The sequence below is a fragment of the Phocoena phocoena genome, chromosome X (genome assembly GCF_963924675.1).
Source record: "Phocoena phocoena chromosome X, mPhoPho1.1, whole genome shotgun sequence".
NCBI classification, from domain to species: Eukaryota; Metazoa; Chordata; class Mammalia; order Artiodactyla; family Phocoenidae; genus Phocoena; species Phocoena phocoena.
In genome coordinates, this window is record NC_089240.1 from 35541501 (window position 1) to 35685679 (window position 144179).

Here is a 144179-nt window from a genome sequence, read left to right on the forward strand (position 1 = left end):
GCGAGCTGGGGCTCTCGTCTGCCTTCTGAGGACCTATGGCTTGGGCCTTGTTGTGGGCTGCATCGTGTCCCTCCCCCAATCCACACATTGGAGCCCTAACCACCGTTATCTCAGAAGATGACTGTATTTGGAAATAGGGCCATTAAAGAGGTAATTTAGTTAAATGAGGTCACATGGATGGGCCCTAACCCAGTCTGACTGGTGTTGTCCCTATAAGAAGAGGAGATTAGGACACATATAGAGGGAAGCCTATTTGACAACACAGTGATAAAGTGGCCACATACAAACCACCAGGAGAGGCCTTGGAAGAAACCAACCCTGCCGACAACTTGATCTTGGACTTCCAGCCTCCAGAACCGTGAGAAAATACATTTCTGTTGTTTAAAGCGCTTAATCAGTGTGGCAGTCCAAGCTCGCGGATACAGGCCCCTACAACCCTGTTCCGTGCTTTCATCCTGAAAAGAAGAAGGATGCCAATTTGAGTTGATTGGCATTCGTCATCCATCTTCTTACGTCTGTAAACTACCACATGCACCGTCTCTATTATTATCAGGAAATGTTAATAATAATAGCCAACAGGAGCTGATTGTGGCTAATAGTGGGGTCTGGAGAGTGAATATTTTGGAAGACTCCCTTTAAGAGAAAGAACACAAAATTGCAAATACAAAACCTAGTATGAAAGTAAATGTTTAAATGTGAAAAGAAATAACAGGTTACAAAATTTAAAGGCTCACAGAGACCTCAAACTTCATAAAATCCAGAAAAACTATATAATATTTTTAGTAATTAACCGTCTGAAATACTTTTATGATTCCTTTTTCTACTTTTCGGGGCTGCGCGGCTTTGATCGTCTTTTCATATGGTAATGATTTTTTAATATCTTTTTTATAGAGACAATAGAAAGATCATTCAGCCTTTCCTGTAGCCCGCCTGATCTCCTTTTAACAAAATTGTTAGCAGTGTCGTAAAGTTTCTTTTAGGTTCACAAGTTGTCATTGGTAATTAGTTTCCATTGTGGTGGAATCACAGAGGAGCATTTTGAAGCATCTGCAGATCTCCTTTCAGTTTGTTTTTGCTTCTACCGAGAGGCTTCTGTCTTCCTGTCCTACTTGAATTTTGGTATGATCAGTATTCTAAAACAAAATACATACAACACTGCATTATTGAGTATACCCCTGACAGAAGCAAATTTTCATCTTGTCTAGGCATCAATGAGAATGGGATTTGTCACTTACAGTTTTCCACGTCTGAAGACTGGAAGATTTTCCACAGACTAGCTTCTGGCACCATACATTTCAAGCTTTGTTTCTCTGTACTACCTCCATAATTTTGGAGGCTGGGAGCCATAGGATACTGGGACAGATCGTATTTTCCAAAATGGACGCAACAAGGTCTCCCATCCCACATGCTCTTCTTGTAATGGGATATTGACATTCCTCTCATTGAGGCATGGGGTCCGTTCTCCTTCCCCTTGGACCTGAGTGGATCTGTGATTATGGCAGAAGTGATACAACGTGACTTCCGAGGTTAGGTCATGGAAAGTGATACAGCTTCTGCCTGGCCCTCTTGGGACACTTGGCCTTGGAACCTAGCCACCATGTTATGAGGAAGCCCAGGCCACATAGAAAGGCCACAGCCAGCTGAGGTCCCAGCCAACAGCCGGCATATACTACCAGATATGTGAATGAGATACCTCCAGATGATTCCAGCTCCCAGACTTCGAGCCACCCCAGCTGACACCATGTGAAGCTGTGACAAGCTTCCCCATCCAGTGGCAGACTTGTGAGCAAGACAAATGATTGCTGTTGTTTTAAGCCAACAACTTAAAGTCTGGGGTGACTTGCTATGTCGCAGGAGACACCCAGGACGCACACAATTATATCGTGAAACGACCCCTGGCATGTACCACCAAGTTACAATATGGGGCAAACCAGCCCAGAGGGAGTGTTCCCAAAGACCATGTCTACTCTGCCATGTGTGAGGGCTAGCACCCACTTTACATGGAAGTGGCTGCAAATAGTATATACGTATATCCCTAAATAAAGACTAATTGTATCCTCACTTCAGCTTCCCTTCAGCCCGATCCCAAATATACCCATGGCTACTCTTACACCACCAGACCCAATGGGAGGTGTGATGAAAGGGAAGTCGCACTGGAAACAGATGGTGGTCTGTACAGAACATACAAGTGCCCTACTCTACCTGAGCCAAGCTTGGAAGGGGCCTGTGTAAGTGAGGGGCCCGGAAAGTCAAGCTTTTAGGTTCACAGGAAATCTACTTCTGTAGGCAAAATTTCTTGAACGCTTATAAGTGCTACCTGGGCTAAGTTTTTTACATGAATAGTCATATTGGAGCATAGATCAAGACCCTATAGGTGGGTACTGTTCCTCCCGTTTTATAGATAAGAAAACAGAAGCCCAATATAATTCAAATATGTCCAGGATATACTTATTGAGCACTTGGATTTTATAACTAATAACTGTGTATTATCTTACATTGTACAAAGGATCTGTACATCTATCCTGGGTGTTATACTTACAACAACCCTCCAGGCGCAATTCTTACATCCATTTTATAGAGAAGCACACTGAGGTGAGGTACTGAACTGGTATTGTGGGGAATATGAAGTATAAGATGCATTCTTTTTTTTATAAAAATGTTTATTTATTTTATTTGGTTGCACCAGGTCTTAGTTGCAGCAGGCGTGCTCCTTAATTGTGGCTCGCGGGCTCCTTAGTTGTGCTTCGCCGGCTCCTTAGTTGTGGCATGCGAACTCTTAGTCGTGGCATGCATGGGGGATCTAGTTCCCTGACCAGGGATTGAACCCAGGCCCCCTACACTGGGAATGCGGAGTCTTAACCACTGCACCACCAGGGAAGTCCCTGAGATGCGTTCTTTACCCTCAAAAGTCTGGGCTCCTCAAAAGGGATAAGAAATGCTTTTAAGGTGGAAAAAGTAACCAAAGATGCTGGGGATGATAGCATTATGTGAGGAAGGAGTTCTGCAGCACTGGGTAGTGGGAAACAGGCCTAAGAAGTGGTATCCCACTCATGTGAAAGTTGAGGATCGCCTTAATGCTTCACCTACCAAGGATGAATTTCTCCTTCTGGTGGACTGATGTGCCCTCTTTGGGTGAAGTCATGGATAATTAACAAACATTTACTAAGGGCCCTTTGGGCATAAGACCCTGAACTAGATTCTGGTCTTACGTTTAAAGAGCTTAGAGTCCTGCTGAGAAGAAAAGCCAAGTAATAATAATAAATTAGCTACCATTCCAATTGTTTGAGAATCAGTCACCCTGCTAGGCATTTCCCCCCGCTCCATACAATCTTGTGGAGATGAGAATTACTATTCTCCTTTTTAAGAAGAGAGAGAACTGAGAGACTGTAATTTGCCCAGATCCACAGATATTAAGTAGCAGGATGGGGATTTGAAGCAAAGACTTCTTGTCTCCCTGCCCACTCGCTTTCCACTCTGGTTAATGCTACAGAGTTCTAATCTAGAAAGGGTCCAAAGAGGTGGCCTAGCAAGCCAGAGTGGAAAGGGCAGGAAGGCCCTTCATCTGGTTCTACAGAGAAGATAGTGCCTTAGACACAGAGGGTGGGGTCCGTTTACCCTGGTAGAGAGACGTAGGGAGGACACTGGCGGAAAGGAGGCAGCATGAACAAAGGCAGAAATCGATAGGGCGTTGGTCGTAGTGCACAAAAAGGGGCTTGAGCAGAGCATGTGTAGAGATGATGGGAGATAATTTATTCTTATGTATTTGATAGGGTTTTTTTATTGCTACTGTAAAATGTACTTTTTTTCATTTTCCACTTTTTGTTGCTAATATACGTAGAAATGCATCGAGTTTTGCATATTCACCTTATATCTCATGACCTTGCTAAGTTCATTTATCAGTTCTAGTAGTTAGTTTGTAGATGTCCTTGAATTTTCTACAGACACAATTATATCAGCTGAGGACAAAGACAGTTTTACTTCTTTCCAATTTGTATGCTTTTTCGTGCTTTGTTGCACTGATTAGGACCTCTAGTACCGTGCTGAGTAGAAGTGATGAGAGTGGACATCTTTGTCTTATTCCCAATCTTAGAGGGGAAAGCAATTGGTATTTCATGGTTAAGTATGAAGCTAGCTGTAGGTTTTTTGTAAATGCCCTTTACCAGATTGGGAAAGTTTTCTTCTATTTCTAGTTTGCTGAGAGGCTCTACCATGAACTAGTCAAGCCTTCTTAAAATGTATAGCCTGGTCTCAGTTGTGCTATGAGGGATTAAGGAGGGTCATGACCTTTCATTCATTCGTGGAGTGTTTATTGACTTGGGTCAATGGTCTTAGTTGGGAGGTAAGGGAGACAGACAGCAGCAGTCATTCTCAGAATATGGCCATGTCCAGCTGAGTGGTAATCTCTCAAGGTCATCAGCAAGTAGGGAGAGCTGCATGGTGACTAGAAAGGGCAGAGCAGAGGGACCAGAGAGACTGGTCCCAGGGCACAAATAAGGCAGCACCATGGGAAAGTCTAGAAATAACTGGAGCGTGTGGGAAATAGGAGTGCTAATTCCCAGCATTAGCCCCATTTACGGGTGAGGAAACCGGTGTACAGGGGGACTAAATAATTTGCCCCAGGTCACGTAGTAGTAAGTGGTAGAGCTGGCGTTTGAACCCAGGCAGTCTGGCTCCAGAGCCTATACTTTCAACCACTGTACCATCCTATCCAAACCATGATCTGATTGCTCCATCCTTTACCTCTGTTCCCCTTTGAATAGAACTGATGAGCAACCCTGTCCTGATGGTGACAAATGTCACTGTCTTCACTCTGCTGGGTGCAGCTCCATTTGTCCTGAGGACCCCAGGCTAGAAGGAAAGCCAGGATTGGCCTGGACCCAGCAGGGCCCCTCTGCCTATAGCAGTGCAGAGATTCTGCAAGTGTGGGTGGCACCTCAGTTTCTGGATTGGGTGTTTGTCTTCAGGGTCAAAGTCAAGCTTGCTGAGGGGGCCAGGTCTCTGTGGAGGGTTAGGGGCAAGGCTGTGTGGAGCCAGTCTGCGGGGAAGGGTGGTTGACCTAGGTTTGCATTTTATTTTGAAAACTTTTCCTTCAACATAGCCCTGTCAAGGGATGATTCAGCTTCAAGGTGAACGTGTTTGAAAACCTTCAGATCTAAAAGCCTCCTTTTCTTCTGTCCCAGCATCTCCTCCTCTGCCCAACCTCTTTGTTTCCCCTGATTGGTGTCTCTTATTTAATAATGGGCAGTGGACCCCCTGTAACCCTCCTGATAAATGGCTATGCCTATTCCCATCTGTCCCAGGAATCTGAGATCGGAGACCTTGGAAATAGGGCTTGTCCGTCCATTACCTTATATACAGATCTGCCCCCCTGAAAGGCAGTGTTTCTTGGACGTAAAATGTTTATTATGCCTTATTGTACCTCTTGTGAAGAGACTTGCTTATAAAACTTTGTTGTGATCTACTATCCCCCCATCGCTTTCTTGTAGATTATTTCTGCTAGACAATTCAGCCAATGGGCTGGAATTAATGCAAACCGGTTTTCTCCCTAAAGCGTCGGCGCAGCCTGCCCCATGGGACTGAGCTGTTGTAGACAGGCTTTCTCTGCCACTTCACCCGGGGCATGTGCGATTCCAGGGGCCCCGTGGTTTCCTGAAAGTGGAGGTTAAGAGCCAGCCCCTCCGGCTAAAGAGCTGACTAACCACAGCGCCACAGCCAGGGCTGAGCGGGGAACATTTGGACCTGGAATAATTGCTTATGTAGTTTTAATTGCTCATTTATCACACTAACAGGCCCAGAGTACTGATCGTTCGCGACGTGCTCAGTAATTCAAAGAGCAGGGGTGAGGTCGGGTGATGAGGAGTGGCGGGGTGAAATGAGGTAAAGGCCGAAATGCACGGCACCAGAGGCTAGTGGGGAGGCAGTGGCTTGTCCCCTTTCTGACACGGAGCGAAGGCTGTGTTCCACACCAGCATTTCACAGTTGTTGGTTTGAACCCAAGAGCAACTGTGCTCCCAGCTCCCCGCGAGGAAACCCAGTCCCTGGACAGCACTCTTTGGTTTGCAAAGCACTTCCACCCATGTGAGCGGCATGATTTGGGCCCCCAGTTTCCAGGTGAAGAAAAAGAGACTCCATAACATGCTTTGCCCAAGACCACGTGGCGGCCGGCAACTGGTGGAGTTAAAGCCCAGACCCACATCTTGTCATGCCAAATGTCTGGCCCTTTCTTCCTTCGGGACAACAAAATATGGGGTTTTCTCTCGGTTGCATTGACATTGCTGCAGTTGTTAGATTCTGGAATGAATGTCCAGTGGTCTAGGGAATTTATAATAAAATACAGATTCCCGCGTCCACCTTCAGTAAGCACGGCAGGGTTTCCAGGGGTGGGAGTGGGGTCCGTGTTTAAGAAATTCCCCAGCCCAAACCCCACTCCCACCCCCGGCAGCTCTGACGATTGTCCAGGGCTAGGATCCTGTTCTCAAGGACACGCCATCGGCCCCAGTCCTCCTTCAAAGAAAAGCATCACGGCAGGTGTCTTGGTTTGCGTTCCCCCAGAAACAGATTCCGAGTCAAGGATTTGAGTACGCAACAGTTTATTTGGGAGGTGAAGAAAATGAGACAGGGGAGGGAAGGCAGAAAATGGAGGGTACGTCATCAAACAAGTTACCTCTGTGGGCCACACGGCCTTAATCCGATTGGGGACATCTAGAGACAACGCAGAACGTGCCTCGCTGTCATCACACCCGACTGTCCTAGGAGTGAGAGTGTAAATTCTCTGTCACTGTCGCTTTCAGCCAACCCTGCAGGACAGAGCAGACTCCAGCCCCAAGAGAAAGTCCTCAGGCAAAAGAGATGAAGCTTCTGGCATTTGTGGGTTCGGTTAGCGCGCACTACAGTGGAAGGCCCTCAGGGATACAGGCAGGATGGGGACAGTGTCCCTACAGCAAGCATCCTGAGAGCCCCTGCCCCCAACCAACTGTGCCGTTCATTCAATTTGTGAATTGAAATCGTATTAGCGTTTCCCCTAGGAGTTATTGATGGATTTATTTTCTTCCTCGGTTTCTTCTTATCCTCCCACTAATGGGGATGATCCTCCGGCCCTAAAAGCCAAAGGAGATGTAACCACCATTACTGGCAAGAAAGCAGTGAGAGGGAGCTACAGAGAACCCGAAATCTGTGATGTGGTCTATTCCTTCGAACAGCAATTCAAGAACATCATCCTTGTACCTAGCAGGAGACACAGAGGGATGATGTTGACATGTACAACCTCCTCCAGAAAGTGAACCTAGGGTTATGCCCTCAACCTGGCTTGGTAACTATAATGCGACAGCGTTCTTTCCCTCTCAAGAAAGCACACTGGAGTGAGAGCACACAAGTGAGTGAGAGTGGTGTTATTTTAGGGATAACCTGGAATGTATTCTAATTTGTTTAAGCCAATAATTTGAGATTTATGTATTTTTATCATTAATGACAAATTTTGTGCATGGCAATGCACGGCTGACAGGGACCTATTCATTGAGAACCACTATTCTGCCCCATCAAAAAGAAATGTGTTTGCTTTCTTTTTGCTTCAAGGGCTGCAAACTCGCTGGAAATGGTTTATTTGCACGCATGGCTAACTTCCCATCAGTTGATCAATAAATCAATCAACAAATATTGATGGAGTGTCTACATTGTGCAAGGCATTGCGGGGATTTATTGTAAATACAAACGTGGCCCCTGCCTCAAAGGAGCTCACAGTCTAATTGGGGGCAAGATCTGTAGATGTGAAAAGGGAACCTATAACGTAAAGCCGCATATAAATGTTGAACGAGTGGTGTACACTCATTGATTGGGCTTGGAAGAAACCAAGGAAGACTTCTTGGAGGAAGAGTGATTTGAGCTGGGCCTTGAAGGATAGGTAGGAATTTCACAAAAAGAGAACAATGGGAGGCATTGCAGGCAAAAGCAGCAGTGCCAAGTTAGGAAACGCCCAAGGCTTGTTCAGAGCCGGTGAGGGAGTCTGCCTGGCCACAGTGGGGCTCATAGGTGGGACAGGCACTGTTCAAGCTTGTTGGACAGCCTGGAATACTGTTGTGTCTCTCTCATTGAAAGACACGCCCAGTCTTCAGTGTTGGAGCTTGGTCACGGCTATGGACTGAATTGTGTCTCTCCAAAATTCATATGTTGAAGCCTTAACCCCCAATGTGACTGTATTTGGAGATAAGGCCTATAAGGAGGTAATTAAGGATAAATGAGGTCATAAAAATGGATCCTAATCTGATAGGATTGGTGGCCTTATAAGAAGAGGACAAAATCCCTCTCTCTCTTTCCTTCTTTCCTCCCTCTTTCTCCCTCCCTCCCCCTCTCTCCCTCTGTGCTTGCACTGAAAAAAGGCCATGTGTGGACACAGCAAGAAGGCAGCCGTCTGCGGGCCTTCACCAGACACCGACCCTGCTGACACCTTGGTCTTGGACTTCCAGCCTCCCGAACTGTGAGGAATACATTTCTGTTGTTTAAGCCACCCAGCTTAATGAAAGACAGGTGCCCCCTCTCTCTACCTAATGAAAGACAGGTGCCCCCTGGTATGTTTATTCACGCTCCAGACAGGTTCCAGCCAGGGTCTGTGGAGTTGGCAAGGGTCCCAGGGCCTCCCTGACTCTGCCCACTCCACTCCACCAGGGTGGCCTGGCGTCTGCCGCCCTCTCTGGCACCTACGAGCCTTACGCAGCTGCAGTCCTCTTCACATCGGGGATGTGCTGGAAGTTCAGGCTGGGTTGACCTGCCCCTCGCCCCACATCCCTCCCCAGGCCATGCTCCAGGAGGGCTGCCAGATCTAGTGAATAAAACTACAAGACAGCTAGTCGCATTGAAATTTCAGATAAATAACAAATAATTTTGTCACTCTAAGTATATCCCACATAACATTTGGAAATACTTATACTAAAATATTATTCACTGTTTATCTGAAATTCGAATATAACTGAGCATCCTTAATTAATCTGACAGCCTTCTGTGGGAGGGCTTATGACCACGCGTGGCCAATCAGGAGACTCCATGCTCTGGGTCACAGTGGTTGGCTTAGGGCTAGGCGTGTGACCCAAGGTCGGACCCTTCTTTGCAGACACACACTGGGACTTCTGTTGGCGCCTCGACCGAAACCTCCCAAGCCGTCAGGTTGAAGGAAGTCCTCCGGCCATGGGAGGCCTCCCCCAGGGATCCGGCTGTGTGACAACCAAGTTCACGCAGAAGAAGATGGAGCTGAGGGAGAAAAAAAGGATGCCTAAAGACAGTGTTTGATTCAGTGTCACCCCCTTGAACTGCAACTAAAACAGGAAGTGGTTTGAGTTGGGAATTCTTCACTCAAAACTGACTCTGAGTTCCGGTGAGATCTCTGGGGCGAAGTCGTTGCGGGTCCACAGGACCCAAACCTGACTCAGTTCAGAGGGACAGCTGCTCCCGAGACATCCGCATTTAGTCCCTGAGAGAACAGGGATTCCCTGGCCCAGAGGGCAATGAAAAAGCCCAGCCTGCTCCAGGGTGTGGCCCTGAGGTGCCACCTCTGTGATATGATCGCCATCTCTGCCACGCTCCAGCCCCCTTGCTGTCAGCTGGCAGACGAGCCCTTTGCTTCCCACGCCCCTCACATGGTCTTTTCTGCTTGTCCTCCCCTCACGTCTAGCTCTGATTTCTTTAGACCTTCTTTGCTTTTTAAGTGAGACTCACCAGCCATGTCTTTCTGTTCCCTCCCTTCCTTGTTTTTCGCTCCACGCTCACTTCTAAGAATACAGACTCTCTAAACCACTGAGGGCCTGCTGATTTATTCTGGACACCTCCTGGACCGGGCTAGAAATAATGGAGCTGGAAGGACATGAGGGCTGATCCAATCCAACCCCTTCACCGTCCCTATGTCATAGATGAAGAGACTGACGTTTAGAGTGGTTGAATCACCAAAGGTTTCATCATAAGTTACAGGGAGTTCATAGAATAAGAGGAAAGCCATATCGTTTAGGGGGAAGGTCCCTGGGTTTGGCTTCAGAAAGCCTGTATGTTCATTTGGGCTGTGTCACAAATCCTTTAACTTCTTCATGTCCATTTCTCCAGCTTAAGAATGAGCTGAAAAACCAGTCCTGTTGACCTCATCGTGAATTCCGAGGCCAACAGAATTACAAAACGCCGAATGAATGTCCTAGACAAAGGCTGCACGGTATTAACGTTATCGGTGTTGCTGTTATTTAACGAGGCTAATCCGCCAGTGCAGGAAATGAGCACACATCACGAAATTAATTATAGATTTTTTTTTTAATGACTGTTTATACTGAAAGGAAGGCCTTGTATTTGTTGCACAAAAAAAATATTAATATTCAGAGCTGTGTTGATTAGCTTCACTCCTGTTGCTAAGCAACAGGGTCTTTGTAGCCTCGGCCCTGTTGGGATTTTTCTAGGGGTGGGGGCGGGGAAGGGGGTGGGGGGATTAGAGGGAGGAAACTACATTACAGTAAATTATTCCGCTGGTTCAGCCAATTCCGAAGTTGCTGCAAAAAAAAAAAAAAAAAAAAAAGACTCCTTTAACGACCTACGTGATGATGCTAGTTGTTGGATGAGGAAAACCAGAATGCGACCCAGAGCTCACCACTCACCCATGACTTGAGTTTCAGGTTTGGCAAGACTTGTGTTTACTAGATCAGGGCTGAACCACACACGGCCCAGGGCTTACCACCACTGACGTTCACCATGGTTCAGCAAGGGCAGCCTGCCAGCGCGGAGATCAGGGTGTCGTGAGGCTGTGTGGAGAGACTGCCCTGCATCCAATGATCCGATCTCATTCAGTAGCTGCTGGGACCTTTCAGTCAAATTCTGACACTTGGATAGGGACCATGCTGGTGCAAGACAAAGAGTGCATTTCCTGGACCAAAGCAGAGACTCATGAATATTTGAAATGCACTGAAAACCCAGGACAGGCTACGTGGAAGTACCCTACAGGGCACCTACTGTGTGCTTGTGCTGTACAGGGTTAGCGCATCAAATTCCGGCACCAATGCTAGGAAAGATGGAGTATCGTCCGCATTTGAGGGACTGAGGTGCAGAGAGATTAAGCAGCTTGCCCCAGGTCACAGCAGCTAGCACGGGGCAGAGCAAGGATTTAAACTCCAATCTTTCTGTGTCTGGGTGCCACGTACCCACTTGACTAGGCTGCCTGTTCCTTACCCAGCTGCTTGGGGCTGGGAAGGGCCTGGAGAGAAAATCTTGGGCCTTTGCGTGAAGTTGGCTGGTGGCTTCTGTTAGGTCGAGGCTTGCCCAGTGAGTTTCCGATTTCATCACAGATCCTTTTATATGCAGTACTGTTCCAGTCACAGTTGCTGCATTAATCACTCCCAACTTAGTGCCATAATACAGCACCCATTTTATTATGTTCACGGATCTGTGATTCAGAAATTCTGGCCAGGGCTAGCTGGGCGATTCCTCTGCTTCTCGTGGCATCTACTGAGACCACCCTGTGGTGGGTGGGCTGGGTCTGGAGAGTTCTAGATGGCTTCATTCACGTGTCTGGTGCTGTAGTGAGGACAGGCCGTCACCTGGAGCATCTCCCCAGCACGGCATTCTCAGGGTGATCGGACATCTTACGTGCCAATCGGTTCCCCACAGCTACTGTCCCAAGAGATCCAGGTGGAAGCTGCACGGCCCTTTCTGACCTAGCTCAGAAGTCACACAGTGTCACACATGCCATACTCTATTGGTTGAAGCAGTCACAAGCCCACTCAGACCCCAAATCTTGATTGGAGAGGTATCAAAGAATTTGGGGACCCTGTTTTAAAATGGCTCCAGGTACCAAGTTCCTCATTCCAGTGAGAAATGGAGTCAAAAAAACTTTGGCTGCTCCCAAAATTGTGGAAATGTACGAGCAATGGAAACTTCAGTATTCAACACTGCAGTCTTGTTCCTACCGATGAATTAATAAAAGGTAGGCTAATAAGAGCTTTTGTTTGTTTGTTTTGAATTTTATGATCAGACGTAGTCATCAGCTGAAGAGCCTATCTGGCTGACCGGCAAAGTCTCATTTGTAATTAGTGAGCCATTTGCATACAACGTGTTTATGACTTTTAAAAACCTTCATTCCACTGTGATCACAGTTGAAACATCGGCTTGGTTAGGGAAGCCTTTTCTTGTAGAAATCGGATGAGATCATGATGTAGTTGAAAGATACTTTGGATATTCTACTGAGCTCCGTAATCCTATGCTATCCTATTTCTCATTCCTTGATGCTCTGTATGAGGTACTGCGCAGGGGACATTTTCTAAACTGAAATCTTGAGATGCGCAAGACCATGTATGGCAGACAGTTCTCCAGTATACTGCCTCTCCTTCTCACGGTGATCAAACCCTGATTTTAAGCTAGGCACATGGCCGCCTAGAAGAAAAACTACATTTCCCAGGCTCCTTTGCAGGTAGGTGTGGCCATGTGATTAAAATCAGGCCACTGGACTATGAGTAGAAGTATCATGTGGCAGCTTCCGGGAAACTTCCTGAAGAGACGGTTGATATTTAACCATTTCTCCTTTTATTCTTCATCTCTTGCTGCCTGGAATGTAGGTATAATGGCTGGAGCTCTAGCTACCATAATGGACCATGAGGACAAGGGCTTCACCTTAGGAATGGTGTAATGGTAAGCTGGAAGGTGCCTGGGTTCCTGAGGTCTTCTTAGAAGGGCAGCCATTCCCACGCTGAACTGCCTACCTCTGGACTTTTGCAAATGAGAAAGAAACCTCTATTACATTTAAGCCACTGCAAGTTTGCGTCTCCTTTGCTTTTAGCCAAACCTAATCCTAATTGATACAGTGTCTATCCCTAGCGAGCTCACAATCTAGTGAGGAGACATAATTATGCTCAAAGCAGAATGAAATAAGTGGCTTAATCACAGAGACTTTTGGCCTAAATACAGGATTATGGGGTCACTTCCAATTATGAGAAATGCACTTTTGATGTTGAAATACTGGAATTTCTAGGACATCTACATGGTTTAAGGAGACAGTGTGACAACATGTTTGAATTTAGGGCTAGCCAAGAAACTAGAGAACAATGGTAGCTATATAGCAAATGCCAGAGCTACAAGGGAAATGCTGTGTGAGCCCTAAGAAAGGAGCCAGGGTTTCTGATGAGGAAATCCTACTCAGATCCATGGAAGAAGAAGTAGAAATTTGAACTTGGCCTAGAATTTGGGGTTGGCATTCTAAGCAGACAGACGAGCAAGAGTGAAGGCCAGGCAATGTGAAAAAGTATGGAGAGTTTGTAGAAGGGGCCACGAGGCTGGGTGGGAGACCAAGCTGGAGAGACCTCTTTGGTGAGGAGGACCAGGATTTTTCCCAGCTCTCTCTGCCAGGCCTCGGGCAGCTGTGTGGGCCTGGGACTTTTGGTGTACCGTGCGTGTCAGGGGTTTTAGTAGCCATTCTCCTGTGAAGGTTCCTTTGGCCTCTTGTAGCTTTTTTTTTTTTTTTTTTGCGGTACGCGGGCCTCTCACTGTTGTGGCCTCTCCCATTGGGGGGCACAGGCTCCAGCACAGGCTCAGCGGCCATGGCTCATGGGCCCAGCCGCTCCGCGGCATGTGGGATCTTCCCGGACCGGGGCACGAACCCGCGTCCCCTGCATCGGCAGGTGGACTCTCAACCACTGCGCCACCAGGGAAGCCCCGGCCTCTTGTAGCTTTTATCCTTTTGAGTTAATTTTTGTGTATGGTGTGAGATAGGGGTCCAACTTTATTCTTTTGCAGGTGGATATCCAATTGCCTTTGCCCCTTTTTCCCACTGTCTGGATCGAACACTGAGGCCCCTGATTCATGGGACAAGCGAGCACCACAGATTTCAAGCGAACAAATAGCAAACATGAACAGAGGCCAGTCCACACTCTCAGCGCCGTTGTTCACTTATTTTGACCTGGGCAGGTTAATTTTAAATGTTGATGATCTCACCCCCAGCTTATTCTGATAAAGCCCCTGCTGAGCATTGAGCCATGGGAAGGAGTTCCTGGAAGCCCAAGTCTCCCTTTAAGTGCCTCTCCCCAGAAATCTTTTCTTTGGAGTTGGTGAGGTTTAGCAGGCATGTGGATTAGCAGTGAAGATTAGCACCGTCCTGCTGAGAAGATGGCCAGTTGCCCAGAGTCTCGGTCCAGAAAGCCTGTGGTAATAATCTGATGTGGGATGAGGACAGGAGACATCATAATGAGATTCTTAAAACCCAGTTTTCAAAGACCGAGGTTGGTTGTTTTTTTTCTTTTCTCAATTTTTAAACAATAAAAATAAATAAAATGTTCTCGTGTATTAAGATGTTAGGGGAGTTGATGCACCAAAATCTGGCTTTCTGAACTCCCTCCCTCCAGGGAAATTTAAAGGGCAAATGGTAAGGATAAGGAGCGAGTAAAGACAAGCAGACCATGCCTTGAAATGTTGGTGTAGATCACTCTGGATTTATGTCTTTGATCCATTTTTAGTTAATTTTCATGTATGGTCTGAAGTAGGGAGCCAACTTCATTCTTTTGCATGTGGATATCCAGTTATCCCAGCACCACTTGCTGAAGAGACAATTATTCCCCCATTTAGTGGTCTTGGCACCTTTGTCAAAAACCAACTGACCATAGATGCATGGGTGTATTTCTGGACTCCCAATTCTGTTGATCTGTATGTCTATCCTTATGCCAGTACCATCCTGTTTTGATTGCCGTAGTTTTGTAGTAAGTTTTGAAATTGGGAAGTGTGAGTGTGAGTCCCCCAACTTTATTCTTCTTATTCAGGATTATTTGGGCTATTTGGAGTCCCTTGCAATTCCATACGAATTTTAGGATCTGCTTTTTTATTTTTGAAGAAAAGGCCATTGGAATTTTGATAAAGATTGTATTAAGTCTGTACATTGCTTTGGAGAGTGTTGCTATTTTAACACAGTTCAGTCTTCCAATCCGTGAACATGGGATGGCTTTTCATTTATTTAGGTCTTCTTTAATTTCTTTCAGCAATGATTTATAGCTATCAGTATACAAGTCTTGTACTGCCTTGATTAAACATATTTCTAAGAATTTTATTCTTTTTGATGCTATTGTAAATGGAATTGTTTTCTTAATTTCATTTGTGGATTGTTCATTGCTTGTATACAGGAATACAACTGATGTTTGTGTGTTGATCTTGTATCCTGCAAGTTTCCTGAATTCACATCAGTTAAAGGACTTTAAAATTATAGAAAAGCCCAATTCAACCTGGCTTGAACCATAAGAGAGATTTATTGGCTCACATAATTAAGAAGTCTAGTGGGCTTCAGGCCAGGCTCTGGCTCCATTTCTCCGTACTTCTCTCAGTTTTATCCTTCTCTAGGAATTAGACCTGTGCTCAGATTGACCTCCCTCACGGTTGCAAGATGGTTGCTAACAGAAACTGGGTCTGCATGCTTCCTCAATCACATCCAGGGAAAGGGAAGAAAAAACATTTCCTTCCCTCAAAAGTCCTGAGTGTCTCTTTGATATGATCATCACTGCCCCTGTGACAAGAGAGATGGACTTGCTCTGATTGGCTTAGGCCACGGAGGTAGGGATGGTTTCAAACTCACCCAAACTGCATGGTTGCTACACAATGTGGCGGGGCCGGGGGAGGTGGCGGTGGTTACTAAACAAAGGGAGATGGTTCTTAGAGGAAAATCTCAGGGCTGTTAGGAAGGGGGAAAAGACAGTATCTGCCAAACCTATGAAATGTGTATAGTGCCAGGCAGCATTCAAGGAATATTTGTTGAATGAATGAATGAATGAATGAGAAGCTCCACTAGTGTTTTCACTGATACACAGTTCCCTAGGGCTGTGGCAGCCTCTGTTCTGTTGATGGCCAAACTTTCAGTGTCTGGAGACCCCCTACTGAGATCCCAGGCTCTTCTACGGGGAAGAGAGAGCTCTTTCTAGGGGCTCCATAACTTCTCTGATTGCCAAGCAGCAAGACCCTGGTAGAATAGACCTGGAAAACTGAGAACGCCGGGAATCCACATATTCAAAATGAGCAGGGTGGGCCTTGTGGCTTCATGGTGTGACTCTGAAGCCCTCGTCCACAAATTGCTCCCCAGGCCTGGTGCCTGACATTCTGCCATTAGGAACTCACTCCTCCAGTTTAAGAGACTTATTTACCTTCAAATCTCCCCCACTCCCCAAACTGGGGCTTTTGTTTGCGACAAAACATCTTAACCATAGCAACACTGATGTACTCTGAAGAGTATATTCGGCGATAGAGCATAACCTACACCAGAGGAACAGAGTCAAGGATAGGAGTCCCAGGAACCTCAGGTCCTGAATTATGAGAACTTACTTTTCTTCCTAGATATCCAGCTTGAGTTTAGTCTCATCAGCTACAGACTCAGCCTCTTCTCTACTTAATACCAAGCTCCATTGTAGCAGGAGGTATTTTCCAAAGATAGTCACAACAGTAGCTCCTGTCCCACGTGCATTTCTAGATCCTTGCCACTCTTGCATCTGTAGGTGGAGTTTATGACCCTTATCCTTGAACCTGAGTGGGCCTTTGTTACTGCTTCAACAAAACAGAGTGTGGAAGAAGTGAGGCTCTGAGACTTCAGAGGCTAAGTCATAAAAATGTAATGTACTCTTGCCTCACTCTCTTGGGACACTTGCTCTGGGAACCCAGCTACCATGCCGTGAGGAAGCTCTAGCAGCCCATGGAGAAGAACCATGATTCCCAGCCCACAGCCCCAGCTCAGCTTCCAGCCAACACCCAGTTCCAACTTGTCAGTCATGTGAGAGAGCCATCTTGAAAGTCAATCCTTGTGGTAGGGAGCATCTAAGATGGAACCCAGCAGTGGTATTCTTACCCTTGTGTCAACTCCTCCCCCTTAATGTAGACGAGACCGCGTACCTAGCTTCCATCCATCAGAAGCGATAGGATGACACTCCCAAGACTAGATTATAAAAAGACTGGCTTCTGTCTTGGATACTCTCTCACACTCTCTCTTTCTTGCATTTCTTGCCCTGGGGGAAGCCAGCTGCCATGTTTTGAGGCAGTCCTGTAGAAAGACCCATGTGGTGAGAGACTAAGACCTGATGTCAGCCACGTGGGTGAGCTTGGAAGCAGATTCCTCACCAGCCAGGCCTTTGGAAGAGAACCCAAATGCAGCTAGCAGCTTGACTGCAATCTCATGAGGCACCTGAAGCCAGAGGCACCCAGCTAAAGGAGGCACCCGGCTAAACTTCACCCAGATTTTTTTTTTTTTTTGCGTTACGCGGACCTCTCACTGCTGTGGCCTCTCCCGTTGCGGAGCACAGGCTCCGGACGCGCAGGCTCAGCGGCCATGGCTCCTGGGCCCAGCCGCTCCGTGGCATGTGGGATCTTCCCGGACCGGGGCACGAACCCGCGTCCCCTGCATCGGCAGGCGGACTCTCGACCACTGCGCCACCAGGGAAGGCCCTCACCCAGATTTTTGACCCACAGAAACCCTGTGAGGTTATGCATGTCTTCTTCTTTTTTAAAAAAATTTATTTTTAATTTATTTCTTTTTGGTGGTGTTGGGTCTTCATTGCTGCACGCGGCTTTCTCTAGTTGCGTCCAGCAGGGGCTACTCTTCATTGAGGTGCGCGGGCTTCTCATTGCAATGGCTTCTCCTGTTGAGGAGCACGTGCTCTAGGTGCTCGGGCTTCAGTAGTTGTGGTTCACGGGCTCTAGAGCGCAGGCTCTGTAGTTGCGGCGCACGGGCTTAGTTGCTCCGCGGCATGTGGGATCTTCCCGGACCAGGCCTCGAACCCGTGTCCCCTGCATTGGCAGGCGGATTTTTAACCACTGCGCCACCTGGGAAGCCCCTGTACATGTCTTCTTAAGCTACTAAATGTTGGGGTAAATTGTTAGGCAGCAAGAGATAACTAGTACAGTCCTCTACACCCTAATCAGGTCAGCCCAGCTGGCGCTGCATGGAGGAGAGACAAGGTGTCCCCACTGAGCCCTGCCCAAATTACAGAATTGTGAGTAAAATAAGTGATTGCTGGGTTTTTAACCCACTAGGTTTTAGAGTCGTTCGTTATGAGACTATGGTGAACTTCTTCTCATTGGGAGTTATAGGACAGGTGTCGGGGAAACAAAGCAACAAACAAACCAGGCCTAAACATTCATCTACTGTAGCCTAGTGTATTCGTTTGCTGAGGCTGCCATAACAAGGGCCACAGACTGGGTGGCTTAAACAATAGAAATTTATTGTCTCACTGTTCTAAAATCTAGAAGTCCAAGATCAAGGTGTTGGGGCAAGGTTAGTGTCTTCTGAGGCCTCTCTCTCTGGCTTACAGATGGCTGCCTTCTCCCTGTGTCCTCACGTGGTCTTCCCTCTGTGCCTGTGTGTCCAAATTTCCTCTTCTTATAAGGACACCAGTCATGGTGGATTAGGGCCCATTCTAATGGCTTCATTTGAACTTAATCACCTCTTTTAAGACCCTATCTCCAAATACAGTCACATTCTGAGGTCATAGGGGTTAGGGCTTCAACACAGGAATTTTTGGAGGGCACAAGTCAGCCCATGAGACCCAGTCAACCCAGTTCTTTTAGAAGGTCCTCAAAGAACTGATTTTTCAAGAGATAAAATGTGTCCTTCTCTCTTCTTGCTGAAGCATTTCACAATGGGACAATTGTGATAGCCTTCCCAAAGTTCTTTTTTTTTTTTTAAATTCCTTTGAAAATTCTTTTGCCTTTAGGAGAGCAATACCTAGTAATACCGCTGCTAGTAATTCCTTCTGCCTCTCTCCCCACAGGTTTCTGGGCTTCACTATGGCAGGTCCAGAGCCCTCAGTGGACAGAGGCCCACGGCAGTCACAGAACCTATAGCAAAGTCTCAGGCAGACACACGCCCCTGGTGGATGCAGGCCTGTGGCAGACGCAGGCCCACAGAGGTCACAAAACTTCGAGCAGACACAGGCCTTTGGCAGTCACTCGGCCCAGCGTCCGGGCAAACACCGACTCCAGGGGTAAAACACGGGGCCCACCGTCCTAGTTTCGTGGTGGGTCTAGTGAGGCCAGAGGAACTGATTCCTGGCCTCCACTTAAGCACTTGCCGAGGATTAATGACCACAGGAGGGCTGCTGGCCTGGGGCGAAGCAGAAAGCTGTGACCCTCAGCTCAGCATTAACTCCATCGTTATTAGGCCAGACACTTCTCCCCAGGTTGTTTTCTGTTTTCCTACAAAATGGAGGGTGGGAAAGAGGCAAGTTTTTCCACTGTGGGGCATTATTCTGCTACAGCAGAGCTCTGCTGCTCTGGGTGAGGGACGCTGTGATAAAAACCGTGAGGCTGGGGCTTCCCTGGTGGCGCAGTGGTTGAGAGTCCGCCTGCCGTTGCGGGGGACACGGGTTCGTGCCCCGGTCCGGGAAGATCCCACACGCCGCGCAGCGGCTGGGCCCGTGAGCCATGGCCGCTGAGCCTGCGCGTCCGGAGCCTGTGCTCCGCAACGGGAGAGGCCACAACAGTGAGAGGCCCGCGTACCGCAAAAAAAACAAAAAACCGTGAGGCTGCTAGTCAACAGAGACTTTTCCTGAACAGAAGCCTTCTCCGAGGTGCTTCTGGTGTGTCCTGTTTCCCTCTAGCCCACCTTTCTACACGTTAGCACGACCATAGGGCAGGCACTGTGCTAGGTACTTATTTTTCTCACGTGGCTTGGATTTACACTGCTTCCAGAAACCCTGCGAAGACCTTCCCCTCCACCCTTGTCCCCACATGACTCAAAGGCCTTGTTCCCACATGACTCAAAGGCCCCTCCAGGTAAACATGCTTTCCTGGAGGTTATGGTACTTTTTCAGTCCGGGCAGGTGAGGTGAAGGAAGGAAGGGCTCTTGGTGGCTTCTTCCCACCTGGGCTGCCTTTGTCACGGGGTGAGAGGTGTGTGTTCAAGGCGCAGAAAGGCGGCCTCCTTCCACTGATTCTCGGCCTGCTTTCCTGGCGAGGTTTGCCCGTCTGCCGTCCATGACACGCCCTGCCAAGGAAAACAAAGCCGAGGGTCCAGCAGAGAAGCCACTGGGTACAGAGTAGAAGCCTCTAAATAGCTCTTCAGCTCCAGTCTAAACCTCAGAGATGTGACTCTGGGGTAGGACAAAGGCTGCTGTGGAGCAGAACTGGGACAAATAAGTAACAGTGCAGGGATTCTGTAATTCCACTTAATCGCAGGTTTAGAAGAAAAGTGGCCTTCGTGGGAGACTCTCAGAGTGCCCCGTGGTGGCAAGGCCTCATTTTACGGGGGGGGGGTCCCCCGAGTCCCCTCCTCACAGGGGGCTGGGCCCCAGCAGCGAGAAGGCCCCTGTCCCAGGAGGGCTGGGTGGCCGGCGGGCCTGCAGGCCTCAGCCCCATCCTGGCTGAGGCTGGAAGATCCTGATTAACATGAAAAGGGGACACCTCAGCTGCTGGCTTTCTGGGCGGCTGAGGGGGAAGGTGATCGTTCTATCACTGTCTTTCTTGGCCAATTAGATGATTCAGCATATTCCCGGCCTCTCTCTTGGCTGAGGTGATTTATAGTGAGCTCTGCGGGACTGACTAGGGTGAGTGACGGGGAACAGGGGCCCATCCTCTGTGTGCATGTGCGCGTGCGCACACTTTACACATCACGTACACAGCACCAGATGGGGGTTGTGTGAGAGCTGAAAACATTTGGAGGCCTCTCACAGCCACTCTGCTGGCTGACAGTTTCTACTGGAGAAATTCTTCTCTCCGGAGAAAATATTTACCTACGGGTATCTCTTCAAGGAAGGAATGAGAAGGAAGGCAGGATTTTAGGGCGTTGTCCACTCAGCTGTTATGAGTTAAGAGCTTCAGGGAAACAGATGAGGAGGTGCTTGCTCTGAGGGAGGTGGGAAGGACTGAGCCACTTGGCCTCTGGTGTCTAAGCTCGCCTCTGTGCTGGCTGCAGCAGCCGGTGGGCCTGATGCCGGGGCGGAGGCTGTGGGCGGACACAATGGGAATGTGTGTATACATTTGGGATGTGCCCAAGATGCACATCTGCAGCGTCATTCAAGCGTTTCTTGTAGACGTTTTGATGGGTTGCTCTGGGTAATTGCTCTAATATGCGGCTCTGTCCATCCTGGGGTGCGGGTACATCTTGTATCTACGGAACCAAGATGGTGAGGGAAGTGGTGTTATGTCTCTTTTTATTTTTAAATAAATTATTTATTTGTTTATTTATTTATTTTTGGCTGCACTGGGTCTTCGTTGCTGCGCGCGGGCTTCCTCTAGTTGTGGCGAGCGGGGGCTACTCTTTGTTGCGGTGCGCGGGCTTCTCACTGCCGTGGCTTCTCTTGCTGCGGAGCACAGGCTCTAGGCGTGCGGGCTTCAGTAGCTGTGGCTCGCGGGCTCTAGAGCGCAGGCTCAGTAGTTGTGGCGCACGAGCTTAGTTGCTCCGCGTCATGCGGGATCTTCCCAGACCAGGGCTCGAACCCGTGTGCCCTGCATTGGCAGGCGGATTCTTAACCACTGCGCCACCAGGGAAGCCCCTGGTGTTGTGTCTCGAGGGGCAAGGAAGCCGCAGCTTAATCTTCCTGGAGGAGTCAAAGATGGATCAGGATGGGATTTTTGGCCGCTGTGAGGACTGGCTGTTTCCATCTATGTGTCTTTCCCCAAAACAGAGTCTCTAGCTTCTGTAATAAACTCTTCATATCACACATAGAACAGTGACCATCGCCAGCCACCCCCTAAGTCACCCATTGGAAATGTGAGGGTCCTGACCAGCTATCCCCTACCATCCTCACTAGTGTCACCATCCGTCCCATCGACATCCTCTCCCCCCATGCTTATTAAGTACATAGGATGTGCCAACAATTATTCCAAATGCTTTAGAGACCTCATTTATCCCCCAAGACAGTCCTTTGGCAATACTGTTAGCATCCTGCGATGGTTCACTGCAGGTGTCCCTGGGCCACAGGGGGGCCCGACGTTTGCTCAAACATTATTCTGGGTGTGTCTGCAAGGGTGTTTCTGGCTGAGGTTAACATTTGAATCTGGAGACTGAGTAAAGCAGATTGCTCTCCCCCGTGTGGGTGGACCTCACCCAATCAGTTGAAGGCCTGACTAGAAGGAGGAGGCTGAGTAAGAGGGAACTTCATCTGCCTGACTGGTGAGCTGGGCCGGTGGTCTTCTCCTGCCCTCAGAGTGGAACTTATACCATCAGCCCTCCTGGGTCTTCAGCTTGCTGACTGCAGGTCTTGGGACTTCTAAGCCTCCATAATCATGTGAGTCAATTCCTCGTAATAAATCTATCTCTCTATATATGATATGTCCGGATAGCTATATAGATTTTATATATATATATATATATATATATATATATATATATATATATATATATATATATTCTATTGGTTCTACTTCTCTGGAGAACTCTACTACATAACCGCATTTAATGCATAAGGAAACTGAGGCATGGAGAAGCGAATTCGTTGCACGGGGTCTTACTTAGGAAGTTAGGATTTGCACCCAGGCAGGGTGACTCCAAGGCCCTCCCACCTAAACCACTATCTCTCCTGCCCTCTGGCTCCTCAGCTTCTGCATATTCAAATAAGTCCTCAGCGTGGAGAAGCATGGGTCCCTGGGCCTGGCCAGTAACTTGTGCCCCTTGCCCCATCCAAACCCCCCGGGGCCTCATCATGGAAGGATTAGTGAGAATTCCTGAGGTCTGTCTTGCCGCATCCTGGGTTCTCCAACCGCAGTCACCCTGAGAAGCCAGGCGATGTGGTGAAGCAGGAGGTGAGAGGGGGCTCGTGTCCAGCTAGCCATTGCCTTGTCATGGGGCCTTCCCCCTGTGCCTCTGTTTTGTCAGCTGGGAGAGGGGAGCTGGAGCCTCCCTGATCTCGGTGGCCCCTGAATCCTGAGATCCCGCAGGGCTGCGGCCTTCCGGATGAATCAGTAGGCAGCCCGAAGTGACCACCTCGGCCATTTCTCAGCCCGAGGGCTTGACAGGAAACTGCAGAGCAAGGAACATGGAGGCTGACAGTTCAGAGTCTGCAGCCACCCTCGGCCCTTCACTGGGAGACTTTGGGCAAGTTCGTTAATCTCTCCCAGGCTGTTTCTGTAAAGAGGGGCTGATGCTACCGAGTCCGGGGATGGCAGCCGTGCTCACAGCAGGTGAGGCCGGCACCGCACTAAGATAAGTGGCTGCACTGTGGTCTGTGGTACGTCCTTCCTTTCCTGACTCGATTTATGTCAACATGGCTCATTTTCCCAGCCCGAGGACCCCAGGCGTCACTCGTTTCTCTCCCCTTCCCTTTCGGGAACCTGAGAAAGCCTTGAGAACACGATGGGAGCCGGCTCCTCCCTTCAAGAGTCAAGCTTACTTCTTCTCTTGATTTGCTCCCCCTCTTCCTTGTTTCCTGGCCCTTTTCCCTGATTCCTTTCATTTTCTCAACAAGCAGTTGCTAAGAAGCTCTCTACATGTGCATTTATGCTGTTTCTTTCAAGGTCACGTTTCCACCAGCTTTCCGCATGTGAAGCAAACAGCCTTCCTTCTTCTCAGCCTGGTGTCACGTGGCTGCTTAAAGCAGAGAGGAGGGTGGGGGCCGCCTCTACAAGGCTGTGTGTGTGTAGATGCAGAAACCCACATATGTAGGCTTGTGTGCCTATGTGTGCAGGGATACATGAGTGTATATCTAGGCACCCACATGTATATTTGTGCACGCGTGGACATCCACACGTGTGTATGCGTGAGCACGTGTGGACACTATGTACACGTGTGTGTGTGAGGGCACCCATGTATGCACCAACACCTCAACACGGTTCTCTAGCAGATGCACAAGTGAGTCTGATAAGTTTCTCTTCTCACCCTGCCCCCAAAGTATAAGATTGCCAGTGCAAATCAAGGCGTCTCTACTGGGCTTGAAGGAAGTAAGACGTGCCTGGGTAAGATGAAGTATCCGTTGCAGACAATTCTCTATTCAACTCAAAACCAAACATTTTGAGATGTCGCCTTCTCCCAGCTGGGGAAGAAAATTCTTAAGTCAATCAAAGAAACCAAACAAGGTGGGGAAGACATACTGGGTTCATGGATCAGAGGACTCAACGTGGCAAGGATGCCAATTTCCTCTCAAATCAATCTACATATTTAATACAATTCCAATCAAAACCCCAGCAGGATTTCTTGCAGGTATAGACAAGCTGATTCTAAAATGGGTATGGAAAGGAAAAGGAAATAAAAGAGCCCAAAAATTTTGGAAAAAAAAAAGAAGAAAGTTGGAACAATCATACTACCTGATTTTAAGACTTACTATAGAGCTACAGTAAGACAGTGTAGTATTGGCAGAGGGATAGACACAGATCAATGGAAGAGAATAGAGAGTCCAGTCATAGACCCACCAAAATATGGCCAATCGATTTTTGACAAAGGTACAAAGCTATTCAGTGGAAGGAGGACAGTCTTTTCAACAAATGGTGTAGGAACAAACGGTGTAGGACATCCATAAGCAAAAAAAAGTGAACCTCAACCTAAACCTTACACTTTATACAAAAAGTTACTCAAAATGGATCGCAGGTCTAAAGGTAAAGTGTAAAACTTATAAAACTTTTGGATGAAAATATAGGAGGAAATCTTCATGATCTAGGGTTAGGCAGAGTCCTCACACATGAGACCAAGAGCGTAATCTATAAAAGAAAAATTGACGAATTGGACTTGATCAAAAGTGAACGCTTTTGTTCTGTGAAAGACACTGTTAAGAGAATGAAAAAGCAACCTACAGACTGGAGAAAGTATCTGCAAATCACATGTCCGACAAAAGACTTGTATACCAAACGTGTAAAAGAATTTTCAAGGCTTAACAGTAAGAAGACTAACAGCTTAATTAAAAATGGTCAAGAGACCTGAACACTTCATCAGAGGATAACAGATGGCAAATAAACAGAAAACGGTGTTCAACGTCACTAGCCATGAGGGAAACGATGAGATACACGCTACCTACCTATCAGAGTGGCTAAAATAAAAAAACATCGGCCATAGCAAGTGTTGATGAGGCTGTGGAGCAACTGGAACTCTCGTAGGTTGCTGGGAGGAATGTTAAATAGGACAGCCACTCTGGAAAGCGGTTTGGCATTTTATTATAAAGTTAAACATACAATTTCCATACGACCCAGCAATCTCATGCCTCAGTTATTTACCCAAGGGAAGTGAAAATCTATGTTCACGCAAAAATCTGTCCATGAATGTCCACAGCAGTTCTATTCATAATCACCCAAAACTGGTAACAACCCAAATATTCATCAGGAAGTGAATGGTTAAACAAATGGTGATATACCCACATGATGGAAAACTATTCAGCCACAAAAATAAGTGGCTTATTGATATACTCAACTTAGATGAATCTTAAAGGCGTTCAGTTGAGTGAAAGAAGCCAGTCTTCAACTGCTTAGATGCTGTATGATTTCATTTGTGTGAGGTTCTGGAAAAGATGACACTATAGTGACAGGGAATGGATCAGTGGTTACAAGACATTAACGGTGGGGGAGAGCTTGGCTACAAAGGGGGGTAGCACAAAAAATTGTTTGGCATGATGGAAATGTTCTATATCCCGATCGCGGTAGTGGTTATGAGAATCTATACACGTGTTAAAATTCACAGAACTGTACACACACACACAGACACACATACATTGAGGGACGTCCCTTAATGAATTGAACACCCTGTACCATTTATGTACTTGAAGGAGTCACGATTTCTTTCCTCTTTTTTTTTTTTTTTTTTTTTAACTTAGTGGTTTATTTTTACTTTATTTTTTTTGGCTGAGCGGCATGTGGGATCTTAGTTCTCCGACCAGGGATTGAACCGGTGCTCCCTGCAGTGGAAGCGCGGAGTCCTAACGACTGGACCGCCAGAAAAGTCCCAAGGGGACCATATCTTTTAATCCTAAGTGGGCCATGTGGTCTCTGGAAGAACCAGCGTACTTATGGACACATCAGAACAGAATGTTTGAAATTGAGACTGACCACAGGACACCCAGGGCCCACGGTGGTCCTGCCCTGACAGTGTCTCTGGCTGGCCAGTTACCCCGCGTGGAAGCTGCATCTGTCCCCTTTGGAACCCTCTTTCTTGCCCTCCCCCCACCCCCTCAGAAAAGGGGATAGCCACGGTGGAAATGCGACTCCTGATAAACAGATAAGCAGACGAGGACTGGCAGAAATTAGGCTCCTCAAAGCAATCAGGCTGAAGATCAAACAGAGATTTAATGAAAATTGAAAATCCAATCCATATTACGTAGCCATTAAAAATGACGTTTACCACGAGTTTGGAATAACATGAAAAATGCTTGTATCACTACGTTGAGAAAGAAAAGAGCAAATTACAGAATTGTGGGTACAGTTGATCACAATTATGTTTTAAAAGACGTATAAGTGGGCTTCCCTGGTGGCGCAGTAGTTGAGAGTCCGCCTGCAGATGCAGGGGACACGGGTTCGTGCCCCGGTCCGGGAAGATCCCACATGCCGCGGAGCGGCTGGGCCCGTGTGCCATGGCCGCTGAGCCTGCGCGTCCGGAGCCTGTGCTCCGCAACGGGAGAGACCACGACAGTGAGAGGCCCGCGTACCGCAAAAAAAAAAAAAAAAAAAAAGACGTATAAGTAAAAAGACTGGAGCTAAACATACCCTGATGCTGGCAATGACTGACTTTCGGTGGGAAGATGCACCTCCCCCCCACCATTCTGTACTTTATAGATTCCAAATATTTTCTAGAACGACTGCCTACATCTAATTTAAATTAATCTTTAAACTTAGAAAATAGGATGTTGGGACTTTATATTAAAAATACAATTTGGAGCACTAGTGCTATATGAGTAAGTGGTCAGATATTTATTTGGTACTTATCAAGTCCTGAATCCTTTGCACAATTAAACCGTCACTGCCAAGTCCCCAACCCCCTCCTTGGAAAGCCTCTCCAACACACACAATGTCATCGTCTGTGCACTGCATTCGTGACCAAGTGCCTTATCGAATAACTAAGGCAAGCTCAAGGATCTGGCACCAACATCATTGACAAGCCAGCTTCCTTTGGACAATTTCCCCAAGACAGACATCCTCTAATAGACCCACGCCTGGGCCGCAAAGGGCCCCAGTTAAAACTCTGGTCTCTGCCATCAAGTTGCAGGCTCCTTGTGACTCGGGCTCAGCCTCCCTCTATTCTAGCCCAGCCCCCAGAGCTCATCAAACATGTCCCCTTTTGTGTCTGGTGGCCCACTCTCTCATCGGCAGCTTCCCCTGATTGACAGAGCCCACCTGTCAATCACAGGCCCAGCTGAACGGCCTTTGAGGAGTTAATGTGCCTTCCCTGACATGGGCATTCTTCCCCTCGGGGCTAAGACCTCTCCCAGCCTCCCCGCTATGCCCCCGGAGTGTCCTGCAGGCCTCTCACAATGCCTGGCCGCCTTCATTAGCCCTGTGGGCCTCCTGGGCCCCTTCTCTGTGCGAGGTGTCATTCACACTGATCCCCGCCCTCCAAATTCAGTGTTAGGCCACCTGACCCCTGTCAGCAACAATTTCTGTGACACGACTCAGTGTGGGAAAGGCCAGTGACACTTTCTAGACAGATCAGGCCCCACTCGGCCTCCTTTCACCCTGCCCATCTCCTGCTGCCGCGCCCTCATGCGGCGGCCCAGATGGCGACTGGGTAGACTGCTGGGGCCCGCCTGGAGTGCACGTCCTCCTGAGGTCTGCTCTTGAGTCTCAGGTCCCTGGAGAGGAGTCTAGAAAGGACTTTATCATCCCTTGTTAACCGCAAAAGTCGGCACCAGCCAAAGCAGGAGAAGCAGGCATGGGGCTGAATCCGCGGTAGTGGAGGGAAATTCAGCTAAGCCCCAGAAAGAGAGGGAGGGGGGCTCAGAGCCCCTGCTGGGCAACAAGAAAGAGGGGGTAGAGCAGAGCCCAGAGTGTCAGAGAGAAAGGGAAGGAGTGGGAGGAGGGGGGAGGGGGAGGTGCAGAGGGGGAGGGGGAGGAGACCAGCTTTGCGGGCAGGCCACGTTCTGAACTGGCAAGAGAGAGTTGCCAAACTCCAGAAGCCTCCCGGTCTAACTGGGAAGACAGTTGAAATATACTGTGGTTGAGTGCCCTAAAGGGGGGAGATATAGGCCGTCATGGATTCCAGAAAAGGGACTCGTCCTGAACCAGGTGTTGGGTGATGAGTAGCAGCTGGCTGGGCAAAAGAACAGGGAAGGGTATTCCAGGTGGAGGGAACAGAAGGTGTGAAACCACCCGCTCTAGGGTTCTTCCATTTTCTCCCAGAAGCACCTTCGAGGAGCTAGCCTGGGAACTTGGTACCAGCTCCCCTTTCGTTTTCTACCTAAGATCATTGGTGATGAGCCCACGTGCCCCGTGGGTTTCTGAGCCTGGGGGTCTCGGATATTTTGCAAAAACCTCCCCTACCCCGTTGGATGGTGTCACTATTGCCAAGTAGCAAACCACTCCGAAGCCTGGTGACTTAAAACAAGCATTTTATGCTGATCACGGGTTCGTGGGTCAGGAATTTGGACAGGGACAGCGTGTCTCTGCCCTACGATGACTGGGACCTCAGCTGGGAGATTTAGAGGGCTGGGGTGACACAAACGGCTGGGGGCTGGAATCATCTGGAAGCTCCTTTAGTCACAAGGCTAGCACCTGAGATGACTTGAAGGCTGGGCTCAGAGGGGGCTGCCAAACTGCATGCAACATCTAGGATGCCTCTCGTGTGGCTTGGGGTCTCACAGCATTGCGGATGGGGTCTGAGAGGAAGTGTCCCTGGAGGTGACACGTAGAGAGAGAGGGTCTTGATGGGGAGACCCAGGTGGAAGCTTCATGGCCTCAGCTGACCTCGCCTGGGAGGTCATTCACTTCCGCTGCGTTCTGTTGGTTCCAAGTGAGTCACTGGGCCATGTCAGATTCAAGGGGAAAGGATGTCGATGCCACCTCTGGATGGGAGAGGGGTCAAAGAATTGGCAGGCTTGTTTAAAACCTCCCTGAATGATGCCTATGGGCTAGTTCTGTCCTCTGTCAGACACTGGAGGCTTTTTGTGATGGCAACATTAAAAAAAGACACCCAAGATTTCCTAACAGTGCCATTGAGGGGTTTATTAGGGGCAAAGCCCGGATCGAAGAGTCACACATTATTTGAATGACAGCTTGAACCATGACAGCCATCAGCAGCAAGTTCATTCCAGAGGGAGCTTAATGCACACATCAGCTCGAATAAATGTCTGTTCCATCTGTCGACGGGAACAGCAAATGCAGAGGGTCGTGTACATAGGGAAGGGAGGAAGCGCTTAGAAAAAGGGAAGAAGTAAAGCAGCTATACTCCAATAAAAATTAATTTAAAAAAGAAAGAAAGAAAAAGGGAAGGACAAGAGAGGCATTTCACTAATTAGCAAGATGGGAGAGGTGCGCCCCTTTCGAAGACCCGTTCATAAAAGAGCCGTAGGAGGGGTCAGAAAGTGTTCAGGCTTTCAGGCTTGGGCAGCCACATGGCTTTAGATGGGTCACTTTGGCTTTCTGGTCTCTGTTCCCTCATCTGGAAGGTGAGAAGACCAGATGAAGTTCTGTGAGGTTAGTCTAAGGTTACTCTGGATTTTAACAAAAAGGAACGGCATCCAGTAGGTCAAGGGTAGTGTGGCTAGTACGGGGGCCATCCTTCAGTTCAGAGGGCTTCGCCAAGCCTGCCAGCATGGTCCCGGGTAAGAAATCAGCCAAGCAGAAGCTGGGTCTGTGCCCTCGAAATATTGCATGTTTGAGGCCCCAGGCAGAGCAGACAGAGGCCCCAGGAATCCAGCACCATGGTTTCAGGGTGTGTTTCCTTTGTGAAGAATCCCATTACAGGGCACTGTTGAAATTGACATTAAAAAGAAGAAAAGAGCATTCCTCTGTACCTTCCATGCAGTTTAGGGAGCAAAAACTTGGCAATTATTCTAAGCTGGCAAAAGAGCCATGTGACAGATGATTTTTAAAAATACTGAATGGAGTTCCTTGACACACCCCAGGTGGAATCCGGCCAGAGGTTTCCTCCATGTCTGGATCAGCTCCCTCTTGAGGCTCCCACACAGGATCCTGCAAAGCCAACGGGGACCGCAAGACCAATACACCACTGGCACCTTCTGGAGGCCTGAGGAGTCGATGGAGCCATATGCAAAAAGGCTGGCCCCATTCTCCTAGCCTCAGGCTCTGAGTTCCAGGTCAGAACCTGGGAGAAAGGCAGAATCTTGGCTGATGAAAAAGGTCATCACACAAAACGGATAGGAGGAGGGGAGATTTGCTCCCAGCAGGGTGGGGACCAGAAGCCCGCCCACCTGGCATTTCCTAAGGTCCCTCTGCCTCTGCAGATGCCCAGGTTTCCTCCCTGTGGAAGATGATATTTTCTAACAAGAGCTCTCATTCATCCCAAATGCTCTTTTACAGTGTAAGGTGGAGGGGGATCTATGTCCCCTCCTCCTTGAATCTGGTGGCCTGTGACTACAGCTGAAGTGACACTGTCTGACTTCCGAGGCTAGGTCATTAAAGGCCATCGAGTTTCCTCCTGGTTTTCTCTTGGGATTCTGGCTCTTAGAACCCAGGGACCATGCTGTGAGGACACCCAAGACACACGGACAGGCCCACGTGTAGGTGTTCCAGCTGATAGTGCCTGCTGAGGTCCAGGCCAAAAGCCCCCGGATGTATGACTGGGGGAGCCTCCAGGTGATTCCAGGCCCCAACCTTTGAGACAGGCTCAGCCTTCAGGTCTTCCCAATTGAGGCCCCAGCCATTATGAAGCAGAGACAAGCTGCCCCTGTTATACCCTTTCCAATTTCCTGACCCACAGAATTTGTAAGCAAAATAATATGATGTTGTTTTAAGCCAATAAGTTCAGGGCTATTTGTTACACAGCAGTAGTAACTGATATATCTCGGAACTGGCTGTAAACCAGTATTTCTCAAACTGTAGTCCTTGGACTGCTTACAACAGAATTGTGGCTGGGTGGCAGGGAGATTGCTAAAATTGCAGGTCTTGGCCCCCCAGACCCAGGGAATTGGAATTTCTGGTGAATGGGATCAGAAAATGGATGTTTAAAACAAACACCTCCACGTGATTATTCTTAGGTATATTGGTGTAGACAACACCATTAGTGCCGGGTTAGGGAAACGACCTTGAAAACGATTGTCTTGGTTGTTGTTTGGACTGCAAGTTACAAACCAACTCTAGCTAACTTCAGCTCCGAATGAGACTTTCCTAATAGGGAGGGTGGGAGGGAGGGAGACGCAAGAGGGAAGAGATATGGGAACATATGTATATGTATAACTGATTCACTTTGTTATAAAGCAGAAACTAACACACCATTGTAAAGAAATTATACGCCAATCAAGACGTTAAAAAAAAAAAGACAGCTGACATGTATCCTTTGCCCCCTTTTCTACCTGTCCTCCATTCTGCTGGCTGGAACGTGGACTTGGAAGCTGGAACTGGAGCAGCCATCTTCGACCAAGAGGTGACCTCGGGAATGGAGACCATGCACACTTGAGTGACAAGATAGTAGGAACCCAGATCTCTAAGGACTAGGTGGAATAGGGCCACCTTACCAGTCCTGGGCTTCATTCTTCGGGACTTTTGTGCGTGAAAGAAGGAAACTATCTTGTTTAGGCCACTGTGACTGGTTACTGTTACTTACAATGGAAGGTCACCTTAATTGGTGCACATAACAAATGCCATGAGAGGAAATCTCTGAATGATTTGGTACCTAGGGCCAAGGGCTGAATGAGGACTGCCAGGGTCCCCTAGAACATGGGTCTAGAACAAGCTGAAGTCAGGTAACCCTCCTAGGCCTCGAAACACACCAGGAAAAGCCGGCTGGGCTTCAAGCTCTTTCCACAACCCATGGGGTTGTTTAAGACATTGCTGACAGGCTGGCTGCTGTTTCCAGGCTCCCCTGAGGAGCTAGATATCATCCATCAAAGCCAACTGGATTCTAGGTGCCCAGGAGAGACTGAGGTCTCCTGGTGGCAGGTGCTAAAGGTCTAGCTTCAAATTTAGGTTTGTGCTGAAGACCTCATTAGGGCTGAACTTTCATCTAATGAGTCTAATATTTGTTTATAATAAAGATACCATTTAATGAGCGCTCCCTACATGCTAGGCAAAGCGGTGAGCACTTAGCACACATGATTTCATTTACTCTCACAGCAAGTCTATACAAAAAAGTTTCTCTTATCAGCAGCATGAGAAAACAGTCTCAGAGGGGTTACAGGTAATGAGCCCAAGGTCACACAGATAGCAAGCAGAGGAGCTGGAACTTGGACCCAATCTCGGTGATTCCAAAGCTCAGGGGTTAACATTTCAGTGACCTTCCGGAAACCAACTCTCTTCCCTTCCATCTGACTGGAGCCAGTTCTCCAAGCTGGCACACTTCCTCTCCCCAGGGGACAGAAACCTAGGACACTCCCAAAGATCTGGCAACTTCTGCCTGGACGGGGTTCTTTAGCAAGGCCACAGATGAAAGAGAACATGCTGGAACAGGCTCGGGCAAGAGGGCAATGCCTCTGAAAGGGGTTTGTAAGGTTTCGTTGGTCCAGGGCTCAGAGAGGGTTGGAGAGAAAGGATTATTGGCTCAAAGCCACCGCAGCCACCTGTGCAAGGAAGCTGGGTGGGTGTATGTTTGTGTCAAGCATCCCTGCTTTCATGTGAATGATTACTAATTGCTCATTCTAGAAAGCTAGAAGCCCCTCTCTCCTCTCACCTTTACCTTCACCCCACTCCCCACCTCAACTTCCTGGCTTGCAAACCACCAATTAGGAGGCAAGCTGCTAATTAACACTAATTAACAGGGCTACTTAAAGCAAATGCTATTTAAAAAGCCAAGTGTTTATTCCCGAGTTAAATTGGAAAAGTCATGCCAAGTTTACGCGGCTGCCCTGATGTCCTTCCATCTACCACCTTTCTTTCCAGACCCTTCCTCCTCTGGCCACTGCATGTATCACTCTGATGTGTCTCCTGAAGATGGACACCCTGCCTCTCTGGGTGGCTGTCGTCGGCTGCCTTCTCCTGGAATAAATGCTTTTGTGGAAGCAGAGGACCTTGAGGTCAGTCTACTGAGGATGGTGGTGGTGGTGGAAAACCTCACGGGGTCTTCTGAAGGTAGTCTTGGGGGGTCTGGGTCTTGCAGTCCAATCTGGACACCCTCATCCCCAAACCCTACTGTGTCCGTGAGTTTCTATACATCCGAATGAAGTCAAATCAGAGACATCCACGAAATGTTTCTGGCTGTCCAGGCACATGGAAGAATGGCACTTCCTGGCCTGCTGTGGTTGAGTGGAGCCATGTGACCAGTCATGGCCAATGAGTTGTGAGCAGGAGGTGACCCTGCTTTCCTTTGCCACTATGGATGGGAATATTCTAAGTAGCAGCCCATCAACCGGTGTCCTGGAGTGAGGGCAAGAAAAAGCAAGACCCTCAGCCAACCCCAAATGGGCATATTGTGTGTGTGTGTGTATGTATGAAAAATGAATCTTTGTTGTGTTAAGTCACTGAGAATTTAGGGGACCATTTACTACTGCACCAGAGCCTAGCACTTACCATAGTGGTCCTTAACCTCTTGGTGTTTTGGGTCCATTTTCCAGTTTGGGAATTCTTATTAACATACTCGAAGGGATTAGGAATCTCACAGGACACTAAACAGGTCTACCGTGGACACGAGTAACTCCCTACTTCAGTTTTTCAATGTCTTTACGGGCACCCACAGCTATGACTCTTCAGCTCTGCACCCTTGGCATTAGTCAGTGCTCACCCATTGCAGATAATCACCGTTTCCTCAGAGCTGGCTTGCCACACGCCACACCTCCTTCTCATGCTTCCAACCGCAATGCCTGACCTGCTTAGAACCGTGTTCTGTCTGACATGGCGCCGGGAGAGTTTCATTCTCCAGCGTTACTCACCTGTAACGTGGGAACACACCTCTTCCCCCAGGCAACAGTGGCTACCCAGTACACTTCCAAGCAAGCGATCCCAGAGATCACAGGAAAGAAAGGCTCCCGAACCAAGATAGAGAGCTCAAATCACACAGGATTGTGAAGCCGTTGAAAATACAGTGAGACACAAAGAGAGGTGCGGCAGATTCAAACACTTAGGACAGGGTACCAGCATCCTGCATCCTGCATCCTGGGGCGGGCAATGCTTTGTCTTTCTCTGCTGCCTCCGCCTTCCCCGCTGACGGTGTGGGTATGAAACCACAGTTGAGGTTTGAGGTGCACAGAAGTCTGGAATGTGCCTGGGGCCAGTGTCGCACTCATGCTCAATTGGAGAGATGCAGAGACGGCATGCCCGGCCATGGCTGCCCATCTCCAATTAGCCCCGGGGAGCAGCCACGGTTATTTGCATTTCTTGGACACATGGGGCCAGAATGAGTGTTACCAAAGGGTGGCTGAATACTGAGTGCCTCATATGCCTCATGTATATTTAGTTTATTATGAATATTTAGTGCCTCAGGTGCCTTAAATATATTTAGCGCCTCATGAATATTTCGTGTCTCTTGTATATTTAGTGCTTCATGAATATTAGGAATCTCTTGCCCCTTCCACCTCTTTTTATCTCTGTTCACCTATCTGCTCTACGTCATCTGCCTAACATCTATCCCTGGTTACGAACTTACTTATCAGTGACATTTTATCCAGCCCGCTTGTTCACTTGTCTTCCGTGGCAGACTTGGATATTCTCAAACAGTACGGCCAAAACACATTACGTCAGTTGTAGCTAGAGCTAAATTGTCTGTCTTGGTCAGAATTTTCTTCTATGACGTCTACGGGGTGCTTCAGCCCACCGCCCAGGCACTTTCGAGGCGTATCTACACAACCAGCCAGCAACGTTGGCCTTCTTACGCTTACTTTCCATATGGGGACTTTGAAACACAGAGAGGTTTAGAAACTTTCCAGAGGCCACACAGCTCATAAGAAGCACAGTCAGAACTTGAACTCAGATCCATTGAATGTTCTCTGACATCATGTTTTGGGGCTTTCGTCTCCACAGGGAGCTGGGTGATGTTCTGCATCAGCTTGATGCTTCCCATCTTATCGCCTCCACAGCTTCTACTAGGGTCCAAGCTGCTAGCACCCCTTCACCGGGCTACTGCCATACCCAACTCAGCCTCCCCTCCCCCTCCCACTAACCCAATCTATACACGGTTTCCAGAAAACAACACACATCTGATTACATCACATCCTCACTTAAACTCTCCAATGGCTTCCCTTTGTTTTCCAAGTAAAGATCCATGACCTATAACTTACTACAAGGTCAGCATGGTCCGGCCTCTGCTGACCATCCCAGCCTCTCTCTCACACTGTCCCCCTCACTGTCTTCTGGCCACACACCGATCCCCTATCAGTTCTCAAATACGCCATGTTACCTCCCATCACAGGACATTTGCACATGCTGTGCTTTCTGTCTGCAGTGCTTTCCCCTTCCTTCTTCATCTAGTTAATGCCCACTTGTCCTGATATCTCAGCTTGCATGCCCCTTCCTCCAAGAAATTCCCCTGACGCCTCTAGTCTAGGTCACTTTCCTAATGTACAAATTCCTTCCCTGCAGAGGACTGGTGTAGAGGACTGGTGTCAGTTTACCATTATATTTGCATTGGTGTAATTATTTACTAGCCTCTTCCGTGACCTGCAAGTGCTCTGAGATCAGTGACATTAGGCCTTTGCTCCCCACTGTATCTCTAGGGCCCTCTCTATAGGTATTTGTTGTTGTCAATACAGATTATTTTCCTGGGGAAGTTGCCAGAGCCCCTGCCTCAGCTCATCCTCAGCTAGTAGCCCCTCTCTCATGAGGGAGAGGACTACCCCTTTGCCTTACCTGGAATCAGAATTGATGGCCATCTGTGTAGTGTGACCTCAAGTGTTCTCAGAAGTACCCTCCCTCCCATTACTCTGCTGAAAAGTTCCATGACAGAATCATGCCTTTGGGATGGAGTCTTCTGTGAAAATACAAATCCCTCTGAGAGAAATTTCACATAAAGCCGTAGGACCTACTGACCTACTGTGTGCCAGAGACTATACCAGGCACTTACCGCCCATAATTCATGTTAGTTATCTCTTGCTGTGTAACAAATTACCTCCAAACTTAGAGGCCTAAAACGGCACACATTCATTATCTCACAGATTCTGTGGGTCAGGAACCCAGGTGTGGCCTAACCGGGTGCCTCTGGCCCAGGGTCTCTTGTGAGGTTGCAGTTAAGGTATCAACCAGAGCCAGAGGCTCTCCTGGGTGGTGGTTTGGGCGGGGAGGGGGGGTGTCTACTTCCCAGCTCACCCACGTGGCTGGTGCCAGCCTCGGGTCTTCACTGGCTATTGGCTGGAGATATCAGTTCCACACCACCAAAGGCAGCTCACAACATGGCAGCCGGCTTCCCTCAGAGTGACTGAGCAAAAGAGAGGGTGGGCAAGATGGAAGCCAAGTCTTTCTATAGCCTAATCCCAGAAGTGACGTCTCATCATTTCTGCCATATTCTATTTCTATTCGTTAAAACTGAGTCAACAGGTCTAACCGACACTCAAGGGGAAGGGATTACACAGGGGCGTGAATACCAGGAGATGGAGGTCGTGGGAGCCATTGGAGAGGCTGCCTACCATACATTAGTTCTCATTCTCCCAGCAGCCTTATAAGGGACTTTTGCCTTCATTTCAAAGGGGAAAAAGCTGGTTCAGAGAGGGTAAGTGTGATGGTTAGATTTTACGTGTCAACTTGGCTAGGCTATGGTGCTCAGTTGTTTGGCCAAACCCCAGTGTAGATGTTGCTGTGAAGGTATTTTGTAGACATTATTAACATTTCCAATCAGTTGACTGTAAGTAAAGGAAGTTACCCTTGATAATGTGGGTGAGCCTCATCCAATCAGTTGAAGACGTTAAGAGCAAAACCAGTTTTCCCAGAGTCTCCAGCCTGCTGGCCTGCCCTGTAGATTTCAGAGTCAAGACTACAGGGTCAATGTGGTATATATATATATATATATATATATATATACACAATGGAATATTACTCAGCCGTAAAAAAGAATGAAATAATGCTATTTGCAGCAACATGGATGGACCTAGAGATGATCATACTAAGTGAAGTAAGTCAGCTGGAGAAAGACAAATATCATAGGATACCACTTATATGTGGAATCTAAAAAAAAAGTGATACAAATGAACTTATTTGTAAAACAGAAACAGACTCACAAACATAGAAAACAAACTTATGGTTACCAAAAGGAAAAGGGGGGGATACATTGGGAATTCCTACTGGTACAATAAGTTTTCCCAAGTCATATCGTTGGTAAGGGGCAAAGCAAGGAGGTGGAGAAAGAAGTTGAGAGCATAAAACAGTCATTCAATCAACAAATATTTACTGAGTAATGTGACAGATCATGTTTTCCAAAGATGGCCACCACAGCACATCCCAACCCTTATGCTCTTCTTATAATGTGATGTGGGAACTTCTCCCATGAAGAGGTGGGCTCTATGTTCTCTTCCATTGAATCTGGGTGGGTGTGGAACTACACAGAAGTGACCCTGTTTGATTTCTGAACCTTTGTCTTAAAAGGTGACACCACTTTTGCCTACCCCTCTTGAGATGTTCACACTTGGAATTTGGCAGCCATGCTGTGAGGCAGCCCACGCTACCCCACGAGGAGAGAGCCGCTGCTGAGGCCATGTGTAGGTAAGGTGTTCTGGCTGACAGTCCAGCTGGGGGTTCCAGCCAGCATCCAGCATCCACCACCATATAGGTGAGTGTACAAGCCTTCAGACGGTTTCAGCACCAGCCTTTGAGTCTTCCCAAGAGAGATTCCAGCCATTCTAGAGTGGAGACGAGCTGCCCCTGCTATGCATTGTCTGAATTCATGACCCAAAGAAACCTTGAAGGGTTAAAAAAAAAAAAAGATTGCTGTTGTTTTAAGTCGCTAAGTTTAAAGGTGATCTGTTACACAGCCATAGATAACTGGACCAGGCCCTGTTGGAGGCCCAAGGGATACACTGGTGAGTAAGATGGAGCTGCTCCAATGAAGCAGCTCAGCTTTGTGTTAGGCAGCTCGGGCTGCTATAACAAAATACCACCGACTGGAAGCTTAAACAACAGATATTTAGTTCTCACAGTTCTGGAGCCTGAGAAGTCCAAGATCAAGGTTACAGCCAATTCAGTTCCTGGTGAGGACTCTCTTCCTGGCTTGCAGATGGCTGTCTTCTTGCTGTGTCTTCACATGGCAAAGAGAAAGAGAGAGATCCCTCTGGTGTCCCTTATTATAAGGGTACTAATCCCATCGTGAGGTCCCACTTTCATGACCTAATCACCTCCCAAAGGCCCCACCTCCAAATACAATCACATTGGATGTTAGGGCTTCAACGTGTGAATTTTGGGTGGACACAAACATTCAGTCCACGGCAAGTGTACATGCCAAATGAGGGAGACAGTCCATAATCACATAAACAAACAGGTAAATAACCTATCAACGCCACTGAGAAAATAAAACAGGGCCATGTGTTCTGGAGGTACTGCTCAAGCTAGAGTGGTGAGAGAAGGCTTCTCGGAGGCGGTGCCATGTGGGTCGAGATGTGAATGATGGGGAGAGGCAGATGAGCAAAGAAGAGGGGAAAGGCATTCCCAAGTGAAGGGACAGCAAATTCAAGGCTCAAAAACAAGGCCAAACTTGAATGGGGCTCTTTGAAGGATGTCAGCAGCTGGGAGGTGGCAGAGGGCAAGGGGTCCGGTGGTGGTAGGTCCCACCGCCTGAGGCAGGGATAGAAGACTTCATTGGTTGAGAATAAAGTGCCAGGACTCTTTCATGTGTCCCCTCACAGCCAACCTGTGGGTGGGCGGGTTGTGAGGTGTGCGGGGGGGGGGGGGGGGGGGGGTTGAGGAGAGGGGAGCACAGGGCAGATCCAGTACTCCAGGAAAGTGGATCCTGGGAGGGGTCAGCGCAAGCGGCATCAGAGTTGGTCCAGCCCTGCCCAAAGCCTGCCCTGTGCCGGCTGACCTCCACTCTGGGGTGGGAGTGGCAGAGGGATGCTCGCGAATATCAATGGACTCTTTCTCCTTTCAGTAAGCTCAGCAGAACCCTGGCCTTTGTCTGGGGCCCCTGCTCCCCGGGGAGATCTCATAAAGGGCCTCGAGCAGCAGGCCAGAGCTAAGGATGGGGCAGTCCGGGCTGTCCTCACAATGGCAGGGTGAGGAGGTTAAAGCCTGGTGTCAGCTGCTCAGAATCTTGTCCCCGGCGCTTTTCCTGCTTTTGTCGTTTCTGGTCATAGGCTTGTGATATTTGATGGGGGCCTCTCTGCAGGTAACTACAGAACTCGGGTAGGGGGCAGCAAGGCTGGCCTTGGCCAAGGCTGCAATGGACTGGTGAGTTGCACTGGGGCTGGGACACAGGGGAGGGATCTGAAGCCCCCGACTGTACAGTCTCTGGGCTTTCAGACTCCCAGCTCCATGGGCTCCATGGGACTCATAAATTTGTATCTCGCATCCCCAATATCTCAGGCGGGGAACCCGCGACTGCCTCATGTTGTGGACGATTCTTGTTCAGCAAGTGTGGTGGGGTTTTGGGGGAAGGAGCTCGCCATGGGAAGACACTGCTGGGGGACTGAGGCGGCTTCACACCTGGACTCTCCAGGAATGGTGAGTGAATGCACTAAAACCGCAAATCCCCGTCAACGGGGATATATATATATAAAACTAATATGTATTATATCATATATATGTTATATATTATAAAATATATAAATAATATGCTTTATTCTTTATAAATTAAAATATGAATATTTCTAGATTTATTTCTATATTTATATTCTATACAGTATAAAATTCTATACAGTATAAATATATAATATATAAATATATTATATACAATGTAAATATATTTCTATATTTTATATTAAATATAGAAATTTAAATATTTATATAGTATATATAAAATTATAAATATATGATTATATAATCATATCTTTTTATATATTCTTTATATACAAAAGAATATATAAAGACTTCAATAACACGAGTGAATCTTACAGACATCATTCTGCGTGAAAGAAGCCAGAGTGAGATGCTGTGGGATTCCATTTATAATAAGTTCACAGGCAGGCAAAACCGATCTATAATCAGAATAGCTAGAAGTCAGAATAGTGGTTCCTTATGGGGGCATCGATGGGGCGGGGCATGAGGGAACCTTCTGGGGCAGGTGCTGGAATTGTTCTAAATCTTGATCTAGGCAATGGTTACGTATGTCTCTACACACATATAAATTCATTGAGCCGATCATCTAGGATCTGTGCACTCTACCATATACATGTTACACTTCAAGAAAAAAAAAAATTGAAAGTTAGAAATGACCTGTCCAATGGGAGCTCTGCTACCTGCCCCCGCCCCCAACACGCACCCTGCTGCTGAGAGGAAAGTGCTGAGTGCTAATTAGCCCAGGGGCTGTTGTAGGGACTCTTCAGGGAGCCAGGTTCCAGCTGTACTGAGGATTTCAAGCCTCATTCTCCAAAGGAGCCTTTGGCTGGCACCTGGTCCCTCAGTTCAGTTCTGTTCCTGTCCACAGCACTTGGGCTGCAGCGGGTGGCGTGGGGAGGCTGCCCTTGAGCACAGCGGCCGGAAAGCCCTTGGCCCAATTACTAAGCCTCCTCTCAGTACCTCAACTCACATAGGCAGGGGCCAGGGGCCTAGGCTGTCTTCGTGGTGCCACCTTTGCTGGTGTTTTCTCCATCACTTCCTCCCCGCAGCAGAAAGCTGGCTGTGGCTACATGACCACAGCCTTCCCCTGGGAGCTCCTCACTTTGCTAGTTTGGCTTCCTGAATACCAGTACCTATACTTTGCTGTTTTGATTGAATATCTGGAGTTTCTCCGGCCTGGCCGTCCCATTTTGAATTACCTTCCCTTCCATGTAACCTGCCCACCGCAGACACAAGTCCACAAACAAATGCCTCTCCAGAAGGGACTCCAGGCTGACCTGTTCCTGAGTAGTCTGGGGGAGGTCCTCAGTGCTGCTTTGCATCTTGAAGCCAACGGGAAGTGAAGTACTGAAAACTGAAGGCATATGGGTGAATGACTCACTCGGCAAATGACCTTTCCCACTGGCCCTGCAAGCTAGGGCAGGACTAGGAAGCAGGGAACTTTGTCCAACCCACCTGACATTTGCAAGGGCCACGGATACCAGCGCTCCAGCATCCTTGAGAGGGATGACGGAGATAGGTGGTCTTCCTCAAATGTCTCCTCAAAATTGACCATCTCACCCCTGTAAACTCACCAGTGTGGGATTCCGTGCAAATCTAGAAGTATTGATCATGAGATACCTAAGAAATACGAGACACAGTTCCTGGTGCTGGAGCGCCTCAACATTTATTGAACGAGAAAAACGGATAGATGACTTCCAATGAGCCATGGAATGATTGAGCACACTCACGTACCTCCACTGTCTCTCCCAAAGCCCCCGCTAAAATGACAGTGATGGGATTTTTAAAGAAGGATCTAAATCCATAAGGACAAAAAAATGAGAGAAGAAAATTACAGCCCTTGAAAGACGTCATCACATTTGGGAAGCCAGCAGGCAAATGGACGAAAGGTAATTGACTCAGCGGACCAGAGAATGCTGGAAGCCAACGGCCTGTGGTGGGTAGAAGCTTCAGGAAGCAAGCTGATTCGGGCAGCAGAACCCGGGAAAGTCTGAGGAAATGGAGGTGCCAGGTACTGCAGAAGGTACAGATAGGCTGAAAACAGGGTTGTTTGCACGTCTGTTGAAGGAGCAGTGATGTCTCACTGCTAGGTCACCTCATGCCCATCCCCCACTCCACGAGAGCCTGAGGTTCCCTCTTTGGAGAGACTGAACAGGAAGGACTCTAGACTCAGGACCCCATGCTCAGTTGACTGCAAGGGTGCTCTACTGAAAGCAGGAGGTGCTGTACTGGAAACAGTTAATAAATGATTATTGTCATCTTAAGCCACTAGGTTTGGGGGCAATTCGTTATGCAGTAGTAGATAACTAATAAAGAAAATAAACGATGAATCCGCAAAGTAAACAATGAATCTAGGATTTAGAAAACTGGAGATCCTAAATATTGGAGAGGGGCGAAATGAATTCTCACTTGGATGCTGAGGGGAGATCCCAGGGGTGTCGCTGAGCAGCAGAGGTAGAGTGGAAGCCAAGCCAACCATTGTAGGAGCATGCAGGATCCTGGGACAGGGTCTCAAAGAAAAAACACCAAGAAGCTGAGGAGTTTATTTGAATGTATCCAGAAACTAAACAAACAAAAAGGGGGTAAGAGATAAATATTAACTCTAAAGACAACAAAAGTTTGTACAGTGAAGGACATGTATTCCAAGCATACTACACGACATGGCAGGGAGTACATTTCCATACTTATAGACACTGAATATTGATTTAACAAAAAAAAGTGATATAATGTTATTAGGATAATAGGGGCAAGAGACAGTCTAGGGATGAGGAGAGGGGAGTTAAATTTGATTTTCAAGTAAAACACCAATGGTGGATTTGTTTTCTAGGGCTGCCAATAACGTACCACAAATTGAGTGGCTTAAACAACAGAAATGTATCGTCTCGCGGTTCTGGAGGCTAGAAGTCCGAGATCGAGGTGTCGGCAGGGCCGTGCTCCCTGTGAAGGCTCTAGGGAAGGATCTGTTTAAGGTCTCTCTCAGCTTCCGATAGTTCCTTGGCTTGTGGCAGCATAACTCCAATCTCCACACAGTGTTCTCCTTATGTGCATGTCTGTGTCCAAACTTCCCCTCTTTAGAAGGACGCCAGTCATATTGGATTAGGGTCCACCCTAATGACCTCATCTTAACTTGATCATCTGCAAAGACCCTATTTCCAAATAAGGTCACATTCACAGGTACTGGGGGTTAGTACTTCAGCATCTTTTGCAGGGGACACAATTCAACCCATAAGAGATGGTAATGTCTAAGGTTAACGTATCAAGAAATAACGGTATAAGCAGGATATTTAGAAATAGGAAGGTAAATATGAAGACAGATTAGAGAGTGGAAAGTGGTTCCTTGTGGGTGGCAGAAATTGAGGTCGAGCCAATGAGGGCTGCTGCTTTTTCTTTTTTTTTTTTTTTTGCGGTACAAGGGCCTCTCACTGTTGTGGCCTCTCCCGTTGCGGAGCACAGGCTCCGGACGCGCAGGCTCAGCGGCCATGGCTCACGGGCCCAGCCGCTCCGCGGCACGTGGGATCCTCCCGGACGGGGGCACGAACCCGCGTCCCCTGCATCGGCAGGCGGACTCTCAACCACTGCGCCACCAGGGAAGCCCTGCTGCTTTTTCTTTATGAGCCTGAAAGGACTGCCTGACTATTGAAAACATGCACATTTCTCACCCACCTCAATTATCACACTTAGCACGTGTCATTGCAATATGATTACTCATCTGTGGTCCGCACAGGACCATAAATTCCTGCAGGCTGATAACAATCATAGCCAACATTTATAGAATGCTTACTGTGTGCCCCCACGCCCCACAATATTCTAAGCAGCTCATAGCGGCCCTGTGAAGAGGTATTGTTATTACCCACCATTTCAGATGGCAGAACTGAGGCACAGAGAAGTTAAGTAATTTATCTAAGGTCACACAGTTAACTTGAAGAGCCTGGATTAGAAAGGCAACACTACTTCTATTTCGGATTCCTTTTGGCATTCCCCATATTGCTGAGTGTGGAGGCACACGACCGTAGGTACACGATATCTGTTAGAGGTAGGAAGAAGGGGGTGAAGGGGCCTCTTTGTCTACTTATCTTTTTTTTTTTTTTTGTCTGTTTATCTTTGATGAATGTGTGGTTGTCCTTTCTCCCAGGCCAGCCAAGTCTCATTACGTCAGCACTCCGTGCTCTCCTCTTAGGGAAGGTGTCTGCCCTCATGCCCTCCCATCTGGGTCGCCATATTCTTTTTCATCTAGTCCATCCCACTCCATGACCGCAGCTGATTGGGCTAGAAAGGGCCCCTGACCCCAGACCAGCCAATCAGAGGCTGCTCTGGGAGCCAGAGTGTGGCGTGGTCTGGTGAGGAGACAACTTGGTCAGTCCAGTTCTTCCTCCTGGGAAATGTTTCACTTAGCTGTACAGAGAATCCAAGCCACTCAGCCATGGACAGAAGGCGGCATCAGTCTTTTCAGGGTCGGTTAAGTTGTGAGAAGCAGAGAATGACTGATGGAGGCAGAACAGAGAGAAGCAGGACCGAGTCACAACCCCGGGAGAGCCATAGAGAAGATGCCTAGGGCTCCCTCAGTGCCCTCAGGCTGTCCAATTTTTGACCTCATGTTGCCTCACAAGCACCCCCCCGTTTTTTTGAGATGCTTGAGTCTCCTCCAATCTTGTAAACAACCCCCATTGTCTGTGATGGCCTGTGTCTTACATCTGGGCATTTCTCCCTCCCAGATGTTTTCCTCAACATATCTTCCTCTAGTTCACTCTTCTTACCTTTTTATTGCCCTCCCTCCCCCTCTAGTGCTCTGGCTAACCAGACATTACATTTTTACCGTGCATTGTTTTTAATAAAGTCATGGACTGTCAGCCCTGTGAGGCACCTTTTAGATCAGTGCTATCCAATAGAACTTTCTACGATGATGGAAGTGTTCCATATCTGTGCTGTCCAAGACAGCAGCCACCAGACACACGTTGCTATTAAGCACTTGTAATGTGGCCGGTGTGACTGAGGAGCTAAATTTTTAAATCTATTTCATTTTAATCAGTTTAAATTTAAATAGCCCCACGTGACTAATGGCTACTGAGTTGGACAGTACAGTTGTTCCATCTTCTGATCCATTACCTCTTTTTACAGATGAGTCTCTTCTTCTTGTGAGTGTAAGAGCCGTATTCCAGTGGCTGCCTCCTCAAGTCACCCCCCAGCTATAGGACACGGCAGCACAGGACTGGGGTGACGGGCCCCCGCTGAAAGTCAAGCGGTCGCATCCTCGGAACAGCAGGCCCAGGTAGACCCTCCGAGGCTCTCCATGCAAGGGCCTGTGTGTAGCGGGGGTTGAGAGACAAGTCAGGTGACTGGGCTGAAGCAGGACGTCATAACCTCAAGTTTAGGGCCACCTCTTTGATTTGGGGGACTTCCTCAGAGGTGGTCGATGTGTTAGCCCCTGGGACAGAAATGAGCTAGGTGATTTCCGAAACGGCTTTAGCTGGACTACGTGGCCCAGATGTGGCCACGTGACTTTGCTCTGGCCAATGGCAGGTGAGCAGAAAAGATGGACGCCACATCCAGACCTGGCCCATAGAAATCGCCCGTGTGCTCTTTCCCCTTCCACACCTTGGTACAGATGAGTCCAGCAGAGCTACAAGATGGAAGGAGCCTGGGTCCCTGAATCACTCCTGGAGAGGAGAGCCTCCTTTCCTTCGGGAATACCCATTTTGGACTTTATTTCAGTGATAATCTTCCGTTGTGGTAAGCCATTGCACCTTGGGGGGTGTATCTGTTGCAGCAGCCAGCATTTCCCTGACTGTTACACCCCCAGGAAACAGACTTCCTCCTGAACGGGTCCTTATGTTGTGGATGGTGGGGACTGGGGTCGCTTTGGCAGTGCAGTGAGGGTGATGTGGTCTTGTCAGTTGCCACCTGAGATCTCGGACCGCAGTGATGCTCGGCGCCTGTGCTGAGCTCAGAACTGACTGAGTCTGGGCGGGGCCTTCCTGATCCTCGCAGCCTACCCTCTGTGTAGCCGTGGGCTGATAGACTCATGCTCCCCTTGCTCTCCTAGGTCTCTGAATGGAGGGTCTCTAACTGATGCCCATAAGGGAATGGAACCCTTCTGGGAGTGCAGAGGCCTGCAGAACAACCTCTCTGAGGAGCTGACAGCCCTCACCCTCCGCGTGGATAATACACGGACCATGTGAGGCTTCCCTCCTCCAGGGTCCGCAGGCTGGACCAGTGGGTCTCAGTGTGAGGGACAGGGAGCCCCTTAGCGCCCAAGAGCTCATGTGACTCATCCTAATGTGAGCAGCAAGGAGAAAGTCAAAGAAATTGGAGTCACGATTTAAGTGAGGTCTACGGTGGGTATTTCTTGGCATAGGACGGAGGAGCCTGGCCAAAATTCCCTGCCCAAACTTCCCAGCTCTGAGAGTCACGGATGAAGGGCAGAGACTTTCCGCCTCGTTAACCAAACTAGGGAATACAAGAGGAAGATCAGGCTTGGGAGGGGAACTGTTGAGACCATTTTGGAGCGCACAAAGTTTGAGGGGTCAGTGGGGTGCCCACATAGATGCTTCTAGCAGCTGCATGGGAACGGGGACCTGAGGGGGCCGGATCAAGGAGCAAACTTGTGTCTGGAGACAGGTGATGATGGAAACCACGGTGAGGAAGGGGACTGTCGAGAGAGCTAAATGCAGGGCGGGAGGAGAAGAGACGTGGGAGAAAGGGGTGTCAGAGGAGCCACGGTGGGAGAGTGTGAGGGAGGAAGGAGAGGACAGCCAGGTGGGGCAGCGAGAGGACAGGAGGGCAAGGGGCCTGGAAAGGCCATCGCATCTGGTGACACGAGCTCATTGGCGGCCCGCGAGAGCGAAAGTTAAACCCAGAAGGACACTCACTGGTTGGCAAGGGGAAGCCAGGTGGAGATTTAAAATTTATGGCGGAGAGTCTGCAAAAAGGATAAATCGCCCCATCGGGACTGGGAGCTAATTGTATCACGTGGTGTGCCTGGGGCAGGGATGGTCTAGCGGCACAAAATACAAGCCCACTTGCACAAGCTTCAGTGAAAAGGGAGAATTTATGGGAAGAATATGAGGCTATCTCCAAGATCCAGGGACAGGAAGTGCATCCGGTCTCTGGGGGCAGGAACCGGCCACTGGGGAGCCAGCAGGAACCTGGGCAGCTCCATCCTCTCCTTTCTCTATCTCTGCTGCTCTGAGGTCTCTGACCTCTGCTTTCCTCCTGGACGGCTTCTCTCTTCTCTCTCAGCTTTTTCTGTTGCTCTGTGCACACAGTGGAAAATGGCTGCCTCAGGTGGCCCTCCTGGTCTGTTCACTTCCTTCTCCTCTCGGCTCACACTGTGCCTGGCGCAAGGCTTTCAAGCAGCCAACAAAAACTGCCTAGAACCGCCAAGGTGTCCCAAGGCCCTGGGAGAGCACCTGATTGGTCCAGTTGGGTCACGTGTCCATCCCTTATCCAATCAGCTGTAGCCAAGGGAGGGTCTTGTGCCCCTGGCCCCTCAGTGGGGGCTGGGGAGCAGCATCTTTGGGAAGGCGGCTCAGGCAGATTCTCGAAGAGGAGAATACGGTGGCTGTCATACTCTGATGTTCCAGACAGGCTGCAGGCCCCTGAGCCACCTGGAACAGAGAGAGACTCCTGAAGTCAGGCTCCACTTTAATGATGGTCAATAAACATGGAGGCCGTGAGGGATGGGGCGTGTGCACCCACAGACAAATGCGACTTTCCTGTGCTTCCTTTTTCCCCTCCATCCCACACACACCCAAGCCCAGGGATACAACCCAAAGAGCTCATCAGGGCCTCTCGTGACATCCAGATTTCCCCAGGCTCAGCTCTCATCTTCTTGGTTTCCTTCCACTACAGCCTGAGATGAGAAGAGCTAACTCGGAGGGGGCTGCAGGAGAGGGGGGCGCAGTATTTGCCCTGCTTGGAATGGCCCTGACTCCACAGTACTGGGTCAGGCAGAGTCTCAACGGGAAGCAGTTGGGATAGTTTTGACGAGTATTTACATACAAAGGGACCGTCCACAAAGATGTGTGTGCTGGGGAACCACAGGGATAGCACAGGAAGCAGAAGCTGTTAGCAGTGGAGGTTTTTTTTTTTTTTTTTTTTTTTACCACCCTGGGTCCAGAGGTGAGTAGAGAAGGCCACCTTAAAATGAGCAGGGACCTTCAGTGGAAGGGTCAGTCAGCCCAAGCAGATTTCACAGGGAGGAAGTTGGGGAATAAACCTTCACCTCATTCTCCTCCTGCCCTCTGAGTTCTTGACGGGGCCTCGCTGTTGGCTGGAACTGGCCAACGGAAAGCCACTGGGGGGGCATCAGTTCGCATCAGCGAACTCAGGTTGGAATCATGAGCTGGGTAGTGGGTTGGGTGCTGGTGACAAAAACGAAGGAGCAGAGTGGCTTGCCCTGGAGGAGCCCACAGTGTAGCGCGTGAGCCATGCAGAAGCAACATCTTTCATTAACCCCCAAGCCCAGCCATGACTGGCAGATGCAGTACTTTTTTTTTTTTTTTTTTTTTTCTTTTGGCTGTATTGGGTCTTCGTTGCTGCGTGTGGGCTTTCTCTAGTTGCGGCGAGGGCGGGCTACTCTTTGTTGCGGTGTGTGGGCTTCTCACTGCGGTGGCTTCTCTTGTTGTGGAGCACGGGCTCTAGGCGCGTGGGCTTCAGTAGTTGTGGCACATGGGCTCAGTCGTTGTGGCTCACAGGCTCAAGAGCGCAGGCTCAGTAGTTGTGGCGCACGGGCTTAGTTGCTCCGCGGCATGTGGGATCTTCCTGGACCAGAGCTGGAACCCGTGTCCCCTGCATTGGCAGGCAGATTCTTAACCACTGCGCCACCAGGGAAGTCCTACATGCAGTACTTGAAAGTTGACCAAGTGGTTTATGTGCATTGTCTCATCAGATCCCCTCAACAATCCTGTAAGGTACACTGTATTATCTTTCCAGTTTTACAGACCAGGCTCAGAGAGGTTAGGTGACTTGCCCAAGGTCACCCAGAGGGTATTGGTGGAATCACAGCTAGGACTTCAAGTCCATTTCTACTGTCATTTGTACCCTGCCATCCACGGTCAGAAGGCCTCTCAGGCCTGTTCCTAGCTGGGCACGCTGTCCAGAATTGGGAACTTTGACTTTCAAGAGGCTAAACAGCTGAGCGGGAACCGGAGCAAACAGGAGCCAGAAATGGCACCGAGGAACTCTGTGGAACATAGGGCCCCCTTGTTTTCTGCTGCCACCTCCTGGGTTATCAATACCCTTCCATCTGTTCTTCTCTGCTTCAATTCCAAGCAGAATGGGGGTGGGGGGTGGGGGAACGCCCTCCCTACTCATTGCAAAACTGCATGATAATTTTGAAGATTTTTTTTTTTTTTTTTTTTTTTTTTGCGGTACGCGGGCCTCTCACTGTTGTGGCCTCTCCCGTTGCGGAGCACAGACTCTGGATGCGCAGGCTCAGCGGCCATGGCTCACGGGCCCAGCCGCTCTGCGGCATGTGGGATCTTCCCGGACCGGGGCACGAACCCGTGTCCCCTGCATCGGCAGGTGGACTCTCAACCACTGCGCCACCAGGGAAGCCCAATTTTGAAGATTTTTAAACAGAATTCACTTAAAAAAGAAGGGAAATTCTGACACATGCTACAACATGGATGAAGCTTGAAGACACGCTAAGTAAAATAAGCCAATCACAGAAGGACAAGTATTCTAGGATTCCATCGTTTGAGTAGTCAAATTCATAGACGGAAAGCAGAATGGTAGTCGCCAGGGGCTCGATGGGGAGGGGAGAATGGGGAGTTAGTGTTTAATGGGGATGGAGTTTCAGTTTTGCAAGATGAAAAAGTTCTGAAGAGGGATGGTGGTGATGGTTGTACAGCAACAAGTGGACTAAATGCCACTGGACATTCAAAATTGGTTAAAATGGTAGATTTTTTGTTATGCATACTTTACACAATTTTAAAAAATTGAATTTGATAAACATTTAATGAGCCTCTACTATGTGCTCTGCATTAGGAATTCAAAACCAGAAAGCATCAGCCTTACCTTCAAGGTTGGCCCTGCCGGGCAAAGTGACGGAAATGAACTCAGTGCAGTGTGGAAAGTGCAGTAATACAGTGTGGGCGGGATGGGGGGGGGGGAGGTGAGCCCAGAGTGGGGAGGGGCTCCATTGCTGGGGGGCTGAGTGAAGCCTTCTCCAAGGAAGAAGTCTCCGCCAGGTTTGCCAGAGACTGAGACGGAATCAAGGTTGGGCAGGAAGTGGAGGGGCTGGGGACACACAGAACACTCCAAACAGAGAAATAGCACGAGGGAAAATATAGAGGTGTGAAATAGCATGCTTTAAGCCTCCTCTCCTTTCTTCGTTGGGATGTAACTAAACTTGCGTCCCCCTCCCCCCTTTTTGTTTTACTTTTTACTATTAAAAAAGAATCTTTTAAAATTGAAGTATAGTTGATTTACAACGTTGTGTTAGTTTCAGGTGTACAGCACAGTGATTCAGTTATATAGATATAAAACTGCATCCCCTAATTCCACACCGATCGGTCTATGAAAGCGCTTCTCAAACCATCTCTGGTGAAAAACGTGTGTGTGTGTGTGTGTGTTTAATTTCCAGTCCCTCACAAACTGATATTTGCGGCCCTACTATGTACGATGATTATGGAGCTTATGCCACATGTCACTCACCGTGGAAGTTTGAACCCACCTATTTCCTGTTCAACAAGAGTCCACTGATCACCCGCTTGGATGTCGCAGCAAGGTCAAGTTGCCTTCAGGCTTCCAGAATGGTTACTCTCAATTTCTGTGCTTTTTTTTATTGTGGACAAGCACTGGTCCACGGACCACACTTTGAGTAGCACGGGTTTATAAGATGGCGAATCCCTTAAAGGGAGGAACCATTTCTTTATATTTTATGCATTCTTTGGATTTGTAGCAGGCCACCCAAAAGATGTCCTCTCCTTTTCCAGAAAGGGATGCCTACCTATTAGTTTTCCCTGTGTTTTGAATTTGGAAAGTTCTGCCAGTATTAAATACTATTATTATTATTAGCTTTGCGCCCACTATAGTGGATGTCATTTAATTAGAACTGCATAATAGGCAAATCTGCCTTAATAGGCTGGGATGTGGCTAAGAAAACATTTCGCGTCTGTGTCTGCATTCTCTGTTCTGTGGCCATCACATCATGTTCTCTGGCAATGGGTCATTTTGGAGACCTTGGGCAGGGTTCAGGGCAGGTTATTTGGCTACTGATTAACACTTAATTAGCACCTTTTTCATGTAGCACAGCAGTGACTTTGTAAATTTAAAAATTTCAGGGGACCACTTAATGTGGAATTAAAGTACAAGTGCAATATTTAAGACGCATGAAATTGTTTTACGCATTACGGCATTAACTAGCTCTTAATTTATGCAGTGCATGCCAGCGAAGGGCAATTAAAGTGTAGCAGGGAAAAAAATTATAGATCTCTGCGTTGTCCTGTCTTTTCCTCTAACGATGCTTTTGAAGGCTTTTGCTACGTTCGTATCTCAACTCCTATTCTAGATTTAGGAGTAAATGGTAAGTTCTGAGACTTGTTTGCCCCACAGGAATTGGCATGATCTTTAAGCTGAAGCTACCTCTAACCATGATGTTCCTCTAGGGCCCAGAAATCCACTGTGGCCTCAGTGATTGGTCCAGGGATAGGCACATAACCCCACTATAGCCTTTGGGATGTCAGGAGACGTTTGCTGGAGTTTATGGGAAAGTGAGGCTAACAGTGTCTTCCTTCGTAGTTGCTGGAAAGAGTGGTTCTCCTTTCCCCGGTCAGTGTGGTGTGAGGATGTGAGGCTGGGAACAGTGGCAGCCATCTTGTAAGCACTCTGGAGCTGCAGGGGGAGTCATTGTTTGGAATTTGGCCATAAATCCAACACCATGGGAGGCCATATGGCAAGATGAAGGGAGACCCAATCCTGGAAGAAGCTGTGGCCTCTCCCGTTGCGGAGCACAGGCTCCGGACGCGCAGGCTCAGCGGCCATGGCTCACGGGCCCAGCCGCTCCGCGGCATGTGGGATCTTCCCGGACCGGGGCACGAACCCGCGTCCCCTGCATCGGCAGGCGTACTCTCAACCGCTGCGCCGCCAGGGAAGCCCTGACGTCTGGACTTTTGAATTATATTGGAACCTATAAATATACTGCATATTCCCACCTCCCTGCCTTTATTCCTGCTGCTCCCTTTGACTAGAATGCTCTTTCCTTCCTTCTCCATCCTTCAAGTCCAAGTCCTAATGCCACACGTCTAAGAAGCCTTCCTCGAGCTGAACCATGCTCAGGATGGCCAGAACCATGCCCCGCTCCTCCAGGATGCTAATGCCCCTCGCTTGAAATTCTCCTTCTGCAAGGAGCACACACTGCCCTGAAAAGCGTGAAGCTGCAAATGTGACTCTCCATCTCCCTTGAGAGGACCTAAGCTCTTTCTTCCGCCCCCAGCATTAGTGTTGCACCTGGCACACTGAGTCCGTAGAGTGCTGCAAACCCGTTCCTAGAAAGGAATGTTAGTGCGTAGTCGGAAGAGGAGAGAGTGCGTACGAGCATATGCTCTTCTTAGCTAGAGCCAGTAGGAGAAGAAGAAAACCTGGGTAAATGCTGCAGCTGGGTGGATTCCTGGGCCACTGCAGCTGCTGAGAGCCGGCAAGGACTTGCGATATGAAGGAGGAGTCAGTTACGAGCCAGTCAGAATATTTGTCTGTCCCTCTGTTGGTAACTTACACAGACGGATACAGTCTCCAAGTACAAAGTCGAGGGCTAGGAAAGTAAAAGTTTCCCCGTCACCTCCTCCTTCCCATACTCTATGTCCTCTTAGCAGACGGGGAGCTGAGCTGCTCTGATCCTCCTCCAGCCACTCGGAGTCTGGTCAGGTGACAGCCTCGCCGTCCAGCTAGCGCTACAGCGTTGGTGGTGGCTCCAGCCGACGTCTGAGCAAGCTGGTGGCACTTGCGGCTGGCCATTAACGCCAAATGGGGCTCCTCTAATGGGCTCCCTTTGCTGGGAGCTGTTCAGATCTGCACTGGCGCCTGCCGGCTCCCCTGCCCAATCCTGCTTCCACCCTGCTCCTTTCAGGGCTGTTTCCCCAATAAACCCTTGACACTCCTGAGTCCATCTTACACCTGTTTCCCAAAGAACCCTCCCCAGAGGTAAAAACTGCTGACTCTTAGGGGTGTATTCTTCCAGCCATTTTTTTCCCTATTCATTTATGTACTTGTGTGTACGTATACCACCTAAAGATTTGTTATAATTCATTTTGTTTTTACATAAATGGGATCGTACTGTGTATGTGAACTATTCTACAATTTAAAACAATGTAGCACGTCTTCATAAACAGTAGACATCATGCACGTAGGTATGTCTTTTTATTTGCTGTATACTATTCCACAGTACGGCGAGCCCATTGTTACTTAACCATTCTTTTTTTTTTTTTTTTTTTTAACCATTCTTATACTGATGGATATTTGGGTTTTCTAGCTTCTCTTATTAATAATGCTGCTAGGAGCGTGCTATGAGCGGATTTCAAATAATAATAGCAATAAACTGAACACTATTCCAGACAGTTTATAAACCTGTATTAACCAAGCCTTTTTTGTGTTCTGATGCTTTGACATCTGGGGCTTTTGCTGACCCTGGAGGGACTGCCCCTCCCAGGATTTGCCAGTTCCTAGAGATAGTAAACAAACAACTTGTCTGAGTGTACCCTTCAAATGCAAACCAACCAATCCAGCACCTGCATCCCTCACCCTGACTCTCACACTCCAGGCCACTATCCCCCTGCCCTGATCAGACAGCTAGGGACAGCCCCAGTGCCCTGGAGCCCACTGAGATTATTCCAACTAGCCAATCCTAAACCTGCTTACCCTGCCTTGCCTGTTCCTTTTCACAGAAACCACGATAAAGGCTCTTGCCCGCCAGTTCCCGTTCTCCCTCTGCTTCCCGGCCAACCCCAGTGCTTCCCCGTGTGCCCCTCCCCCCGTGGCCTAGCCTGCCCCCTCCTCTTGGGATTTGTAAGTATAACCAATTATCTTCTCTATGGCCGTCATCTCCTGCTCTGTTGGCATCACCAGGCCTGAATAACAATAAAACCTATGGGGCCTCCGAAACAGGAGGACCTCTCATTGGCAAGGTGGAACAAACATTTTCTTTTTCTCCCGAAGGTTCCAGAATGCTTTCACTTGTGAACCCTTTCTGGGCGAATGGAAGTGCTAAATGTGCTGGGTTACTTAGGGCAGACACAGAAAAGAACTTCCTGCTGAAGGCCTCAGGAATTTACCACTCACCAGGGCACGGCTCCACCCCTCGCTAAAGGAGGCCACGAGGTTCGCCCCTCCCCCGCAGGTCCCTGCAGACAGCTGAGGTCATCCTCACCTGAGAAGGGAGGAGGGGTGGGATTACCGCCCTCTCCGTTGCCCTGGGGCTCTGGGCCCGGTGACGCGAGGCGTCCTGGCGGAGGCTGGCCCATGTTCGCAGCTGCCTGCCGGGAGCCGGAGCCTGTCAGCTCGAGCGGCAGCGAGGGAAGACGTTTCTGACACAAAAGCCCAGGGGAATCCGCGGAGGAGCTGGGCTGTCATTACTTATTAACAATGGGCCTGATCCCCAGCCGGGCAGGCCCGGGGAAATAGCCTGTGGGGAGGCCGGCCTCCCCGCTACGAGGTGAATTAACACTTTCAGGGCAGGAGTGAGCTGTTCGGGGGGAGGGGGTCAATTGTCACATTTTTGCATGTAAGAGGGGCCATCCTTTACATACGAGGGGCGCGCTCGTCCTCATCTTCCCCTCCCCCTCTCGGTGTCCTCATTCTTCTCTTCCGTTCTCTTGCCCCCTATGGTTTTAAGCCGGCAAACCCACAGGATGTGGGAGACTGCGCTCCTAGGGAAAAGGGAGATTTGAGCCTGCACGCAGCCAGAAACCTGGGGTTAACGTCCTGAGAGAGGGCCCGCGGAGGCCGGGAGAGGCAGCTGGAGCTGGCAGCTCCTGGTTGCAGACCAGGAAAGGTCAGCAAACTAGCTGGTCGTTAAAGCTGGTTATTGCCTATTTTCTCCCCCCGAGGGGTCCTGGGCTCCGGTGCCAGCACGCTCTGTCCCGGCTCCGCGATCTCAGGCGGGCAGAGCCACCCACCCGTGGTGTTGCAGGTCGGGTTTCCTGGGGAAGCAGATGCCGAGACGGAGATTAGCATGCGGGACATTTTGTTAGCATTCTAGGATCAGCACCTGGAGAAGGGAGGGGCTGGAAGCCGAAGCCAGCAAAGGAGGAAACTGAACTACAACGGTAGCCCGACGGAAGCCTCGGCTGACCCCACAGGGAGCTCCGGAGCTGGGGTGACCCTTCGGAGTGGTTCGGAACTGGGCTGGAGGGGTGAGCCTCCGGAGGCTGGCGTGGGCTGCTCCAGAAGCCGGCATGGCCCCGGGCAGGGCGGTTTCTTCAGCCTTGGGGAAGGGCTGACAGCTGAAGTCAGGCTGCAGGCAGACCTCCAGCAGCCGAGGGTGTAAGTCCTTCCTTCCGGAAGAGGGAACACAGCCGCTACCATCACCCTGCCTCCCCCGGAGGACGGCTGAACTGAGGTTTCGCCAAATCGCAACGGGGGCATTCCTCAGGATTCCTGCCTCCGCACAGAGGCCAGCCTGGCCTCCTTTCCTGCTGCATCTCCTCCCACCTCTCCTCCCATGCCTCTTTTCTTCCCTCTTCTCCGCAGGGGCTATTCCAGAGGTTTTCAAAATTTTAAAGGCCGTCCAATCCGGTGGGCCAGCGGAACCGCCCTAATTGAGGCCGAAGGTCAGGGAGCCCCTCCCTCTGGCCACCGTTGTCTTGCTATAAAACACTCTAATCTGTAAAAAGCTGGCTGGCTGAACCCAGAGCATTTTTTTCCTTTCTAATTGGGCGGTTCCAAACTTCACCACAGGGGGTGCTAAATTGTCACGGGCTCTTTTATCTGTGTCAACAGGAGCAGGAAACGTACAGTTGTTATGTGTCTGTAATGTAAATTCCGTGTCCGGATGTATGTATCTGTTCGGTTTCATCTACTTTAGGAGAAGGTAGTCGGCCTAATTGGGGACACGCATTTAGGAATAGTCGGCCATTTTATCACGAGTCCACGCTCCAGAGCCCCCCAAGACCTGAGCTTCAATCAGCACCAGAGCTCTTGTTCATTAGTATAAAGGGCCTTAGAAACGAGTTCCCACTGGCGGAAGCAGCTCGAGGCGGGGGGATTGGTCAGGAACAGGAGCGGTGCTCCAGCTCTTGCAGGTGCAGACCGGGAAAATCTGGTGTGCTCCGTGGTTGGTTCTCGTAGGAACGGCACCATGGGCTTGATTCTTAAGTGGTCCTGCGTGCATCTAGCGGCTGATGTGGTGGATTGTGCGCGCCTGGAGTCGGACTAGAAGGTTAGAGAATCCCGCTGCAAGACTTTCCTTGCATTTGCCTCAGGCAAACTTTCCTGAGAGGCGGCTGCTGGAGCTTTTAAAGGATGGAGGGCTGGAACGTCACGGAATTCACAGAACCAGTTATATGGCTGCTTTGCGTAGCTTGTTCAGAACTTGGCCTGAAGACTTCCTTTCACAATATCCTGGTGGCATGGTGTGGAGAGAGGCCCTACTCCCTCGCCCACCTCGAAAAAGGTACAGAGACTTACCAGAAAGAACCTAATGGGGTTTTTTGCAAGACCAAACTGGCTTAGGTCAATTAGCGCCAGCCTAAAACTCCACCCCAGATACTCTATAAAACCTTAATCAGCTGTGAATTTCCACCTTCTCACATCAATAACCACTGTACCTCCATATTTTCTTACGGTATGTATAATAGGGGTCTAATCCTTGCGTCCTCTGTCATAAGTTGTAAGGACTATATATATTGTGTTCCTAAACCCTGCCGAAAGAGGTTGGATTCACAAATTGGAGACTTATGTCTTGGGGTTGGGGGGAGGTTAAAAAAAAAAAATCAGTGCTCAGAAGTGTCCGCAGCAGGGAGGCCCCTGGTGTTCCTTATCAGCAGAAGCGTTTATTAAGGGCCGGTGTGCACCGGGACCACGAACTGCACTGCCACGTGTCTCCACGTTTCTAGCTCAGATGAAGCTTGACTAGGAGCAGTGTCCATCCACACATGGATCCTGCACACAGTCTGATAATCAGTGCACAACTCAGGTGAGGAGATTAGATTAGATCATTAGATCTGACGGCTCGGAATGCTGGTTGCCTGCTGAGGAAGGGAACCAGGGCTGTGATTTACGTCCTCAACTTGGATTAAATCTTCTCTCCCTACAGCCTGGTCCTGAGGGGTGGAGAGTCAAAGTCACCAGGAAACAGAGGGTTCTCAGCCAGCGCTATTGTGCTCACCTGTATCAGGTAAGCCTCAATGCTCAAGACCTTAGAGCACAACTTTGGTTCTGAGTGTCTTTCCGTCCCTTTAGTGGACAAAGCGTTTTCACTGTCAATATCTGGTAGGACCTTTACAGCTGCTGAAAATGTGAGGGTTGCAGGGCAGACAGCTGCATCTCCTTGAGCTCATCAGTAGCTACCTCCCTCGTTGCTTGCTGATGGAAGTCCAGATTTTTCCTGATATTGGATGGCAGTGTGTTCATGGAAGGCAATCTTAACCCCAGATGATTCATAATTACCCTAAGCCAATCATGGTACAAACATTACTTCTTTTTTTTCTTTTTTAAGAAAATTCTAGTTGATTTACAATGTTGTATTAGTTTCAGGTGTCCAGCACAGTGCTTCAGTTATACGTATATATCTATTCTTTTTCAGATTCTTTTCCATTATATGTTATTACAGGCTATTGAATACAGCCCCCTGTGCTATACAGTAGGTCCTTGTTTATCTATTGTATATATAGTAGTGTGTATATATCAATCCTAAGCTCCTAATTTATCCTAATTTATCCCTTCCCCCCTTCCCCTTTGGCAACCATAAATTTGTTTTCTATGGGTCTATTTCTGTTTTGTAAATAAGTTCATTTGTGTCATTTTTTTTAGATTCCACATATAAGTGATATAATGATATTTGTCGTTCTCTGTCTGGTTTACTTAGTATGATAATCTCTGGGTCCATCTATGTTGCTGCAAATGGCATTATTGCGTTCTTTTTTATGGCTGAGTAATATTCCATTGTGTATATACGCCACGTCTTCTTTATCCATTCATGTGTCGATGGACACTTAAGTTGCTTCCATGTCTCGGCTATTGTAAATAGTGCTGCTATGCATATTGAGATGCATGTATCTTTTCGAATTAGCATTTTCGTCTTTCCCGGATATATGCTCAGGAGTGGGATTGCTGGATCATATATGGTAACTCTAGTTTTTTTGCAAACATTACTTCGTGATGATTTAGTTTAGGGACGTCCCTATCCGGGCCAATAGAGCTTAACAGGGATTCTGGTGGGGGGGTTTCTCAGAAGTATTTTTCTCCTCGAAAGAAGAGAAATGCTTATGGAGATTGCTGCCACCATCACCCATCCACGTTCTACAGCTTTCAGATGCTGTTGTAAGGATATGAGCTATTGGAGCAGCAGCAGCCATTTTGTGACTGTGAGGGGATGATGGAACAGAAAGGTAGAAAGAGCCTGGCTCCTTGATGACCTCTTTGGCCATCAAACCCAAGACCACCTGCCTCTGAGCTTCCTGTCATATGCAAGATTAATATACCCTTATTGTTTAAAATGCTTTTTATTGGCTACACTGCTGAGAGCGTCCTAATGGGTACGATCCCCATTCAATAGTTTAAAAAGTTAGGCGAGATTAGGTCATAGAGTTAATTAGTGGCAGAGAGGGGCCTAGAATCCAAGGGTTCCAATTTCATCCAGGGTACTCTTCTCTACCTCTGAACTCTACAGAGTCTTAGGGAACCCCGGGGTCCTCCTCAAGGCCAAGGGTGCCGATGATTAGGCTCTGTGCCCCTGTCTCTCTTCCTACGCCCAAATCAGAGCAGCATGGCTTTTATCTGATTTATCTTACTGGCCTCTCACTAACATTCTGTTTGAAACAAAAGACTATGAGGCTTAAACTTACTTCAAAACCACTGTCCCACCCCTTACCGTTTACAACAGCGGCGAGCTCTTTACACCGCCAGAGTGGAAATTGTAAAGAAAGTGTCTTTTCTAAGAGGAAATGTGGGGAAGGGGGGATATCTTAGCTCCCAGGTTTAAGCCCAGAGATCCTAGCAAACCGCTCACTCACATGCTTGCACGTACAAGCCACAGACGCACACACAAATGCACTTCTGAAGCACGTGCATGCAGACGCACTATTCACTTGACTTTTCATCCTCTTAGGCGCTCTGGAGTTGTAAGGCAGAATGAGACGCAGTGAGGCTAGCACAGGTGCTGGGGTTTACGGAAGCCCCCGGAAGGCCAAGCGTGAGCAGAGAGCTCCTGCCTTGGTTCTGGAAACTGCAGCAGGCGAGGCCACACTTGTCATCTGGTCTCGTCCTTGGCTGTTCCAGACTCCAGGGCCACCTCCATTCTCGAGACCCAGCTTGTCTTGACTTCTACCACCTGCTCTCAAGGTGCCCAGACTTGGACCTGGGCACTTCGATCTGATCGGGTGGGCTCCGCGCCACACCACATGGGCCCACCAGCCCCGCTCGGGCTGGACAGAGTTCTCAGGCAGGATGCTTCATATTTTTCTGGGGTGCCGATTCCTGATCCAATCAGTGGTAACAGGGTAACAGAGTTAAATGACACAAAACACAGGTAGCAGCTTATGCAAAAGGAACCTGGCTCTCCTTAAAATGGGGTTATGAGCATTGCAAGTGCCTGACATTTTCTCAGCACCGGTGCAGCCTCCCGAGAACAACTGGGAACTGCCTTCCTCCCCTCTCTCAACTCCTCTGTGCGCCCCCTCCTTCCCTTCCCTTCCTTCGTTCCTTCATTCAGAAAACATTTCTTCATTGCCTACTGTTCCCGTTATCTATTGCTGTGTAATAGACAATCCCCAAACTTAGTGGCTTCCAAAGGAAACCATTTTATTATATCTCACAACTCAGAATTCAGGCAGGGCTCGGCTGGGCAATTCTTTTTTTTATTTTTAATAAATAAATTTATTTATTGGCTGCATTGGGTCTTCGTCGCTGCGCGCGGGCTTTCTCTAGTTGCGGCGAGCGGGGGCTACTCTTCCTTGCGGTGCGCGGGCTTCTCGTTGCGGTGGCTTCTCTTGCTGCGGAGCACGGGCTCTAGGCATGTGGGCTGCAGTAGTTGTGGCATGCCACTCCGGACCCCTCCAGTAGGTGAGTGTGACTTTGTACGTGGTGACTGTAAGAGTGAGCGCTGCAAGAGACAGGAATTGGAAGCTGCCGATCTCTTGAGGCCTGGGCACCAAAATGGGCACAGCATCCCTTCTGCCGTACTCTATTCGTCAAAGAAGTCACAAAGGGGCTTCCCTGGTGGCACAGTGGTTGAGAGTCCGCCTGCCGATGCAGGGGACCTGGGTTCGTGCCCCGGTCCGGGAGGATCCCACACACCGCGGAGCGGCTGGGCCCGTGAGCCATGGCCGCTAAGCCTGCGCGTCCAGAGCCTGTGCTCCGCAACGGGAGAGGCCACAGAAGTGACAGGCCCGCATACCACACACACGCACAAAAAACGAAGTCACAAAGGCCACCCAGATTGAAAGGGGGTGCAACAAGAGCCTAGTCTCTGTCCTATCTGTGGGAGGAGTGTGAAAGCATGGGTGGCCAGCTTGAATCTGTCACCTCTCCTATCTGCTGGGAATCGTGAGAGATGCTGTTAAGTAAAAGAGCGAATAACACGACTACTGCTATTTCGTTCCCTTTTTCCTTCCTCTGGGTTAAGTCCAGATCTGGGGGTAGACTTTCCCATTTCCCCAAGTTACTCGAGAAATTCTGCTTGACATCGTAGTGGGGGTGAGTGCAGCAGGGAGATGAGAGACAGAATCTGGGCAGCGCAGGGCTACTCTTAGGAGGTCACGTGGGCTGGGGTGTGAGATCCAGGAGAGAAGACACTGCAGCTGAGATGACCGTGGCGAGGAAGGGCGTGCGGGGGTAGGGTGGCAAAGAGGAAGGCGCTGTGGCGATCCTCGGGAAGGGAGGACCTTGACGTCTGAATCTGAGTTCCTTCTAAAAGCAGAGCCTGAAAATGAAGACTTGGGTGCAGGGAGTTCCTTTGGGAAGTGACCCCCAGGAAGCACGGTGAGGGGGAGGGGAAGGAAACCAGTGAAGGGTGAGCTGAGGGGCAGGTGGGCTTCTGGGGCTCAATCGTGCTGGAGCCCCCGGGAGACTCTGCAGGAGCCACTCCAGAGTTGTCGACTGAAGAGCAGCGAAGCTGCGCTATGTATACACCAGATTCCTTCCGTCGTTGATCAAGGGTTGATCCTAGTGTCTTAAGCTTCCAGTACTTTTGCCCCACTCTGCACTGGTGACCATGCCAGGATAGTCACTGTGTCCAGGAGCTGCCTGTTGGTGGCCTCCAGGGTGGCTATGAAGGTCTGCCGAGATGGTTTATGATGAGAATTCCTAGTCCCTTTGCGTGGGACATGGACAGGGCCTCTGCCTCACACGCCTCCAGGGGGCGCCCGTCACATTGTCTTTCATGTGAAGGGTGCCTCCCTGGATGTGCCCTGTAACCCCCCCTCCTCCACCTTCCCACGAATTCATCCTTACAACCCACAAGGCCCACGAATGCTTTGGGGGCCAGCAGATTCTCTCTGAGGTACGTAACGAATGCCAAGTCCTAAGTCAGGGTCGGCTCTGGGCCAAAACAAAGACGCTGATGGGGACAAGTGGTGCATGCGGTTACCCCGTACTGGTCTCCGTGCGGCACAGAGTCCAGGAAGAAGGGGAAAGAAGCACCTTCACAAACACCAGGCCAACCTCTGGGACCCCTTTTCGTGTTTTCCAGTGCTTAAGAAACACATGGAGTACTTAATCCACTGAGGGCAGACCAAGTTAGCAGGTTCGTTCACCCTTTGGGGAGAAAGTGACTTGACCCCTCTGAGTTTCTGTCTCCCCATCTAGAGTCATCTCTGAGGCCCCTTAATACCCTAGCAGGCTGTGATCTGTGATTCTACGGGGAAGGAGTGAGACGATGCGTCTCAGTGAACACTGGGAAGTTAAAAGTACTGTACAAACTGAAAGCTTTCATGCGATTGTAACTGTTATGGCAACACAGAGAACTCTGTGGAAACAGCCTCCACCTCGGTTTATGCTCCTCCTGTAGGAGCCCTGACCCCACGCTCCATCACCCTGCCTCCCAGACTCCTAGCAGGATCTCTGTGTCCTTGGTTACTCCTTGAAACCTATGTTGAGAGACTCTGCCTTTCTAGTGGTCTCTTCTTGACAGGGGAAGAGGGCACCCCAGACCCCTAGTTCATCCATATGCCCTAGGATGCCTCGGGCCACACCACCAAGGGCCCATTCACCAGTTCATGCCCATTACTGCATTCTGCGTGGACTCTGATGGGCGTGTTGAGACAGGCAGGCCTTTTTGTTCCAACTGCCCTCGGTTAGGGGGCCTTTTCCAAGGTCCTGATTCTAAAATTATCTCTAGACTGCCTCCTTAGGATGCTCTTGGCTGCGGGTGACAGAAACCCCTAAGACAGGAAGAGCTCCAAGATGATACTTCAAGGCTCCTCTCCTCTCCTCTCTAGTCCTCTCAGCTCTGCCTTTCTGGGTATGTGTGTTCAGTTTCAGCCTCCAACTGGTCCCAAAAAGGCTGCTGAAGTTCCAGGCATCACATGCAGGTCCACAATCTCTAATAGCAAAGAACAGGCCCTTCCAGCCAGAAATGATATTCAAAATATTCAGCAACCAGTACAGCAGGGTATGGACCAGTGGGAAGAAACTCTAGCTATACTGGCATGGGCCTGCTGAATGTCAGTGTTTCCAAGGTTGCTTCTGTAAGAGGAAGGAGGGCCCCCACCAGAATTAGCTCATAGCTCATTGGCCGGCAGTGGATCACATGACCCCACCAGTTTCTGGGGTTTAGAATGGTAAAGATTTTGCCATGAATTGGGGATGGAATCCCCTTTCTTTTCTTTCTTTTTTTTTTTTTTTTTTTTTTTTTTGCGGTACGCGGGCCTCTCACTGTTGCGGCCTCTCCCGTTGCGGAGCACAGGCTCCAGACGCACAGGCTCAGTGGCCATGACTCACGGGCCCAGCTGCTCCGCGGCATGTGGAATCTTCCCGGACCGGGGCACGAACCCGTGTCCCCTGCATCGGCAGGCGGACTCTCAACCACTGCGCCACCAGGGCAGTCCCCCATGTATCTATACTTTTTCAAATTCTTTTCCCATTTAGGTTGTTACATAACGTTGAGCAGACTTCCCTATGCTATACAGTAGGTCCTTGTTGGTTATCCATTTAAAATATAGCAGTGTGGGGCTTCCCTAGTGGTGCAGTGGTTAAGAATCCGCCTGCCAATGCAGGGGACACGGGTTCAAGCCCTGGTCCGGGGAGATCCCACATGCCGCGGAGCAACTAAGCCCATGCGCCACAACTACTGATCCCGTGCGCCTAGAGCCCTTGCTCCACAACAAGAGAAGGCGCCGCAATGGAAAGCCCGCGCACGGCAACGAAGAGTAGCCCCCGCTCGCCACAACTAGAGAAAGCCCGCGCGCAGCAACGAAGACCCAATGCAGCCATAAATCAATCAATTAATCTAAAATATATATATATATAGCAGTGTGTACATGTCAATCCCAAACTCCCTATCTTCACTCCTAAATCTTGAGTGTGATTCTCCAAAGAGCAAAGACATTTGCTTACATAATCACAGTACAATGATCACATTCAGGAAATTGAACATTAATGCAATACTATTATCTAACACAGAGCAGATATTCACATTTCACCAGTTGTCCTGAAATTGTGCCCTTTAGTGATTGCTCTGCTCCAGGGTTTTATCCAGGATCACATGTTATTTCCGGCCACCTGGTCACTTCACTCCCGTTCAGCCTGGACCAGCTCTCAGCCTGACCTTTGTTGTTCCCGATACTGACAGTTTTGAAAAGTACAGCCCCTTTTTGCAAAATGTCACTCCGTTCGGGTGTGTTTGATGTTTTCTTATGGTTAGATTCAACTGAGCATCTTGGTTTTGCCCCTTTGCTGCTTTCTGCAACTGAAAGTGGGAGAGCCTAGGATAAGGTTCATCGAAGAGGGCTTGTGACCAACCAGAATTTCTGCGCAACTGCCTGCCTTTCTACCTCTCCCTTGCTCACACCCCGTCTCCCCTTCTCCTTGGGCTTAATTGATAGGTGAATTAATGAATGTTTGGCCAGGCGGGGGGAGGCCAGGAGGCTGTTGAGAGCCTGCAGAGCTTGCTTTTTAGGTAAGGTGGGGATGAGTCTGCCAGCAGCCTTCCAGTGACAAGGGCGTGATGGATTTCCCCCCATTCTTTTGATATCAGTGCTTTTGTTAGTTTGCATTTTATTCAGTGCCTTTTCTCTCGGCAACTCAAGGCCTTTCGCAGAGTCTTACGTAACGAAAAATAATTCTGCAAGGTAGGCAGGCCGGGCAAGGCCACAATACGTAAACCACATTCCTTATACACACACGCAGCAGCCTTGCTGGGGCCCATCTGTGTTGTGGCAGCGACATTTGTGGCACTTAGAGACCATAAGGGAGCAAAGACATAGGCAGAGGGGGATGCGGTTGCCTTTGCTAAGCCCCAAGGAGGCCCCTCTCCCTGTGCTTGGGTGACTGACTCTTGAATAAGAAAAGGGGGGACTTTAAGAGACAGAGGTAAGGGAGGGAGGAATGATCAAAAGGAAGGAGTCAGTACATACAGGAAAAGGTGCTCAACAACCTTGGTCATCGGGAAATGTAAATTCAAACCACTCTGAGATCATAGTATACCCATCAGAATGACTAATACGTCAAAACTAATACTCAGTACCGGTAAGGATGGGCAGCGACTGGAACTTCATAGGCTGCTGATTGGCTAGAACTTGGCACAGCCATTATGGAAAACTGAACGGTAACCACTAAACCGACCAGATTCTCACCCTATGACCCAGCAGTTTCCCTCCTGGGGAAATACCCACAGATGAGTACATACGTTCACTAAAAGACCTGCAAAATAACGTTCATCACACTATTCCATTAGCCCCGAACTAGGGACTCCCCAAATGTTCATCAGAAGTACAAAGGATAAATAAAGTGTGGTGCGTTTATGTTGTGGGATATTATGCAGCAGTGAAAAAGGACAAGGTACTTCTTTGTATAATATATAGACACTCTCATGTACAGAATGTGGAGTGAAAGAAGACAGGCAATAAAGACCGAATTCTGCATAATTTTATCTACATAAAGTTTAAAACCAGGCTAAAGTAATCTGTGGGGGCAGAAATGAGAAGAGTGGTTACCTACTGACTGGGAGACATGAAGGGGCCATCTGGGGTGCTGGTAACGGTCTGTATCTTGACCTTGGTGCTGAAGAACACGTGAGCTTACTTTGTAAAAATTCATTGAGCTGTACACTGATGACGTGATACTTCAAAAGAGTTTACAATAAGGCAGGGAGGAGGAAGAGTAAGGGAAACACAGATGTGTCTCTGTTGGCGAGCAGGTTGGATTCCACTAACTGTCCTTGAATCCATTTGTTCCTTTATCCAAAGGGACCACCACTCACTCCACCTGTTTGTGGCAGCAAAGGTAGTATACCTTTTTATTTTCTGGCACTTAGCTTTCCATCAAAGTTTGTGGGCCAAAATTTCAGAAGCAGAGAAGCTTCTATTTAGAGCAAGGCTAAAGGCATTAGCGATTTATGACTTCATTCATTGATTCATTCATTCAGCCATCAAAGACAGGGTGAGTTATGTGATTCTGGAAGCCTTTGGCTAGAACTATTCATTTCTAGATGTCCTCTCATCAGCAACAGGACATTTCAACCCATCTGGGGAAAAAGTCAGAGGTGGGATGGGGACTTTAAAAACTGCCTTCTAGCCCATGTTCCCTAGATTTCTGAACTGGGAGGCTAATTCCTGCCAGAGTGGAAGATGACAAGGTAGTGACAGCTTTGAAAGAGGGTGTACTAGTTTCCCAGGGCCCCCATAACAAAGTACCGCAAACTGGGTGGTGTCAACAACGGAAATGTCTTGTCCCATCGTTCTGGGGGCTAGAAGTCCAAGATCAAGGTGTGGGCAGGGTTGGTTCCTTCTGAGGGTGTGAGGGAGAATCTGTCGCAGGCCTCTCGCCTAGATTCTAGTGGTTTACTGGCAATCTTTGGCGTTCCTTGGTGTGTGTCTGTCTCCAAATTTCCCCTTTTTATAAGGACACCAGTCATACTGGACTAGGGCCCACTCTAATGACCTCATTTTAACGTGATTACCTCTGCAAACCTTATATCCTAATAAGGTCACATTCTGAAGTCCTGGGGGGTTAGGACTTCAACATACAAGCATATCTCATTTATTGCACTTCGCTTTATTGTACCTCACAGATACTGTGTTTTTTACAAATTGAAGGTTTGTAGCAACCCTCGGTTGAACAGTGCCATTTTTGCAATAGCGTTTGCTCACTTCGTTTCTCTGAGTCGCATTTTGGTAATTCTTGCAATATTTCAAACTTTTTTTTACTGTTATTGTATTCATTATGGTGATCTGTGATCAGTGATCTTGGGTGTTACTATTGTCATTGTTTCGGGGTGCCACGAACCCCACCCATGTAAGATGGCGAACTTAATCGATAAATGTTGTGTGTGCGTTCTGATTGCTCCACTGCCTGGCCATTCCCCCATCTCTCCCCTTCTCCTTGGGCCTCCCTATTCCCAAGACACAACGATATCAAAATTAGGCCAATGAATAACCCTACAGTGGCTTCTAAATGTTCAAGTGAAAGGAAGGGTCGCATGTCTCTGACTTTAAATCAAAAGCTAGAAATGATGACCTTAGGAAGGCACGTCGAAAGCCAAGATAGGCCGGAAGCTAGGCCTCTTGCATGAAACAGTTAGCCAAGTTGTGAATACAAAGGAAAAGTTCTTGAAGGAAATCAGAAGTGCTACTCCAGGGAACACACAAATGATAACACAGCAAACAACCTTATTGCTGATATGGAGAGTGTTCTAGTGGTCTGGATAGAAGATCAAACCAACCACAACATTGCCTTAAGACAAAGCCTAATCCAGAGCAAGGCCCTAACTCTCTTCAATTCTATGAAGGCTGAGAGGGGTGAGAAAGCTGCAGAAGAAAAGTGTGAAGCTAGCAGAGGTTGGTTCATGAGCCTGAAGGAGAGAAGCTGTCTCCAGAACATCAAAGTGCAAGGTGCAGCAGCAAGGGCTGATATAGAAGCTACAGCAAGTTACCCAGAAGATCCAGCTAAGACCATTAATGAAAGTGTTTACACCAAACAACAGATTTTCAGTGTAGACAAAACAGCCTTCTATTGGAAGAAGCTGCCATGTAGGACTGTCATAGCTAGAGAGGAGAAGTCAGTGCCTGGCTTCAGAGGACAGGGTGACTCTCTTGTTAGGAGCTAATGAGGCAGCTGGCACCTTAAAGTTGAAGCCAGTGCTCATTTACCATTCCAAAAATCCCAGGAGCCTGAAGAATTATGCTAAATCTGCTCAGCCTCTGCTCTATAAATAGAACAACAAAGCCTGGATAATAGCACATCTGTTTACAACATGGTTTACTGAATATATGGAGCCCACTGTTGAGACCTACTGCTCAGAAAAAAAAGATCTGTTTCGAAATATTACGGCTCATTGACAGTGTACCCAAATGCTCTGATGGAGATATGCGGTGAGATTCATGTTGTTTTCATGCCTGCTAACGTAACATCCATTCTGCGGCCCATGGATCGAGGAGTCATTTCGACTTTCAAGTCTTATTATTTGGGAAATACATTTCATAAGGCTCTAGCTGCCACAGATACTGATTCCTCTGATGGATCTGGGCAAAGCCAATTGAAGACCTTCTGGAAAGGATTCACGCCACGGACACCCCAACCTTCAGCTACTACCACCCTGATCAGTCAGCAGCCGTCAGCATAGAGGCGAGACCCTCCACCAGCAAAAAGGTTACGACTCACGGGAGATTCGGATGATGGCTTGCGTTTTTGGAGCAATGACGTGTTTTTACATTAAGATATGTGCATTTTTAAAGACGTGCTATTGCACCACTTAACACATTATTGCCCGGGGGATTTTTGCAGAAACTAACGCCTGTGGCCGGCGATTTGTTCTGTAAGTGAATATTGAAACACCCGCGTCTGAGTAAATATCAACAACTCTTTTGCACTTAATGTATTTATTTGAAACTTTGAACATGTCTTACTAAAGCATTCTAGTATTTCGTTAGAGTGAGATAGGCGGTATAGCAGGCACCTCTGTGCAGGGGAACAGAACATCTATTACAAATATACCGTGTTTCACTGTGCTTTCCCCTGGAAGAGCAGACTCTAAACTTTCTGGCGGCTTTTTTTTTTTTTTTTTTTTTTAGTCCTGTGGGTATTATTTCCTCTAGAAGATGTTCATTTATTTTACCTGATGGTCGACAGGGTGGGTCTTTGCAGGGGGCTCTTTCAGAAACGCCAGAAGAAGGACCAGGTGCGGGACTACCACTACGTTCACCAGGATGGTCAGTTAACCATTCTCTAGCTACTGCTAACAAAAATTGCTTGTAAGACTTTTTATTCTGTGCACTAAGGCTACAATAAATTTTTTTTTTTTTTGCGGTATACGAGCCTCTCACTGTTGTGGCCTCTCCCGTTGCAGAGCGCAGGCTCCGGACGCGCAGGTTCAGCGGCCATGGCTCACGGGCCCAGCCGCTCCGCGGCACGTGGGATCTTCCCGGACCAGGGCGCGAACCCGTGTCCCCTGCATCGGCAGGCGGACTCTCAACCACTGCGCCACCAGGGAAGCCCACGCTACAATAAATTTTAAACGCATTGAATACACCACAATTAATCAAATAGAAACCCACTTTCTTATACCATTTTCGAGTTTTCCAGAGGATATTGAAGTTTGCCAGATATTGATCAGATCGATCAACTCCTTTCACATATTTATTATACTCTAATATACATGTGGGCTTAGTTATCTGATGGCCAGTCCTCCTGTCTTCCTTTCCTGTAGATGCTGTGGAGGCGTCATGAATAATGTCGCCATGCGGACTAACCTCTTGTCTTTCCATATAAGACGAATCACTTCTCCCTTCTGTAAGAATGTCATTTCTCCCCTCTGTAGATTTTTAGCTTTCTCCTTTAATTGGTTTGGTAGACCACGACTCTCTCTTATAGTCCCACAAACTCTGGTTTTATTTTTCAACAATATTTCAGACGTGGACACACTGTTGTAAAGATTTTCTGGTTAATATGGTGCCATGAACCAAGATAAGGTTGTAGGACCGATAATATTGTTTCTTGCAGTTTCTTTCCTTCATCCGTGTAAATCTCAAGGTTGCATATATATCCAGTTTCACTTTCGCTAAGCACCACTGACCCGAATTCCATACCTTGTAAGTTTTCCGGGATTATAGGTTTTGAATCTGAGTCATCCTCTCCACTCTATCATTGCCTCCTCAAGTGATAGCCTTGTTTGGGTATATAGATCGATTGAAATTTTGGTAGAAAATAATACAAAAGAGATTTAACTTTTGAAATTCTGTCTGCAGGAAGTGGAGCTTCTGAGTTATCGTTAAAGTGAAGAAATGTCATTATTTGTTTGAACCTTCCTCTCGTCATAATCTTTGGAAAGGTAGGTGTTTCAAGTAAGGGATCAGTCGGCCAGTATTCTTTCCAGTGTGACTTTCTTACTTGTCCCATCAAAATTACTAATCCAAGAAACTTCTCCGTGTCACTATTGGTTACATCAGTCCATTTTAAAGCCTTATCATACTTTTTATATGATTTTTCATTGTGTTGGTGACACAAGTTTGTTTGAGAAGCGACCAACTTGAAAAAGCCGTTCCCAAAATTAATTCTGTTGTTTCACTAACACTTTGCAGGTTATTGCATTCAATAGTTACACCTGACACACCTGTAAAGTCTTCTAATTTTCGTGAAATGTGAAGTCTTCTAATTTTCAATCCAGTCTTCTGTAGAAGCAAAGGACCATTCTCCAGCACCGTGAGTTTCATTTTCACTTTCCGTATCAGAATCAATCACTAAGGTTTTTTGTCTTTTGTTTGGTCTAATATTCACATCGTCTGAATCAGAACTATGTTCTGAAGAACTGTCACCTTCTGAGATGCTAGTATATATGTTGCTCGGACAATCAGAGAAAGTATTGGTATCTGCATAAAATTCACCAGGAAATTTTTCTTCACTCCAAACTTTGCGACGCGTCATTTTTGAAAATTTTACGGTAGCAAACTTGCATTTATAGTATACACAAGGTTGGAACAGAAACCTAAAGGAGCAAAATGTGAATGATAGTGAGAATCATAAGTTGTATAATGGACCCTTGATCAATTTTAAGCTCTAACAGCTTCGCATGGTGATGTTAATTGTATCAGTCTCTAAAAACGTATTGATATGTCTCCGGTCAATAAGGTTCGGGTAGCAAAAGATGTATTAATACGTCTCCGGTCAGTAGATTGTTAATTGACTATAGTATAGTGTAAACGTAACTTTCATATGCAATGGCAAACCAAAAATGGGTGTGACTTGCTTTATTGTAATATTCACTTCATTGCGGTGGTCTAGAGCCAAACCCAAAGTATCTCTGAAGTCTGCCTGTATATTTTGGTGGGGGATACAATTTAGCCAGAGGGGATGACTCCATTCAACACTGTCCTTCCCTGTCCCTACACTGTGTCTGGCTGATGAGGGACTGGTAGCTTCTTTTTCTTTTTAAATTTAATTTTCATTCTATATTGGAGTATAGTTGATTTACAATGTTGTGTTAGTTTCAGGTGTACAGCAAAGTGATTCAGTTATTCATATACATATATCCATTCTTTTTCAGTTTCTTTTCCCATATAGGTTATTACAGATTATTGAGTAGAGTTCCCTGTGCTATACAGTAGGTCCTTGTTGGTTAACTATTTTATATATAGTAGTGTGTATATGTTAATCCCAATTCGTAATTTATCCCTCCTCCCACCTTTGGTAACATAAGTTTGTTTTTGAAGTCTGTGAGTCTGTTTCTGTTTTGTAAATAAGTTCGTTTGTATCATTTTTTCAGATTCCACATATAAGTGATATCATGTGATATTTGTCTTTCTCTATCTGACTTACTTCACTTAGTATGGTAATCCCTAGGTCCATCCATGTTGCTGCAAATGGCATTATTTCATTCCTTTTCATGGCTGAGTAATATTCCATTGTATTGGACTTCCCTGGTGGTACAGTGGTTGAGAGTCCACCTGCTGATGCGGGGGACACGGGTTCGTGCCCCGGTCTGGGAGGATCCCACATGCCGTGAGCGGCTGGGCCCGTGAGCCATGGCCGCTGAGCCTGCGCGTCCGGATCCTGTGCTCCGCAACGGGAGAGGCCACAGCAGTGAGAGGCCCGTGTACCGCAAAAAAAAAAAAAAAAAATTCTGTTGTATTTATGTACCACATCTTCTTTATCCATTCTGTCAATGGACATTTAGGTTGCTTCCATGTCTTGGCTATTGTGAATAGTGCTGCAGTGAACGTTGGGTGCATGTATCTTTTCGAATTATGGTTTTCCCTGGATATATGCCCAGGAGTGGGATTGCTGGATCATATGGTAGTTCTATTTTTAGTTTTTTTAAGCAACTTCCGTACTGTTCTCCGTAATAATTGTACCAATTTACATTCCCACGAACAGTGTAGGAAGGTTCCCTTTTCTCCACGCCGTCTCCGCATTTATTGTTTGTAGACTTTTTAATGATGGCCACTCTGACCAGTGTGAAATGATACCTCATTGTAGTTTTGATTTGCATTTCTCTAATAATTAGTGACGTTGAGCAGCTTTTCATGTGCTTTTTGGCCATCTGTATGTCTTCTTTGGAGAAATGTCTATTTAGGTTTTCTGCCCATTTTTTATTGGGTTGTTTGTTTTTTTGATATTGAGCTGCATGAGCTGTTTGTATATTTTGGAGATTAATCCCTTGTTGGTTGCTTCATCTGCAAATATTTTCTCCCATTCTGTGGGTCGTCTTTTTGTTTTGTTTACAGTTTCCTTTGCTGTGCAAAATGTTTTAAGTTTAATTAGGTCCCATTTGTTTTTATTTTTATTACTCTGGGAGGTGGATCCAAAAAGATATTGCTGCGGTTTATGTCAAAGACTGTTCTGCCTATGTTTTCCTCTAAGAGTTTTATAGTATCCGGTCTTACATTTAGGTCTTTAATCCATTTTGAGTTTATTTTTGTGTATGGCATTAGAGAATGTTCTAGTTTCATTCTTTTAATGTAGCTGTCCAGCTTTCCCAGCACTACTTATTGAAGAGACTGTCTTTTCTCCATTGTATTGTCTTGCCTTCTTTGTCATTGATTAATTGACCATAGGTCAATTGACTTGCCTTCTTTGTCATTGATTAATTGACCATAGGTGTCTGGATTTATTTCTGGGCTTTCTGTCCTGTTCTATTGATCTATATTTCTGTTTTTGTGCCAGTTCTGTTTTTGATGACTGTAGCTTTGTAGTATAGTTGAAGTCAGGGAGCCTGATTCCTCCAGCTTCATTTTTCTTTCTCAGGATTGCTTTGGCTATTCGGGGTCTTTTGTCAGTAACTTGTTAAGCATGTGGGGAGGGGAAAATGGTTGGCCTGAAGAAGAATTAAAGTGTCCCCCAGAGAGAAGGAGGAAAAGCTATGGAAGCATCATCATGGCTGCAGGCACAGGCTCAGAAGCCAGGCAGGTTTTGGTTCAAATTCTGGTTCCATGTATGGACCCCCACTCTTATTGTATGACCTTGAACAAGTTAAAGTTAGGTTCTTTAAGCCTCTGTGTCCCCATCTCTAAAGTTGGGACTCGACTTCCCACTTCCCAGGGTAGTCCTAGGGCTCAGCTTCGATCGTACATGTAAGGTGGATTATGCTGGGCTTCATGCCGGACAGCACATAAGACAAGCGAGGAGTTATTGTTTGGTCCTGGAAGAGACTCAAGGAGGGCAGAAACGTTCAGTCGGGGCTGTAGTAGCTGTGGAGAGAGCAGTTTTAAAATGATTAACCATTTTTTCAGCGATTTAAGGCATATAGGGGTCTGTTTTTTAAAATGCAAACCCCGTAGAAGGGTTCAAGGTGAAAAGGGCCTCTCCGCAGTATATGCCCTAGGCCTTCAGGCCCACATCCCTAGAATTTTTTTTGGTACACAGATGGGACCACAGCAGATGCTATCTGTCGTACCCACTCACCTCCCCTGGATCACCCCCACCCACTCCCAGAGGCACCTGCAGACATTTCGATCAAAGTTTACCTCTTCCTGTATCTCTCTGCATCAGGATGATGGCTGGCCAAGGAGATATCTGCTGGAACTTGGGGTTGGCTGGAAGTAAGTGTCCAGGAATGAATGCCCCTCGACCAATGAAGGACTGGAGTTGGTGGATAAATACCCCAGCTTCCTAGCCCCTTGGTGGCGTGATCCTGAGGCACGTTCCACACAGACCCTTAGAGGGTCCCCACGGGACTGAGCCCCAGATGCCTACAGCAGGAACCCACTCACTGATACAGCCTTTATCGGCATCCCCCCTGCCCTGTCTTGCCTCCCTCTTCCTCACTGTGCTTCCTGGATCACCTCCCAAATAATGACATGCGCCCAGATTCTTGTCTCAAGGTCTGCTTTGGGGGAAATCCAGCGAAGACTGGGACAATACTGTCGCACACTGGTCTGCACGGAACATTCTTCAGCCAGCAGTATGGCTCCCAGGTCTTTTCCCATCAGCACATACTGAAGGTCTGTTTATCATTCGAAAGTCTGGGTGCGCCATATTTAATTTAGCCAGTCCTCTTCCGATGGACATTTAGGTTGCTTCCAGGTTTGGCCTGTTATGAACAGTGCAGCCATGAGCAGCTCCGTGCACGTATCTTTCTGCACATGGGCAAATCGATCTGAAGGATTACTTTCTAGAAGTCCAATTGCTAGGTCAAAAGCTAAGGGAACAGTTTAGCTCAGGACCCAAGGGTGGAGCTGGAGTTCAAGATTGGAGGTGACAGCAGTAGAGTGGCTCAAGCCTGGGGACACTGTTTGCAGTAAGGAACCAGCATGCCTGAAGAGGGCCTGCCCGCCAGGAGATTCTACCCAAGGGTTTCTGTGCATTTGCAGGGGGCTTCTGTGTGCTCTTTATGCTGGGTGGTGGGCCCACTGCGGCAGAAGGGGCTTCCCTTCTGCTTCCCCTGGAGTCAGTGTTTCCAAGAAGAATCCCACCGTCCGTTTCACCTGCCCACAGCCCGCTGCCACGTTCATGCCATATAGTTGTTTCTCGAGCCAAAGTCTCCATTATTCAGACGAAGAACGACTTGTTTTGAGAGAACGCACTTCTGAGATCTTCCTTCCGGCTGATGAAATTAATTTTGAAGGCAGGAGGAATCGGGGAGGAGGCCAGGAACGAGTCCACAGCACACGCAGGGAGTGTTTTCTATAATGTGGTGGCTCTTTCCACTCGTGTACACTTACAGCCTGTGCAGGAAACAAATTTTAAAAGCATCAGAACACTTCTTTGTTCTCCTCTCGAGTTATTTTCTGGCTGCTGGCTCCCTACTTGATCTCACCTTAAGATGCAGAGAAAGGTGCCCCAGACCTTGCACTGGGGACTTGAACTATCAGAGAGATGAGACGACCGAGGCTGGAAGCAGCAATGGCAACCACTGCTCGGCAGGTCAAGGTTAAGGGCAGAGAGGAGGGAAAGGAGTACTCTTTCCCTGTCTTTTCCTTTTTCTTCTCTCTCTGGTTTTTCCTTTTCATCCTCTTTGTTTCCCTTTGTCATTGGAGGCGGGGAGCAGGGGCAGAGACGACACACACCGCACAGCCGGGACTCATGTGGCCTTAGGGGATGTTCTCTCAGCTGCATGGGGACCATCCCACTCCTGGAGCTGTGAGTCATGGGGTCTGGAGAGGGAGGTGGCAAAGGGAGCTGGTCCTCCCTGGCTGTCATCAGACAGCCCACAGTTCTCTTCCTTCATATCCAAGGGAAGCCACTGTGGCTGAAGTGTGGCTGAGGAATCTCAGACGTGCATAGTCTCCAGGTGGCTGCAAATCCCGCCCTTCCCCCAGCTCCTGCTGCCCGTCTTTCGCGCTCCTGACTCCCCCGTTGAGAAGCAGTAGAGCAGCTGGGAACGGGGACTCCGGAGCCGCACGGTCTAGGCTAGAATCCCAGCACTGCCACTGACCAGCTCTGAGACCTTGGACGAGTTACGTAACTGCCCGTGCCTGTTTCCTCCTCTGGTTGCTGTGAGGGTCAGTGTTTGAGAACTGATTCTAACAGTGCCTGACGCATGCTCGGCACTGAGTATAAGAAGTGTTTGTTAAATTAAAGTGGTGGTGTGGCCCCCTGGCCTGTGAAATGTAGCAGCCTTGTACTGAAGGTTTGGAGGTGATGGTGGGCAGTCATAGGACAGTGAAGGACGAGAAGCCACCTAAGGACGGACACACCAAATCTACAGCTACACGTGGAACCGTTTCCTCAGAAAGCTAGCTGAGCGGCTCTTTCACGTCAGCAAACCAGAAAAGAGCCACATCAAGGAGGGAAGGACGGGACTTCCCCGGCAGTCCAGTGCTTAGGACTCTGTGCTTGCAGTGCCGGAGGCCTGGGTTTAATCCCTGGTTCGGGAATTAGGATCCTGCAAGCCGTGCTGCACAGCCAAAAAAAAGGAGGGAAGGAAAGGCTGAGACACACTGTCACCATAAACCCCACCCTGGCATGGCGACCCACCATCAGGAGGGAACTCACAAGCCCGGAGCTTCTCCCTGAGGAGTGAAGGGTTTAAACCCCACATCGGGAACCCCAAACTCATAACCTGCACCGGAGGTATGAGTCCGCGAAACACCTGGCTTTGAATGCCTATGGGGCGCGCGCATCCACGAGACCCAAAGGTCCATAGCAAACCGAGAAAGAGCTCTCAAAGGGCCCATGTGCAGAAGGAACTTCAAAGTGAATGTCGCACAATATCCTGGCTGACTGCCCTCATTAGGCATCCAACTCTGGCCTCTGTCACCTAAGCCTCCGAGGGCTGCAGTTTTGCAGTTTACTTCCTCTCCCTTTTGAGACCTTTCTCCCTCCAACTCTCTTGCCCAAGCCTGGAGGAGTCTCCGCCTGCCTGCGGAAAACTCAAATTTCTCATCTCTCTGGTCCCAGAGCAAGTTATCTCCCTGTGTTCCAACTTCTCCATTCTGGGTGCTGGCCTGCTCTGGTCCTTCTTCGTGAAAACGTTGATGTGTTTTCCTGAGCAGAAGCCCCATCCACCCTGGGTCTCCATCCTTAGTGACCTATACGTGATCTTAGTTAATCCTTATGATGCTGAGTTCCGCTGTTACCCATTTTATAGCTGAGTAGATAATGACCTAAAGAGATTGTCACAAAACCACTTGGTCTAAGTGGTCTAATGGAGCTAAGGTTCAAACCCAGCTCTGTCTGCCTGCTCCTAACCATATAAGGACCCCGTATTGCCTTCCCATCCCCCAAAAAAACAATTTTAAAGGAGACCAGAATTTCTGTGCCTTACTCTCTGAGTGACCCTAGGTTCCGCTAAAAACACTATTGCTCCTACCACTATGCAAAACGGTATGGCGGTTTCTCAAAAATTAAAAATACAACTACCGGCTGATCCAGCAATTCCACTTCTGGGTATTTATGCAGAAGAGTTGAAAGCAGAGAAGAGAGATTTTTCACACCCATGTTCATAGCAGCATTATTCACGGTAGCCAAGAGGTGGATGCAACCCAAGTGTCCAACAAAGGATGAGTGGATAAACAAAATGTGGTCTGTCCACACAGTGGAATATTATTCAGCCTTAGAAAGGAAGGAAATTCTGCCACGTGCCGCTACGTAGATAAACCCCGAGAACGGTCTGCTAAGTAAAATAAGCCAATCCCATAAAAACAGACTGTATGATTCCACTTGTATGAGGTAGCTTGAATGGTCAAATCCGTAGAGACAGAAAATAGAAGGGTGGTTGCCAGGCACTGGGGAGGAGGAGAAGAGGAGTTATTGTTCAGTGAGAACAGTTTCAGTTTTGCAAGATGCAAAAGTTCTGGAGATCTGTTGCACAACGGTGTGACTCTGCCCTGTCCCCTTAAAAAATGCTTGGTCAGTTTTCTGTGATGTGGTCTTTACTACAATTGAAAACTCTGAAAAATTAAAAAGAAAATTTTAAACATGGCTGCTTCTCAAATGCTCGACGTTTAACCCGCTCTCTGACCCTGCGTGGTTCTTTTGAAATCTCCTTTGGAGAGCACAAGTCCTGGACCGATAGATCTGACTCTACTGGGAAATTGCTAAAGCTTGCCCAGGCCATCTCCAGGCAAAATGTTTCTTTACACCTGCTCTGCCCAACTGTGCCGAGTTCGGAGAATCTTAACACGTTGGGGGTGTCAAGACCCTCTTAGAATGTGATAGAAGTTGCCACCCTCTCCCCACCTCCACACCCCGAATGCACACATGCAATGACACAAATCATTTTCCTCACGATTCAGAGGATTCCTTGATACCCTGGGGCCTCTCCATGGTCTTTGAAGGACCCCAGAATGAGATTCCCTGTGTCTCGCTCACATCACAGCGCCTCCCCTGATGGGTTCAAAGATTTCATTGTTAGTCATCTGCCTTCCCTCTCGGTGAAATCAGGGAAAGGGAGAGCTTCTTATAAAAAGGTTGCATGTGGCATCTCATTCTACCAGAACGGTGTTATATTATCTGTGTGATAAGTCACCGTAAGACATCTCTATGTGTACAGAGTAGTGTGTGTGTGTGTGTGTGTGTGTGTGTGTGTGTGTGTGTGTAAGTAAGTACAGCTACTCTAGGGGCAGTTAATTAGCATCTGGAAGAAACTAATCAGGAACCCAGACTCCAGAAGTGGCTACTGAAGTACTTCACATCTCCAGATCTAAATCTACACCAAAAAAAAAAAGAAAAAGGGCTTCCCCGGTGGCGCAGTGGTTGAGAGTCCGCCTGCCGATGCAGGGGACACGGGTTCGTGCCCCGGTCCGGGAAGATCCCACATGCCGCAGAGCGGCTGGGCCCGTGAGCCATGGCCGCTGAGCCTGCGCGTCCGGAGCCTGTGCTCCGCAACGGGAGAGGCCACAACAGTGAGAGGCCCGCGTACCACAAAAAAAAAAAGAAAAAGAAATAAATTGACACCAGAAAGACCTTTAATTAGCACAGGTATCTTAGAAATATCAAGAAACATGGTTTAAGAACAAGGTCCTACTGTATAACACAGGAAACTATATTCAGTATCTTATAATCAACTATAATGGAAAAGAATCTGAAAAAGAATGGATCTATGTATACGTATAACTGAGTCACCTAGCTGGACGTCTGAAACTAACACAACATTGTAAATCAGCTGTACTTCAATAATAAAAAAAAGATTATGGGGGGACTTCCCAGGTGGCGCAGTGCTTAAGAATCTGCCTGCCAATGCGGGTGACACGGGTTCAAGCCCTGGTCCGGAGAAACTAAGCCTGTGCACCACAACTACTGAGCCTGCGCTCTAGAGCCCGCGAACCACAACTACTGAGCCCACGTGCCACAACTACTGAAGCCCATGTGCCTAGAGCCTGTGCTCCGCAGCAAGAGAAGCCACCGCAACGAGAAGCCCGCGCACCGCAACGAAGAGTAGCCCTCACTCGCCGCAACTAGAGAAAACCCGCGTGCAGCAATGAAGACCCAACGTGGCCAAAAATGAATGAATGAATTAATTAATTAAAAAAAGATTACGGGCTCCTGACACCCTCAGCACGGTGCTCTAATCTGGAGTTCCATTTGGCCTCCTATCGTCTTCCCATGTCCAGAGGACTGTGGTGCCTGATTCCCCCAGAAGTTTGGCTGACCCCACCAAGAGAGTATCACTGCATCTCCGTCAGAAGGACCCTGTGTGCAGAGTGCATATTGGAGCGCCTGCAGATGGAGTGGGTGTTACCAAGCCTGCAGGAACAGGTTGTAGCACTGTCCTTGTACCTGCTTCCTAATAATCATCATCCACCTGGTCAAATTCCACCTGAGGTTTGCTTTCATTCTAACATGCCACCTGGCAGTGGGTGATGAGGAAGGACAGGTAGAGCCCCAACCGATTTCACTGGCACATTTCCTGGCAGCAGGATCAGCTCGGGGACGCCCACCAGCTGTCCAAGTTGGATGAGACTTTGCTGTATTCAGGAATTACACCGTGTCATTGGGACTCAGTTTCTCCCTCTCTCTCCTCCTGGCCCTGGCTTCATTCTTAGATTCCCTGCTGATGGCAAGATGGTGGCAGCATCTCCTCATATGTACTCTGGTTCAAGTTTGGCATGGAAAGTAATGAGGATATTTTCCTGAGAGCTCTAATGAAAGTCCCCAAAGTGAGTCTGATTACCATTTTGACCTGACTTGCATCAGGTAACCATCCCTGCCTGATCCAATCACTGATGCTGGGGAAAAGATGTTCTGATAGGCTGGGCACGAGTCACATGCCACTCCAGGCAGGGGTGTCAGCTCCCCCAGAACCCCATGGCTTGAGAGTAGTTAGGGGTGAGTGGTGGATGAAAAGCTGCCCACAACTTCTTTGCCACTCCTCTCATTGAGAGGTAGAGTCCATTTCCCCTGCCCTTGAATCTAGACCAGCCTTATGCCTTGTTTTGACCCCAAACATATGGTAGACGTGACACTGTGTAAATTTCAAGGCTGGGCCTTACGAGATCTGTGGATTCTGCTTTTGCTTGCTTGGAACACACCCTCACAGAATGCTGTGAGGAAGCCCAAGCAGCCGTGTGGAGAGGCCCACGTGGGGGAGAATCTTGGAGCCCTGGCCAGTATCCCCAGCTGATCTCCCTGCCAGTACCCAGCACTACCTGCCAGCTGTGTGGGTGGAGCCATCTTGGACGGTCCAGACCAGCTGGGCCTCCAGACACCACAAGGAGCAGAAGAACCACCCAGCTGAGCCTAGTCCACTCACAGAACCATGAGAAATAATGGTTATTGTTTGAAGTCATGAAGTTTGGGAAGAGTTTGTTACACAGCCATTGACAGCTGATACAGAGTGGCCCCCCAGTTGAAAATCAGAAGGTTTTCCTGGAAATTAAGTGAGCGAATACTAGATGGACAACAAACAGGAGTCCACCACAACCATCTACTCTGTGTAGTCAGCTCTGCCTGGCCCTTGATGGACTGAAGAAAACACGGAATTTTCCATAGCAGCGTTCCAGTGTCTGCTCACCAGTTTTGTCAGTGTCCAGAGGCAGTTGCTGCAGCAGCTGGGGAAGCTTCCTGATTGCAAGCTCACAGCTCCAGCAGTGGATTTTTTTTTTTTTTTTTGTGGTACGCGGGCCTCTCACTGTTGCGGCCTCTCCCGTTGCGGGGCACAGGCTCCGGATGCGCAGGCTCAGCGGCCATGGCTCACGGGCCCAGCCGCTCCGCGGCATGTGGGATCCTCCCAGACCGGGGCACGAACCCGTGTCCCCTGCATCGGCAGGCGGACTCTCAACCACTGCGCCACCAGGGAAGCCCAGCAGCAATGGATTTTTAAATACAGCTGCTCCATTGGTGGCTCCTGGCCTTCCCACATGTGACAAAGATGGTGGCTCCCCTGGCAGGTCAGGATTGCAGGATTCTGGGAGTCATTTCTGGAGACCCAGCCTAGAGTTTTCACAACAGCCCTTCTGTAATGGGTTGGATGGTGGCCTCCCAAAAGCTCTGTCCACGTCCTAATGCCTAGAACCTGTACATGGGAACTGATTTGGCAAAAGAGGCTTTATAGATGTAATTAAGTTAAAGATCTTGAGATGATATCATCCTGGATTACCTAGGTGGGCCCTAAATCCAATGATACATGTCCTTATAACAGATAGAGGAGGAGAAAACACAGAGGAGAAGAGGGCCATGCGAAGACAGAGGCGGGAGTGATACAGCTACAAAGGATGCTGACAGCCACCAGAAGCTGAAAGAGGCAAAGGATTCTTCCCTAGAGCCTCCAGAGGGAGCATGACCTGACCTTGATTTCAGACGTCTGGCTTCCAGAATAGTGAGAGGATCCACTTCTGTTGTTTTAAGCCACCCAGGTTGTGGTCATTTGTTATGATGGCTTCAGGGAACGAATACACCTTCCAATGATTTTGTAAGCACCGGCTCTCCTGTATTAAATCCCTTTCTGCATAAAATACCTGGAGCAGTTTCTGTTCCTTGCACTGAACCCTGAGTGGTACAACTCCTTTCCCATCCTGTCAATGGAAGCCAGAACGCATATGGTGAATAGGACCCAGGGACATACTTAGATTTGAGGCTTATAACATTGTACCATCCGTGGTTCTGCCGGCAGCCTCACAGGCAGGTCTATTTTTTGGGCAGAGCTCACCTCTGCCAAGAGCCCAGAACCTTTGCAGTCTGGGAATACGGAGCCAGGCGGGACCCAGTGATGCCCGCCTCTCTTTCCTTTATCCCACGGAGTCCAAAAAGAGCTGGAAGCCACCACAACAGGGTGGAGAGTCTCTACCCAAATGTCAATAAGAGGCTCCATCCACAGTCACTTCCTAAAGAACAGGCGGTCTTGGTCTGCTTTCTTTCTCCATACCGCAACTCTGCATTTCAGCAAGAGGAAGATGTGGGTGACTCTGAATCTGTGTGTCTGTGTTTCTGTGTGTACACATGTATGCATTTCTGTGAGTTTTTTGTGTTTGGTGTTTGGATGTGTGCATGTATTTGTGTGTGCATATATAGGTATGCGTGTGTATTGTATGTGTGTGTGTATTTATGTGTGTGGAGGGGGGAGTCGGGAGAAGTAGTGCCCGTGGTAACTGTTAACATCGTACACTTGGGGGGCTGGAGGTGGTCTCTCGCTGCTCCTTGCCACGGTGCTGTTAAAACGACATTGCTGTGGAAAAATCCTTTCGTTCTGCAAGCGTAACCACGAAAACCAGGATGGGCGAATTCTGCTCCGTGGGAACTCATGGCATCTGCTTCATCCATGGAGCTCCTAAGCCAGAGCACTGCAGCCCCTCGTGGCCATTGTGTTGGGGCTCAAAATAAAAACCATGGAATTCTTTGCCGGTAAAAGTGACATCACCACGATGCTTCTCGGTACATTCTCTGTGGCGCCTGTGTTGCTGGTTAGTAAGTTCACATTTTGCACCTGGAGCTGTTCTAGCCACTGGCTGGACTGAGAGAAGTCCATCCCCATCTGGGCCTCTAGGAAGCTCTTGACGTGATGTGGTGCCATCGACACTGGGTGAGGCAGGGGACAGGGAAGATGCCGGTGACTCAAGCAGCTCTGTCCCTCCTGCCTTGAGCCCAGGTCTTTGGAAATGGGGCTTCCCGACCAAGCCCCCACCTTGGACGTGGGCTCCCGAACGGAATTCGGCTTCCATGCTGCCTGCTTCGTCCTCTGTCTGCTATCGGAGGGGCCCTGTGATTTCCGCATGACTTCAGAATCCTGACTCTGAACGCCCCTCATGGGGTCTGGGGCCCGGCTGCCCCCACCCTTCTACATCCCCAGTGGCACAATCCGTCGGCCAGGCCACGCCGGGCCCCTGCCCAGCTGGCTATCCCAGTATTTGTCACTGCTGCTGCCGCTGCCGAGGCTGAAGCGTCTAGAGCTTGGGGCCTGGCCACGCTCACCGTCCCATCTGTATAGTCCCCAGCCCTGGTTCTGACAACTGCTTTGGCAAAAGGCCCATATCAAACTTCAGCCTTCAGATCTCTTCAAATCCCCGCCCACTAGCAGGGGTGCTCCCGATAGGGCAGTGTTACCCGGAAACCATCGCCACGGTGCCAAGCATCGCCCAGGGCTAAGTGAGCGCCGTGACCCTGGGGCTCAGCCAGCCGAGGCAGCAAAGCCAGCCTTTCCAAGTGGGTTCAGAGGAACAAAAGGCAAGGAACAGAAGCCGAGGGGAGGGCCGGGGGCTGAGGAAGGTGGGAGGGGGACACCCTCAAGACCCTCACTCTTGCAGGAGAGGATAATTAGCGGCAGTGCTATTAGTTTTTGAGCGCTCACTGTGTACTGAGGGCTGGATGTGCGTCTTCGCACCAAGCCTCACAACCACATGAATTATTCCTGCCCGTTAAGGCCACCACGACGGATGCTCTGCTATGGATTTCTCAGACCTGTTGCTGGCCAAGGTCCCCTGGCCGAGTCTGGATGAGTCTGGAGCTTGGGGACAGACACAACTGGTTCCGTCCCTCCTCCCCACCCGGCTCTGTCTCCGCTTGGGGGTGCCTGGGCTCTGGCCCCTGTTCCCCTCCCTCCTTGAGGCTCAGAGCATGATGGTTGCCATCAGGGCCAGGGCTCGAGCAGCCTCTGTGCTGATTCCTCTGTCATTCATCACACAGGGCTCTCTTGGATGTCTGCGTTGAGAAACAAATGTTTTTCCCCTTTAGTAAATCACGTGAAACATCACACATGGGGACAGCTGGTTAGAACACAAGCTACTACTTTCCTACAAGGTGAGGACCCTGAAGACACAAAATGTATGCAGGGCCGTGCACGGGCAGTGCCCGCCTGCCAGCTCAGCATTTCCTGGCTTCCCTCCCCACGCCCCTCTACCTTGGGCTCCAAGCCAGCTGGGCACCGTGTCTCCCTCCTCAGCCCTTGAGGAAACAAGGTCATCTTTCTGGTTGGTTACCCAGCTCCTCCAGGTGCCTCCCCAGTATCTCGGCTTGATTGGCTTCTCCTCTCTGGTTCTTGAAACCAGGAATCTCCCCAACATGGCTCCTGCATCAGAGCTGGGAAGTAGGGGGACAGTGGTGTATAAAGCAGTGTTGGGCTGTAGACTAATCGTGCTATTGGACCCTTTTTTTTTTTTTTTTGCGGTACGCGGGCCTCTCACTGTTGTGGCCTCCCCCATTGCGGAGCACAGGCTCCGGACACGCAGGCTCAGCGGCCATGGCTCACGGGCCCAGCCGCTCTGCGGCACGTGGGATCCTCCCGGACCGGGGCACGAACCCGCGCCCCCTGCATCGGCAGGCGGACTCTCAAACACTGCGCCACCGGGGAAGCCCTATTGGACTCTTTTATAGCCTCTGCTCTCTGGGTTGCTCTTTCTCCTCTCTGTCTTCAAGCTCCTAGACCCAGGCTCCCAACTTTCGAAAGCTGCTCTTACGAATACCTTTTGTGTCAGTCATTTATACCTTAGTATGAAGTTAACAGTGAAGTAATTCTCTCTCAGGAGGATTTGCATTTGAATCTTTCTGGATGGAAATCATTCTGCAATGAGAGATTTGTCCCCATTAAAGGGATTTTGACTCATAATCTCATAAGGCAGAGAGAGAGGCATGGGTGAGGGGGCGGGGCACAATGCTTCTACAGACTGAGAATCCTACAACTTCGTCCCCCTGTCCTGTTTCCAAACTGTCTAGCTTACGCTGACGTCTTCCCTCCATGCTCTCTTCCTCTCTCCCAGCTTAAATTGATCCTGGGGTTTGAGAGGTTTTGTTGACTCGCCTTCGTGATTCGTGTAAGAATCATAAGATTTCAGGTCTGGTGGGAACTTGGAGGTCAAATAATGCAAGTCTGTAGATGAAGAAACAAACTCAGACTGAGGGAGAAGTGAGATGCCTGAGATCCCGCAGCGAGTTATAGCAAAGCCGGGACCAGACCCCGGATTCCCTGGCTCCTAGCAATGTCCTTTGTACCAAGACCCAGAAATAACTCTCAGCCAAACACTGGTGCTCTTTGCAAAGTGAAGTCCAGGCAGAAGCTGTCTGCTTTGCTGAACCACAGAGCGTGTACCAGGGGTCTGGCCCTTCCAGGGTTAATGACACAGGCAGCCTTTGTGTGGCTTGGGAGGAATGTTCCTAGAGGAATTCGGTCTAGAAGAGGAGGCCCAGGGAGCTCTCCTTATGGCTGCAGGGTCGAGCAGAGCTCACTGTTTTCACCGTCCAGACAAACACTTCTCCTCAATTTTACAACAGGGGGCTTTAGCTTTGTTTTCCAAGCAGCCCAGAGCCCTTCATGCTTCCAAAACAGAGCCACCGTTGGCTGTACCCACCAGGCCAGCCTTCTTAGTTACTTCCTCCTCACCAGCCAGCACAAGGCCCCCTCATCTATTTGAGATCAGCCTTGGCCTAAATTTGCTTGGAATTGATCTCAGAAGTACAGGCCAAAGGCAGAGGACCAGAATCAGTATGTGGTCTAGTGGATTAGCAGACACTGGCAACAGGCAACCTGAGTTCAGATCTCCCCTCTGCCACCTCCCAGCTCTGTGCCTTTGGGCTGTTTGCTCAGGCTTGCCGTGCCTCAGAATCCTCCTTTGTCATTGACGTTCTGGCACTGAAAACACTTAGAATTTAAACGCTTAGAATTTAAACGCTTAGAACGGTGCCTGCACATAGTAAGTGCTCATTTAAAGCGACCCGTAATGTCTTTGGCGCCTCCCCTCAGAACCTCCCAGATGTCTCTCCCCGGAAACTAAGCACTCCGAGCTTTGGTTTAAAGGGGTTGGGGGGTACGTTAAAAGGAACCTGTGTGGAAATTTCTGAGATTTATCTGAAAAATTGAAATGTACTGGCCATACTCATTTCATCTTGACATTGGGCTAAGCCAAACCAAGAAAATTAATAAGATGAACAAGTCCTGCTGTGATACGGAGAGAGAGAGAGAGAGACAGACAGACAGACACACGGAGAGAGGGAGGGAGAGGGAGAGCAGAAGAAGGTGGAGTGCAGGGTTCTCCCCTGCCCTGCCCCCCTTGAAATTAACATTATTCTACATCAGGTCATTGTTCCATAATTGTTTGTTTTGTTTTGTTTGACATGGTCTTTGTTTCTAATGCACAAGTTAGTGCTGAGAAACCAAATAATGAGGAAAAGGACGTGTAGCGCCCTGGGGGAGCCAATGCTACATAAATGTTTTAACTTTCGAACGAACTTGAATTCTGTGCACACACTGCCTTCATTCTCACCCTTTAGACTGTGCGGCACTACATCTGGGTAGCTCTGAGCTGGCCACCAGCGTGGCCCAGAAACATCACCTCTTCCCCTTCTGCAGGCTGGGTATTGATTCTCAGGGACGGCTGGGGAACCGCTGTGCAGAAGCTGCTGTCCAGGCTGTTCTGAGAGCCCCAGTGGCCACAGTTTGGTGTGTATGGGCTCGGGGCAGATTGAGCAGCCAGCTGTCTGCAGCAGGAAAGTCCCTTGGCCGAAAAATATATCCCCTACTGTCCTGTGGTAGATGCCTGAAATTCTACCATTAGCAATGCATTCCTTTGGGTATGCCACACCATTCTCGGGCCACAATTTTCACGTAAAAATGCCCCTCAGGGGAGTAACACGTGAAGATCCTGACACTTAGACGAAAGAGTGTTTCAGATCATTCCTGAGAGGGGAGGTGAACATTGGCTATCTTGCTGGTGGGGGAGTGGCTGGGGGCAGGGCAGAAGGAGTATGGAAGAAGGGGTGGGTCATGGAGCACTGAGGGCCAACTTGGACCACTGGGCCGTTGTAACACTTTAAAAACGTGACCTTAAAGTCTTTGACACTCCTTCCAGTGAGAGGTGGGGTTTATGGCCTCTCCCCTTGAACCTCTGAGGCTTTTGGTCATAAAAGGCCACACAACTTTCTCCTGGTTCTCTGGAACATTCGCTTTTGGAACCCGGGATCCTCAGGTGAGAAGTCCGACTACTCTGAGACTTGATGCTGGAAAGCTCACTCCGAGACCGACCTGCCAACCAGCCCCGCCAAGGTTCTAGATATGTGAGGGAAGCTTCTAGAACAATCCATCTTGCCAGCTGAATGCCACCGAGAGACCTCCCTCAGGGCCTCCAGAAGCAGAAGAGTTGTGCAATCAAACCCCACCCAAATTCCTGACCTATGAAATTGTACAATATAAGGAATCAGTTGTTTTTAGCCACTCGGGACTGCAGTAGTTTCTTCTGCAGAAGGAGCTAACAGGACAGCCATGTTCCAGGAACTGGCCTGACAAGAGTCAGTGTCACAGACAGCTGATATAGATGCTTCCGGGAACTGGCGCCGGTAGGGGTGGAGCTGGACTCACCCATAGAACAGCCTGATCCATCAGAAATCAACTACCTCAAGTCCCTGGAAATAATGCCGAGCCCACACTTGAGGCCTGAACCTTCTAGCCCACGACAGGCCATTATCTGCTAGAGCACAGAACCCTCTGCAGATCCAGGGTTGGGAGCAGAAGACTTCGGGGAGTCCTTCTCGCCCTCCTTTACAGACAAGGACGTTGACCTTCCAAGATTAGAGGCAACCTGCAGCTCCCCTGGGGTCTGTGACAGGACCTGGTGTCTGGCTCTTTAGACCCCTAGAGGGACAGTGTGAGGTTTGGTGGGAAAAGCATCGGCGTGGGCTCAGAAGCCAGAAAGGCCTGGGTTCGAGACCTGGCTTCTTCACCTCTTGGCACACACAGGAGTCAGGCCTCTTATTTGCAAAATCAGCAGGTTGGGTTTCCAGCCCCAAGGTTTTCCATTTCTGACCTGGGCGACCTCTGGAACAGAGCTGTGGGCTAGGGCTAGGACAGGAACTAAAGTAAAGCCATCAAAAGTCCTCCAAACCAACCACAGCCAATCCTGATGGCGGCCCCTTAGAATCTGTCCTCCAGATGGCCAAGGACCATGCATCCGGGGCGGGCCTCTTGAATAAGGCATCCAGGGATTCCAGACCCCTGACTTCATCTAGAAGAGGGTGAAGGGATGGAGGGAGCAAGGGGCCTGAGCCATAGAGAAGGCTCTGTGTCCCCAGCCCGCTAACCGCCACGGGCCACGGGGTTCAACACACTTGCCTCGGAGTCCCCCATCTCAGGGCCAGGAGCTGAGTAATTATCTTCTAACTCCTGCGGGCGCCTGCTGAGAGCTTGGCCTGCGCGAGGCCGGGAGCAAGCCCTCCGGCGGAGGTCCCCGTGCGCACAGAGGACCCTGCTGGTGCGCACAGAAACTGGGAGTGCCAGCGCTGTCGGGGCCGCTGCTGCGCCTGCTGCAGGCTCTGTCCCTTCAGACCTGTCCTTGTCCTTCCCTGTGGGCTCTTTACTCACACGTGATCGGCTGAGGATTTACTTGGCGCCGTTGCAACATCCATCTCTCAAGAACCTCAAACGGAGCAAAAGTCGTCATAATCCCCAGATTCTCCCTCTGAGTTCCTGAGAGGAAAGGAATCAACCTCCCGGCCTTGGAGACTACAGAAACAGGTTCAGAGAGGGGCAGACTGATCCACCCTCCAGTGTTGGGGCCAGGACTCCCCTTCCCGCCCCACTCCCCATTCTGTTCTGGCCCTTAGAGGATGCAGGAGGCCCTGGCCGTATCCATGCTCTCCCTCAGCCCCTGGGCGCCCCAGCGCCCGAGGGTGGGCCTGGCATGGCCTCTGCCTTCGTGCTGGCGCGCCCCGGGCCTCACCTCGCTTTGCTAAGCCTCCACGCTCTGTCGAGTCGGGCCCAGCTGTCACTGCTGTGGCCAAGCCTTGACACGGAGCGGAGCGCTGAGGTTTGTTTTTATTTTCCGTTTCCAAGGCTCCTTCTTTCCCAGGAGCAGGAGGTGCTGGGGAAGCTGTAATTTGCTAAACAGGCATTAATCTTCACATCAATCCCGAGAGGCAGGTAGAGCTTCTCAGTCAAAACACACAGGGTTGTGATTAGACGTGGCTGGCAGGATAATGCACAGAGATTTGCACCTCCCCGGCCCAGCACCGGCTTCCCCCACCTGGCAGCTGGCGACCTCGCCCCTGGGCTGTGGCCCACAGAGAATGTCGTCTTCGCAGAAGGGCAGGAGAGCCAGGCGTCAAGACCGTTTCACTGGGGCCCGGCCCCTCAGTCTTTCTCCACCCCTCCCCTCTTGGACAGGGTCTAGAAAAAGCGGCATGGCCTTGGAGGAAGGCAGACCTGGGTGTGAATCTTTGCTCTGTCACTTTTTTCCAGTCAACAAATATTAACGAGACCCTGTTATGTTCCTGGCACTTCGGGGTTCTGGGAATACATTGATAAATGTTGGGGTTTCAAGAGGATCAATTAATAACACTCCTTTCTTCTCCTCCCGGCCAATTGAGAAATAGACATGGAAGTCCGAAAGGCGGAGTTCAGAATGTTCTTTATTACAGAGAAGGCTGTATTGGCACATGGGGCTTGAGATCTGTCACGGTTGTCTTGCTGACACTGGCCCCAGCATTGATCTGACCCGCTCAGCCACGGGAAGGGCTAAGGCCCACAGGGAGCAGAGATGATGTACTTCTCTGGGTGGGCTGTGGTCCAAAGGGAACCCACAAGGTGCTGAGACCCCCGGGGCCTGGATTCTTTGCTCCAACTCATCGAGTAAGTCACTCGCTTTGTTGGGGTCCCCCGAAGGTAGCCCCTGAGATGAGGATGTGAGTGCATGGGGGGTATTTGGAAAGGGGCCGCCAGGGAAAATGGGGAGGGCATGTAGCCACGGGCCAAGAGTCACAGAGCCTGGCGTGTGCTACGTTCTCAGGAAATGATCATTCTGTTCATCCCTCAGGCCGCAGGCAGGAACGGGCGACCCTAGGATGTGGCAGTCTGGCTGCCTCACCATCCTGCTGCTTGGGGAGGCGGGGCGGGGACAGGGGATATTAATGGCCATGGAGGTGGGGGCACCTGGACTCCCCTGCCCCTGACCAACAGTGACAGGGCAAAGATGAGGGTGCAAAGGACAAAGGTGGGGTCATTGGCAGGGAGCCGCAGCCCCTGCCTGTGACTCGAGGGGGAAATACGATTACTAGATGATTCTCAAGGACTCCGTGCTCCATGATCTTCCCTCTAGTTCCCAGGTCTGGACTTCTGTGACCCCAAACTGCTCTTCCCTTAGTGCCAGAGACGCCACAGCGGAGATGGGCACACACGTGCACACACAGGTATACATGAATACAGACACGCACAAACATATACGCGTATACACATGCGTGCGCACTCAACACACGCACAAGTTATCCACATTCGCAAATACACACGTTCTCACGCATGTGTACAATGTAGGCAACACACACGCACGCACGCATATTCGTTCACCCGCACATACTTTTTCTGCTGGTTTCTGTGATCCCATCGGTCAGGAAAGGTCTTAAAGGGCAGCCCTGGGGACGTGACCTCTTCAACAGGAATCGGCCTCGGTCGTTGTGACCGTACCCTCCCTTCTACCCTCACCTCCTGCCCTCCCAGCCCCCAAGAACTAGTCAGGAGGTAGGCCCGGCGCTGGCTTCAGCCACGTCTCCCACAGACTCACAGATCCGGAGGTGTCCAAAGTGAGGGCCTCTTCCCTGGAGCATGACCTGGCGGCCCAGCCGCTGTGTTGGGGCCCCCTCTCCCAGGTCAGGGGCTCCCCCATTTGAGGGAAAAGTGAGAGCAAGGCTCAGGGCCAGGCCTTCGCTGGACAGGACTGGTGTTCTGGGCTCCAGGCCAGTGCTCACCCACTAGCCCTGCACGTCTTCAGAGCACACTCGGAGGCCAACGTGTCTGTCCACCAGACCAGGGCCACTGCCTGTCTCTGCTACTGGACAGGGGCTGTGGCTTCAGCACAGGCAAACCGTGCTAGGTACACTCCCACCTTATCCAATGGGTAGGTCAGCCTGGCACAGAAAGGCCCTCTGGTCCTCGTGGCCAGTTTGGCTTTAGCCAAGAAAAGGGCATTTCTGGGGGCTGGCGGTTCTGTGGACGGCCGAAGGTCAAAGGGAGAGAGATTGTGGTCATTGAGAGAAAGGGCGCGGGGCAAAGGAGCTGTTGCTTTTCGAACCACGGACACTGGTGTCTCATCCTAAGTGAGCAGGGAGGGGGGTCACCTTTTTCTAGATCTGACTATTTTAGGTTTCCTCTCCTTGAGTGGCTGCAGTGGGAGCTCCCTGTGTTTTTCACGCTGGCAACGGGTGAAGCAGAGATGGAGTCTGGAACATGCCAGATTGGTCCACGTCGGGGGTAATGTTCATCAGCCCGGCAGGAGGGGAAGCCACCCAGCCTGGGCGCTGGCCCAATAACCAGCTACCTCCCAGGGCAAGGGGTCTGCTCTATTTGCTTGCATTAATCTCAACCCCCAGAGAAGCCTCCCCATCCATTAAAACGAACTTACAATCTGGGGACTAACCTCTAGTTAGAAACAAGTTCAAAGCTTTCTCAGTTCTGCTCGTAACTCCCACCATCAAAAAGCCCCCAGAGGGAATGGAAAGAAAGCTTAGTTTTGCTGGCGAGGCATTGTTCTAGGCTGGGAATCAGCCCGACAGTAAACCACGAGTGGCCACCTGAGACGTGAGGTCCACACGGTCCCCCAGTGGTCCCTGGTTAGAATTGCACCCCAGCTGCCCCAGCGGGGACCTGCCCAATGGCGTTGCCTTTATTGGCTGTGCCCCATCCCTGGCCCGTGGCCTGTGGTCAGCCAGGACGCTCTGCTTCCGGGGACCGGCTGTTGGCTGGAGCAAAGGGCTACCTGCACCATGGCTCTGGTCCTCCAGCAGGCTGGCTTGGGCTCGATCACGTGGCGGCCAAAGATTCCAAGAGCAGCAGGTGGACAGGCACCACTGTACAAGTGCTTTTTAAGCCTTGGCTTACCGTACTGTTTGTGACTTGCCAAACCAAGTCAATATCCAAGTTCAAGGTCGGTGTGGGAGGGCACTACCAAAGGGCAGGGAAGAATTTGGGACCAATTTTGCAATCTGCCCATCACAGGCAGGGGGCGCCACCCAGCCTAGCGAGGAGGGTCTACTGGCACAGTCTTCCCCGGGCCACGGCCCTTTAGCGTGCTGTGCACTTATGCCGGCCGGAGCTGTGTCGGACTTATATCCCCAGCCCCAGATCAGAGCACCGGGCCAGAGTGTAGAAGAGGCTTGTCGAGTGCGTGGTCGGATATTGAATGCACATTGCTTCTGGCGGCCAGGGGGCCGGCAAGAACACTTCCGCCTCATCCCACCTCTCCAAAGCCCTCTATGGCCTGGGGTCCTCATTGGGTGTCCTTGTTCCAGACCGGGGACAGCTAGGGCTTGTGCCGACAGATGATTACTTTCACCTCTCTCTTGTGAAAAATGGCCCATGTTTAAGGATTCATAAAACTTAGAGAATGCATCACTGAGCCTATAATGCCGTGAGAGCTCCATGTAGGGAACGACTTAAAAAGAAGATTCATCAAACTAATTACCTCTCCCCCCGCCCCCACCCCCACCCCCACCCCGCCCCTGTTTCCGCTTGGCCTGCTCAGAAAGATGTACAGCCTCATCGGCTGGGCTGCTTCGAAGCCAAACTCCCGGGCCTGCTTGTGTGGGAGGGACAGTGAAAAACCCTAGCCTCAATCTTTCTCCGGCTTTCTGGGCAGACAAGAGTTTTTCCTGCTGATTCATCTATTCCAGAAGCAAGGCCAGGACGCCTAAGGAGTGAGGGGAGGGATGGAGGTGGGGGGGGATACTGAGAGCAGAGCAGAAAGGCTCTCTGTCATCCATCTCTCTGAGGCAGATTCTACACATCCCTGTATGATGCCTCCTGCCGTGTCCCCTGGACCACCTCTGGGTTCGCCCGCCACCGTGATGGACAGTGCCTGAGCCTGCCGACCGCTTCCCACCTCAAGTACCTACCTCTCCCTCTCTGCCTCCCTGACTGGGGCTTCCTGTGGAGGCTCGGGAGCTTTCTTGGTAGAGGGCAAGCCTCAGTGCTGGGGTTTGACACCACCAGAGGCAACCCCAGCCGGTGGGGAAGGAGAGTCTGTGGATAAGTACTCCAGCTTCACAGCTGTAGTGGGCTGAATGGTGGCTCCCAAAAGGTATGTCCACCCGGAACCTCTGAACATGAGCTTCTTTGGGAAAAGGGTCTTGTAGACATAATCAAGTTAAGGATCCCGAGATGAGATTATCCTGGATTATCCAGGTGGACCCTAAATTCAATGACAAATGTCCTTAGAAGAGAAGTGACAGGGAGAAGACACACAGAGGAGAAGGTGACGTGAAAACAGAGGCAGAGATTGAAGTGATGCGTCCACAAGCCAAGGAGAACCAAGGAGTGTCAATAGTCACCAGAAGCTTGAAAAGAGGCCTGGGATGGATTCTCCCTCAAAGTCTCCAGGAGGAAGTGACCCTGCTGACACCTTTATTTCAGACTTCCGGGCTTCATATGTGTGAGGCAATACATTTCCGTTGTCGTAAGCCACCCAGTTTGTGGTACTTTGTTACAGCAGCCCTAGGACACTAATACAGATGCCCTCAGTGGGGTGGTTCTGAGGTGTGTTCAAAACAGTTCCTAAGAGGGTCCCCAGTGGGATAGCACTCATCGATACTCCCTTATCAACTCTTTAATCCGTCCCTGTCTCACTTCCCCATTGCCCTGTTGGGGTTTCCTGGGATCGTTTCCTGCACCCAAGTCCCTGTCTGCTTTGGGGAGAACCCAAACTCAGGGCACACAGTCCCATACCACGTATTCCTTCCTTAATTCATCCCATCACCATTTATAAAGGAGACAGTGCAGAGAGTGGCTGTAATAGACCAAATAATGGGTCCCCAAAGAAATCCACATCCTAATTCCCAGAACTTGCAAGTGGTACCTTATATGGCAAAAGGGACTTTGCAGATGTGATGAAGTTAAGGGTCTTGAGATGTAAAGATCATCCAGACTTACCCAAATAGGCCCCATATAATCATAAGAGTCCTCCTAAGAGGGAGGCAGGAGGCCAGAATAGTAGGAGGAGGAAGTCATGTGACCATGAAAGCAGAAGTTGGAGTGACGTAGCCACTAGAAGCCAGAAGGAGCAAAGAACAGATTCTCCCTCCGAGCCTCCAGAAGCGACCAGCTCTGTCACCACCTTGATTATAGCCCCGTAACACTCATTTCAGACTTTTGACCTCCAGAACTGTAAGGTGATAAATGTGTGTTGTTTTAAGCCACTAAATGTGTGGTCATTTGTTACATCAGCGGTAGAACACTCATACAGTGGTTAAGAATACAAGTATTGGGATCGGGCATAACCAGGTTGAAGTCTTGCCACTCATGGCTGTGGACCTTGGGCAAGTTACTCACCCTCTCGGAGCCTCAGTTTCCTTAGAGGTCAAATAAGGATAGTCATTCCTGACGCTGCTGTTGTGTGGACCACAGAGGGTGAGTGGTCGAGTCACGAGTGCTGATAATTCACCGAACATTTACTGTTAGTCACTCACTGTGCTCCACCTGTCGGAATACAAGGTCAAATAGGACACAGTCCTTGCCTTTGGTAAACAAAATGCAATTCTGGTCGTTAAAGGGATCACAGCCTAGAAGCATGGATGAGACAACGAATGTCTGTGAAAAGGGGATTTCTAAGCCCTAGCCCAAAATGGAACACAGGTGTTCCTTGGCACCTTGGGCCACAGCAGATGGGGCCTCGGAGCTGCAGCGTCTCCACATCCCCCGCCTTGCTTCAAAGGCTCAGTGGTACCAGAAGTCATAGTCGTAAGAGCAGTGGTAATGGTAGTAATAATTACTATTGTTACCGGAAGGGGGACCCCTTCTAGGGCCCAAGAGTGGGCTCTTGTCTAACACTCGGAAATGAATTATCCGAGGAGACAAGTGTACTGACAAGCCAAAAGGCTTTATTGGGAAGGGGCGCTCAAGGGGAGAGCAGGAGGGTAAGGGAACCCAGGAGAATGACTCTGTCACGTGGCTCGCAGTCTCAGGTTTTATGGTGGTGATGTTAGCTTTCCGGTCGTCTCTGGCCAATCATCTTGCTCGTGCCCACATTTGGTCTGACTCAGGGTCCTTCCAGGTGGCGTGCGCATCTCTCAGCCAAGATGGATTCTAGAGTGAGGGTTTCTGGGAGGTTGGCAGGACATATTATGGGCTGGCATCTCCTCCTTCCTTTTGGCCTCTCCCGAATTCTCCTGTTTAGTTTTTGGTGGCAGCTTGGTGTTTCTTATCGGGACCTCCTGTTGTGAGACAGCACATGCAAGCGGTTATTATCGTGCCTGGCCGAGGTGGGCGGTTTCGGTCGGTTCCCTGACACTATCGCCACAGCTCTGACAGCACCAGTGCCCGCCCTTGGGCTCCAATGTGCTGGTGGATGCTTGGCCTCCCATTTCAGAAACCCTCCTCATCGTCCCAGAGTCGCTCAGAATGGCAGCTGTTTGGGGTTCCTGAACCCAATTCCAATGTGTGTGTGTGGGGGGGAGGGGTTCCCCCACACCACCAACAAGCAATTCTCTGCGACACCAGCTGGGTGTCCTATAATTCAACTAAATTCTGACACCATCTACCCAGAAATAGCGTCAGATCCCACAGGTTAAGGGCTCAGTCCTGTAAGACTGCCCTCCCCCAACTTCAGACACCTGTCACAAGCTCAGGTTATCACCTGTGCTTCTGAGTAACTGGCTACAAATTGCAGGTTCCAATGTCCCCCCTCCTTGGAATTCAGGGGCCAGTCCCAAGTCCAGGTTGTCACCTGTATTTCTGACCAACTGGCTACAGAATGGAAGTTGCCATGACCCTCTCCTTCCTTGGGTTGGATTAATTTGCTGATGTGGCTCACAGAACTCAGAGAAACATTTTATTTACTGGATCACCAGTTTACTCTAAAAGGCTACAACTCAAGAAGAGCCAGATGGTAGAGATGCATAAGGCAAGGTGTGGGGAAAGGACATGGAGCTTCCATGCCCTCTCTGGGCTCACCACTGTCCCCACAACCCCGCACGTTCACCGACCTGGAAGCTCTCCGAACCCCGTCCTTTTGGGTGTTTATGGAGGCTTCATTACATAGGCACGATTGATTAAATCATGGGCCATTGGTGATTGACCCAAACTCCAGTCCCCTCCCTTCCCCTGGGGTTGAGGGGGATGAAACTGAAAGTTCCTACCCTCTAATCGCACGGTTAGTTCCTTTGGCAACCAGTCCCCATCCTTGGGTTACCTAAGGGTTTTCTAAAAGTCACCTCAGGAACATCACAAAAGACAGCTTTATTGCCCTTAGCACAGGAAATTCCAAGGGTTTTAGGAGCTCTGTGCCAGGAACCCTTCGGAGACCGAATATCTATTTCTTATTATAAATCACAGTATCATAGCAGCCATGCTCACTGCAAAGTCTGGGCTCCCTAGTGCCCTGGAAACTCTGCCTCAGCTGAGGCATGCCTTGCGTGTGGTGTGGGGGGAACATAGAAAGTTCCATATGGAATTTAGAACTGCTTCTTCTCTCTCGTCTTGTTTTCTCTGGTCAGACAGCCACCTCTTCCCTGCCCAGTGAGTCTTCGATGTGGCCCCTTGGAGAGCTGGGGCTTGGAAACTACCTGGTGCACAGTGACGCTTGCCCTTGGTAAATGAAATGAAGTTGTCACCTTAAGAGACAGCACAACCTTGAAGCAGGGATAATGAAACCGAGCAGAATCCTGTGGGGCCTTCCTGGGTACAGAAGCCCTTCTGTGTCCCCTGTTTCTTGTTTGTAGAGAAAAGAGTTCGGTCTCCTAGGCCTTCCCTGAGTTCCAGAGGGCAGGCTCAAGCAGTTACTAATTAGGGAAGTGGGAGAACTCAGAAACAAAGGAAAAGCAGTTAAGCAAGAAAACTAATGACAATAGTTCGGCAGTAAAAGAGTCCTAGTTCCTCCTCTAGGGATATACATAACAATCTGACACATATCTTTGAGTTGTTCTGCGGAAACTAAGACCCCACCCAGATGGAGGAGGGTGACTGCATGCTGACCACAAGCACGTAGATCCCAGACTGGTTGGAACCAGAAGGTTGGTGATTAAGATTCCTGAAACACCACCCTGTTACCTCACCACCAACCAATCAGAAGAAACTCCACAAGCTGCAACCCTCACCCCAAATGTTACCTTTAAAAACCCCTCCCCGGAAGCCATCGGGGAGTTCTGGTCTTTTGAGCATGAGCTGCCCATTCTCCTTGCTTGGTGCCCTGCAATAAATGCTGCGCTTTCCTTCACCAAAACCCAGCACCAGTAGATTGGTTTTGCTGTAAGGTAGGCGAGTAGACCCAAGTTTAGTTCAGTAACAACAAAACAACGGCACCAGTGTCTGTGAAGAAGGGTCCCCAAGGCACGAGCCAGAGGGATCCCTTCTGTCTGGAATCAGGCACGGCAACGTAGAGGAAGTAGCATTCGCACTGAAGACACACAGGGACAGGGGCAGGGAGTTCTGGGAGCTAATAGCAGGAACAGAGGCGGAGGGGGGAAGGGATTTGCAGAGCCCCAGGAAGGAGCTGTCCCAGGTGACCTCCTCTGTGTCTGGTCACAGAGGGAGCCCCCTGAGCCCATCTCCAATCCTGGCCTTGCACACTCAAAGCCCTGGCCACGCTCCACCATGGCAGCAGGAACCGTTTGAAAGCCAGCTGCCCAGACGGGCGAGTGGCAGGGCTGGGGGCCAGGAGGAGGGGAGCAACCCAGGCAGCCATCCCCATTTTGCCTGGGGCTGGTCTTTCTTTTGGGGTGGGGGGGAGGGGGGATGCCATGGAGGTCTGCAGGAAGGAGATACTCAGTACAGTGACTATAGGACTGGAAGTGTCCTTCTGTCCGTACTTGCTTCCTTTCCCCTCCCCTTCCCCGGTGGGAGGGAAGGTCAGCCGTGAGTCAAAAGCTTTCCAATTGACCCAGCAATTGTTGCAAGTTGTCACCATGGAATACCTGACACAGGTGAGCTCGTTACAGTGTAGTTTATAATAACGAAAAATTGCAAATGACCTAAATGAACCTTAGGAGGTACATTTAATAAATGATAGTGTTTTCGTATAACAGAACACTGCGGGGCCATTTAAAAACTCAATGTTGATCTATTTTTATTTTGGAAAATACTCACGATCCATTATTAAGTGAATAAAGCAGTTTTTGAATTAATTCATATAGCACATCCTAATTTTGTTTAAAGGTATCTGTTTATATTGTAGACATTTGCAGAGGTGAAATTTGATGAGATGTACACTACCCTGTGTTAACGATGGCAATCTCTGGGTGGGTAGAACTTTGGATGATTTTAGCTTTCATTATGTTGCTCATCTATGTTGTTGGTTTGTGGGGTTTTTTAAAAACATAGCACAATGCCACTTACATCATTTTATTTATTTTTTAAAGTTTTAAATACTTTTTATCGAAATATAGTTGATTTACAGTGTTGTGGATTTTTTTTGGGGTTTTTTTTGGCTGCACTGGGTCTTCGTTGCTGTGCGTGGGCTTTCTCTAGTTGCAGCGGTGAGCAGGGGCTACTCTTCATTGCGGTGCACGGGCTTCTCATTGTGGTGGCTTCTCTTGTTGCGGAGCACGGGCTCTAGGCATGCAGGCTTCGGTACTTGAAGCACGTGGGCTCAGTAGTTGTGGTTTGTGGGCTTCTGTAGTTGTGGCTCACGGGCTTTAGAGCGCAGGCTCAGTAGTTGTGGCACACGGGCTTAGTTGCTCCGTGGCATGTGCAATCTTCCCAGACCAGGGCTCGAACCCATGTCCCCTGCATTGGCAGATGGATTCTTAACCACTGCGCTACCAGGGAAGTCCTACGATGTTGTGTTTGATTCAGGTGTACAGCTAAGTGATTCCATTATATCTATGTATCTATATATTTATTCGTTTTTAGATTCTTTTCCATTATACGTTATTACAAGATATGGACTCTAGTTCCCTGTGCTATATAGTAGGTCTTTGTTAGTTACCTATTTTATATATACTAGTGTGTATATTTTAATCCCAACCTCCTAATTTATCCCTCCCCCTCCCTTTCCCCTTTGGTAACCATAAATTTGTTTTCTATGTCTGTGAGTCTACTTCTGTTTTGTAAATAAGTTCATTTGTATTATTTTTTAGATTCCACATATCAACAATATCATATGGTATTTGTCTTTCTCTGTATGACTTCCTTCACTCAGTATAATAATCTCTAGGTCCATCCACGTTGCTGAAAATGGCATTTCATTTTTATGGCTGAGTAGTATTCCATTGTGTATGTATACCACATCTTCTTTATCCATTCATATGTTGATGGACATTTAGGTTACTTCCACATCTTGGCTCTTGTGAATAACGCTGCAATGAATGTTGGGGTGCATGTATCTTTTACAACTTCTGTGATTTTAAAGGGCAAGGGTTTCTTTACCTGTACTTCCTCACTTGTAGCGGTATCTTGCACCTCCTATCTAGGCCGTGTGAGCTCCCCAGGGAGAAGTGTCCACAACGGGGGACACTGAGAGTCCTGGATTGATGGGGTGTGTGGTCAGGACGGCCCACAGAGCTGTGAGACAGAATCCCAGCTCTCGTGAAGGAGGGTCATGGTGGTCACTGTTGTCTGAGAGGCAGGACCAGGCCATAAACTCAGAGGGAGGCCCAAGGGCAGAAGGCAGAGTCTGGAAGGAAGGGCAGGGCAGGGGGCCCAGGGCAGGGGGCTCAGGGCTGTGGCCAGTCGCGAGGGCCAGAGAACTCCATCGTGCCCGGGTCACGCTGGGGCGCTGGGGCCTTAAAGCAGCCACACAGGCCCCGAACAAAGAGCTGCTCGGTACTCTTTGAGCTTGGCACCGTCCTTCGCTCCACGGTGAGAAAGAAGGAGTTAACATCTGGAATCTTCCGATGGAAGCCGCACTCAGAGCGCACGAAGCCACATTTGTGAAAAATGGGCTCAATTTCATATTTGGAGAGCAATGAAATTGAAATCATTTCAAATTTTAAATGCCCAACATATTGAGACCCACCCTCTGATAGATCTTCCAAATGAGTTTGCAAGCTCTCCATGCCCAGTTCCAGGAGGGGATTCACTTCCTTGCCAAAAATGTTCCTCTCCTTGAGTTGGAAGACAAGAGGCTCCGGGCTGGCAGGTCTCCCTGAGCCTGTGAGCCCTCGGTGAGTTGCCGAGCGAGTGCCTTCTGCACGGGGCTGGAGGAAGAGTTTTCCTTCCTCTCGGGTAATGAATTTGATCGAATGGGACTGTCTGAGTGTCCAGATAGCGTGGTGATAGGCACCCCATAAACACAGAGATAAACAGGTAGAGAGAGATGGAGGCAAGCATAATTTGCTTCTAAGTGCCTTCTTACTGGTATAAAAAAAGCAAGAAAATAAAGTGGCTGGAGGCACTTGCAATACTAATGTAAGGAGGAGATTAAGTGCTAATTACGGCATTAAGGATAAATGAAAAGGATGTACGCGGAGGGGGCAGGGGTGGCAGAGGTTGCGGCTACCCAACCATGGCCCCGAGCTGCACCCCAAGGTCATCTGCAGTCAGTTCCCACATCACCTCCACTTCCTGTGACTCTACCAAAAGACATTCTCTAGCTCAGCGGGCATGCATGGCTTGGGCTGGGAAGTGGGAGCAGCCTGGGTGAATGGCCCCGGGGTACAGGAGTGACCCTCAACCGATGAGAAATGGGAGTTGAAGAACAAATACCCCAGCTTCCTGGCCTCTCAATGGAAGGCTGATTCTGGGCGTCTTCCGTGTAGTTCCCCCATCCTCCCCCGCAAGGGGCACCCCGGCAGCATTGCATCCCAGTTGCGCACAGGACAGTCCACCCATTAACAGACCTCGATTGGCTTTCCCCACTTCCTTTCTCACTTTCTCACCCAGTCACTGTGCTTCCCGTCATCACCTCCCAACTCCCAACCCGCACCTTGTCTCAGGGCCCATCTGCTTTGAGGACAACTCAGATCAAGACAGGAGGTTCGGCACCAGCTGACCAGTGAACTGGTCAGAAGTCCAACCTGACGCTCGCACACAGCGTCAGCAATGGCGCGGGGCCCGCTCTCAGAAAGACCCCATGCTCAGCTGATGCCGTCTTGAAATTCTTAATCATTTTATCTTTAAACCTGTGTTTCGGGCTTCCCTGGAGGCGCAATGGTTGAGAGTCCGCCTGCCAATACAGGGGACAGGGGTTCGAGCCCTGGTCCGGGAAGATCCCACATGCCGCGGAGCAACTAAGCCCGTGCGCCATAACTACTGAGCCTGCGCTCTAGAGCCCACGAGCCACAACTACTGAAGCCCGCGCGCCTAGAGCCCGTGCTCCGCAACAAGAGAAGCCACCGCACCATAACAAAGAGTAGCCCCCGCTCTCCGCAACTAGAGAAAGCCTGTACGCAGCAACGAAGACCCAACACAGCCAAAAATAAATAAAATAAATAAATTTATTGAAAAAAAAACCCTGTGTTTCATAGGTGACATCTGATGGGACACTGGAGCATGCATGCGAGCAGCACAGATAACACTGGCTGGCAGCTCTGGGTCTGCAGACAGCCCAACCCAAGCGATTCCCTCGTGACCCGGGGCGCTCATGCACACCTCCGGGCAGTCCAGGTCACCGCAGAGCCCCAGGGTCCAGAAGCAGCAGCTGTGGCAGAGCAGAGAGGAGGGACTCCGTGTGGGGTTAGCCCTGGGACCTGCGGTGGGAGGGCAGCTTGCCTGTCAGTGCCTGGACCCCATCCCTGCGGCATCTGTACGAACATTAACTCTCCAGTCTGAACCCCTGGACAGGAGCTGCCCAAGCTCAGACAGTACACTTTGTCAGTAAATTTTTTTTAAATAAATTTTTTAAAATAAATTTATTTCTTTTTGACTACGTTGGGTCTTTGTTGCTGCACGTGGGTTTCTCTAGTTGCTGCGAGTGGGGGCTGCTCTTCGTTGCAGCGCGAGGGCTTCTCATTGCAGTGGCTTCTTTTGTTGCGGAGCACGGGCTCTAGGCATACGGGCTTCAGTAGTTGCGGCACGCGAGCTCAGTAGTTGTGGCTCACAGGCTCTAGAGCGCAGGCTCAGTAGCTGTGGCGCACGGGCTCAGTTGCTCCGCGGCATGTGGGATCTTCCCGGACCAGGGATCAAACCCGTGACCCCTGCATTGGCAGACGGATTCTTAACCACTGCCCCACCAGGGAAGTCCTGTCAGTAATTATTAAAAAATAAAGGTATACACATGGATGTTGCAATAAAGCATATCAGTGAGCTGTTAGAGTTTTTCAAAGAGTTTAGAATCCCAAGGTTTGAAAACCACTGCAACATTGCATGACAAATACCCACAGGCTCAGAAACAGAAATTAAATTTAAAGATCATCAAATTCAACACAAAAGAACACGATTTTCATAGGAAACTTTGGATGAACCAATTATTAACAAAAAGGACAATTTTTAAATTGTTTTCCTTGTAATTGAAGATCCAGTAATAGAATACATAAACAGGCATTTTGAATTATATATAAATCATGAAGCCACTTTCAATTTCTTCTGTGACCTGTACAAGTTACAGGAAACGTCAGACAAAATATTAAAGTGCCTTGTATAAATTTACATTTAAAATTAAATTCAGACTTACGTGAAACTGATTTGTATAGAAATTTTTTTAGAAACTCTTTTAGTAAAAAAAAGTTCCATCAGAATCATCGGCTCCAAATATACTGAAATTTTTAAATTTCAAAACATATTTTGAAATAATTGATTAGATATGTATCCCAATATTGTCACAGCCTATGAAAATACTCTTAACAGTTCTTGTAACAGTTGCATCAGCAGAAAGATCCTTTTCAAAATTAAAAATTACCAAAGTTACCTGCAATTTCGCATTTGCCAAGAGTGACTGGTGTTGCTTTCAATTTGTATTGACTGAAAATGGAGTTGCTAAAAGTATACATTTTGATGACCTAATAAATGAATTTTCAGAAAAGTGAGCCAGAAAAATATCAGTCAAGATATCACATTAGTAAAGTATTATTTTTTGTACCAGATAATGTTATGATACCGAAAATGTTACTGTTTGCAGTTTGTACGTTTATATTGTTATTCGTGTATCACTGTTACTCCTATTGTGTTTTATAAATCATAAAACAGTTTTAAAGGAAAAAGCTGTATATTTTTGTAACTTTAACAGTACTTTTTCCCTGCCTTTGGAACAAGGGCCCTGCGTTTTCGTTTTGCGTGGAGCCTCACGGGTTATGTAGGCAGCCCTGCCTACCTGGCTTGTTTAGGCCTCCAGGCCTGACACTGACTTTTTTGTTTCTTTGGTCGCTCCGGGTCTTAGTTGCGGCAGGCGGGCTCCTTAGTTGCGGCTCGCAGGCTCCTTAGTTGCGGCTCGCGGGCTCCTTAGTTGTGGCATGCGAACTCTTAGTTGTGGCGTGCACGTGGGATCTAGTTCCCTGACCAGGGATCGAACCCGGGCCCCCTGCATTGGGAGCACGGAGTCTTAACCACTGTGCCACCAGGGAAATCCCTGACACTGACCTTCTCTCTTTTTTTTTTCCTGTTCTGAAATTTTAAAAAAATTTCTTTTAAATTGAAGTATAGCTTACGTGCAATATTATATAAGCTACAGGTGTACAATACAGTGATTTGCAATTTTTAAAGGTTCTGTTCCATTTATAGCTATTATAAAATATTGGCTCTATTCCCTATGTTGTACAGTATATCCTTATAGCTTATTTTAGACATAATAGTTCGTTCCTCTTAATCCCCTACCCCCTATCTTGCCCCTCCCCACTTCTCTCTCCCCATTGGTAACCAGTAGTTTGCTCTCTATATCTGTGAGTCTCTTTTTTGTTATATTCACTAGTTTGTTGTATTTTTTAGATTCCACATATGAGTGATATCGTACGGTAGTTGTCTTTCTCCGTCTGACTTATTTCACTTTGTATAATGCCCTCCAAGTCCACCCGTGTTGCCGCAAATGGCAGTATTTCATTCTTTTTTACAGAGGAGTAGTATTCATTGTATATACGTACCACTCATCTGTCGATGGACACTTAGGTGGCTTCCATGTCTTGGCTATTGTAAATAGTGCTACAGTGAACATTGGGGTGCATGTATCTTTTTGAATCACGGTTTTCTCCAGATATATGCCCAGGAGTGGGATTGCTGGATCATATGGTAACTCTATTTTTAGTTTTTTGAGGATCCTCCATACTGTTTTCTACAGTGGCTGCACCAATTTACATTCCCACCAACAGTGTACGAGGGCTCCCTTTTCTCCACATCCTGACTTTCTCTCTTCTTAATCCAGCTGCGTCATGAGGTTGGCATTAATCATAACAAGAGGTAAACTGTAAGGACTGCAGAGAAAGGAGTTCTTGGACCTGAGACCTTCCTGAACCTCTGCTTCACAAACTAGGTCTTTGTCATTCAGTCTTTGGCTGCAGGCTTCCCTTGGAAAGGAGCATAACCTTGGGCAAGGAAGTTCACTGTACGTGAGGATAATGCCCACAAAAGGACACGGCTGTGAGCCATCAGTCACGGGGGCTGGGTAGGTTGGTCCTAAAGGGGGATCTGGGTAGAACAGGACAGTATTCCCCTCAGTCCGCCCCTTGCACTTCATTCACCTGCTTCTTATAATGAGTTGACTCCCCTTGAGAAGAGCTTGTCCAGCATTCTGGGATCTTACTTTCTGGGAAACTTAAAAGAAAAGGGTTAGTAGGACAACTATAGCCCCTGCTGCCGCTGCAGTTGATTTTGAAGCCGTAATTAATGATACTTCCCCTCCACCACCAGCTTTTAGAGATTCCCCTCAGCTAACACCCCTGTTGTCTAGTTGCCTTTCCTGGTCAGGTGATAAAGACCCTCATCACTGAAAGGTCTGAACCCTGGGTTACCATGGCCTTCTTAGGCTGTGACTGCTGTACTTGTCCATTAACCATAACTCTGGACATTAAGGGCACCGAGAGATTCCTCAGTGGATGACTTGGGAGCCAGATTCCTCACTGTCCTGGTTGTGTAGCAGCAGCTGTCTCCTTCTAATGATCCATTACCGCTGCCAGGATGGTGATGTCTTTCTTTGCCTACTAGTCACTTGGCGTAAGGAGCCCAGAGATTGGGAGACCATTGAATCTTAAAGTATAATGAGAACCATACTGTGCCCCTGAGGTAAGCATTTCTCTTCTGAGAACCAGACCTGTAGATCCATATTATGGGGACTGCACAAATTCCCCACGTGGATCAATAGGATTGATATGAATCGGGACACTGCTGCTTCTATCTCTTGGTTCCTGGATCTACATATCCTAACTATTGGGGCTACAGCAGCAAAACGATAATCATCGTTGATTTAGAGTATGGACAGTGTCCCGAAGGATGGCATCCCACCCATACAGAATATTTTCTCCAAACTGCAGCATCCGCTGAACCATTCACAGGCCATTCCTCTGCCTTATGGTGCCAACAGCTTCCGAGTGGTGCAGTATATGATAGAACCAGAGCGTCCCGTGGTTAACGTGGGTTATGTGCCCACGGTCATGCCTCATTTGCTGTAAAGAGGGTCCCCCTGTCTGAGGTGATGGTGTGTGAGATGGCATGTTGGTGAATCCAGTGCTCCGTAAGCCCACAGGTGAGGCGCTTGCTGAGCCCCTATAGTCAGGAAAGGTCAACTCATCCCACAAATACCTGTTGATCCCAGTCAAGTTGAATCATTGCCCTTTCCAGGGTGGAAATCAACTTGCTACCAAGTGGTCAGCAGGCCTCTTTGAGGAATGGCGCCATATTGGGAGTTTAGCATTGCTCTCTGTTAAATGACAGGTTGGACATTCAACAGTGCCAGTAGCTAAATCAGCCTTAATGAGAGAGAGCGATTGGGTCCATAAATAACCTCCGTCCCTGCTGCCATAACTACTTCATTCACACACCTATTATGCCATCGTGCCAGCACTGGGGTGGCCAGTGACAGAGGATGGCTGATGTCAACTGGCAGAGTCATTCTTTCTACCTGGTTGTTTAGTGCCTCTTCTGTGGTTGGTGCTCTCTGGTGAATATTTATGTGTGACACAAATATCTTCATATTTTGTGCATACCCCCGTAGGTCCCTCCCTCCACATGGCTCTTCCCCAGATTTGTTTGTCCCTGGTCCTCTAAGCTTTCTCCTTTCTGGACCCTGACCAACCAGCCCAGCCATTTGCCACTGCCTATGAGTCTATATATTTTCTTACTTCAGGCTACGTCTCTTTGTGCCCAAGGTGAATTATCAGGTTCCTCAGCTAGATCTCTGCCCATTGAGAGGATTTCTCCTCACTTCTGTCTTCAGGGCCGCCCCTGACTGAGGCTATAACGTGGCAGCCCCCCATTTGGGGCTCACAACAACCTACCAAGTTGATCCATCTGTGAGCCAACCTCAGCCTTGTCCATTATCCATCAGCTGGTCATAAGGGACCCCTACATGTCGCCCTGTGAGGTCAGCTGAAGGGAAGATGCTGGTGCAACAGTGGTGGATGACGTGGCATCTAGATCACCTGTTCGTGCACCTTACTTGTGCTCTCTGCTCCTACTTGTATCCAACCCAGCCTCGGCTCATAATGGGTGGTTATGGTCACATGTTCACTTGATGTCCCATATTTAGATGCTCCAGCTCCATCAGGGCCCAGTAGCATGCATGGAGCTGCTTTCTGAATGGCGTGGCACGGCCTTGCTCCAGAAGCTGGCTCTAGGCATCTGCATTGGTGATCTTCTGTCGGGGCTGGCCATAAACTCTATCCAACATCTTTTCCCACTATACTTATCTCAAGTATCAGGCCTTATAGTCTAAGAAAGAGGGCTGCTGGCACCTCAGCCTGACCCTTCCTGCTCTGGGTCCCACACAAAGCTGGCAGCCTTCTCTATCACTCAGTTGATGGATATCTCCCGAGGAGGCTTAACAAACATGGCACTCCTTTCTTAGTGGTGGGACATGTGAAATGCCATAAGTTTGTCTTTGACTTTGCAGGGGATGTCCCAGCATGCCCCAGCTCGCTGGGTCCCTCAAACGTTCGCTGGTGTGGTAGGGCCCTAATTTTCATAGAGTCTATCTTTCACTTTCTGGAGCTCATGTGTCTTATCAAGACCTCCAACATACCACTTCTTGCCCATCTGGTAAGATCAACGTGACGCCAGCAACGTGGTGCACCCATGTGATGTTTTGCAGAATGTCCAGATGGTCCAGAGCCCTTCAAGTTATGAGAGACGTTGGGAAAGTTAACATAGCTCTGAAGCAAGACCATCCGTGTCTACTGTTGTCCATCCCACACGAATGCAAGCTATTAGAGATGGAAAAGCCAGATCCACGGCCACACACAAGTGCCAGAAATAAAGACTGAGCAAAGCAGCTGCAACTGGGGCTGCGGCTCGATTGCGTGATCTTCTCTCATTCGCCACGATGCATCCAGTTCTTTTAGGGGCCAGACTGGTGAATTAAATGGGGCTAGTTGGGGACTCCCCACCCTGCATTCTTTAAATCATGAAATCATGAAATCTTTAAATCATTAGGTGGCCCTAATCTCTGCCATCCCCCTAGGATGCGCTACTGCTTGTGATTTACTATTTGGCTTGGTGTGTGAGGGGGCATTTCAGAGTCTTCCATCTTCTTACTGTGGTAGCCCTTACTCCGTAGGCCAAGAAACCAATATGGATGGGGGTCCTGCTAACCACTGAGTATATCCATTCCAATTAGACGCTCAGCGACCAGAGAAATGACCACTGGGTAGGTTCATGGACCCAGTGGAACCACCATCAGGCAGACCTGGGCCAGAGCTCCATTTATTCCCTGGTCCCCATGTTCTTCCCATGCTAACAGGGGGCCCACGGTGGTGTCTTATGTCCCTGCTATCGAAGTTTATACCCCAAATCCTTAAAAAGTCTGGGTAGTCTCATTTTTCTAAGGCTCTGTTACCCAAGTAAACGGCCACAGGACTCTTCAGAAAAGGAATGCGCCTCAACCAGTGAGAGGTGGAAATTGCTGGATAAGTCCCCCAGCTTCTTTGCTCATGGGGGACAACAGTTCTGCTCCACCTTATCTCACAAAGAGTCCCCAGTGCCATCGTACCCAGTTGCTCACAGAGGTCACCCACTGTAGAGCTCACCCTTGGTTGGCCCTCCTTCCTGCCCTGTCTCACTTCTCCAGGCCATCACTGTGCTTCTTGGGACCTCTTCCCAAGTGAACTACTTGCGCCTGCATCCTTGTCTCAGGGTCTGCTTGTCAGGGACTCACACTAAGACAACAGTGCAGAAATAAAGCAACCTGAGAGGTCATCCGTCTCCTCTTGACCTTTAGGTACTTCCGGTCTGTTTGCCCAGTTCTGCAGAAAAGGTTCCATCAGCTTCTACAGTAACCCAGTTTAATTTTCAGTTCTCATTGTCAGCCCTTGCTTTTTATTCTCAACCCTCAATCCCTCCCGCTGGAATTTAAAACCACTTCATCATCTTCTGATTTTTTTCCCCCCTTTTTCTGAGAGATGGAGAATAGCTGACCACCGACTTTGGTGTAAAAGCCCCTTATATACTTGAGTGTGGGTATTCGTCTTTACTTCTCCAGGCTTAATAATCCAAGTTCTTTGAAAGAGTGCCCATCAGTCCCGTTTGCCAGGCTTTTAATCATCCTTGCAGCTGTAAGCTGTCACCCCCAGCTGCTCACCATAGACCAGCCTGCAGGCTTCTGGAGACCACCAGATGCGTGTTTTGACCTGGAGAAGTTCACAGGAGGGGAGGTACCCCAGCTGCTGTAAATCACCTTCTCCCTCACCTCCTCCCCAAAGCCAGAGAACAAGCCCCAGCTTGCTGTTGAAGGCCATAAAACTTTTCTTTAAAGGGCCCCTTTGTTGGGCATGTTCGTTGTAGCTGGCGTGCAAGTCCACTGAGGGCCCATAAAACTTCCCCAGGCTTTGTGCAGGTGACCCCACGTGCCTGCGCCTTAGCAATCCCACCCTTAAGCCCACAATGAAACTGCTGCTGGGTTCACCCAGAGGCACACGGGACTCAATTTACCTTGTGATTTGTTTGTTAGCTTTACAAATGGCGTTTGAGGCCAGACAACCCCTCCTAACCCTGATGACTTGCGAGATGGAAGCCCAGGGACGTCCCAGGGAACTGTCGGGGCTCTGAATCTCCAAGGAGATTTCAAAACAATTACCCTCAGGGAGAAACTGTGGCTGCCCGTGAAGGATGAGGCAGCCTCCGGATGCAGCTGGGCTCTCCTGTCTCCAGTGGGCAAAGGTATTTTGCCTCTTACCCTCACCAGCATGGTCCAAGGCCCGCTTCCTTAGAAGCCCCAAGGCCGTCACCTGCTCCCTGACGATGAATCCACTCCAGCGATCCCACCAGCCTTAGTGAGTGAAGTCCAAGAAAAGCCAATCAGCTGGGGGATGACACTGACCTCACGCATAGCTTAGCGGTTAAGAGCACAGGGCTTCAAACAACCCAAATGTCCATTCGCAGTAGAATGGATATTCGTACAGTGGGATATAAAAGAATAAAGCGTGAGAGTAGTTCTTAAAAGTTCTCGTCACGAGAAAACAAATTTTTGTAACTGTGTAGTGACAGATGTTGTCTAGATCTTATTGAGGTGATCACTTTGCAATATATACAAATATCAAATCATTATGCTGTACCCCGGAAACTAATATAATGTTATATAGCAATTATACCTCAATTTAAAAAATCAAAATGCATTTTTTAGAAAAGAACAAAGCATGAATATACACAGCTACATGGATGAATCACAGACATCCTGCAGAGTGAAAAAAGCCAGACATATGAGTAAATACTACACGTCTCTATTTACATGACGCTTAAAGAGAGGCAAAGCTTAATCTACGGTAGTAAAAGTCGCAATGGCAGTTACCTCTGGGGGGCAAAGGCGGGTGGAATTAACTGGAAAGGGACATAGGAGAGCTCTCTGGGGGGTGATAAAAGTGTTCCAGATCTCGGTCTGAGTGCTGGTCACATAGGTATATACACATATAAAAAAGAAATTGAGCGCTTAAGATCTGTGCTCTTTCCTGCATGTAAATTATACATTAGGATACTACTGGGGAAAAAGCCCCAATTTCTAACCTACATAACTATGAGCTAATAAATGGCTGTTGTTTCAGGCTGCTAAATTTGCGGTCACCTGTCATAGAGCCATAGAAAACTAATACACCTCGGTTCTAACATTGGCCCTGCTTCCAGTTTACTGGGTGACCAAGGGTATGTCACTTACCCTCTCTGAGCTTCAGCTTCCACAGTTACTGACAACAATAACTCATCGCCTGCCTGCAGGATTCATGTGAAAACCAAATTACTTAATGTACGTGAAAACATTTGCGAAGTCATTAAGCGGCTTATAAATGGAAAGTTTATTATTGTCACGTTCAAAATAAACCCCCAACTTCGACCACAGGAAATGGTTTAGAATCAACCAGCCCAGGGCTGATAAGCCCCTATTTTGTTACAGGCCCTCAGCCGTCATGTCGGCTGGATGTGGACCTGTACTTAGTGTTGGATCTGGTGAGCTTGGACAATAAATGATGTCAAATTCACTCCCGAACGCTGCCACCCGTATGTCATTTTGTCTCTGCTCGGATATGATTCAGGCAGATGCCTTCATGTTTATTTACTATTTTCTTTACCTTCCCAAAGTAAAATACATAGGGATTTAATTTTCACTTGCTAGAAACTTCTATAACTTCTGAAACCCTGCAGCTCTCCCTCTGACAGGAAACTATCGCCCTGTCATATGACTCTGAGCTAGCCCCGAATCCTGTGGCTGTGGCCTTCTTAAAATATTATTATCACTGTATCTTTGTTTACAAGTTAAAATCTTTAATGGACTAAAATATCTTTCACTTACAATGATCGAATTAGAGCATAATACTTCATCCATGAATCCGTTCTTTTTTCTTTAAATTTTTTTCATTTCTCCTCCTGGCCTTTTCCACACGTGTGCCTCACCCTCCCCGCGTGCTCCCGGTAGAGTTATAGTGTACTTTTGATTGGATCACTATTCAGTGTTTATCTTATTAAATGTCTCAATGTTTGGTAAATATTTTATACAGCTGATCCATGTAGTGAATTATGGTTATTACTTTTTTTTTTTGCACAGTCCTTCCCCTGGAGTTAATAGTCATCTGGCTTTTGGGTTTCTTAGTTTTCTACATATTTATCAGTAATGCAACTGTAAACTTTGCCGGATGTCTGAATCGGCTCTGAAGATATTCAGACACATCTAGGATTCGATCGATTTCATTGGAAAATCTCTCTCCTGGAGCCTTCTGATCTGCCCCGATCTGGATGGGCTGCCCTCCAGGCCTGATACATAAATGATTTTTAGTGTTATTTTTAGTGTTTTATTGAGCGCTTATTATGTGCCAGGCACTGTGACATTTGAAGCACACAACAGTCCTATGAGGTTCATATTTGTACGCCCAGGACACTAGGTCTTAAAGAGGTTAAATAACCCCATTAAAAGATGGGCTCATAAGTGGAACGGCTGGATTCCAGCTCAGATTCTCACAAGGCTAAAATCAAGGTGTCGGCCAGAGCTGTAATCTTGCCTGAAGCTCAGGGTTGCCTTTCGGGTTCATTCAGGTTGCTGGCAGGACTCAGTTCCTTGCAGCTGTAGGACTGAGGTACCTGTGTTTTTGCTGGCTGTTGGCCAGGGGTTACTCTCAGCTCCTAGAGACTGCTTTCAGGTCCTGGCAATGGAATGGAAAATCTCCCTGATACCAAGTGTCTCTCAGGTGTTGTATCCTCCTCAGTACCAGGAGCCCAGTTCCTTTTTAAGGACTCACCTGTTTAGGTCAGGCCCACCTGGGATAATCTCCCCCCCGAACACACACTTTTTTTTTTTTTGCAATTTAGGCAAATTTTCTTAACTTATAGTGTTTAGTATTTATTTTGTTTCCTTACTTTGGTTTTCTTCTTCAGGACTCCCATTCCCTTTATTTTGTATCTTTTTGCCAATCTGAAATATCTGTCACATCCTCTCAAATCCTTATCTTCTTCATTACTTTGTTTTTAAAATAAATTATTTATTTTTGGCTGCGTTGGGTCTTCGTTGCTGCGTGTGGGCTTTCTGTAGTTGTGGCGAGTGGGGGAAACTTTGCTGCAGTGCGCGGGCTTCTCGTTGCAGTGGCTTCTCTTGTTGCAGAGCACAGACTCTAGGCACATGGGCTTCAGTAGTTGTGGCACGTGGGCTCAGTAGTTGTGGCGCACGGGCTTAGTTGCTCCGCGGCATGTGGGATCTTACTGGACCAGGGCTCAAACCCGTGTCCCCTGCATTGGCAGGAGGAATCTTAACCACTGTGCCACCAGGGAAGCCCTGTATTATTTTTTAGATTCCACATATAAGTGATACCATATGGTATTTGCCTTTCTCTGTCTGACTTATTTCAATGTGCATAATATTCTCTAGGTCCATCCACATTGCTACAAATGGCAATATTTCATTCTTTTTTATGGCTGAGTAATATTCCATTTTACATTTATACCACATCTTCTTAAGCCAGTCGTCTGTTGATGGGCACTTGGGTTGTTTCCACGTCTTGGCTGTTGTAAATAGTGCTGCTGTGAACATTGGATTGGATGTATCTTTTCGAATTAGAGTTTTCATCTTTTCTGGATATACACCCAAGAATGGGATTGCTGGATCACATGGTAGCTTTATTTTTAGTTTTTCAAGGAACCTCTATACTGTTCTCCACAGTGACTGTGCCAATTTACATTCCCATCAACAGTGTAGGAGGGTTCCCTTTTCCCCACACCCTCTCCAGCATTTATCAATGTTATTTGTAGAGTTTTTGATGATGGCCATCCTGACAGGTGTGAGGTGATACCTCATTGTGGTTTTGATTTGCATTTCTCTAATAATTAGTGATGTTGAGCATCTTTTCATGTGCTTGTTGGCCATCTGTGTGTCATCTTTGGAGAAACGTGTATGTAGGTTTTCTGCCCATTTATTAATTGGGTTGTTTGTTTTTTTGATATTGGGTTGTATGAGCTGTTTGTATATATTTGTCAGTTGCATCGTTTGCAAATATTTTCTCCCATTCCATAGATTGTCTTTTCATTTTGTTGGTTCCCTTTTCTGTGCAAAAGCTTTTAAATTTAATTAGGTCCCATTTGTTTATTTTTGCTTTTATTTCTTTTGCCATGGGAGACTGATCTAAGAAAATATTGCTATGATTTATGTCAGAGAATGTTTTGCCTATATTCTAGTCTGGGAGTTTTATGGGGTCATGTCTTATACTTAGGTCTTTAAACCATTTCAAGTTTATTTTTGTATATGGTTTGAGGGAGTGTTCTCATTTCATTGATTTACATGTAGCTGTCCAGCTTTCCCAACACCACTTGCTGAAGAGACTGTCTTTTCTCCATTGTATATTCTTGCCTCCTTTGTCATAGATTAAGTGACTGTAGGTGTATGGGTTTATTTCTGGGCTTTCTGTTCTGTACCGTTGATCTATATGTCTGTTTTTGTGCCAACACCATACTGTTTTGAAAACTGTCTGTTTTGTGTAGTATTGTCTGAAGTCTGGAAGGGTTATGCCTCCATCTTTGTTCTTTTTTCTCAGGATTGTTTCAGCAATTCTGGGTCTTTTGTAATTCCATATAAATTTTAGGGTTGTTTGTTCTAGTTCTGTGAAAAATGTCCTGGGTATTTTGATAGGGATTGCATTAAATCTGTAGATTGCTTTGGGTATGGCCATTTTGACAATATTAATTCTTCCACTCTGAGAGCACAGGTTCTCTTTCCATTTCTTTCAATCATTTTCAATTTCCTTTATCAATGTTTTATAGTTTTCGGCATATAGGTCTTTCACCTCCTTGGTTAAGTTTATTCCTAGGTACTTTATTTATGTGATTTGCAACAGGATTTTTCTTTTTTTACTTTCTGATACTCACTATTAGTGTAAAGAAATGCAACAGATTTGTGTATGTTGATCTTGTATCCTGCTACCTTACTGAATTAATTTATTTTAATAGTTTTTGTGTGGAGACTTTAGGGTTCTCCATATAGAGTATCATGTCATTTGCAAATAATGACGGTTTTACCTATTCCCTTCTAATTTGGATACCTTTTATTTCTTTTTCTTGTCTGATTGCTGCGGCTAAGGATTCCAATACTATGTTGAATAGGAGTGATGAGAGTGGGCATCCTTGTCTTGTTCCAGAATTTAGCAGGAAAGCTTTCGGCTTTTCATCATTGAGTATTATGTTGGCTGTGGGTTTGTCATAAATGGCCTTTATTATGTTGAGATATGTTCCCTCTGTACCCACTTTGGTGAGAGTTTTTATCATGAATGGATGTTGAATTTTGTCAGATGCTTTTTCTTTGTCTGTTGAGATGATCATGTGGTTTTTGTCTTTCCTTTTGCTAATGTGGCATATCCACTGATTGATTTGCATATGTTGAACCATTCTTGTGACCCTGGAATGAATCCAACTTGATCATAGCGTATGTTCTTTTTATGTATTGTTGGGTTCAATTTGCTAATATTTTGTTGAGGATTTTTGCATCTGTATTCATCAAAGATATTGGCCTGTAATTTTCTGTTTTTTTGTAGTGTTTTTGTCTGGTTTTGGTGTCAGGGTGATTGTGGCCTCATAGAATGAATTTGGGAGTCTTCCTTCCTCTTCAATTTTTGGAATACTTTGAGAAGGATAGTATAAATTATTCTTGGTATGTTTGGTAGAATTCCCCAGTGAAGCCATCTGGTCCTGGACTTTCGTTTACAGGGAGTTTTTGTTGGTGTTGTTTGTTTGATTGGGTTTTTTTTTTTTACAGATTCTATTTCACTTCTATTGATCAGTCTGTTCAAATTATCTATTTCTTCTTCAGTCAATTTTGGCAAGCCGTATGTTTCTATAAACTTGTCCATTTCTTCTAGATTGTCCAATTTGTTGGCATATACCTAACTGTTCATAGTATTCCCTTATAATTTTTAAAATTTCTGTGGTATCAGTTGTTATTTCTCCTCTTTCATTCCTTATTTTGTTCATTTGGGTCCTTTCTCGTTTCTTCTTGGTGAGCCTGGCTAGAGGTTTGTCAGTTTTGCTTATCTTTTCAAAAAAAAAACAGCTCTTGGTTTTATTGATTTTTTAATCTCTATTTTATTTATTTCCTCTCTGGTCTTTATTATTTCCTTCCTTCTGCTGACTTTGGGTTTTGTTTGTTTTTCTTTTTCTAATTCTTTTAGCTGGTAGGTTAGGTTGTTTATTTGAGATTTTTCTTGTTTCTTAAAGAAGGTCTGTGGCACTATGAACTTCCCACTTAGAAATGCTTTTGCTACAGCCCATAGCTTTTGTAAAGTTATGTTTTCATTTTTGTTTGTCTTGAAGTATTTTCTGATTTCTTCTTTGATTTCATCATTGTCCCATTGGTTTTTTAGTAGCATGTTGTTTAGTCTCCATGTGTTTGTTCTTTTCCCGTTTTACTTCCTGTGTTTGATTTCTAGTTTCATACCATTGTGGTCAGAAAAGATGCTTGAAATTTTCTATTCTCTTAAATTTGTTGAGATTTGTTTTGTGACCTAGCACGTGATCTATCCTAGAGAATGTTCCATGCATGCTTGAAAAGAATGTGTATTCTGGAGTATTTTTTTTTTTTTGATTGTAGTGTTCTGTAGATATCAGTTAAGTCCAACCAGTCATTTAGGACCTCAGTTGCCTTATTGATTTTCTGTCTGGATGATCTGTCCATTGATGTCAGTGCGGTGTTAAAATCTCCTACGATTATTGTGTTCTTGTCAGTTTCTCCCTTTATGTCTCTTAGTGTTTGCTGTGTATATTTAGGTGCTCCTATATGGGGTACATATATGTTGACGTGTGTAATATCATCTTCTCGTATTGATTCCTTTATCATTACATAATGCCGTTCTTTGTCTTTCTTTATGGCCTTTGTTTTAAGTCTACTTTGTCTGATATGAGTATCGTTACCCTCGCTTTTTTGTCATTTCTATTTCCATGAAATGTGTTTTTCCATCCCCTCACTTTCAGTCTGTGTGTGTCTTTCACCCTGAATTGAGTCTCTTGTAGGCAGCATATTGCAGATTCTTGTTTTTTCATCCAGTCTGCCACTCTGTGTCTTTTGATCTGAGCATTTAGTCCATTGACATCTAAAATACTTATTGATAGGTATATACTTATTGCCATTTAAATCTTTGTGTTCCAGTTGTTTTTGTAGTTCTTCTTTGTTCATTTCTTCTTCTTTTTGTTTTTCCTTTTGTGGTTTGATGATATTCTTTTGTAGTATGCTTGAGTTCCTTTCTTTTTGGTTTTTGTGATTCTCTTGTTGGTTTCTGATCTGTGGTTACCATGGAGTTCAAGTATATTGACCCATAACTGTATCTACTTGCTTTAAACTGATAGTCATTCAAATTCAAACACATTCTAAAAGATCTACATTTTTATACCCTTCTCCCCACATTTTGTGATTTTAACATCCTATTTTACAACTTCACGCTTATCCTTTTGCTGTTTATTGTAGTTTAAACACTTTTACAAATTTTTAATTGTTTTTAAATCTATGTACTGTCTTATTTAAGTGATCTTCAATTCTTACTATATATTTGCCTTTCTTCTTGTGGTTTTCCCTTTCCTATAGATTCTTGCCTCTTTTCTATTTAGAGAAGACCCTTCAGTGTTTCTTTTAGGGTAGCTTTAGTATTGTTGAGTTCTTTTAGTTTTTGCTTGTCTGAGAAATTCATTTTCTTTCCTTCTATTCTAAATGATAATCGTGCTGGGTAGAGTATCCTGAGTTGCAGGTTTTTCCCTTTCAGGACTTTGAATATATCGTATCACTCCCTTCTGGCCTATAGAGTTTCTGGAGAGAAATCAACTGATAGCCTTATAGGGGTTCCCTTGTAACTGTCTCTTTGTTTTCCTCTTGCTGCTTTTATTTATTTATTTATTTATTTATTTATTTATTTGCCATGCTGCACGGCTTGTGGGATCTTAGTTCCCAGACCGGGGATTGAACCCAGCCACAGCAGTGAAGGTGCCAAGTCCTAACCACTGGACCACCAGGGAATTCCCTCTCTTGCTGCTTTTAGAATTCTCTCTTTAACTTTTGCCATTTTAATTATGCTATGTTTTAGTGTGGGTCTATTTGGGTTCATCTTTTGGGGGATCCTCTGTGCTTCCTGTTCCTGGATATCTGTTTCCTTCTTTAGGTTTGGGAAGTTTTCAGCCATAATTTCTTCAAATACATTTTCAATCCCCTTTTCTCCCTCTTTTCATTCTGGAACCCTTATTATGTGTATGTTGGCATGTTTTATATTATCCCAGAGATCTTGTATGTTGCTTTCATTGTTTTTTCATTTGTCTTTCTGTCTGCTGTTCTGACTGGGTGATTTCCATTCTTCTGTCTTCCAGATCACTTATTTGTTGTTCTATGTCATTTAGTCTGCTATTCATTGCTTCTAGATTGCTTTTTATCTCGGCAGTTGAATTACCTATTTTTTATTGGTTCATCTTTGTGGTTTCTAGTTCCTTGTTACAGTGATCTGTGTTTCTATCGATAATCTTTTTAAATTCTGTTAGCATTTTTGTTACCACCTTTTTTAACTTGGGTCTGATAGACTGGTGAGCTCTGTTTCATTATTTGTTCTTTCAGGGGATTTCTCTTGCTCTTTTCATTGGGAGTAGTTCCTTTGCCTTTTCATTTTACTTAGTGTTCTCTGTCTCTAAGAATTTAGGAGGAACAGTTACCTACTGTGGTCTTGAATGGGTGTTTTTATGTGGGAGCATTCCTGCATAGACTGTGTGTGTCTTATGTCTTTGGTGGGAGGGCTGGTTTTGATATGGACGCCAACCACGTCTTTCTTCAGGGTGTGCTGGCTGTTATCCCCTCGATAGGGGGTGTGGTTGGTGTGGGGGGAACTAAAGCCTATGCAGGGTGTCCGGCAGGACTTCTTCTCTGCTCTGTAGCTGTTGCTGCCCTGTCAGGGGCAGGGTCTACTCCCCAGTTGTTGGAGTAGAAAACCTGAGGGTCAGGTTCAATCAGGCTCTGTTGTCCTTGAGTGCATGCCCTGGCCCAAATAAGGTGATTGCTGAAGCAAGTGAGGCCCGTGTGCTCACAGTAGACCTATGCGCCACCTGTGTAGGCATCTGCACCTCTGCTCAGAAGCAGCCCAAGGTCACACCCTGTCCCCTGTTTTGTTCGTCCCAGATCTAGTGCAAGGCTGTGGTGTTGAGTAGGCCGGGGCTGCAGGGTCGGGGCATTGTGGCTGCAGGAACTGAGGTGGCTGTGCTTCAGCCTGAGATCTGGGCTGCCTCTGTGGCAGTCTCCTCCCAGGACCTGTCTGTTCCAGATCCAGTGCTAAACTGCAGTGTGGAGTGGGTGGAGGCAGGGTGCTCTGGCTGGGACACTAACTCTGCTTGCTCCCGAGCTTGCTGACAATAGCTGTCGCCTCGCCACCCACCCAGACCGCACCCTAGGCCCCCCAGGCTGTCTGTGTGTAGCTAGATCCACTCATTTCCCGGGGCCTGGTTGGCCCAGATCATCAAGCTGTGGTGTAGAGTGAGCAGGGCTGGGGTGTTTGCCCCATCAGATCGGGGAGTGTGGCCAGGCGGCAGCCACCAACGCAAGGCTTTTTCTGCCCTGATTGTTGGAAAGCCATCATGTGCACACTCCTCTCAAGTAGAGTCTAGGCTTCTCCAGCCCTTCTGTCTGTCCCATTGGTCCTCTCAGCAGTCAAGGGGGTGTGTCTCCTCCATGCAGAACCCCAGGCGTGGGATGCCCAGATTGTGGCTCGACCTGCTTGCTCTCCAGAGTGACGGCCCACCCATGTAGACCTTCTCTTCCTTTCTGATCCCTCCTAGGAGTGCAGGTCCCAAACCAGTACCTTTTTTCCATCCTACCCAGTTACGTGGAGATTTTTCTTACAGTTCGGTTGTATAGGAGTTCTTCTGCCAGTTTCCAGTTAGTTTTCTGTGAGAGCTGTTCCACATGTAGATGTATTTTTGATGTTTTTGTGGGAGGACGTGAGCTCCACGTCCTCCTACTCCATCTTGAGCCCCCTCCTAATCTCCCTTTCTTAAAGTCAACCATGCAGTGTGGTACGACCTAATCATTACAATGATATGTCACCATATTCATAAGTCCCTCCCACACTCAAGGAGAGGGGAATTCTACTGACTGAGGAGCCCTGGGGGCCATCCCAGAATCCCGCCTATTGCAGAAAGTATACTGGAATAGCATTCTCCCCACCGTAGTGAGGTTTTTCTTGACCACTCATTTTGAGAGTTCTATGCCTATCCAGGGTTTTGGAGAAAAAGACATATATCACTATAAAATCTGCCTAAAGGGATGCTTTTGGGCTGAGGCATTATAGCTCTCCTATTGAGATTGTAGAATGTGTTTGCTCATTATAGCAAAGATTTGTAATATAACTGGGGGTCCTGTTTGTCCATTGCAGATTTTGATAGCCTGAGTTTCTTAAAAGGATCATTCACCAGAAATAAACCAGTCACAAAATGACAAATTCTGTACGATTTTACTTTTTTGAGGTATCTAGAGTAGTCAAATTCATAGAAGCAGAAAGTAGAATGGTGGTTGCCAGGGCCTGGGGGGAGGGGGAATGAGGAGTTATTGTTTGATGAGTATGTAGTTCCAGTTTTACAAGATGAAAACATTCTGGAGCTCTGTTACATAACAACGTGAATATACTTGACACTACTGAACTGTATACTTATAAATGGTTATGATAGTAAACTTTACGTCATGTGGAGGGTTTTTTTTAACCATGGTTACAAATAAAAATAAATTTTAAAAAAATCATTCACCAAAACTTTTTGTGATCTGAAGTATGAAAGAGCTCTCAAAAGCAGCCTTGGGATCAGGAAAAGTTACTAGAATGTCATAGTGCATGTGGAGGATTTGTGTCCTCGACATCCATCCTACCCTCCTTTTCTGTGCCTTCCTGTACTGCAGGGTGTGGGAAGCTAGTGTTCCGAGTGTGAATTGGATTCTACCCGTTTGATACTCTTGTGGATTACTTGGAGGGTGGGAGTGAGGCTGAGGCCACGACAAGCATGGTCGTAGGGCAAGTAAGTTCCTGCAGTAGTTTTCCAGTGCCCGACACTAACCCCATGAGTGTCAGTTGTCAGTTGTGGCAACAGCATACAAGTCTTCCTGACCCCTGGATCACAGCTAGAGCATCACGCTCTTGGAACCACCAGTCCCTATACAGCCTTCAACCTTTCTGGCTGAGGTCAAGGTAGAGTAGCTCCCCTGGCAGGCCAGTCGTTCTGGGGTATCATTCTGAGAGTCGGTCCTGGAGGGCCAGCCCAAAGCCTGAACCTCCCATTCTTTTTTTTTTTTTTTTTTTTTTTTGCTGGGCCAGGTCTTAGTTGCGGCACGTGGGATCTTCGTTGTGGCACGTGGGATCTTTAGTTGCGGCGTGCGGGCTCTTAGTTGCAGCATGCGGGATCTAGTTCCCTGACCAGGGATCGAACCCGGGCCGCCTGCATTGGGAGCGCAGAGTCTTAAACCACTGGACCACCAGGGGAGTCCCGATCCTCCCATTCTTACAACCATTTTGCAAATACCCAATACCCTGAATTAAATCCCTTTCTGCTTAAAATGGCTGGAGTGATTTCTTTTCCTGCAGCTGAACCGTAAGTGTTCGTGATACGTGATGATCAGGCCAGTGGATGTTTTGGAATTTGATCATGCCATCATGTGAAGGTTTGGTGGTACCTGATGGAGGCCTTCTATGTAAATGGGGCTTTGGCGGTTATTCCCATCTGCCCCGCTTTCGCCCTGCTCCCTTACGCTGGGCCTCAAACCCAGCTGGACCTCTGCTGCTGCTGGGCAATGCTTTATTTCTGTCCTTTCCCTTTTGTAGCTACTGGAAAACGTTTTTCCTCTTGTCCATCCGCCTGCCTGATTGTAGCAGACTCTAAGGCTCTCCACCCAAGGCATTTCCCCCACCTGTTCCCTGCTAACAGAATCCAATTTTGTTTGGGCATTAGGCAAAGATCTCTTAATTTCAGGTAATATGTTTTATGATGGGTTTGTGACACAGTCTTGGCTAATAAGGGGGAGTCTCCTGGGAAGCTTCTCAAGAGAATGTTTCTTCCTGACAAGAGGCGAGAGTGAAAGAGTTTTCTCATTGCCTGACTGTCTGTGACTCTCTCTCCTAAAATAAACACTTGATGCCTGGAGCCACGGCAGACGTGTTGACACTACAAGGTAGCAAGCACGGGGAGAAAAAGTCAATAACTAAGGATGGCAGGGCAGAGTGGCTGATAGAATCGGTGCCTCCATACAATCAATGAACCATGGACACACCTTGAAACTGCCCACCTCCAGACTTCTCGCTTGGGGGTACTTGAAGCCAAAACCCTTCCTAACTGATACCTCCAGCCCATTCCTGATAACTCTCAGCAGATGCCCTTCCTTGCCTTTGACTTTATAGAGAAAATGAAGTCCCCTTCCGGCCCACCCCCACCCCCTGACATACAAGATTTCTTCCTCTGCTCTTGTCTCATAGCCAAGGGCCTCTTATCTGATCTGAGGCTAATCTCTCCCTTGTGTTCCGGACACCAGCTCCTCTGCAGGGACCTGGGCAGTCATCTTTCTCTCCTGCATCTTCCATCTCCTGCTCTCCCGTGGCCCCTTTCCATCTGTGGACTTGAGCGAGCACCCAAGGCTGCGTGTACTGGACTGGGTGGACATGTCTCATCCTAATCACCAGGTAACTGCTCCTCAAGGGCCCCTTCCTGGTCCCCTGGGTGAGGCCCCGGAGGTGAAAGAAGCAAGAGGCTAAGGGCTTGGAACTGTTCTCTGACCCCAGAGTGAGCGGCTGCCCAGCTCTGGGGATGGACTGTGGGGTACTCGGGCCAATGCCCGCTTTCCACTGCAAGGCTTTTTTTTTTTTCCTTCTGCCTTTTCTCCTTATGTTTATTGAGAGCCTATTTTCTTTATCTTTAAGGCTTTTACAGCTTTGTATTTTTGCCTCGTTTTAGTATATTCTGTTGTTATGATTTATGCTACTTTTACTGGCTCTTTACCCTCAGCACATAAACATGTTTAAGTTTTCCACAGCTTAAAAAAATAAAATAAAAAACCCTTCCTTGACCCTGCATTCTCATCGAGTTTCAGCATCCTCTCTCTCTCTCTCCCCTCCCCCCCGCCCCCTTCTCTTCGTCGTGAGCTCTTTGGGAATCCTCTGCGCGCACGGTGTTTCTTCACATCCCACTCAATCCTTAACTCTCATCTCCAAGACAGGAAACTCAGCCCAGCCTTGCTTAGCACAATGGGGGTTTTATTGGCAGGATGCTAGGAATCTTGCACGACTGTGGGAAGAAAAGAAGGAAAGGGATGCAGCTGGGCCACCAGATCCCCTGGGACATTTTTCTGTGGCCCTCACACTCTCTCTCCTCCCAGCTTCTTTTGGAATGATGTCATTCTTTCCTCCACGTTATGCCCAACTGCTCCAGACCCTTCTACCCCACGGCTCCCTTTAACTCCAGTTTGAAAATCTCAGGGAAGGATTCTGATTGGTCCAGCCTGAGTCAGGTATCTTCCCATGGATCAATCAGCCATGGCCCCAGGAGGCAAAGTCCCATAGCTGAGACAAAACCTCAGAGGAGGGGGATTGTGAGCCAGCTTCTCAGCTGGCTTCTCCCTTACCAGCAGCATTTGCTTGAAACTCCTCTCATGCACCTCTTGGTGCCCCACCCACGTGGTACAGGCCTTACCTCTTCGTCCCACTGCTGACATCCCGCTTGATGCCTGAAGCCATGAGCTCTGCTCTGCCCGTATATGAAACAGGTCAGCAATGCTGAGAGATTATGGCACCTCTGGCTGGCTCAACCGTGACCCTCGGGTGTAGAACCGGCCCAGCTTCCTCGAGAGGGCAAATGTGGGGGCCACAGAGATGTGCCCCCAGGTCCCCTTCAGGGAGGGACTTGTGGCCCCATTGTCAGCAGAAAACCACCTCTCCCCAAAGGCACTTCCTGGGGTAGCCGGCATCCAATGATTGGTTATTTCATCCACCGTGGGACAACTCTGACAGGCTCTACACGCTTCAGCATCTCCCATAGGGTCTGTCCAGGTTTGCCAGGCCAGCTTTGCAGTTCAAGCCCTCCCCCGTCCCAGTCCCACTCTCTCCCCCTCCTTTCACTGATGGCGGTCCTAGGAACTATCTCACATGCCAAACTCCATTTCGGTTTCTGCCTCCAGAGAACCTAACCTGTGATAGATACCCCTGAGCTATGTGTCTCACACCATCTCCCAGGGGTCCCTGTGGGATTGAGCACCAGTTGTCCACAGTGGGAACCAGCTTGGTGATGTTCCCTTTATTGGCCACCTTCCCTTTCCCATCCCACTTCCCCACTGCCCATAGTGCCTAACTCTCCTAAAATCTACTTCCTCTCAAGTCCTTGTGTCAGGGACAACCCACACTCAGACACCAGGATTATTGTGAAGTTTTTGCTAAACACAAGAATCCCAGCCTTTATCTGCAACATGTATCACTGTGACCATGAGCTCTTCTTGAAGTGCTTTTCTCCCTCAGCTTGCTGGGTTTCTTGCCCCCCTTGCTGCCCACTGCTTTGCCCACCCTTCTTCCCCTGGCCACCCCAGAATTACAGCTTGGCTTCCTCCTAACACCCAACACATCCCAAGGGAATTCAGACGGTCCCCTGAAGTCGACCATCACTACACAGGGATGACCTACCCTGCCTGTCTCCTGCCCAGATCTCTCTCTTGAGCTCTGGACTCAGATGTCCAACTGCCTCCAGGCCATCTCTACGTGGCTGTCCCACAAGTGCTTCGAATCAATATGGCAGAAGTAAATTCATCACCTTTTTAAAAGCCAGCTTCCCCTCCTTACATTCCCCTTTGCATCAAAAAACATCACTGTTTTTTTGTCCCCAAAGCCAGCTATCTGGGAGTCACCCAACCTCCTACCCATCTTCCCACTGCCCCATTAGCACTTGTCCTGGTGCCAACCAACCTCCCACCTTCAGTCAGTCTCCCCATTCCCAGGCTCTGCCCTCCATTAGCATGTGACCTCGAATAACTCATCAAATCTCTCTTAGCCTCAGTTTCTACATCTGTAAAATGGGCTACTCATATTAGTACCTATTCTCTTAGAGTTGCTGCGAGGTTTAAAAGGTATTGCACGTACAAAATGCTTAGAAAAGTATATGGCACATAGTAAGTACTCAATGAGTGTTAGCTTTTTATTATTGTTTTTGTTTATCCTTCTAAAGGCCTCATCAATTTTCATCTTGTACTGTAGCCACTTACATGCCATCTTTAAATACCCTGTCGGTTTGCAAGATTCTTGGGGGCAGTGCTACATCTTATTTATCTATCTATCTGTCTATGACCAATTTCCCTCTCCTCCTACTTCCTGTCAGCCACACTTCCCCTCATATCTGGTAGCATTGGAGCAGCTAGGGGAATTTATTCTTATATCCAGCTGAGAGGAAGTTGAGTGGGGGGATGTATTTAATTTGGGTTCAGTGGGATATTTTGTGTGTACAGTCGATCTTTGAACAACGTGAGTTTGAACTGCAAGGATCCACTTATACACAGATTCTTTTCATGCTCCTACATTTGCTATCTGAGGTTGGTTGAATTTGCACACGTGGAATCCACAGATAGGGAGGGCCGACTCTGGGACTAGAGCATGCATGGATTGTAATATCCTCTGCTGGCCCTGGAACCAATCCTCAGAGAATGCCTTGGGCCGGCTGTATTTTTAAGATATCACTAGCCATCCCAGTGTAAGAATAGCTTCCAGGGACAGTCTCACCACTCGCTGGATTGACTCCCCAGGTGATGTAACGTGAAGACTCAGGCCCAGAGGTTGTATCTCAATGTAAACGTGGCCTATGGTACGCAGAACCAGAAGCGTACAGGTAGTGGCGGAGAAACAAGGTTCAAAAGGCATGGAATCAGAAGCTACTCTGTGGAAAACTCTTCCAATCATCAGACGAAAAATTCTAAGCAGGGGCAAGTTCTTACTTATCCCTAGATAAAAGAAATTCTCTCCTGTCGGGAAAATATTCAGCAAGGCAATGGATACAATTACGAATGTACCATATATTCCTTTTTCCTTTCTCGTGGAATATATGCGGAAGAGAATTTATCAGAATTCTTGCAGGGGACAAACCTATAGCGGTACAACAAGCAGGTCTTTGTGTGAAGTTGCGTGTTTTATCCACCCCAGTGATTTGGCCCACATCTTAGAGTATCCGATGCCTCTTGTTCTGATGAAGCCTGGCAATTCCAGATGAAACCACCCCACGACCTTACACATGTGTGTGCCATCACCCCCGTTCTGGTACCCACCACACACCACAGACATTTCCACAGCCAGGCATGCTGGGAGGTATCTTTTGACAGAGGGAAGAGCGAGCCAAGTAAAAAGGGCTTTGGTTCTATCACGTAATAGAGCTGGGACTTGAAAACCACAGAGGTGAAACGGTGGGGCAAATTCAATCAGCCAACTCCCACTTTGGGGACTGAGGCACAGGAATGTTTGGCAAATAGAAAAAGGGGCGGGGCGGGGGCGGGGGAGAGACCCAGAAGAGGCTGCAGTTCTGGGCTTGACCACAAGATGGAGGTAAAAGAGTGGTCCCTCCATTCAGTCAAAAACTCATTAAGAGCTAATCGAGGTAAAGTGGGTCTTTCATGTTCCCCACCTGAGCCTTCTCACCTTTGCCAAGCCTCACTGAACTTACTATTTTTCCATTCTTTTTGGTTAAAGTCGTCACAAATCTGCGTTTTTGTTTGTTAACTCAACTGTAGCCTGCACATCGTCTTCTAGACATCTTCCCCTGCTTCTTATGGTTAAGGATTATGTTCTTATTAACTGTTATTAGAAGAATTTTCTGACTCAGAAGTTTCAGGACTTAAAGCTATAGTCTTAGTTCAATAATTGCCTGATTATTTGCTGCTATGCTTGGAACTTTCATTACCTGGCTTCTAATTTGCATGCACTTCTCCACACCCCCAAGTCGGGGCTCTGAACAGAGCGCTATCTGCAACACCAGCCCTCATTCCCGTCTGTCTGAGAGAGATATGGTTCCATCTATTTTTTACTGGGGCCCTGTGAAGGCTGAATGACTCCTATGTTAACCATAAAAAAAAACCGGAGCAACTTGCCTAAGAAAGACAATGATAGAAATAGAGTCAGGCTTCCTGGATCCAATTCTGCATTTTCCAAGCTGGCGGTGGCCGCTATCAGCCCCTTCCCCTGCAAGATTTTGGCAGTCCTCTAGCCCTTTAGGCCAACACCATTAGCTCAGAACACATCACACAGAAAGCATGGGACAGTGACCAGAATTCACCACCTTCTTGATTTCTTTTGAGAGCTTTGCCGTTGCTGAGGGCTCTTGACCCAGACGTGTACTTGGCGTATTGGTGAGGGCTCTTGCTGGAAAACGATGCTAACGATGAGAGGGTGAAGAGTACAACTCAAGAGCTGCCATGCTGTCATCCCCTCGTTCCTTGACTGCCCCAGGATTGGCAGATCCCGTGGGACAACGGGCGCTTTTTCAAAGCAGGTGCAGGGAGCAGGATCAGAAACATCCTGGCAGGTTTCCCCTGCAAAGTGCCTTTCTGGCTCTAGATCGTGGTGGTTCTGTTTTGCCTCGTAGAAGTAGCCCGCTCTGGACAGCAGCTTGGTTCTCTGGTTGGGCAGAACAGGTGAACCAGCTCTAGACAAGGAATTAGGGGACCTATGTTCAGATGCCAGCTGTGTGACTGCGGCATCCCCCTTCAGGAATGAAGGACTTCTTCCTCCCAGCTGAGAGAGCCTCTCCAGCCAAGGCCACACTTTCCCCAGGTAGCCCACCTCCAATGACTGATTGCCAAGGGGGCACGAAGGCTCAGCCCTCTCGCCCCACCTTCAGAAGGCGCCAAGTCTCATTCTATCTTTCAAACTCCCTGTAGAGTCGCCTAAGGCTTCCCTGAAGTCTGCATCGCAGCTCAATTTCTCCGTCTGGCCGCTCTTGCCTTCTCCCCTCCCTTCCTCAGGGCTAGATCCCAAGGGCTCTCCCTAGTAAACCTCCTGTACCTTAAACTCCGTCTCTGAGGCCTCCTCGTGGGGAACCCAGCATGAGGCAGTGACCTTGGGGAAGGCAAACACCCTTTCTGTACTGTGCTAGGAGGCTATCCGAAAGCCCCGGAGCTATGTTCAGTGCCACTCCCAGGGTTCCCTTGGTGGTCATCTTCGCAGCTGCCCGCTACAGCTCCCACCAGCTCTTGGCAACTAGACCCACCAAAGAACCCAAACTTTCAGAAACCTGGGAACCCGAGCACATATGGAAGCGGCAGCTCATCGAGGCAGGTTAGCGGGCAATGCTGGGATCCTGTAGCTCTCAGCCCTAATTCAAAAAGCGCTGCTGGGCTTCCCTGGTGGCGCAGTGGTTGAGAGTCCGCCTGCCGATGCAGGAGACACGGGTTCGTGCCCCGGTCCGGGAAGATCCCACATGCCGCGGAGCGGCTGGGCCCGTGAGCCATGGCCGCTGAGCCTGCGCGTCCGGAGCCTGTGCTCTGCGGCGGGAGAGGCCACGGCGGTGAGAGGCCCACGTACCGCAAAAAAAAAAAAAAAAAAATCGCTGCTATATGATATAACTAAGGGGTAATTTCCCCATTCGGTCCCTCCAACCTGGAGACAGGCCTGGGAGGTTCTCCACTCTCATTGGAGGTTGTCCATGTTGACCTTTGCTCTCTTTCTTCTTCTAGGGCGCCCTGCCCAATAGAAATCAAATTCAAGTTACATCGGGAATCTTCCATTTTCTAGGAGCCACACACACAAAAGGAAAAAGAAACAGACAAAACTGATTGCAGTAATATACTTTACTTAAGCCAATATATCCAAAAGATCATTACAACATATAATCAATCCAAAAATAATTATTGAGGTATTTTCAGTCCTTCTTGTTCATACTGAAGTCTTTGAACTTTGGTGCCTATGTGACATAGCACCTCTCAGTTTGGACCGGTCACATTGTAAGCATCCGGTAGCCACGGTGGTGACAGTATTGGTCACAGGTTATAAGTGACGGGGGTTGCAGAAGAAGGCGGATGAGGATCTGGGATTTCGAGACTGAGCGCTTCTGCTTCTAAGGCTTATGAGTTTCTGAACTCGAAGGTTCTTACTGGCCTTCACTTCTTATTGCTCCATAAATTAGGGATCATGCTATATCTGCCTCCTAATGTAGCGGTGAGACTTTATCTAACAAGCTAGCATCCCTAAAGCACCTGGCATGCCTGTACATTATTCAGAAACAATGGGCTTCTTATGGCCCCCTCAACCTCCACCTGCAATTAGCAATACCGGCCAGGACGGACACTCGTGTTTGAAAGCAATAATACGTAAGACATCTTTATTTTGAGTTTCATTTGTGCACCTCATACAAAGTTTTGACCAATTTTCTAATCCCAATCAGGAAAGGAAGCATTTGGAGAGAGGTAAAATGTAAAACGTTTAATTAGATGCCAAGGATTGAAAATCTTGATTCAGAGCCCGAAATGGCTAATAAGGTTTTATTGTTGCTATTACTTAGAGGCTTTATAGAACTATAGGCTTGCAGAGAGCTTTTCAGTCACTTGAGAGGATCTAAGTTTGTTAACAGTGAGATGAAAAAACGTTCTATTCATCAGGAGAGACAACATACATAATATCTTAAGTATTTAAGAATTACGACCCTGCTATGAGAACTCCTGAAATTACTTCTACGTGGATGCAAGAGATTCTCGTTAGAGGTACAGGACATTAATGCAGATACCAATGTTATTACCCTGCTGAGTCTGCAAGGGTGAACTTTTGCAAGTCAGGAAATAGAGATGTTTCTAAAACAAACATTAGCTGGCTCTCGTTACACATATGGAGCTTTTTGCCCACGCGTGATTTTTGAACATTTTTCTAAAGGAGCTCTTAGGGTTTTATGGGTGATTATATTATAAAATCGTACATAGTTCCAATGTGGCCTAATTTATGACTGCTCTGAGTCACCAACATCTCCCAGGATTCCACCGTTGAGGCTGCTGCAGTTGGAGACAAATTTGCACCAATTCCTCTATAAACATTATCAGTGGGGCGGCCTGGGCTGGAAAGCATGTGAAAAATGGATCTCCCCTTCCTGTGTGTACCAAAGGCAAATTCAGGCCCTCTAGACTTTTGACTATATCAGTGAGCTTCTACTACAGCAACGCCACCTAACAACTCAAAGCTCAGTACTTAATGCAACCAGATGGCTGGCTAGGTAGCTCTGCTGATCTCAGCCGGACTCACTCATGGCTAGCTGGAGGCTGATCGCGGCTGGCCTCAGTTCCTCTCCACTCCACATGTTTCTCATGGTCCAGCAGGCTAGCTCGGGCATATTGTCGTGGAGATGGCACATACCCAAGAGAGAGCAAGCTCCAATGGATGGGCCATTTTGAGCCTCTGTGACATGCCTGCTAACAGCGCATTGGCCTGAGCCAGTCACATGGCAGAGCCCAGCACCCAGGGATGGGGTAGATCCAGCCACCCACTGTGGGAAGGCACGGCAAAGTCACACGGCCAAGGGCCTGGAGGAAAGGAGGGGTGAGAATTGTGGCCGTGTGAGCTACCACAGGTGAGAATGGATTCGAATCATTTTCTTGGAAAGAGAAGGCCAAAACAGTAAATGCCATCAGTGTATACATCCATTTTGAGAGGAAAGGTTTTCAACTGGCAATACCAAGCTATGCCAACCTACTCCCCATCCCCACCTCTTGGAACAGTCCTAGGCCAGAGGCCATGGGAAATTTTTGACTAAGCTCTAACGGGTAACTTGCTTTTCAAGTGTACTTCTCCCTAGAGGACATGTCGTAGGTGAGTAGCCCTCAGCACCCCGTGCCTGTTTCCTTAGGGTTACTTGCACTTCCGGCCCCAAGCACTGTGCAGAATTCCACGTCAGAACGCAAGAGAACAGGAGTTACAGGCCCCTGCGGCCCCGCGTTGACCAGGTTTGGGTGGTCGCCACACATGCTGAGGAGAGACCCTGCTCCCTGCCATTAGGCGGGGCGTCAGCTGGCCCCGTGCCAGGCTAGCGTTCATGCCCATCTGTCAGGGTGGCACCTGGCCCTCTTCTAGAAACAGATGGTTTCAATTGATCTTTCCTTGCCAGTCTTTCCTGCATGAACACTCCAAACGTGCCCTGCTTCATCCTGGAACTTAATGGGATCCTCACATGCTCTAGTTTCCTGTATCGTTTCCCTGGGAGCCAAATTGTTTTTCTTTTTTTCAATCTCTTTTTTTTTCTTTAGTTTTTACTTTTCTGCAATAGTAGGATTATAAATGGATTTGTATATACAGAGGGGAAAATCAATAACCTGTATTTTCTGGGACAAAATGTAACCTCGCAGCAAAGCACCGACAATTATAAAAACCTCATTTGTTTTTCCATTTCACTGATCTTGACATACACAGCTCACCTCATATTCCTAGGCCGAACTGACTTTGGCCTCCCTGGATGTCAGAGGCTTGGCCTGACAAAACCTTTTGACGTGAGACAGAAAATACGCAGGCGCATACCCGCCACACCCTCAGCCTCAGGCTGACAATTTAGTGGCCCAAGGACAACAAGGGATTTAAATTTTATTTTGTTTTTAAAGGAAAGGCGTGAGTTAGGGCAGCTAAATATTACAGATCTTCCAAAGGCAGGATTGCACCTTGGCCCTGAGGCTCTAGCCTGGGAGGGGACACTTGCCCCTGGTGACCTGGCCCAAGGACAGCAGGGAACTTCCCCCAGTGCTTTGGCCTTCTGATCTCGCCTGCAACCCAGCCTGCAACCCAGCCCGCAGAGGTTCAGCTTTAGCCAGCGGAGCTGCCCAGCCACACCCAGCAATGTACAAATCCCAGCCGAGGTCGGGTGCTTCTCCTGCCACGTGCCTGAGATGCCACCATTTGGGTTAAATAAAAGGGGGCGGAAGACCTTACAAGCAAACACTTCAATATGCATGGAACAGCTGTAGTCAATAGAAGTAGAGTGCAAGCCACAGAGATAATAACTCAAGATCTTCTAGTACAGCGATCCCCAACCTTTTTGGTACCAGGGACCAGTTTAGTGGAAGACAGTTTTTCCACGGAAGGGACGGGGTGGTGGGGTGTTTCAGGCGGTAATGCGAGCGATGGGGAGCGGCTGTAGATACAGATGAAGCTTTGCTCGCTCGCCTGCCGCTCACCTCCTGCTGTGCGGCCTGGTTCCTAACAGGCCACTACCGGTCCGCGGCCCAGGGGCTGGGGAGCCCTGTTCTAGTAGACACGTTGGAAAAACAGAAGAAACAGGTAAAATGAATTTTAATAAGATATTTACTTAGCCCAATATATCAAAATATCATTTCAACATCTAATCCGTAGGAACAGTTGTTCATGAGACATTTTACATCCTGTGTTGTGTTTTAAGTCTTCGAAATCCGGGTGTATGTTACACTGATAGCACATCTCAATTCGAAATAGCTATATTTCACATGCTCGGTAGCCACATGTGGCTGGTGGCCACCATATTGGACAGTGCAGGTTAACAGTTAATTCTCAGGAAGAGAATTAAGGGACTGGGGGATAGAGATGGCCACCTTACTTTCACCCGTAAACCCTTTTGCACTGTTTGAATGACACGCCAAGTATGTGGACCACATATTTTTTTAAAAAGACAGCACACCCTGATATTTTTTTGATTGATGACTCAATGTCGGCAAGCAAAAGGAAAAAAAAGACACATTCCTACACAGTTGGTGGGACTGTAAGCCCATACCACTGTTCTTGGGGGGGGATGGTTAGGGTCAGTGTTAGGGTTTCCAGAGAAACAGAACCAATAGGAGGAGAATATATATATATATATATATATATATATATATATATATATGTCTATGTGTATATATATATTCATTCGATAGTCATTGAAATTACATTTAAATGTGTTTTTATTATGTCAGCACTGTGCTATTTGCTTTTAATCTTCACAGAAACCTCAGGGTAGAAAGTGTTGGGGATTCCGTTTTACAACATGGAAACTAGCTAAGGCTCTGAGAGGTTCAGAAACTGGGGGCTAGTAAGAGGTGGGACTTGAGTTGGAACTGATTCTCTCTGACTTCAAAGGTAGTGGACAGAGATAGGGAGAATGAACACACAGGGGCCAATAAAAGAGATTTATTATAAGGAACTGGTTCACGTGATTCTGAGGCCGAGAAGTCCCATGGTGTAAGCCCCAATCCCACGGTAGAAAACCGATGTTTCAGCTCACATCAGGCAGAGAGCCAGGCTCTCCCTTCCTCTCTTTTTTTTGTTCTACTCAGGCCCTCAATGGATTGGATGAGGCCCACCCACATTGCAGGGAGAGATGGGTCCTGCTTTACTCAGTCTACCAATTCAAATGCCAGTCTTATTTGGAAACACCATCACAGAAACACCCAGAAACATTGTTTAACCAAATATCCAGGCCCTTCCAGGGCCCAGTCAAGTTGACACATGAAATGAACCATCACATCTACTTCTAGAAATTTATCCTAAAGAAATGACTGGCCAAGAGGGCCCCGGTATTATGGACCAGGAGGTACATCTCAGCATCTGAGTTCTTACTGGAACATTGAAAACATCCTGAATGTTGTAAACAGATGTGCAGTGAAATTGCACCCTCTGGAGGAGGTGGCTTCTAAAGACAGGCAATGAGAGAAAATCACCAATAGACAAAATCGCCCTTGAAAATAACTTGGACGGCAACATGCTGGAATCTCAACGCTAAATCCTCCACAGCAAGGTCCCTGTTTCTCGTGGTGAGTTCCTGCTATAGTAGTTCGCTAGCGTGTCGGGGCCATACAGTGTGAAAGAGAGGTACCCTCGACACTGGCATCACTTAACAAGATTGGAGAGGCACATTTCAATTGAAAGCAACTGAGGAAATAGATTTGTGGCTTCCGTGTGAAGTTCGTTCTTTGAGTGAACCCGTGGACCAAATCGTCTCTATTTTTTTTTATACTATATGATTCTATTTATATAAACTTTGAAAATAGGCAAAACTATATCAATGGCATTAGAAATCAGGAGATTGGTTACTCCCAGAAGCATTAGGGGAGGAGACTTCTGGGGTGCTGGTAATTTTCTGTTAATCTTCGCCTCTGTTACTGGAACTGTTTTCTCTTGCTCTGGGAAGGTATAGCGTTCAGCTGACATACTTTAAAGGGGTATAGGTGACTCTGTTGCATATTGACGTGAAAATATAAAGAATGAAGTATGTAAGGGGATGCCCCCAAATGTCATGTTTTTATCTCTAGGTGTCAGGATAGCAAATTACTTTTTTCTTTTGTCTTTTTCTTTTCATGTGTGCGTGTGCACGCATGTGCGTAATACACTTATCTGTATTTTTACCTTTTTCTCCGATGGCCGGACTGAAGGTGAATTTTGTATGAGTTCGTAATAGAAAAATAATAATTTTGTAAGCCAGTGCTAGCCCACCACGGGGTGATCACCCAGGCCGGAAGAGTCGCAGGCCCCTCTGGAGTCCCCTGCCCTCTAGGACCTCCTAAGAGGAGGCCGTCATGTAATCTGCTTGAAGCACAAGGTGACGTTCTCGTGGCTGCCACATTCAAAGGGATTGGGGCTGCTTAGAGCCGGCGCTGGTGCTTACAGATGCCCCCGATCCTGCTGGGCCCCCTGAGGAACAGAGCTCCCCTGCCCTAACTCCAGACCACTACTGCCTGGGACACAAAAGAAATTAGAAATGTCTCTTGCAGAGATGGCTCCCCACCCTGGGGACCCAGCTTCCCCGTCCCCTCCCTTCAGGGCTGTGGTGGCACTTCGGCGGCCACCTTGTAGCTTGTTAGCCACTGTGGATGGTCACACCCCCAAGTGAGCTCGCGCAGCTGAACCAGCAGCCTTAGCACAGCAGGAGGGACTCGGGCAACCACAGGGCATGTTACCAGAAGAACACGCGTAGCCTGGCAGCCCTCACTTAGGTACAGGTTTAAAGCATGAGACGATCCCCTTGCAGGAGCTGACTGTCATTTCCCGCCAGCGGGCTCCAGCCTCGAAACATGGTAATGAGAGTCACTCCCAGGTCCTGGCGGCTCCTCGCCCCGCACCCCGCCCCGAACAGGACCAGGAGGGTGAGGCGGTGTCTCATCTAATCTGCGTAATCAACCTCCAAGAAGGCAGTGCCACAACTACATGGAAGATGAAGGAAGCCAGGCGAGGGGGGGTAAATTAACTCACCTAAGTGTTGGGTATTGGGTTCCCAGGAAGGAGACGCTGAGACAGAGGTGAGCACATGGGATGTTCGTTAAGTCTCCTGGAAAAGGAGGAGAAGGAAGCCGGGGAGGGAGGCCAGAGGCCGAAGTCAGCTGTGATGCAGGCCCCGTGGCAGCCTCAGCCACCCCCATGGGAAGCTCTGGAGCGAGAATGGCCCTTCAGAGTTGCCCCAAGATGGCCGGACTTTTCTACTCCAGCAGCCGTCAGTCAGTGGATGGGGACCGCCCCAGCAGGCCGTGACCTTGGCGAGGTCTCTGGAGCCAAAAGGAAACCTTGAAAGGCTGAGGGCTGTCTGCCAATAGCGCCGCAGATAGCAGCCGGGGTGACGCATCCTTCCTTGAAGGGGGACCTGGACCCCTTCACATCACCGTGCCCACCACACCAAGGCCACCCAGCTAATGGGTGATAGAACTGCCACTGAAAGCAAGCGATCCGATATCTGCCGTTTCTGCCCGGCTACTGAGCTAAATGGCCTCCTCTGGGCTCACACAGCCCTGGTCCTCTGCCTGGACTGGGTCTTCTCTTAGACCTAGAAAAGAGGGAGCCCCTTCTGGAATTTAGGTAACAAGGCTGTTCCAGCAGCCCCTGCCTCCCCCGCCTCCACCCCTTCCAACAACTCCGTTACTAAGGCCATGGGATCTTTCCATTTTTTCCCCAGCTGTGTCAGACAGTGCAAGGTCCTATCCATTTTGGGCCATCCTGCCCTCTGCCGTCCCCATCACCACCTGCAGCCCCGCTACATTCTTCAGCAGTTTTCAGATGGGCTGTAATTATCCAAAGGAATTCTATCAAAACCTAAGGAGATCCTCAAGGGAAACGAAGAGCGTTTGAGGTGCATAGTGACACTAGAAAGTGTGGTTTCCTCATCTTGTGATAGCTTACCAGGCATCAGGAAGCCGAATCAAAATCCTGCTTCACCGTCTTCCCTTCTCCCATCTCAGATTTTTACTCACCACCCCCCTTTCCCACCCTTCCCCCTCAACCCCCAGCCACACTAGGGCCGGGGCTACTAAGCCACTCAGTCCTGTAGCCCATCTGGAGGTGAGTGACACAGAGGACAACCCACTCTCTCCCACCCCTCCTTGGGGAAGGGCTGCTCCTTGCTTTGGAGAGAGCAGGATTCTGGGATCCAGACACACACACAGCAGTGTTTTGGGAACAGTGGTCTTGCTGGCTAGAGGCTGGACAGAGAGGAGTGGCTGGGGAAGAACACTGATGTAGGAGCTGATGGGCGAAGGGCACAGGAGAAGAGGCAGAAATGGATCACAGGTGGAGAGTGATGATAACAGCCATTGTCAGAATCCCACTCTGTCCAGCCTGGTGTTTTCGTTTGCTAGGGCTGCTGTAACAAAGGACTACACACCGAGTGACTTGAACAGCAGAAATGTGTTGTCTCACCATTCTGGAGGCCAGAAGTCCAAGATCACGGTGTTGGCAGGGCTGGTTCCTTCTGAGGGTGAGAGGGAGAATCTGTTCCAGGCCTCTCCCCTAGCGTCTGGTGGTTTGCTGACGGTCTTTGACGTTCCTTGGTTTGTAGAAGCATCACCTCCATCTCTGCCTTCATTTTCACATGGCCAGCTGCCTATATGCATGTTTCCACGTCCAAATTTCCCCTTTCCTTGAGGACACCAGTCATATTCTTTTCTCTTAATAAGTTTCTTTTCTTTTTAAATTTATTTTGGTTGTTTTAGGTCTTCGTCGTTACGCCTGGGCTTTCTCTAGTTGCGGCGAGCGCGGGCTACTCTTCGTTGCGATACGTGGGCTTCTCATTGCGGTGGCTTCTCTTGTTGTGGAACACGGGCTCCAGGTGTGTGGGCTTCAGTAGTTGCAGCACATGGGCTCGGTTGTTGTGGCACGCTGGGCCCTAGAGCACACAGGCTTCAGTAGTTGTGGCACAAGGGCTCTAGAGCGCAGGCTCAGTAGTTGTGGCACACGGGCTTAGTTGCTCCACGGCACGTGGGATCTTCCCGGACCAGGGATCGAACCTGTGTCCCCTGCATTGACAGGCAGATTCTTAACCACTGCGCCACCAGGGAAGTCTCCACCAGTCATATTTGATTAAGGCCCACCCTAATGACCTCATTTTAACCTGATTACTTCTATAAAGATTCTATCTCCAAATAAGGTCACATTCTGAGGCTCTGGAGGTTAGGATACCAATATATCTTTTGGGGTGAGGGGGACACAATTCAAACCATAACACTTTATTTATTTGTTTGTTTGTTTATATATATATATTTGGCTGTGCCAGGTCTTAGTTGCGGCACTGGGGGATCTTCGTTATGGCATGTGGAATCTTTACTTGGGGCATTCAGGAACTAGTTCCTTGACTAGGGTTCGAACCTGGGCCCCCTGTATTGGGAGCATGGACTCTTAACCACTGGACCACCAAGGAAGTCCCCACAACACTTCCTAATTCCGAACTTAGGGACTTCCTCGGTGGTCCAGTGGTAAGGAGTCCGCTTTACAATGCAGGGGACGCAGGTTTGATCCCTGGTCAGGGAACTAAGATCCCAAATGCTGCAGGGCAACTAAAGCCCACGCGCCACAGCTACTGAGCTCGCGTGCCTCAGCTAGAGCCCGCGTGCCTCAACTAGAGCCCGCGTGCCTCAACTAGAGCCCGCGTGCCACAACTAGAGCCCGCGTGCCGCAAACTACAGAGCCCTCATGCTCTGGAACGCATGCGCCACAACTACAGAGCCCACGCACCCTGGAGCCGGTGCGCCACAAGTAAAGAAGAGAAAACCCGCACGCCACAACTAGCGAGAAGCCCGCACACCACAATGAAGAGCCCGTGCACCGCAATAAAAGATCCCACATGCTGCAACTAACACCCAACACAGCCAAAGATAAGTATAATAAAAAAATAAATACATCTTAAAGAAATAATTCCAAACTTAGACTGGGCATCTCTGGGTTTTGTCTGCACAGCATGCCTGGCCATCTTCTTCTGGTAACAGCATTCCTCTTCCTTATGAGTGAACCCTTCCTTTCCGTGCAGCTGCCAATGATGTGACTTTGTCCTCTCATTACAGGGATGGACATATGACCCAAGCTGGCCAATCAGCAGAATCTCTCTCTCCTTCTCTGTCTTTCTATGTTTTGTAATTTTTTTTTTGTTTTTGCCACACCATGTGGCATGTGGGATCCTATTTCCCTGACCAGGGATTGAACCCATGCCCCCTGCAGTGGAAGCATGGAGTCCTAACCACTGGACCTCCAGGGAATTCCCTGTTTTGTAATTATTTAAGTGAGTTAGGAGAGAGAGAGAGGGAGAGAGAAAGAGAAAGAGAAAGAAAGAGAAATTGGGGATGTTCCTAAAAATTAACCCAGGCTCAGTCTGTTCATTGTATTTGCTCTTTCAGAGAAGTCTTCCTGATAACATGCCTGAACTGTGACAAATCTAAGGCTGCTGTGGCCAAGGAAACAGTCTGGCTTTGAAGCTTGAACCCCAACCTCCTCATTAGCTAGCTGGGGGACTGAGGAGTTTTCCATGTCTCAGTTTCCTCATGTATAAAACATGGTGACAACAATGCTATCTGTCTCAGAGTATTCTGGCAAAGATCACACGTGAGAATATTTTGCATGAAGCAAATTTCTATACAAATGTTTGTCATTGTTAGAAAGGTAGAAATCTAGGACTAGGAGAGCCAAAGAATAAGAATTTGTTAGTGTTTAACCAGTCCTGACTTAGAGCGCTGGCATCACACTTGCCTGCCACCCCTCTCCCCTCGGTCTTGCAGTTGGGCAGGGCCCACTGAGTTGTGAGCTGAAATTGACAGGTGTCACTTCCCAGCCCAGAGTCAATGTGCGAGAGACTGCACAAGGGCATGAATCCAGTGGGGTGAGGTTCAATAGGCATCACCAAATGGCAGTCTACCGCAGTGGTCAAACAGTCATTCATTTATTCATGCATTCATTCGTTCGTTCATCAAATCCTTTTTGAGCACCTTGCTTGAGCCCAGCACTGTGCTAGGCCCTGGGGATGAAAAGACAAATAAGCAGGGTCATTATCCTCAAGGTGCTCGCTCCAGATGTCAAAGGGGAGGTAGGTGCAAGCAAAGAATTGCAATATAGTGTGTTCATCCCTTTAAGAGAGGGGAGCACTGTCTGGAGGAGGCCAGAGAGGGCTTCCTGGAAGAAGTGGCATATGAGCTAGCTCTTAAAAGGCAAGTAAGTGATTACCAGGCAGACAGGGTGCTGAAGAGTTTTTCAGGCAGAGGAAGCCACGTCTCCAAGGACACCAGAGGTTGTAGAGGTTGTGGAGAGAGGTTCAGAGTGGTTGGAGCATAGGGTGTGTGCAATGTGAGTGCCAGTCTGAGGCGTTTTGATTTGATGCCAAAGCCTGGGGAACCAAAGGAGGTTTTCCAACAGAGAAGCAGCATGAGACAAAGTCTTTCTAGGAGAATGACTCTGGTGGGAGGGTGGAAGATGAAGCAGCAGGGGAAAGATTGGAGGCAGGCCAAGGAGAAGGCCACTGCATGAGTCCTAGAAAGGGATGATGAGGCTCAAACCAAGGTATGGGTGTGAGGATTGAGGGAAGAGACCAGATTCCAGCAGAATTCCGGGATATAAGAAATTAGATATTGAGATGGGAGGCTGAAGATGACTAATTCTGGATGATTGGTCTGAGTTCTTTAGACAGAGGTCTGGTGTGAAGAATACCAGTCTGTCAGGCCTCCGTAGCTTGATGGGAATTTGTTTATTCTAATTCTCTGCTTCCCAAACAGTTCTCTGGTCTGTAGTTTGGTCTACTGAGGAGATAGACCCCTCCTGCAACCCCAGAAGAATGTCCTATGCGGATCAAAGGTTTGTGTTCAGGACCCAGAGAGGAATATCTAGTCAAAAACATAGCTTTCTCTTACCTCCAGTTCTGCTGCTAAGAAATTAGGTCTCAATTTCACTTCTTAGCTGATGCTCTTCCTTCTGAAACAGATGGGTGCATTTTCTCCTCTACATATAAGATTGTATGTGGGGTGTGAGGGAAAGGGGAAGGTAACACCAGGCTTTGGGTTTGAGCAACTAGAAAAATGGAATTGCCATTTATCGAGATGGGGAAGCCTGAGGGAGGAGCAGATTGGGGAAGGTAGGAATTTAGTTTTGGATGTGCTATAGTTGAGATGCTATTAGGCATGCAAGTGAGAAAGCAGTTGAAGTTATTAATACAGACTTGCAAGACATTACCCAGAATGCAGCAAAGAAAGAAGAAAAATATGAAAGAGGGGTTACTAGATATGGAGGACAGAATGAGGCAGTCTCATAAATGTTTGATTGGAGTCTCAGAAGGAAAAAAAATAGAAGAAAGGCAATATTTGAGGGGATAACAGTTGACAATTTTCCAAAATTAATGAAAGATATGAATCTTCAGATCCAGAGGGCCCAACAAATTCAAATAGGAAATCCACATTGAGACACATTACAGTGAAACTGTAGAACCAAAAAAAAAAAAAAAAACAAAAACCCAAACGATTCTAAAAGTGGCCTGGGTGGAGGGGAGGACAATTACCTATAAAAAACAACAATTGGAATATCAGCATAGTTTCCAACAGCAATAGTAGAAACCAGAAGACTGTAAAATGCTCCTTTAAAAAAAAATATATATAGGGGCTTCCCTGATGGCACAGTGGTTAAGAATCCACCTGCCAATGCAGGGGACACGGGTTCGAGCCCTGGTCCGGGAAGATCCCACATGCCGTGGAACAACTAAGCCCGTGCACCACAACTACTGAGCCTGCACTCTAGAGCCTGCGAGCCACAACTACTGAGCCCGTGTGCCACAACTACTGAAGCCCGCATGCCTAGAACCCGTGCTCTGCAACAAGAGAAGCCACCGCAGTGAGAAGCCCGCGCACTGCAATGAAGAGTAGCCCCTGCTCGCCTCAACTAGAGAAAGCCCACGTGCAGCAACAAAGACCCAACGCAGCCCAAAAAAATGAATAAATAAAATAAATAAATTTTTTAAAATATTAAAAAAATTATATATATCACATACCATGTAATTCATTCTTTCAAAGTATGCAATTAAATGGTTTTTGTATATTCATAAAATTGTGCAACCATCACCACTAATTCCAGAACATTTTCATCACCTTAAAAAGAAACCCACTGGGGGCTTCCCTGATGGCGCAGTGGTTGAGGGTCCGCCTGTTAATGCAGGGGACACGGGTTCGTGCCCCGGTCCGGGAAGATCCCACATGCTGCGGAGCGGCTGGGCCCGTGAGCCATGGCCCCTGAACCTGTGCGTCCGGAGCCTGTGCCCCAAAACGGGAGAGGCCACAGCAGTGAGAGGCCCGTGTACCGCAAAAAAAAGAAAAAGAAACCCATTGGGAATTCCCTGGCGGTCCAGTGGTTAAGACTCCATGCTTCCAATGCAAGGGGTGGGGGTTCAGTCCCTGGTTGGGGAACTAAGATCCCATATGCTGTACAGTCCAGCCAAAAAATTAAAAAAAAAAAAAAAGCTCACTGCCCATTGGTAGTCACTCCCTATTCCCCTCTCCCCACAGCTCCTGGCAAGCACTAACGTACTTTCTATCTCTATATATTTGCCTATTCTGAACGTTTCATATGTATGGAATCATACAATATGTGGTCCTTGGTGACTGGCTTCTTTAACTTAGCATAATATTTTAAAGGTTCATCCACATTGTAACATGTATCAGCGCTTCATTCCTTTTTATGGCCAAATAATATTCCATTGCATGGATATTCTACATTTTATTTATCCACTTGTCAGTTGGTGGACATTTGAATTGTTTCTGCCTTTTGGCTGGTAGGAATAATGCTGCTGTAAACATTCGTGTGCAAGTTTTTGTGTGGACATATGTTTTCATTTCTCTTGGGAATCTACCCAGGAGTGGAATTGCTGGGTCATAGAGTAACTCTTGTTTAACATTTTGAGGAGCTGCCGAAGTGTTTTCCAAAGCAGCTACACCATTTTACATTTCCACTAGCAATGTATAAGAGTTCTAATTTGTGTTCACTTCAGCAGCACACATACTAAAATTGGAATGATTCAGAGATTAGCATGACCCCTGTGCAAGGACGACATGAAAATTCATGAAATATTCCTTTTTTTTTTTTTGGCCACACGGCTTGTGGAATCTTAGTTCCCCAACCAGGGACTGAGCCCAGGCCCTTGGCAGGAAAGTGCAGAGTCCTAACCACTGGACCACCAGGGAATTCCCTATTCTATATTTTTAAAAAAGAGTTCCAATTTCTCCATATCCTTGTCAACACTTGTTTTTTTGATATTTATTCACTTATTTATTTTGGCTGCACTGGGTCATTTGCGGCACGCGGGATCTTTGTTGCAGCATGCAGAATCTTCAGTTGCGGCGTGCGGACTCTTAGCTGTGGCATGCATGCAGGAGCTAGTTCCCCAACCAGGGATTGAATCCGGGCCCCCTGCATTGGGAGCATGGAGTCTTACCCACTGGACCCACAGGGAAATCCAACACTTATTATTATCTTTTTTAATTATAGCCATGCTTGTGGGTGTGAAGTAATATTTCATTGTGGCTTTGACTTGCATTTCCCTCATGGCTAATGATGTTGAGCACCTTTTCATGTGTTTATTGATCATTTGTATATATTCTTTGGAGTTGTGTCTCTCTAAATACTTTGCCTGTTTTTTTTCAACGTTTTTATTGGAGTATAATTGCCTTACAATGTGTGTTAGTTTCTGCTTTATAACAAAGTGAATCAGTTATACATATACATATATCCCCATATCTCCTCCCTGTTGCGTGTCGCTCCCTCCCACCCTCCCTATCCCACCCTTCTAGCTTGTCACAAAGCACCGAGCTGATCTCCCTGTGCTATGTGACTGCTTCCCAATAGCTATCTGTTTTACCTTTGGTAGTGTATATATGGACTCTCTCACTTTGTCCCAGCTTACCCTTGCCCCTCTCCATGTCCTCAAGTCCATTCTCTAGTAGATCTGTGTCTTTATTCCTGTCTTGCCCCTAGGTTCTTCATGACCGTTTTTTTTTATTCCATATATATGTGTTAGGTTTTTTTTTTTTAAACATCTTTATTGGGGTATAATTGCCTTACAATGATGTGTTAGTTTCTGCTTTATAACAAAGTGAATCAGTTATACATATACATATGTTCCCATATCTCTTCCCTTTTGCGTCTCCCTCCCTCCCACCCTCCCTATCCCACCCCTCCAGGCGGTCACAAAGTACGGAGCTGATATCTGTGTGCTATGCACTTTGCCTGTTTTTAATCAGGTTGTCTTTTTATTGAGTTGTAAGAGTTCTTTATATATTCTTGATACTAGACCCATATGAGGTATATGTTTTTCAAATATTTTATCCCATTCTACGGGTTTTTTCACTTCATTGATGGTGTCCTTTGAAGCACAAAAGTTTCTAACTTTAGTGAAGTCCAATTTACCTATTTTTTCTTTTGCTACGCGTGCTTTTGCTGTCATATCAAAGAATCCATCACCAAATCCAAGGTCGTGCAGAATTACCACTATATTTTTTTTCTAAGAGCTTTATAGCTTTAATTCTTCCAGTTAGTCTTTTGATTCACTTTGAGTGAATTTTTGTATACGGTGTGAGGTAGAGGTCCAACTTCATTCTTTTGCGTGTGGATATACAGTTGTTCCAGTACCATTTGTTGAAAAGATGCTTCTTTCCCCATTGAATTTTCTTTGTACCGAATGCTATCTTTAAAGTGCTGAGAGAAAATAACCATCAACTTGGAATTTTATGCCAAGATAAATGATAATTCCAGAAGAAAGGTGAAAAAATGACATTTTTAGAAAACAAAAACGGAGTTTTACCAGCAACTGACCTTCACTTAAGGAACTCCTTAAAGGATGTACTTCTGCAGGAAGGAAGGAAGGTCTGAGACTCAAGAAAGAATATTTTAGCAGCAGCATCTGTCACGCTAGAAGAGCAACCCACATCCGCAGCCACAGCATCCTGAAACCCACCAGACAGTCACCCCCAGAGCCAGGTTCTCTGTGGCAAGATTCAGGCTCTCTTTTTGTGCTACACGTATTCCTGGGTAATAACAAAACTCGAATGACCCCTGGCTAGCACACTAAGGGATCACAAGGAGGGTGGCTTGCAGAGGAAGCCTGCCAAAGCCCAGCTAGCAAATTGCTTCTCTCCAGGGAGGCGAGAGAAACAGATCAATCAGAACCCACAATCAGAGATGAGTGGTGGGTGGTCTGTCCATCTGTGCAAGCACACCCTGTGAGCCCTGTGAGTTGTAAGAAGATGGCATCTCTCCCTTCTCCAAGCTGCCCTGGGATGCTTGGAATCAAGCCCCGTTTCCACTTCTAGGTGGTAAAGCCCTAATCAGGCACAAACCCTGTGTCTGTCACTCCCTCTCCTCCCATCCCTTCCTCCCACCTTACTGTTTTCTTCCTCGTTTATAATACAACACTTGATCTACTCTGATCACAAACTGAGTCACCTTTCTAAAATATTTCCTACACAATCCAATGGTATTTAATACCAGTAGAATGGACCTTATGTGCTGTGATCACAAATCAGACAAACCATGTGAGATTTCCAGAATTCGGTTGAATATCATTTTAATATCTGGAAGTATTGAGTGGTCCTGATACCATGAAAGAATGCAGAATTCCTGTAAAGTTCAAAGGTCTTTATACGTAGGCAGGAAAATATGAACGTACCTTTTAAGAGTTCAAGAAACAAAGACTCTAGTGGGGTACTCAGCCTAGGGGGGTGCTTGCTGAATTAGGTGAGAAAACTGAAGAATTAGGTAATGTCAGGGACCCATGACCACCCCCTGGAGTTATAGAATCATTGACACAGCAGCTCTAAATGTCAATGCAGATTCTTTTTGCAACCTCAAACATGCTGAGAAGATGATATAATGGTTTCCTTAGCGGGTGTGAGAGGAATTGCCCTGCTCTCTGCCTTTCCAGAGCTCATGTGTGGCCAAAATTTCTGGTCAAAAGTAACTTAATTTCACTGGGATGATAACCTTGTTCCTTAGCGGATAACATCTTTTGACCCAGCAAAGATTTCAAATTAACTTTAGAAATGTTTAAAAGTAGCCCATATTTTCTTATAAAGAATCTTGGCAAATCAGGCGTTTTATGTACTTGTAATGTTTAAGAAGATTTAGCCTATTCAAGTAAAAGCCATGTGATTCTAACTTAAAATATGTAACTGATGTAGACTTAGAATTTTAAGTTGAAATTGTACAGTCTTTGTGTGGTACCAGAATATCCAGGAAATTTTTAAGTTCATTGGCTTTGAAAGTTTAATTTGTTTGCAATGTTATTTAATAAATCTAAAAGAGTCATGTACCACAATGTTCATTGCAGCACTATTTACAATAGCCAGGACGTGGAAGCAACCTAAGTGTCTATTGATAGATGAATGGATAAAGAAGATGTGGCACATATATACAATGGAATATTACTCAGCCATAAAAAGAAATGAAATTGAGTTATTTGTAGTGAGGTGGATGGACCTCGAGTCTGTCATACAGAGTGAAGTAAGTCAGAAAGAGAAAAACAAATACCGTATGCTAACACATATATATGGAATCTAAAAAAAGTATATGGTTCTGAAGAACCTAGGGGCAGGACAGGAATAAAGATGCAGATGTAGAGAATGGACTTGAGGACATGGGGAGGGGGAAGGGTAAGCTGTGACGAAGCGAGAGAGTGGCATGGACATATATACACTACCAAATGTAAAATAGATAGCTAGTGGGAAGCAGCCGCCTAGCACAGGGAGATCAGTTCGGTGCTGTGTGACCACCTAGAGGGGTGGGATAGGGAGGGTGGGAGGGAGATGCAAGAGCGAGGGTATATGTATACATAC

At 48.0% G+C, this 144179-nt stretch overlaps 1 non-coding gene across 1 annotated transcript; it reads left to right on the forward strand.

The window, feature by feature from the left end:
- The first annotated feature begins 140328 nt into the window (after window positions 1-140328).
- LOC136143220 (U6 spliceosomal RNA) lies at window positions 140329-140432 on the forward strand. The gene has a single exon (XR_010657909.1). It is a non-coding gene; the product is annotated as a U6 spliceosomal RNA (small nuclear RNA).
- The last annotated feature ends 3747 nt before the right edge of the window (window positions 140433-144179 follow it).